Source organism: Lacerta agilis, chromosome 15 (genome assembly GCF_009819535.1).
Source record: "Lacerta agilis isolate rLacAgi1 chromosome 15, rLacAgi1.pri, whole genome shotgun sequence".
Classification (NCBI taxonomy): Eukaryota; Metazoa; Chordata; class Lepidosauria; order Squamata; family Lacertidae; genus Lacerta; species Lacerta agilis.
Window position 1 is genome coordinate 40,021,650 of NC_046326.1, and position 111,660 is coordinate 40,133,309.

The 111,660-nt window shown below is 45.5% G+C and overlaps 4 protein-coding genes and 3 non-coding genes across 9 annotated transcripts; 6 read left to right on the top strand and 1 right to left on the bottom strand.

The window, feature by feature from the left end:
- Positions 1-15,986: 15,986 nt before the first annotated feature.
- Positions 15,987-44,744, bottom strand: RAD51C (RAD51 paralog C). 3 transcript variants are annotated; one of them, XM_033171759.1, is made up of 9 exons: positions 44,602-44,744; positions 41,294-41,549; positions 40,660-40,826; positions 40,141-40,274; positions 36,954-37,085; positions 32,961-33,027; positions 26,771-26,831; positions 24,332-24,392; positions 15,987-16,319 (listed from the first exon to the last, which is right to left on the bottom strand). In XM_033171759.1, exons 1-9 carry the CDS (start codon positions 44,720-44,722, stop codon positions 16,212-16,214), a joined length of 1,107 nt encoding a protein of 368 aa, XP_033027650.1. In that variant the 5' UTR covers positions 44,723-44,744; the 3' UTR covers positions 15,987-16,211. The 3 variants fall into 3 exon arrangements, with proteins under 3 accessions (XP_033027650.1, XP_033027651.1, XP_033027652.1); XM_033171760.1 differs by lacking the exon at positions 36,954-37,085; XM_033171761.1 differs by lacking the exon at positions 26,771-26,831 and having other exon boundaries at positions 16,182-16,319.
- Positions 44,745-53,800: 9,056 nt separating this feature from the next.
- On the top strand, positions 53,801-83,308 carry TEX14 (testis expressed 14, intercellular bridge forming factor). The gene is made up of 17 exons (XM_033171951.1): positions 53,801-53,901; positions 54,584-54,717; positions 67,646-67,760; positions 68,557-68,722; positions 69,471-69,607; positions 70,267-70,336; positions 72,106-72,236; positions 72,895-73,008; positions 74,206-74,329; positions 75,000-75,178; positions 76,222-76,373; positions 77,245-77,435; positions 78,130-78,316; positions 79,299-80,209; positions 81,460-81,563; positions 82,814-82,896; positions 83,175-83,308. The coding sequence occupies exons 1-17, from the start codon at positions 53,816-53,818 to the stop codon at positions 83,195-83,197; spliced, it is 2,907 nt and encodes a 968-aa protein (XP_033027842.1). The 5' UTR covers positions 53,801-53,815; the 3' UTR covers positions 83,198-83,308.
- LOC117060429 lies at positions 57,561-57,778 on the top strand. The gene has a single exon (XR_004427988.1). It is a non-coding gene; the product is annotated as a small nucleolar RNA U3 (small nucleolar RNA).
- LOC117060428 lies at positions 63,047-63,264 on the top strand. The gene has a single exon (XR_004427987.1). It is a non-coding gene; the product is annotated as a small nucleolar RNA U3 (small nucleolar RNA).
- On the top strand, positions 66,169-66,386 carry LOC117060427. Its single transcript, XR_004427986.1, has one exon. It is a non-coding gene; the product is annotated as a small nucleolar RNA U3 (small nucleolar RNA).
- Positions 83,309-83,780: 472 nt separating the features above from the next.
- LOC117060369 (inactive serine/threonine-protein kinase TEX14-like) lies at positions 83,781-94,912 on the top strand. The gene is made up of 5 exons (XM_033172586.1): positions 83,781-83,787; positions 84,939-85,229; positions 90,014-90,211; positions 91,326-91,413; positions 94,765-94,912. The coding sequence occupies exons 1-5, from the start codon at positions 83,781-83,783 to the stop codon at positions 94,895-94,897; spliced, it is 717 nt and encodes a 238-aa protein (XP_033028477.1). The 3' UTR covers positions 94,898-94,912.
- Positions 94,913-100,958: 6,046 nt separating this feature from the next.
- On the top strand, positions 100,959-106,637 carry LOC117059969 (inactive serine/threonine-protein kinase TEX14-like). Its single transcript, XM_033171952.1, has 4 exons — positions 100,959-101,148; positions 102,996-103,091; positions 104,496-104,590; positions 106,474-106,637. Exons 1-4 carry the CDS (start codon positions 101,006-101,008, stop codon positions 106,542-106,544), a joined length of 405 nt encoding a protein of 134 aa, XP_033027843.1. The 5' UTR covers positions 100,959-101,005; the 3' UTR covers positions 106,545-106,637.
- Positions 106,638-111,660: the final 5,023 nt, after the last annotated feature.

Here is a 111,660-nt window from a genome sequence, read left to right on the forward strand (position 1 = left end):
TGTATGTCTGTGCGTGTGCGCGCACGCGCGCACGCGCGAAGGGCGCCCTGTGGGAGACTCGAGCAACTTTCTTTTCGACGCCTGAAACCCACCATATGCCAGCAAGCTGATGGCAAGGCAAGCCACGGTTGCGTTTTAAAATATTTATGTGTGTATTTCGCAAGATTTATACGCCGCTTGATTGTAATGAAACCTCGAAGAAGAAAAGGAAAAATGAAATTATCAGTTACGTGCCTTTGTCAGGAAAAGCCGCCAATTATCCGTTGAAAGCAGCTATTTAGAACATTCAGGGGGGAAAAAATAATGATTAAAATCAAAGATAAGCAAAAGAGCAGATGAAAACACATGCCAAAGTTATGCATGTCTGGATAGGCTTGCCTGAAGAAAAATGTTTTTAGCGAGTGCCAAAAAGGCACCTGCTTTGCTCTTTAATATTTTCCTCTTATTTTAATATTGCAAGATTTATATACTGTTTAATTTGTCATAAAATCAAGCGGCTTGCAAGGAATGTTGAAATTACTGTATAAAAAAGTTAAAAACAAGTGGCTGAAATGTCTTAAAAGATGATTATAATTAAGAGAGAGAGGATAGAATTGCCACACAGTAAGAACAAGGATATAGTTTGAGTTCCTCACTTGCAGTTTTATAAATCATTTAATATGTCAACGTGAATAGAAGTTATTAATATTGCAGTTGTTGAATAAGGGATTATCATCATGACCGGAATGTAATTGAAACATATAAGATTCTGGAACGCAGAAATAAAGAAAACCATCAAACCATCAAATCTAGCACACGGGGGGCCACTTTAACTAAATTATATAATTCAGTATTTGAATGATTGGTATTAATAATTGTATTATAAATTGGTATTGTTATAATGAGGCTATTATTGGACTGTAATTGAAAACTAATAAAATTTTATTACAAAAAAATTAAGTGAAAGATTAAAACATGGCAATATCTCGATAAACATGGCAATGCTTACATATTGTATGTATATCTATTATACTAAACTTTAAAAACTCACAGTGTTTATTAAAAAGCTTTTCTAGACCACTTTTTAAGGGTGTGGGTGTGTGATGGTGTATTTATCATTGAACAGGCTAGGTAAACAAAAAAATTCATTAAATAAATTATTCCCATGATAAATGAATACCGGACAGTTGTGCCTCTGGCTACCACCGTCAACCTGTTGAGGTGTTTATGTTTCTTTGACGGCTTTTTCCTAAGAAAGTGTATTTGCTTTGCATGCAGAATGCCCCAGGTTCAATCCCCAGCTTCTCTAGGCAGGTGTGCAGGTGTCTCCTGCCTGAAACCCTGGAGAAAGTCGGCCAGCCAGTCTGTCTCTAAAACAAATTTCAAGATTAAAACAGGTGGCTAACCTGTGGCCTTCCAGTTGATACTGGACTATAAATCCTTTGTATTCATGCCTGTTAGCTATGTTGGCTGGGGCTGATGAGAGCTGGAGCTGGAGAGTTTGAAGCATCCATTCCCCATCCCTGATTAAAAATAACACTGGGTTGTAGTTGACTAATCTGCCTGTAAAAGCAACATACTGTATTCCATGGCAATGAATGCCATTTCTGTAGCCGAAGTCACAAGTAATATGCCTTTTATTTACATTATCTTCCACTCCCAAAATTTGGGTGTTCTACTTCCAACCATATTGTTAGTTGTTTTAGCAACATATTCAGGTTCTTGGTTTTCATCCTGTTTTTCTCTCTTCTGGTGTTGTTTCCAAACAAGCTATATAATGGTGTAGAGCTTCGCCAATACAATTACGCTAATGCCATTAGATGAAATATTGCATCTTCCCGCAAGCTAGCTTGTTCCTTTTCCTTGCCTTTCCATTTCATGATAAATAGCAAAGGGAAAGGGAAAAAACAAACCCCAAACCCAACTGCATTTTATCTCTACTTTTCCTGCCACTGAACAACTCCCCAGAGACACAACTCAGCGTCCACATTAAGAGTTTATGAAAATATATCAGAGTCAAACCCTAATTCTTTTTCAGTAGTTCCCTTTCTTTCCTTTTCATGGAGTTGAAAGTGCAAGAGTAGAACAAAGCAATAAGTTTTGGGAATCCTTTAAAAAATATATTGGAGGGACACCAGTAAGAATGGAGGAGGAACAGAGAGTTTAGAAATACAGGTTTCCCTGCCCAATTTTAAGCCCCCAGAGCAGAGATGGGGAAACTGTGGTCCTCCAGATGTTCCTGGACTCATCAGTGCCAGCAAGCTAGGCTAATGATAAGGGATGGTGGGAGTTGGAGTCCAACCACATCTGGAGGGCCACAAATTCCCCAATCCTGTTTGGAGGGACCCACCAGGCTGGGTGGGGTAATGGAGAAGATGTGGATTAGCCAAGAACAATTGGTTATTCCAGGACTTTCCTGAAGAAAGCCGTAAGGAACAATAGACTGTATTTTGCTGCCTGTGTTCTCTTTCTCTTAATTGTTCCAGTTCAGACTCCTCTCTGAATAGAATATGAATATAAGAATAACCTGCTGGACCAGGCCATCTAGTCCAGCATCCTGTTCTTACAGCATCCACCAGATGCCCAAGTGGGAAAACCGTGAGCCGGACCCAAGCACAAGAGCACCCTCCCTTCTTGTAGCTTCCGGCAGTTGATATTCATGACTGCCTCCATTTGTGGAGGTAGAGTGTAGGCACAGATAGGCTTATCCTTCAGGAATTTGCCCAACCTCTATTAAAGCCATCCAAGTTAGTGGCCATCGCTGTCTCTCATGGGAGAACATCCCATCATTTTAAGCGTGTGCTGTGTGAAGTACCGGTAGTATTTCCTTTTATCAGTCCCAAATCTTCCAACATTCAGCTTCGGTGGATGTCCATGAGTTCTATTATTAAAAAAAGAAAAATCTTTTCTCCATCCACTTTCTCCATGCCATGCATGATTTTATATACTTCTGTCATGTCACCTCTTGCTCGCCTTTTCTCTAAACGCAAATGTCGCAAATGATGAAACCTTTCCTTATAGGGGAGAGCATGAGTCAGAAATGTAGATATTTCCAGGAGTCTCTACATGAATGTTTTTGCCTAGCTGGTGGCTGTGATATGTCCACCCTCCAGATGCTGCTGGATTCCACCTTCTATGATCCCTGAGAATTGGCCACACCGGCTAAGGCTAATAAAAATCCAACAACATCCGGACAGCCACAGGGTCCTCCAACTGTGTTCAGCACTAGCACAATGTTAAGAGACAATGACCACACCACCAGCCTTCTAGAAATAACGATCATACTCATCATACTTAAAAGATGCAATTTATATAGAGTATTTTCTGTGTTTAAAGCACTTGACATATATTAGCAATCTGTACAACATCCCTGTGAGGTAGGTCAGAGTCCTTATTATCATCCTCATAGTGGAAGTGGCTTGAGAAAAGTAGGGCTAACACTTTGCTAAAACCGTCTATTGAGTTCATGGCTTAGGTGATGTTCAAATAGTGACTGGCTCACGATCTTGGACACAACATTTGATAAGACTACAACATATGGCCTCAAATGTATAGATGTATTGATCCCAAAGTGCTCTCTTTAAATATTTATTGTACTTCTATTTAAAGCTGCTAGTCCTCATGAAGGAAGATACAAAAATTATGGGGGTATAGACAATTTGGTAAAGCAAAAGAACCTCATGTTTACCATCCTGTAGCTAGGACATCCTGACCTCTACCCTCACCTTGTGATTTTTAAACAGTTCTTGTTAGCTGTCCCAGACTTAGCTATTAAACAGGGATGGACTTGTCAGACTTCCCAATGTCAAAGCTTCTTGATAGATTAATGGCACACGAGGCATGAAGCTAAACATATGCAGCTCACACAGAGAAGCAGCCGTTGGAGCTTGAAGGAATTATCACCCTGGTTAAGGACAATAGGTAATACGATTTATACCGTTTATGGAGACTTGTAAAATGTTTTACATCTCAGTCAGTTCATGATAAGCTCCACGGGACACCCAACAACCCCACAAGATGCACAAAAGCAATAATTGCTTTCCCCACCCCCAAATCCAAGACAATTGGAATCACCCAAATGAAATGCGGAAATACAACACGTCCACAGACTGCAGTCTCCCTCCCTTGCTGTCCCCCTCTATTTCATGGCAAATTACATATAAATGAAACAAATTTAGCCATGGACACCGTCCAGTGTACTCCCATATGCCAGCTATGGTGCTGTCCCTTTCTCTTGATCAAATTGTGATGCCCAGGAGCAGGACTTCTTGGCTACAGAGTCCTTGTCATGGGGGGGGGGGATTGTGTCTTGCATTTCAAGTCAGATGTTGTATATCTAGTATTTGGCAAAATCTCTTTTTTGAGACGGAAGGTGCAAAAACCCTCTTGATTAACCTGCTGTGTGTAACATATGGTAACTGTGGCTGGTGTAGTTGAGTTAGACAACCGAGAAATCTGAATTTGATTCAGTCTGACATTGCGATGCAGCATGGAATTAGCAATTGGGATCACAGAGCATAACTAGGTGTTACCTGGGTCTATAATGGGGGTAAAGTAGACATACTGAGTGGCAAAGAAGTGAGTAGTGAGGCCTACTCATGACAGTTTACTCTAGAATCAATGGAGACTTGCATGTCTTTTTCTATGTAGGCCACAAATGATCTGCAACTGCTGCATTTTTTGCCTCCAAAATACAACCCTCTGCAGTTTCACCACCATTCAAGGAGTTCATAAACCAGTATATGCACTTGTAGATTTATGGAATGTCTTCAGTTAAACTAATAAAATAGTATCTTGCAACCTCTTGCAACCTTTGTCAACTCCCACCATGCCCAGTTAACATAGGAGTTGTAGTCCACAGCACCTAGTGCCCACACCAGGTTGTTGAAGGCTGCAGTTTAACACTTAATGCTATCTCATATTTCTTTCTGGAGACTAAATCTGGCATAAATTGAATAAGACAAGGAAGGCAAAATACATGTTGTTGTTGTTTAGTCGTCGTGACCCCATGGACCAGAGCATGCCAGGCACTCCTGTATAAACATTACTGAAAGAGACTAGGAGAGTTAAGTTTCCAAAATGCTCAAAATCTGTAACAGGTTCACCAAATATGGAAGACGTCTGCTGCATTTTTTGGCACAGTACCAGCAGCTACTATTTCTAACTGTACAGATTTTGTTTAATTTCAGAGGCATTACCATTTTTATACAATTCTCTTTCAATAATGAGCTCACAGTACTAACTTAATTTCCAGATCCACAAAGTAAAAGACAAACTTTCGGGGGGGTGGGAGGATCCCATTGTACAGTATATACTTTCCCTGCTTTGGTTGATATTTTAGAGATCGAGTATTAATAACAGAAATAATAAAGGTAGGAGAAAAATATTTGTGCTTGGACTCATAATTAGGTTTGCAAAATCTGTTGGATTTCTGGTAAATTAATGTTTTCCAACTCGAATAGACAGGAGATTCCTTTTCTGAAGATACTGAAATAAAGGATATTGCAGTTGTGGTACTCATTGGCATAACTCTTAGTAAGAGAGAATATAGTGGTCTTTCATTATAGAAAATGAAGGCTATATAGTTTATGTTTCCCCCAGAAATCAAAATATCCAGCTTATTCATGGAGTCTTGATCTTGACTCTCTGTGGACAGGAGCTCTGTGGAATGTTCTATGTAGGAGATTAAAGGTTGGAGGAAGAAGTGTAGCTTAGTGGTAGAGCAGCTGCTTTGAATGCAGAAGGTCCCACATTCAATCCCTGGCATCTCCAGATAGAGCTGGATGAGACTCCTGCTCAAAACCGTGGAGAACTGCTGCCAGTCAGTGTAGACATTACTGAGCTGGATGGAACAGTGGTCTTACTTGGTATAAGACTGATTTCCATGTTGATCTCTAAGAACTGGAGAAAGTGGGTATATAAAAGTCACTAAAATGAAGTGGTATTTTAAAGTTGTTTTCAAGGTCACCATGACCTTTTTAAAAAAAAACTCTTATTTTGTTTTTTTCAGCATTAAAATGCCTTTTCCAACATGCAAGCACCTTTTATAAGCAAATTATGCATCTCTTTCTTCCAACAGCACATGAAAAGTGTGTCAGTAAAACCTGACCTTGCCATACAACCATTACAATTCACTGTCATCACCATTCTTTATAAGTCACTCTCTCAACCTAGCCTACCTTACAGGGCCGTTGTGAGGAGAAAATGGAGAGGGGGAGAAAATGGTGTTCTTTTGGTTAAAGGTAGGATACAAATGTAATAATAAATAATAACAACAATAAATTGCAGTATGGTGATATGTCCTGTATGTAGTGTATTTTGCCGGCTTATTTTTCAAGTAATATTTTCTAATTTCATTTGAGATGTAACACACAACCAAGTCACCAGCATTTTCCATTTCAGTTGCGGGTTGCTGATATTATGTCAACATCAGTTTCCAAATGTGGCATACAGTACTGCACTTTTAGCCGGTACTGTAAACCTGAAATCAAATTGTTCAGAACCATGGACAAGGGTCTGAACTGGAATGGATTTTCACGTTCCATCTAATAAGAACACCCTGTTGCAAATTTATCCCGCACTGACAAATTTCTAATTGCATTTAAGCATAACAAATACTAAATAAGAAACATTGGGCTCTGGGCAAATATTTAGGATGACCGGTTCTGCATGTATGAATTATTACCATCAAAAGCCTATATTGACATTAAAATCCAGAAGTTCTGGGTTGGAGTCAAAATCAATAGTTTTGCCATGTACTGCAACAGACCCATGTATCCATCTCAGGTTACAAAGACTGCATTATCCTAAAGGTGTCTCATAAATTCTCTGTATATTGAAGTGCTTTAATATGCTTGAGTGGTGTATCGAGACATTCATTACGGAATGGCAAATGGAAATAAATTTGCAATCTGAGCTACCATCCATTTAAGCTGAAATGCTTGGATTCATGGGAGCCTTGTTCCGTTTGAGGCAAACAAGGAGTACACCAAACATAGCTAGGATCTTGCTTGGGGGTGATCCACAGACATCTGGTTGGCCATTGTGAGAACACAACTCTGGACTAAATGGGCTATTGCCTGATCCAGCAGACTCGTTTTATGCACTTACCCAACATCAGCCACAGTATATCCATCGGAATTAATGGGTTGTTTCCAACTACTGTATTTTACCCAGAGTAAACCCACTGAAATGAAAGGGCCCAACTTGGTAATGTTCATTTATTTCAATACGTCTACTCTGAGTAGGGCTAGCATTGAATACGTCTACTCTGAGTAGGGCTAGCATTGAATACAACCCAATTGGCCAATGTTAAGACATGCCTATTAATTTCAATGGGTCTGAACAACATTGGACTGAACACTGGACTGTTTAACATGAGGATGAACAACATTGAACTGAAACCTGATCCTTTACTTCTGGAGGATTGTCAAAGTTAAAATGAAAAGATTTGAAGCTCGTTTGACAAAGGTTTTCTATTTCCAGAGACTGACGCTTTCAGATCCAGACAGCACAAGCATATTCAAAGGAGTGTCAGTGTGCTTTTTTATATCCAAGCATATGTTGCACTCCATTCCATCAAGAGATGCTGAAACCTTTTGAACCATGTCTTGCAAAGTGAGAGTAGGAACCCAACACCAGACAAACAAACAAAGCTCATACCGATGAGTTTTTCACTCCCTCGTCAAACTATATATACAATAGTCTTTTTAAGTGAGGTAAACTAAACGTATGCTGCTCAATACAGCATTGTGTTTTCTTTCCAATGAGCTCTCAAGATGAAGAATGTGGCAGCTTAAAGACTCTTCAAGTTACAATGATGGAAGGTTTAGTGAGCATGGGTTCACTACATATTGTGCCTGTCATGTACGAATGCAGAACAGTGGAACAAAATGAAACAAATGAGGTCAGCTACTAGAGTGGGCCTTTCCAGTGTTGGCACCCCCAGAAAGGTCTACCTAGTGCCTTCACAATGACCTTTTTGTTTCAGGTGAAGGCATTTTCAGCCATAAATATTACGTTGCTGCTTTTTATATTTGTTTTGCTGGATGTCGTTCTCTGTTGCTGGTTTTATTCTGTGTTAGATTTTAGTTTCCAATTGTAGTTTATGTTTTTAATCTTTACCTGTGAACCACCCAGTCGGCTTTTGTCATTAGGAGTATTGGAAATAAAGAAATCAATAAACCAAGCAGGTGCTTTACAAATGAGTGACTGCTCCTTCTCCAAGGGACATTCCTTTCCTCTCATATACTGTGTGTATTTCTCTGTCTCACCTGTTATTGCCTTGTTAAAAATCCTAGTAATGCATGCAGGGCTGGCCCACCCATGAGGCAAGGTAAGGTAACCGCCTCTACAGCTGGGTCCCTGGGGGCAACAGATCCGGTCTTCAAGGAATGCATTGTCCGCTGCCATGATGGAGGCTGGATCTGCTGCCTCCTGGGCAGCCCTCTGAATGCCGCCTCTACAGCATCCTCTTGGTGAATAGGGGGCACTGCTGCTCTCCTCCAACCCCTAAGGAGGAAATGGCAGAGGCTGCCCTCTAGGGTCTGCCTCTGTCTGGCGTGATTCAGAGCAGATCCTGTTCTCCCACTTTTGTGGCAGCCTTTGATTCCCACTTCAACTATTGGGTGGGAGCTCAGAGTGACTGTGGACTGATCACCACTACCTCTCAAACCTCACCTACTTGCAGGGGTTTTGTGAGGATAAACTGGGGGGCAGGTGCTAGAACCATAAATGAGCTCCTTGGAGGAAAGGCAGGATATAAACAAAACAAATAACATGTGAGATATATTACCCTGAAATATTGTAATCAAACAGGGCAGAGGTCCTTTAAATGTTTTTTGTGGGGAGGGGGGGATTTTTGTTCTGTTCCATTCTTATTTTGTTGTTGGCATCTGTCTGTCTCGGGAGACAATGGAGGAATGCACCTTTGGGGGTGAAGTCAAGCTGTTGGAAGGTTAAAGAGTCTGCTGTGGCTGTAGACACCGATACAGCAGAGGCATGTTTTGTTTCAGTTGGGGCAGATGAAGGCGTCCGGTTGTGCTGCTGCAGATGCACCATGGAGTTACTTCTTTACGCTCCTCCCAGCTGTCATTTATTATGCACTTTGTGGCTTTATTCTGTATTTTATGCTGTGAACCACCCTGAGATCTTTGGATGAAGAGTGGTATACCAATTTAATAAATAATAAATAACAATAATAAAAGAGGTGGGAACCTCAGCCCTGGGGGCCAAATCTGGCCCTCGGAATTCTCCCCAAGCCACACATCCCCACTGGGGAATCCGTGTGTGTGAAATTTCTGTAATGAAGGCCTAGCACACAGCTGCTGGCTCTACCACACATCTCTCAGCGCTGGGTTTACTGATGTCTTACATGATGTATAAACTTAGCGCTGGCCCTCTGCCCATTTACACAGCTCAGAATAATGGCAGTTGATTTATTTTGTCTTACGGAGTCCCGCTGCCTTAGGAAAAACGTTGGCCTCAGACAAACCTTCATAGCCCCATAAAAAATAAATTGCAAATATAATTACCATACACCAGGGCAGAATAATACTAGTTAATTAGTCCTTCTATGCAATTACACTTCCAAACGCAGGTGGACACAACCTCTATCGACAGTGTATGTGAGCACTCCAGAGTAGATTTCTATTCTAGGGCACACTCATTATTTCCTTTCATTTACTGCGGTAAATGTTCCAGAAGTAGATTTACAGTAAGCCTTTCAAGCCAATGCCCAATGCCAGCATATATCAGCAAATCAAAACCACTTAAAAACTGGAGCCCACTGCTAATTCAAAGTCTGCATTATAAAAACCATTACATCATTTAATTCATTTCTAAGATTGATATGTGCTGTCTTTCGATCAAATGATCTCCAAGGTGGCTTGCAACAGGGTAAGCCATAGAGAGGAATCAAATCCAACAACACTGAACAATAAAATGGCACCCTAGCCTCACTCCACCTTCAAAGGGATAACCTCAAAGTGATGCTACCACTTTGGGGGCAAGCCCAGCAAGAAATAGCTCCTGCAACCAGAAACTGTGGCAGCAGAATTGGGTGGTAATTAGTCACGAGAATGCTCACTGTGATAGAATGGGCTGTATTATTTCAGATGACAGAAAGGGGGAGGAATCTCCCTGCAAGCAGAAATCCAGCATTGTAAGTAATAGGTTGGGATAGACAAATATTTTACCCAATAAGGTTAGTGTCCAGGGATGGCATATTTTGGACAAAAAAGTTATCGCTTGCAGCATATCTGATTCCACCAGCACAGATCAGAGTTTTTTGCTAAAAAAAACACACAATTACGGTAGGTTTATTCTGCTTCAGAGCTGATTGCTACAAAGGGTCCTGATTGGTGTGCTGGTAGTTTTTATTTACGTATTCTTCAAAACAGAAAATGCTGGTAGCAATATGGAGTTAAGTGCTTCATTTTCTCTTTCCAGAACAGAGAATTAAGCAGTTTCCGAAAACCTTAACACAAGTTACAGCTACAGGGTAATGCTACTGCTAAGCTCTGTGGTAGGGAGGCTTGTAGGGTAGTGATTATTACCTCCTCCAGCTCCTAAGCAAGGAGCTTTGCTGTAGTATCAAATTAAATAATACTAATAATCAGCAGGATCTTCGGGATTCGTGCATTTAGATACAATTGGCATTTCGAGCATCAATCCCCAAACAAGCTGACATTTCCTTTTTGAGTCAACGTGACAAAATTGGACAGCTAAACGTCTTATTTGCACAATTACAGGCTTCTCTCGTTTCAGTATCGTGCTGCTTTCCCCCCACGTTAACACACAAAGCTAAATCTAAATCTAACAGCCACAAAAGAAGAGGGGTGTGTCTGTGTAAGAAACACAATTGCACATGGCCGTACATGTAAACCTACTGTTAAGAGGCAGGTTCTGTTCTGGCTGGAAGTGGAATGCTCACTACAGTACCTTGCAGATGCCCCCAAGCAAAGGTCATGATGAGGCACAGGTGAAAGGGCAAAGGGCAAGAAGATCTTGCTAAAGAATAAGCCAATGTCACTCATAGGAAAAGGAGTGCACAGCTGGAAGGGAAACAGAGGTAACAGAAAACCATATTGTGGGTTATATTATTTGTTAACTGCATAACACAGGGCAGGCTCTAGGCAACTTTAGGCAATGTTTAAAAACTCTTACACTGATGTGAAGATGATGTTAGAGTCAGTGCTAGGTTGGCCTCCCAGGGGAGAGTATTATAGTGGGGGCAGGGTGATGGTGTTGACAGAATAATAGCCACATCAGTTCAAGGCAAGATCTGACTCTGCAGCTTCTCTTTTCATGAAGAATTTGAATGCAATGTCTTCTACCCAAGACTCTTTTGCAGGGCTGAAAGCATAAGGCTTTAACATCCATTCTGCATGTTTTAAGCTTGAAGAAAGCACCCAATACTAATTATTTTGCTTTGAATTGCTGCTGAATTCTGTGGGCACCAACATTTTATATATATGTAAAAATGTATAATTATTAGGTGGTAGCCTCAACACTGCCCACAAGCGAGTGACATCTCTCTCTTTCTTTAAGGATAACGTAAAACATATACAAGACAGCTCTTTAAATAAAATTATCCTCCATGGAAGATAAGAGGCTTAGAACCATAACCATGACATGTATCAAAATAACTCTGAGTGAACAGGGAAAGGTTTTCCCTCTCGTAGCCAAGCAGAGTAAGCACCAATCAATGCTTCAATCAGTAGCAATCAGAGGCTCATTTTAAGAAAGGCGTCACAACATCCCTCAATTACTATCCCGTTTTCCATGTGGCTAAGCAGGCGTAGCCAGTATATCAAACACCCCTCTCAGCTGGCACTGCCAAGACGTAAGCAGCTATTATTATTCCCAAACAAAGCGTTTGCTTGTTGACATCACCCACTGTAGGATCCTTTTGTCTTGCGCATGTCTCCTGCACCAAAAATGGTTTGTGTCTGAGTCACAACTTGGTCTCCTCTCCCTCCCTCTTGTCGGCTCCTCTTTAGTTTCAGCGCTGGCAGGGAAGCTCTTCCTGACTCACTGACTCCAAAATTTGACATCTCACGTTCCCAAAATGGAACCCTGAATATTTCATTACCCTGATAAACCTCTGATGCTGTTGTGCCCTAGAAATACCATGTCTGTTTTTAAGTCTACACATTACATTTTAAAAGTACCATGATTGATGCCAACTGCAATGCTTGACTGCAAAAAGTTATGTTTGAAGATTAATTTTTTAAAATCATAATAAAGATGCAATTTTCTTCTTCATTTTCACCTTTTGTGGGTACTTCTCGATGATTTGCTTATTGAGCTTTCTTCCTATTCGGCAAAGAAGAGCTTAGATGACGTTGGCTATTCAATGACCATTCCTTCCGATTTGTTTGCAGGGAGGTTAGATGAAGCTGCATCAAAGCAAGTATAACTCCACATTTTCAGCATGCATTTCTCCACAGCTTTTCTTACTGGAAAAAGCCCAGTATTATGGGAAGCGGTTTTGTTGTCCAAAGCCCCGTCAGCCAGCTATAATGGGGCAGCCTGCAAGGGCTCAAATCTGCTAAGCAGGGGTGCAGGTTTTATCCAGATGTATCATGTATTAACAGAGCAGGTGCAGCACCACAGAGCAGAAATGCCTGGTTTCTCAAGCCAGATGTTGCATGTAACACTGCTTTTAATATGTGAATATGCACCCATCTATCTGAACACACTGCCAGTGTGTTTGTGGGTCAAATTCTGAGCTATGCATCTTAAGTCACACCAGAATTTGACAAAGAAACCCAGGAAATTGCCTTATCTGTCAGTCAGAAGTTTCTGTATTGCAATGATTGGCAGCAGCTCTGCAGGGTTTCAGATGGGGGCTCTCCCAGGTATAGGAACGCAGGAAATAGCCTCATATGAAACCAGACCTTTGATCCATCTAGCTTTGTTTTGTCTATGCTGATTGGCAGTGTCTCTCCAGAGTTTTTTTTTTAAAAATAATATTTATTAGACTTTTTCCAATTATAACCAAATTACAATCAATTTATAACACATGATTAAATTTTTCTGACCCCCCTTTCTCTCACCAAGAGGAGCATATCAAATAAACCCCCCTCTCACTGGGGTGAACAGTTCTGATTTGCCAATTTAATCACCTTACCCTTTACATATCATCTTAACTTCTGGGACTTCCCCGACTCCCACCCGTTGACTCCCAAATCAAACCTAATTTGCAGTTATTACCAATAATTACAATACTATTTCCTCTCCTTCTTACATTTATTAATATTTCTAACAGAATACTTTTCCAATTTGCGAATCTATTTCTTCTTTTTTTTAACTATCCTCCACACTCACTGTATTTCTAAGCTTTCATTTCCCCCCCCCCAAATCTATTACGACAACCTATTTAAGATTAAATCAACCTAAAATCCTTCCCCCCTTTACCTCACCATTCATTTTAAGACCATATCATTATCCATTAGCCATACCTTGTGTCAATACCATAATAGCCAGAGTTTCCACAAAGTTCATAAAGATATTCAACCCACCCCCACCCTTTCAAATACCGAAATTCCACAGTCCTGGGAAACTGGTTTGTACTCCATTCTTATCTCATGTGTCCTTGAGAATTTTTCCACAACCAGAGTCTGTGCCACCTTCCACCAGGCACTCTTTTTTCCTACAGTTTTCCCATTTTTTCTTCTTGTTGTTTTCTGCCTCTTAAGTTTTCTGCCTTTCCTCGACGGGTTGCGTCCACCGGTTTTTCCTTGGATTTTCTCCTCCTCATTGTGTTTTTCCTTATAGTTCTCACAAAAGGTCCTAAAATCATTTTCCTGCACAGCTAAGTCCGCAGCTGGTACTGTCCCCGTTAGCTGGTTTAAGTGATTAATTCCATCCGTTAACTTGCACAAAAGTTCCAAAACTTTTATTTTAAATTCCTTAGTCCATTTCCTTTTGGGCATCCTCAAAATCCATAAAAGTCCATAAAGTCCATAAAGTCCATAAGGTCAGTAAGGTCCGTAAAATCAATAAAGTCCATAGAGTCAAGCAAGCATATGCAATCCAAAATAATGTCTCAAAGAGAGTGCAATAGTAACTTATTAGCTTCAGAAATTTCCTATTTACAAAGTCAATACATTGCTTCGGAATTCAAAGTTACACTGTTTCCTCCTCTTTCAACGTTAAGGGAACCGACTTCCGTTTTTAGAGTTCCTGAAACTTCCCAATTTTAAAATCAATTTTTAATCTTTTGTCCAAATCGGTACTTACAAAAGCCAATTAGCCGAATCCAAGAAGAATTTGACGCTCTCCCCTGCCGGTACCGCTACTTCCCGCTGCGAAGCTAGTGGTGTATCCACAGCCCCCGCGCCTTCTACCTCGCTCGTCACGGCAGCCCTTACTAGGGCAAACCGGAGAGCAAGGGAGGCACCCTGGGGGGCCCGCCGGATCCCAAGGCACCAGGACTCTCAACCTGGTGTTTCTGGGGGGTCGAGGCGTAGTCTCGACACCCCCTTCCCTCGCAGCGGCGGAGAAACCTCGGACGCGAGGTTTCTCCCGACCGGCTAGGATGGCGCCAAACCGGAAGTCACCTCTCCAGAGTTTCAGCCAGCAGGGGGATAGATCTCTTCCAAACCTCCCTGGAGATGCCAGGGATTGAACCTGACAGCTTTTTCATGCAAACCAGGAACCCTGCTACTGAGCCATGGCCATTTTAAAGAAACAGCATGTGCTTGTGCAGGGCAGAATGCACATACTGGAGCAATCTTAATTTCCAGCAATTCTTATTCAGTTCTATGGAATAAACTTAAATAGGCATCGGGGAAGCAAGGAAAACAGCCACAGCTCTGCTCTTTGCCCATTCTCAAACTGTGGTCAATAGCCAAGGGGGCAGCTGGAAGTTGCTCAATGGCCCCAAGTGGTCACCTCAGGGATAGTTTCGAGCTCTGACTGCCATTCAATCATATGGGAGAAAATAAATCAATAGGCCAGGGGATGAGAAAGTGTTTACATCCCAGGAGCCGTGTTCCTTCTGTGCAGCCATCCAGGGGTCACATGCTGGTGGCTGGCAGAGCCAGAGGCAAAAGTGAGCAGAGAGCAATGGATGTAAATTTCAGCCTTGCAGGCTACCGTAGTTTCTACACACATCCACACATCTCTCTCTATCCTCCGTCCAGAGTGAGCATGAAGCATTATCAGAGTTCAAGGATGCATTTTAGCCAGGCAACAACACTAAACAAAGGTGTGAAGGCAGGCCAGCAAGGGATGTTCCACCTAGAGAGAGAGAGTGTGTGTGGCCTGGGGAAGGTCCCAAGGGCTGGGCAGAGAGGTCTGGAGGGCCACATTTGGAGCTTTGCTTTGAGGTTCCCTATCTCTGGACTTCATGATAGTTTCAGTTAAGTGCTTCTTGGCATTGAAGACCTGGCTGCCAAGAGTTGAACCCCACAAGTGGCTGAAGTTTGCCTTTCTGCTGCACAGCAAACATCTCATATCAGCCAATTTCCTATCCTCCATTCTAAGAAACCCGGAGAACAAGTTTGTGGCACTGTAAAGACTACAGGCATACCTTGGATGTATTGCGGGTTCAGTTCCAGACCACCACAATAAAGCTAATATCGCAATAAAGCAAGCAACACTCCCCCCCCCAGTACATATAAAGGTTGTGTTTACACTATACTATGGTCAAAATTAAGCCAGGTCCTGCTGGCTGCAGGAGTGGAAGGGGGAAAAACCCAGCTCTATCCCTAGCCAGCTCCATTTCTGTTGTTAGAAGAGAAGTGGTTGCAAAGGGGGGTGGGGTGGCTTCCTTCTCCTGGAAGCGGCTGGGCTGCCTTGCAGTTGCACCCACATCCTTGTAAGGAGCAGTATCAGCAAGGCACAATAAAGCGAGGAGCAATAAAACAAGGTATGCCTGTATAGATAAAAAATCATTTCGGAGAACAAGCTTTTGTGGGCTACAGTATACTTCACCATTAATTTTACGGCATGAGACACTTTGCTACCCAACAGCTACCTCTCTGAAAACTGGTAACTAGTTGTTTTAAATATATACATTTTCAAGCTTTATTTAGAAAGAAAAAGAGTGGGGTCCAGGGGTGAGTGATGGGAGACACGGAAGGGAGATAAAAATCACACCATGGTATGGATTAACATTAAACAAATTCCCTACCCCACCTGCAAATGAAATAGTCTCTTGAACACTCTGAAGTTCTCCTTCAGTGCAAACCGTTTTCAAACAGAGCTGCTACTGCTCCAGATCAATTTTCTTCCATCTGTTCTGTCCGTGGTCTTTTACGAGGGTTTGCTTCACTTTCTGCCGGCATAAGATTTGGAGATGGAAGCTGAACATCTCTGAATCCATGAGTCTGTAGAGAAGACAAAGAATAAAGGAACAGGGCAGTTGGAAAGCTGCAAATAAACTAAAATTTTAGGGATTCAGCAGCATTCCCATAGATCAGGAGTAGTTTGGTAATGGGGCTCAGCCCTTTTCCTCATCTATTTCACCTCTGCATCCAGGCAATGGCCCAGGGACTTCATGACATTCCCCGATTCAGATGTTATGGAGAAAGAGAACAGAGTGTCATTGGCATACCGATGGCACCTTGCCCCAAAACTCCTCATGACTGCTCCCAATGGCTTCATCATGTAGATTATTAAATAGCACCAAAGATCATCCCCTGTGTCACCCAATAGCATAGCTGCCAGGGGGCAGAAAGGCGCACTCTCAATGATATTCTGTGGACTCTGTCTTGAAGGTAGGATTGGAACCGCTGTAACACAGTGCCCCCAATTCCCATTCCCTGGAGCCGGTCCAGGAAGATACCATGGTCAATGGTATCAAGTGCTGACAAGAGATCAAGGAGCAGGAACAAGGTCGCGCTCCCACTGTCCCACTCTGCAGGGTGACCAACGACGACTCAATTCTGTGGCCAGGAATGAACCTAGGTTGGAAAGAATCTAAATAATCTGTGTACTCCAAGAATGTCTGCAGACTGCTGCTCCTTCTGTTCCACCATCTTCAGCCATGCTGTTCCCTGAAATGACCCCCACCCATCCAAGAATGGTCCTTTTTTTCCTTGTTGCTCCTTATTGCTACCCCCCAATACTTACACGATGACACTCACCTCCCTCCCTTCATTCCTTTCTCCATTCAAAACTTAACTTTTTCATGGTGTTCACAGCATTCCCACGCCCTAAATGATGTACTGCAGGGGTAGCCAACACAGTACCCCCCCCCCCCAAAAAAAATGTTGGTAAACTACAACTCCCACCATCACTGACGACTGACCAGACTATTTTGGGCTGATAGGATTTGCAGTCCAACAATGTCTGGTAACCCCATTGGTTACTTCTGCCCAGGTTTTAACTAGGCCAATTTAAATAACTACATGTTCTTATACTTTATCCTTGCCTCTAGGTTTTTCACTCAGTCTACCTTGTTTATTTAAAACATTTATATCCCATCTTTCCCCAAATTAGTCTTAAGCCAACCAATGACATCCCTACTAAAAATAAAAACAAAATTGCAAAGCCCAAATGGAAGAAAATGATGCGAAGAAACGAAACCTATAAAAGCCACAGCAGGAGACAAAACAGTAACTGCAATTAGCACATTATATCGCCAGAGTAAAACTGTAACAATCAACTATAATCGCTAATAATTAAAGGCCAGGGACCTTTCTAAAATAAAATGAAAAGGTCTTTGCCATCTGCTAAAATGTCATAAGGGAGAGGAAAGACAATGGGAAGAATTCAACATGGCATATTAGCTGAATCCCCACATTCCATACAATACACTCAGAGCACATCTGTACCGCTTTCACAGTCACAGATTCCTCCAAAGAACCCTGGGAATTGTACTTTACCTCTCCCAAAGCCACAACTCCTAGCACCCTTCAAGAACTGCATTTCCCAGGATTCTTTGGGGAAGCCGTGAACTTCAAATGTATGGTCTGAATGTGCAACCTTTCTTCCTATATACATAAAAGGTGTTGGGGTGGGCTCTAGGTGGCATCTGGAGCAAGCAGAGACGACAGCCCTTAATGTGTGTGTATACACACACCCATTCTGTTGTCAGGCCTCTTCTGAGAAAGGTGAAGCACACTTCAGGTGGCTGGCTACCAATTGCACAAGGAAGCAGTAAAGTTGTTTCAGAAAAGATGACATTTCAAGCTGGCCAAGTGTGAAACATCAGGTGGAATTACTATCTGGTGTGACTTTTACAAAATGCCAGGAGGTCCTACGAGCAAGACCAACTTGATCCGTAATGAAAACAGCAAGTGTTTTTTTTCCCCCCTTGTTGATCTCTGGGAACTTTCAGCATGCTGCATTACAAACAGTCTTGCCGTGTGTGGCAAATCAGGTCATTCTTTTTAAGAGACATGCCAGAAGGGCAAAATCTAGACAAGATGCCCCCGCTGTTTTGAGTCATTAAGTGTTTTGAGTCTATGAAGTGCATAATCAAAAGGTTTCATGTTTCACTACTGCTATGACACCCCTTTCACTGCAAATGTCAGTGGAGTCTGGTTCATTAGGGCAATTGAAGCACTGTCCCACCAAGCTCAGTCTGCCTTCACCAGCCTGCTTTCTTACTTCCAACTAGCCCATGGGGGCAACCCAGCCAGATGGGGTGGGGTATTGTTGTTGCCTGCCATCTTCCTCCTCTTTAGTCTCAGCATTGTGCCTTGTAGAACTCAGCAGGGAGGACAGGGACAAAACTAGAATCATCTAGCTCTGCCTACCATTGGCTCTGGCTCCACCTGTTGGGATCCCAGCCTTTTGCCCCATCAGTCACCATGGCCACCAGCCACCCACTTGCAAATGTCAAATCCTCCCTCAACTTGCTCCAGAAACCAAGTTTGTCCAAGCAAAAGTATTACAACTGTTATATAAGCAGAAGAGCTAAAAATTATGCATAATCAGAGTAACAGTGGCATTTGGAATTCCTTTTTTAAAAAATATAATGAGTTTTATTGCAAAACATTTTACATACTACAATGAAAAAAGGAAAAGGAAAAAGAAAAGGAACAATTAGGACATACATACAAACAAAACAATACAGTACCCCAATAACACCACCAAGGGACGCGGGTGACGCTGTGGTCTAAACCACAGAGCCTAGGGCTTGCCGATCGGAAGGTCAGCGGTTTGAATCCCCGTGACGGGGTGAGCTCCCGTTGCTCGGTCCCAGCTCCTGCCAACCAAGCAGTTCGAAAGCACGTCAAAGTGGAAGTAGATAAATGGGTACCGCTCCGGCGGGAAGGTAAACGGGATTTCCGTGCGCTGCTCTGGTTTGCCAGAAGCGGCTGTCATGCTGGCCACATGACCCAGAAGCTGTCTGTGGACAAACGCCGGCTCCCTCGCCAGTAAAGCGAGATGAGTGCGCAACCTCAGAGTCGTCCACGACTGGACCTAACGGTCAGGGGTCCCTTTACCTTTACCACCACTAAACTGTAACTAATAACATAACATCTAGCATATACACTCTTTTTGACTTCTGAATCACCTTTTTTGCTTTCAACGTATTCTTAATCTATACACACTTTCTATAGGCACTTGGAATTCCAGCCACTGGATAAAAGTATCATTGCCTGCATCATTCTGGAAGGGTACTATTTGTCCCATTAAGTGCTCCTTACCTCTTATAGGGTTAAATTCCCTTTGGAAGGAGGTATGGCTGAAGACTTAAAGCACTGCTCCAGGGCCGTCTCATTCATAGGGGCTAGTGGCGCGGCGCGCCAGGGCGCCGGGCCCCCCAGGGGCGCCCCCGCGAGCCCGCCGGCATACCGAGCGCCCCCCTCCCCAACCCGGCCCCGCCCCCACGGGCGAGCTGTCGGCCGGGCGCTCGCGCGCCGGCGGTGCAGCCGCTGCCGCCCATGCCGCTCCCGGGAGCACCGGAAGGGCGCGCAGAGCCCCGCGCCGCTCCAGCGCAACACCCCTCATCTCCCGCTTGCCCACCCCTCCGAGAGGCGGCAAGCGCGGGAGGCGGCACCCCCGGAGGAGGACTCGCTCCAGAGATCCTGGTGGCAAACTCATCTGGGAACGGCGCCTCCCAACTCGGGGCCACTTTTCCGCGGGGAGTGAAAGGCGGCACAGTAAAAACAATGGCTCACGGGGAAGGCAGCTGCGCGCTGCACGTCCCTTAGGGGAACCTAAGAGCTGGCCGCCCTCGCCTCCCATCCCGGGAGCACTGGAAGGGCGCTCGCCGCTCCAGCGCCACCCCCCTCATCCCCCGCTCGCCCACCCCCCTCCCAAGGGCCTCCTTAAGACGGCTATGGGTGGTGGCGGTGGGGAGAGGCGAGATAAGAGAAGAGGCACGATGTTGTGCCGGGGTTATTTGTCTTCGCTGGTGAGGCTGGCGGTGGGAGTGAAACGGGAATCACGGGGGGGGGGGGAGAGGAGATCACGACTGTTTTCCAACAACCCAAGAAGAAAGTGTGTGTGTGATTTTTGGTTCCCCCCCCCACGGGTGATCTCTTCCTTTCGCCTGCGCGCTTCCTCCTCTCTGTCTTTTACCCTGATGGAGAGTGGGTCGCTGAGAAGGTCTCCCTAGTGGTGGCCGTAGTTCCCCCCCCCCCACTTCCTGAAACCAAGACGATTTTGAGGGTGAGCAGGAAAGGTAGTTTGAGGCGGATCTGGCCAAGGCCAGGCGGCAGTGCTGAGCTTTCAGCTGCCCGAGCAGCCAGCCAGGGAGGTCAGCTCGCTGTTTTCTGGTTTCGCCCCGCTTTTTGGGTGTGTGCTAGATCTTGCCCACTGCACCTTACGAGAAGGCTGTTTACCAATGGGGGAAAGGGGGGGGAGCTGCACCTGGCGAGCTGCTGCCTGCTTTGCAGCAGATGAAGATGCAGGAGCTCAGTGAAGGGTCCGTGAGTGAAAATGGAAGTCCCAAGCTGGGGGGGGGGGCGCCGGAGGGATCGTTGAACCACGGCGCGGGATAGGCTTAAGACGGCCCTGCACTGCTCCAATATTTGAGATGGTTTACAAATAAACAGGTTGAACACAGATGAAGGTGCAGTGCAACACTAACGTCAGCACAATCCAGAGAAGCAACCCTGTATTCTCAAATGTTTTCAGCCTACAGCTCTCAGCATAATCTGTCTCTGAAAAAATGCAGCTTTACCACTGCCCCCTGAAGACCTAAATTCATAGATTGAGTTTGAAGGAACACCCAAGGGTCATCTAGTCCAATCCCCTGCAATGCAGGAATCGCTGCTAAAGAATCCCTGAGAGATGGCCATCCAAATTCTGTTTAAAAATCTCCAATGAAGGAGAGTCCACCCTCTGAAGCAGCCTGTTCTACTGTTGAACAGCGCTTACAGACAGAAAGTTCTTCCTAATGTTTAGTTGGAATCTCCTTTCTTGTAATTTGAATCCACTGGTTTGGCTCCTATCCTCTGGAGGAGCAGCAGAAAACAAGCTTGCTCCATCTTCCATGCGACAGCTGTTCAGATATCTGAAGGTGGCTATCATAACACCTCTCTTCTCCAGACTAAACATACCCAACTCCCTCAACCGTTCCTCATATGGAATGGTTTTCGGACTCTTTGTCATCCCAGTCACCCACCTCTGCACATTCCAGCTTATCGATATCTTTCTTAAACTGTGGTGCCCAGAAGTGGACACAGAACTCCAGGTAGGGTCTGATCAAATTAGAATAGAGTGGTACTATTAATTCCCTTTATCTGGACACTATACAGTGGTGCCCCGCTAGACGAAAATAATTCGTTCTGCGAAAATTTTCGTCTAGCAAAGCGGCAATGACAGCCGCGCTTTCGCTAGACAAAAGAAAAAGACGAAAAAATTTTGTCTTGCGAGGCAGCCCCATAGACGTCTAGCGGGGCAGCCCCCCGCTAGACGAATGCCTTCGTCTAGCGAGTTTTTCGTCTAGCGAGGCATTCGTCTAGCGGGGCACCACTGTACTTCTGTTGATTGCATCATCCTTAGCTGGTTATGCCTTTGCCAAAATGAATGTCACCTATTAAATTAACCCCAGCTACTTCCTAGACATTGTGAGATCTTTGATCTGTAATTTCTCTAATAAAGCTTGACCTCTTACTGGTAAGTAACTTTTAAGCAGCCTGTATAGCATACATTTGCCTGAATAAGTACATGGACAGACCACAGCTTTTCACAACCGTTCTTACAGCATTTGGCAAAGTCTCGCACGGTACAAATTTAGAAACCACCCAAATTCTACAGACTGGAGGGTGGGTGAATGAGCAAGAGACAACTTATTTAAAAAACAAAAAAACTCTTGATCAGTGACAAGCCTTCTGTTTTGAAGATGCAAGCATTCTCTGGCCATCTACAGATGGGACCTGTTCTCACTGCACAGTTTTTTAGAAAATGGAAAAAAAACCATCCACCAGTTTAAAGCATCTTATCCAGGAATCCCTAGTGCAGAACTTAGCACTTTGAAGGTTTTAAAAAAATGTTCAGCATGAAATAATAATGCTCCATTATTCTAGGGCCAGGTAGGCAAGGTAAGCTAAATACTGTGACCTTGTGTGTAACAACTGAAGAAACTGTAACTTTGTACACAATTTTAAAGCACATTAATTCCTCCAAAGAATCCTGGGAACTGCAAGTTGTTAAGGGCACTGGACATTATAGCTCTATGAGGAATAAACTACAGATCTCAGGAGTCTAGGGGGTGGGGATCATGTGTGGTGTGTGCACAGCCTGTGTCATTAAATATGTGAGGTTGTAGATCAAGGTGGTATCTTGTATTTTACCAGCATTTACTATGGGTTCCTTTGGAGGAAGGGCAGGATAAATAAATAATAATGCTTTTAAGCTTCTCATAAGCAAAATGGAAAATTTTCAGTTACCATTTCTTGGTGTCCAGCACAACTCTGAAGTGGAGCTTGAAACCTATCATATTTAGCAACAACCATTGCTCCACAAAATGCTGTCACATTGCCTTTACTCTGTGCCTTGCTCTGTATAACCATGAGGACAACAACATCACCCTGAATCAAAAGAGGCGACCAACTGTCTTGCCAAGAAACAAATGGGAGGCAGCTTCCAGTAAAAGACCAAAGAGTTTGTAAATTTCATGGCTCTGCTCAGAACTGTGTGGTTAATTAAGAACACAGATTTCTACAGATGCGCTTTCTGAATCATACACTCCGCTGCACTGATCAAGCTGGCTAAGGAGCAACAACCCCCCCCCCCCGTTAAAAAAAGTGGGTGGGGAAAAGAAATAAATGCTCATGTTTTCATCTGCATTTTTTATTTTACTGTGCATATTTGGTTTTTAAAACTACATTATTTCAGCTGTATTTTTCATAGATAGTTTACATGCTTTTAAGTAAACAGCTTTGAGAAGAGCCTGCTAAATCAGGCCAATGGCCCATCTAGTCCAGCATCTAGCAAACTTTCTCACACTGTACTGTATTTTGTTGATGGCCGGAGTGCTGTGAAGCAAGCAAACCACATAAAGCTTTAGAGAGGCTGGTAACGGCACATCTGCAAAGAAGTCTTACTCCGAGAATTGAAAGGTCACATTTTTATCCACCCCAAAGCCTCAGTACTCAAAAGGCAGCGTTTCCCCCCTAAAAAAAACCCAAAAACGTAAGAAATGCTATGGCAACATGTTACCAGGAGCACACATGGCAAGCGAACAGTTACAATGTGGTAAGCTATGCTCTTGACATTTGAAGAGAAGAGTTTAAAATTGGTTCTGCTTGCTTGGCTCTGTCTTCTGCAAAAGCTGCCCATTACGACAAGAAAGTGCAGCTATCACAATATTTGCTGAAGGATTATTTCTAAGGCCTAGGGATCATAGCTGTCAACCTTCCCTTTTTTTGCGGGAAATTCCCCTATTAGTACTATAGTCTATAGTATAGTACTGATAGGGGAATTTCCCGCAAAAAAGGGAAGGTTGACAGCTATGCTAGGGATGCAGGAAGGCAGCAATCTCTTCTCCAACCTATATTCATCAAAATCAGCGCAGCTTCCTTTTCACTGCAGTTCAGTTTCCATCAAATACAAAGCTTTTCATTCCGCTGTCTGTTATTTAATAAGAGAATGCATAACATGCATAACAATTCATGTACCGGTAACTTAGATTCATTTTGTCACAAAGGAAACTTGAAAACCTTGTTTAAAAAGGTAATTAATTACGTGAATTAATACCAATCGTCTTTGCTTGGCTGGCTTCTGTTCCTGACCACAGAGAAACACACAAACTGTGGTAAATTCTGAAGGGGGAGGGTCCTAAAAAAAAAATTGAGCCACCATGAACATTTCTGCTATTGGCTCACCTTGGAAGACTTGCAGCTTCTCCAGGAGCACAATTTTAAGTATAAATACCCTGCCCTCACTTTTCAGCTCCTAATCCTGGCACTGTTCCCACCATCCGCAATGTACTTACCGTTACACAAAATGGCACAGTTGATTCCTTCTGACTTGGCGACTTGTACAGCGTTGCCAATCTGTATAGGATGGAATTCATTGTGATTTCAGTGACATTGCTCCCTTGTTTAGCTCATGTTACATTTACAAATATTTGACAGCATGTACGCAGAACACCATGGCAGACCAGTGTAGGGCACCCTCCCTGCACCAGTCAGGGCCCTTCCTGATGCCATGGACATCAAGCCCTGGCCACTGGGCTATGCTGACTGCTAGAGATTGCTGTCTAACAACATTTGGGAAGACACCACGCTGAGCAAGACTAGTATGGCAAGTGCAATTTCATTGGTAAGCTTCCTTGCCAGTCAGCCAAAGGGCACAATTCACCCACGAAGTTCTTCTGCAGAAATTCTGATGCAATGATCAGGAGCTGTGCAAAAATAATATGACGTCCCACACGTTTTATCGGTTCCTTTTACATCCTGCCTTCCCGCCAATCAAGCACTGGTGGTTTGTGAGGTCCCATTCATTTTAGCAGGCCCTCTGTACAGAACATTTTCCAAAATATGAAAGATGACACCTATATAGATCAGGGATCCCCAAGCTTTTTGAGCCAGTGGGTACCAGTCAGAAAATGGCTGCTGTGGGGGCATGGCATAACAAAAAATGGCTGCCATATTGAAAAAAAGAAGAGAGACTGGAGCACAGAATGATGTGGGCCTTCACCCTATGCAATAAGTGGCAGAAAGGCATCTACACCAGTGACTGCTGTATTTGCTCACGGAGAGAAGCTCTTTGCACTGCTCCTCAGCAGAAAATGGGAGGGAAGGCGTCCAAATTCTGGCATCCTACGAAAACTGGGAAGGTGTAAGGGTGCATGTTCCATGTAGGAGAAATTGAATCAGCGCAACCAGGAACTGAGAAGGAAGAGCAAACATTCTCATGCACTGTGGATTTTTAGTGGACATTTATTGGAACCTTTTGCAGGCACCCTAAGAGGTGTCCGAGGACACCATTGCTAGTAACTACTGGAATAAATGGGTGGTCTCAAAACGGTGGAGACCACCGGAAACAATACACCTATGAAATGAGCAGCAAGCATTTTGCAGCCTGCGACAGGTGGGGCCCACAAGGCTGACAACATATAGAAGAGATGCTTGAAGAAGGGAAGGGGGGGAAGTCTGTAGCAAGCTGTTTCCTCCTTTGTGTTTCTGCGTCCTTAATCGGCACTGCACTTGCCAGTTGCGATTTAGAGTCTGTTAGCCATGTTGGGCACTTTTTAAAATGAAAAGGCGGGATATAAACTATTTTAAATTAAGCAGAATGGCATTCATTTGTTTCAGCCCAGAGTCTGCGGGGGTCAGGAACTGCCTGCTGAAACCCAGAGTGGGGAGAAAGTGAAGCCTTTGTCCTCATCACTCCCGGGGAAAATATTCTGCCTTGCTCTGAGATAACCTGCCAAGGTTGCTGTTAATTATTTTTAGGGCTTCGGCTGCTTCTCCTTCCCCTCAGTGCCATTCTATTAGAAAGCAAGTAATTACCGCCTGAGGAAGATTACCACTTCACATTAGCTGCAGAGGGAATTCCTTAGAACATTTAAATTGGTGGGTTGTACTTTACAGAATAGCCTTAATCTTGAGACACCCTAAGCCATGTTTTTAAGAGGCTCTTGGTTGGAGTTCTGCTGGGTGCCTCTGACTCAACAGGGGGGCCTGTTCTCACGGAAACAGCCCCCCCCCCCCCCCGCTCATAATTAAGTACTGACACATTTCCAGCACTGGAGGGGGAAGAGAGGAAGGTACAGTATTAGGTTTATGCTAAACAGGCACAATGGACAAGGCTGCCTTAATACTCCAGGTGTCTGACAAGCTATGCAGCAAAAATGTACATAGAGTGTGAGCTTGAGAAGCATTTGCACCATTTATAGAGGCAAGTCTTACATTAAGTTAACAGCCTTTAACAGAGAGATCTTCTCTTCCATCTGATCTCTGCATTGCTAAATACAGTGCCTCTCACTCTCCCTGCCTTTACTAGAAGGGTTGCTAAACAATTTTATTTATGAAATAGGGAAGTTTTAATCTGATTATACCAAGTTGGGCTGTAGAGACAGGTGGGCTATGCACTAGGGACAGGTGAATATGAGGTTCTTCTCCAGTTTCTCATTTTTCCAATCACAACTTTATTTCTCACCGTCATTTCACATTTTTAAAAAATTCTAATTCTGTATTTTAACACAAATCTCTTCAAATATACACTTTTATATGTTCTCTCTCCTGCTGCACACATTATTTTTGCAAATAAATTTCCCCTAAAAGAATGCATTTATGTGCATTTTTATGGTCAGTTTACCCCAGTATGTGCTGAATCACATGCAGCCTGGGAATTCATTGCTGGGCTGATTAACTTCAGGAAGAGCAAGACACCCACTGGATCAGTTCACATGTTTCTGGTTTCTCACCTGTGTTTGTTGTCCCAATGCAGGATTAAGCGGACAGTAGCTACATGCCCCCAGCTTTCTCCTAGAGTGTGAGAGAGACAGATAAATATTGTGATGCATTCCTGCACTGGTGGGGGGGGGGAACCAGGTTTAGGAGAGAAATGTGGACCTCCAGGCTTCTCTATCTGGCCATTGAAAACCTCCCCTGGTCACAGGGGTGCTTATCCCACCCTCAGGACTGTGAGTGCCCACCACTACAACACAGAAGTTGTGGCAGTTGGCAGTTGCTCTTCCTCCTCCTCTCCACAGACAGCAAGCCACCCTTTTCCGTAGAGATGGGCTCAGACTCAGAGGCAAAGACACCTCCGTGTCCAAGCCCCCCCCAAAAAGGATGCCTCGCTGGCTGGCTGGAGGGCGGAACAGAACTGCTTCTCTCTTGGAGGCAGCGCTGCTGCCGCCTGCCGGCTATTCTTATTGGCTATGTGGGTGCCCAGCCCCCACAATTATCTCATTGTGGGTGCCCAAGCACCTGTTAGGATTTCCTACACACGAGTAGGACCCTGGCAGAGACACATGCCCGACTGGCATGTTCCCTCCCTCCTGGGCGATCGTTCAAAAGCTTTCTTCAGCCCGAACATCACAGCGACTGATGCCAAGAAACATCAGCACGCTCATGGATCCGCAGAGTTTGCGCAGTTGCGTAACAGAACTCAGCAACTCAGCATTATGGCTAATCTACTTTATTTACATATAAACACACACGGAGCACTCCATCATGGCTTCCTCTCTCTCTAGCATCAGACAGCAAAGAGAAAGAAACAAAGGACAATAGTCCCACTTCAAGAACACAGTAACGCAAACAACCTGTCTTCATCACTTCCCACTCGGTGGAATCAAAACACATACCGTCATGTGCTAGACAAGAATCCCACGACTGTAGACACGGGGAATGAATCTCCAACAGCACCCACGCCCCTATGGAGGTGGCTCCTATGCCTGGTCACACTCCTAATGGCCCTGCTTTGCACCTTCCTCAAATGCTATTTGTCTGGCGGGGATGTTTCCTTGAATGCAATATTGTCTCTTGCTTGCCTGGATGGAGACTAGCTTGCCAGATGGAGTGGAGTCACAATGCTAGCTTCCTGGCAGGTGTGTTGCCGCCTCTTACCAGGAAGGAGAGTGAGAGGCATGAGGCAGTGGGAAGCTTGGCGTGGTGCAAGCCTGCCTATGGGAGCCATCATACTGGGTTAAGTGCTGCGCCCCAGGAATGTCTTACTGGTTGGGAAAGCAGATTGTGCATAACCACAAATTATGTCCAAGCTCCCATGTGCTTTTTGCACATCCCTCTGAGTGAGCTTAATTTTTGAGCATTATTCCAAAAAGAAAGAAAAAACCAAGACCAAGAACAACCCTGCAAAAACAAAGGAACAGCTAATGCAGAAAAAACTGTGCAAAGAGCACCAGAAAGTATATAATGACATGCAAGAAATCAGCTGCAGAGGAACTTCAGGCTCTTTAAAACCTGAGAGACTGATGTGGCTTCTGACAGAAAGCAATCTCATTATTTGAGCTCATTTCTGACCATGTCATTTGATTTCCAGACAGATTTATTGAGCCCGTCTCCCTCAACCCATTCTAGACAGTGCGCCCATAAGTCAGAAGATGGACTGGATTTTAAAGCAGGTCATTTAAAGGAAAATACTATGAGCAGTCCCCCCCCCCCGCCCCAATTTGTCTCCAGAATCACCAAGTTGGTGCATCTGTCAGCCTCCGGGGCGGGTGGATCTAGTGGAACATCTTCATTACCACATACAGAGGGAGAGGCATATCATTCCAAGCGGGAAGAATTATCAAAATTAAATGTCTAGACCCCAGAGGCATCTTGGCAACCTTCATCACTACGCCAGCGTGAGATTTAACGTTTGCAAGTCGAGATTAGAGTATGAATTATACAAATGAGTGCCATTTCCATTTCAAACCATATTTCTTTGCTGGGGGACGGGGACGGTTTTACGCTCCATGGCAAAAAGCGCTACTAAAATTAAACTGGAGGGAGATAACAATATTTGACCTCATTATTAAGTATGCCAAGTAAAAACCATCTAGGATCATCCATTTTGGAGCCCAGTGTGTGAAAGGCTTCTCAGCCTAACCTAATCCTCGCAATGCCTAGGAGATTCCCCCCCCCCTCCCCCTAAATAATTAAGAGGCTCTATTTAAAAATGCTAAGAAAAACTAAGGTTTGCGGATTTTGAACAACTTTTGCAGAGGAAACCATTTCAGAATCTATTGCAGAATGTAAAAACATCTAAAGAGCCCTGTTGGATCAGGCCATAGGCCCAGCTAGTCCATCGCACTATTCTCGCATTGGCCAACCAGATCTACCAGTGGGAAGCCTGCAAGCAGGACTTGGGTGCAGGAGCAGCTCTCCCTCCTTGCAATTCCCAGCAACTGCTATTCAGAGGCATACCACCTCTGATAGGAGGTAGAACTTCAAAACTACGGTAGTAGCCACTTTATCCTCCATGATTTTGTCTAATCTTTTTTTTTTTTAAAGCCACCCAAGTTGGTGGCCCTTGCTCAGTCTCATGAGAGTGAATTCCATAGTTCTTTTATTTTCTTTTGTGTGTTCAGTTTTCTAAATGTTTTGCTTTCTGAAGGCCCATAAATTAATGAAATCGCACTGAGGCACAAGCCTAACAAACAAGTGACAGCATGGATGAAAAGACCTGCTACTTGGCGTGGGAACAAAAACATAGCTTGTCCTTATCGACGGGTTTGCTGCCGCCGCCACCACCGCCACCAGAAAGGAGGAAAGGGAAAACATGGGAGGAAGCAAAAATGGGGTTATTTTAAATTATAATCTTCCTTTCTCTAACCCAGCATGTTGCATCTAAAAACAACAGAACTGCTCATTAATAACTACAGTGCCACAGAGATGGGAATAATAATATTGTTCCCATTTTACAGAGGGAAAACTGAAGCTCACAGGAGATACCACTTTAGAGACGCAACCCAGGACAAGTTTTAAAAACCTCAGAAAAGCCTGCCCCGTTGCGGAGCTCACAAACAGGACTTGAGCAAAACTGCAGCTTCCCTTCCTGCGGTTTCCAGCAACTGGTATTCAGGAGCATACAGTAGCCTCCGACAGTGGAGGTAGAACATAGCCATCGAGGTTAGTATTCACCGATAGCCTTACCCTCTATGAATTTGCCTAAACCTCTTTTAAAGCCATGCAAGCTTGTCTACGAAAACCTGATAAAATGCCCCCAACACATTCCTAGGTCCTCTGCATGGTGAAGATCAAGCCTAGGATTGCTTCCCTCCCTCCCTGGTCTCAGTCTGCTTCCTTTTCTGATTTCCCAGAAGGGCAAGAGAGACAGACACAGCAAGGAAGACAGCAGTTTAAGAGGGAAACCCTTCATTTGCTTGCCCAAGTCACCATTTTCCTTCCCTCAGGCTGTTCCAAGAACATGATGGGGGGAAAAGAGGATTGGCAGCTAAGGGACCAGATAGCACCCCTCAGGGAGCTGGAGCCAGCCCATGGACCGCCAGCTGCCGACCCTTAAATCTATTAGCTTTAATTTGCTTTGTAGTCGGATTGTCTGCCAAAAATCATGTATACAGCAGGGGGAAGGCAAGCACACTGAAGACAAAAGGTCAGTGTTTGAAAGCAAGGTCTTTATCTGCATGCACATTTCAGACCCGACATCCTCCAAGGGCATGCTTTTTTTTGTTGCTGTTCAATTTATCTTAAATCTCTGCCAAGCTGTTGGAAGTGCTGAACACACACATTAAGGGATGCTCTTGCCTTTGTATATCTCTCAACGCCCCCTCCCCGACCCCAATAATCAAGGGAATCATTACGTGATTCACAGACACTGAAGGAATGCTTTGCTTTCAATTGCAAGAAGAATTGTATTATTATTATTTTAAGAAGAAGAAGTCTGGTATTCAGTTTTCATTATAAAGCTGCAGAGCACCTGGCTTTTAAGTCAGGATTTTATACCCATTTGGAAAATGGATTTGGACCAGTTCTAACCAGAGCAATATGACTTGGTTAAGATCACCAGGGAGACCTGGCATCTGATGAAGTTGGCGATGGCTGCCACAGACTGTTAATACGAAACGTTTTCCTGGCAGCAGCCATGCCCGTGCATCATAGACTTTGGAATGTGGACTTCCGAGCCCCACAATAATTATGTGGTGGTGGTGGTGAATGGACTTGGGGTGGGGGAGGGGACTTTATTGAGCATTTATCCAGATTTGTTTGCAGGGAAATTAGACGGTGCTTGCTACCTAATGAGCATTTACTCCACAATTTCTTTGTGGGGAGGTTAGATGACATTGCATCAAAGCAAGCTTCCCTATCACTTTCCTTATTGCAAGATGTCAGGTATTTTCAGGAAAACAGAATTTACCAGTATGTGGCGGAATCCTGACAGGAAACAGTAGCAGCGTAGAAGCAGCTGCTATGTTTTCTCATGGAACTGTCAACCAAGTAAAGAATTCTAGCTGATATAACTAATCTAACAGCAGGCGATGGACTTATTAAACTTAAGAATGTACATAGTACCCAAATCTCAACACAAGAGTTTTTTGAGGCTGAAGACCAAAGATTCCACTAATTATCTCCTAAAACCTGAAATCGAGGGCATGATTTTAAGGAAAGTACAGTAATTTAACACAACCTTAAGCAAACAAGCCTACTCTTTGAAATGTCTTGGGAATAGGTAGTGCTGTAGGGAGAGAAGAGCATTTATCCATCTCTGATTTTGCATCTTTGTTTATGGGCTTGTGGAATAAAATCCTTTAATTTCTCTATTTTCTGGCTTTTGGTAGAAACCTGTGCTCGGTTAACAACTATCTTTTTAAACACAGTGTCTCATACTTTGTGACTATAAGTACACAAATGAGTGACATTTGCTTCGCTCTCCAAAACTTGGGGCTTCTACACTCTAGACAGTTGTACAGAATGTATTACAAAGGACGAGACACAATGAAAGAACACATTCAAATTTCCTGTGTGTGCCTGCCTCTAATTTGAATTGCCCAGGTTCATATCCTTACAAGCACATCTTGATGCTGAACATTATTTAATTAAAAAAGAAAAGAATAAGCCAGAGGAGAACCTAATTAAAAACGTTACCGATCATCTCTGAAAACAGTGTCAATTAAAAATCAAAACAAAAGCATGCTCCTTGAGGGCCCTCAAAAGGCCTTTATTTCAGTTCACAGTGAGTTTATTCACAGTGAGTTGAGAGCTATGTTGTTCATGTTGATATGAGCTGGTTTCATACCAGCATGAACAAAGCAAGCTTTCCTGAAACTGTGCATAAGAACAGCACAAGCTGCTTTATACCAGGCCAAACTTATTACCCATTTAGCCCAGTATTGTGTATCCTGGCTGGCAATGCATCTCCAAGGTCACAGGCAGTAGCCGCTAATATCCACTGAGACTGGCAGGACAGAAAGCAGGGAGCCCAACAGGTGGAGACAGCCAGAAAGAGGCAAAGTCAACTACTTTCATCCCCATCCTCCTTGTTCCTGCTGAGTTTCAAGAGCAACACTGAGACTGAGGAGGAGGAGGGGAAAACTGACAGCCAGGGCTGGTTGGAATTAAGAGGACAGGTGGAAAGTTGCTGAAGGCAAGATTGAGGCTGGTGGGGCAGCGCCCCATTGATCCCAATTATCATTATTATTTTATTATCATCTGTTAATTTATATACCTCTTACATGGTAAAATGGCTTCTAAACAGTTTACAAGTATATAATCCACTGGTCTCAGGCAGGGAGGTTTTTGCTGAAGTGTCCTCAATTTCAACTTTCTTTTGTTTTCTGAAGGATGCCCCAAAGCCAGTCAGTTTTTTTCTTGCTAGGATACTCCCCCAGGGATACCTTTGCTCTGAGAATGCCCAATATTAACTGAGGAGACTGCAGTTAAAGGTACCAGTTTCCAGGACCACAGCAGCACATACCGGTATTTGTGCCAGTTGGTGCAATCACAGCACTTGGCCCAGAGAATCAGAAGCTATAACCATGGAGCTCCTGGTTTGTATAGGACATTCTCTGTGCGAAGTTATCTTCAGAGAGAATCACCGGGGAAACAAGATTGGCTGTCACAGTTCTTTTGTTCATGGTGCTTGAAAGAAAAACCCGGTCTGTATAAAGCAGAAAAAGCATCCTTCAACTTGCAGTATAAAACACTTACCCAAGGCAGGTACCAAAGAGGAATGGCCATGTTCAAGTCTTGTCGTCATTTGATTGGTCAACACAACCTGGAGCGAAAAGCAGTTGGGGGTGAAGAGGGAGAAAAACCACATCAAATATGGTTAACACACACTGGGGGGAACACACTGGGACTTGTGGCTGAACTCCCAACGAGGGATGGGAGAGAATTACGATTCATATTATTGAAAATAACATCCAAAATTCAGTATGTTCAGCAAAATGACTTTGCAAATACTCGCACATTAGGCAAAATCGCATACAAAACCGTATGTATACAAGATATTACGCGAAATTTGCACTAAGGTCACATTCACGCCATACATTTCAAAGACTACAATACCACTTTAAATAGCTGAAGAATTCTGGGAGTTGTAGTTTAAGGGTGATGAGAGTTGTTAGGCAATCCCTATTCCCCCCACAGAGCTACATTTCCCAGAGGGACTCTAGGAAATGTAGCTCTGTGCAAGGAATAGGGGCCTCCTAACAATGCTGAACTCTAGAATTTGAGATCACAAGATCTAACCACCAATTTAGATGTCCTTTTAAAAAGGAACTTAGACAGATGCATGTAGGATAAGACCATCAGTGGATGCAAAGAACAGAAGAAAACCTGCTGGATGAGGCCAATGGCTCATCTAGTCCAGCATCCTGTCCTCACAATGGCCAACCAGATGGGAAACCTTCAAGTGTGACCCAGGCATAAGCATGAAGCAAGCACAAGAATGGCCTCCCCTCCTGTGGTTTCTAGCAACTAGTATTTAGAAGCATTTACTGCCTCCAACCATGGAGGCAGAGCATAGCCACTGAGAGCCTTATCCTCCATGAACTGGGCCCAAGCATCTTTTAAAGCCATCCAAATTGCTGGCCACCATCTGTGGGAGCGAGTTACTAGTCATGATGGCAATAGACTGCCTCCAACATCAGAGGCAGCATGCTTCCAAGCAGCTACTGCTTGCTATGTCCAGTGTGGTCTCACCACTGGTTTGGGAAGTGGTGAGCGCACTGTCAAGCCACGATCCGTATCTATCCTGTTGTTTCTTATGGAATGCTGTGTTTTGAGCATTCCTCCGCCGGCAACCAGTTTTGATCCAAATTGAGAAAAAGAGCAGCCTAGCCACATTTTAAACTGGTAATATATACACAGCCCAAGAGTTGGAAAGCGCTATTGCCCTCAGGTCCTGCTTGTGAGCTTCCCAGAGGCATCTTCATGAAAACAGGATGTTGCACAATATATCCCTTTGGTCCGATCCAGTGGGGCTCTTTTTATGATATACTTCCTTCCCGACATTATCTGAGTAGCGGGGTTTATTTTTAGTAGTGCGGCAATAAAAAAGAAATCCCAGCGTGCTCACAGAATTGCAGCTTGAGGAGGAGCAAAGAGTTACCTAGAGACAGAGAGGAGAGGCAGACGAGCACCATTCCAGAACTTGCGTAAGCTTCGTTCCTGAACAATCCCTTTCTACATGGCAGCGTTTTAAAAAAGCCCACCTATAAATAGGCTATGCAGCTCATGCCTGCCCTCAGCTGGCACAAAGCTGGCCCTGTCTGCAACACCTCTAAGTGGAGGTCAAAGGGTGCAACAACAAAGGAATTCTGCAAGGCAGGATGCTAAGGATTTTCTCCCGCAGACAGCTCCTCCCCCGCAAGCAAGCAAAGTGGCTTTTCTCTGAGTGACCAGCTGCAAGTCTTTTCGTGAAGGCCAGGGGTTAATTTTCTTTGAACATAATTATCAGTGGAAGGCAGGAAACTCTTTAACCCGCTTTTGAAATATGTGGGCGTTTGCTGTGGGTGGAGGAAGAAGATCCACCCACACATTTTCTCCTGAGCTTTGAAATTGGCTGTTACCAGTGTTTGAAAGGACAGGAGGCGGCTGTTACAAACCAGAGCCTTTCAGTGATATGGGATTTCGGGGGGGTGGGGGTGGGAATTCCTCCGCAAATGAGGGTAGTTTGAATCAGAAAATATTCGGTTTGCATAGAAAAACCTCCTCAAGCCCCCAGAGCAGGGATGAGAAACCTGTGGCCTTCCAAATGCTACAGCTCTCATCACCCGACCCCTGGTAATTGCTGGCTGCTGGGAGAAGAAGTCCAAGAGCATGTCGGCAAAGTTTTTGTGGCTTGGGCCGGTTCACGGTCCCGCAGACGCCGCGGTGGGCTGGAGTGTGCACGCACGCACGCAAACGCTATTTCGGGCACTCCTTCCAGCGCAGAGGCGGCATGTGCAGCTTCCCATTGGCTTCAGGAGCTTCCTGCAGCCAATGGGAAGCCGGCCAGCATTGTGGAAGGCGGTCCCCGCTCTGCTCTGTGCCGGTTTAGAGCCGACCAAGTGGGCGGCGGGAGTCCATGGGCCGGTTAAACCACCCTCATGGTTCGCTTGTGGCCCATGGGCCTTAGGTTGCTGACCCCCCAAGTTTCTCTTCCTTGCTCTAGAGCAGGGGTGGAGGGAGCTTTATGGTATGGTTTTTCTCTTCTGGGGAAACATCTGGGTGGGAGGGAGGCAACATGCCAGTGGCAGATGTGGGGCCAGAGGCATTGGTGGGCAAAGCAGTACATGAACGTGTTTACCTTTGTACGTAGGTTAGTTTCTTCACAATCTCAAACAACTCCCTATCCTTCTTCCAGAGAAGCAAGACACATTATCAGAGTTCAAGCACACATTCCAACCAAGGAAGAACACTCATGGAGGTTGCAAAGTATGAGCTTGGAGAGCCCCAAGTGCCAAGAAGAGGGGTTTGGAAGGTCACATTCAGCCCCACAACCTGAGGTTCCTCCAATCCTGCCCTACAGAGTGATCTCATTTAGCTTGTTATTTTACTTTTATTTATCATTAATGGAGCTAAAAACTTTGAAACTGACAAGTTTGCCTAACTTACATCATTGTTATTAACGAACTTCTGAAATGGGTAGATTTCAACAGGGGGGGAAATAAAAGCTCTGGAAAACTTTCCATCTCACATCACTGGAGCTTTCCTAGTTGCCATGACTCAGCAGTGAAAAGTCCCTGTCCAGGGCAGTCTGCCCGTTATCTGTCTTGCTAACTTTCAGAAAGCAGATCAATGGCAATTATTATTTCAGAGTGCTTTCAAATAAAGTAGATGGAATTTTAATCAGCAGAATCAGTGTCTTTGATTCTTGTCTTGGGGCATTTTATTGATGTTGGGGATTGTATTTAAGTTCTTGCTGTTTTATTGTTCAGCGTAATGTGAGCCACTCACAGAAAGCAGAGTAGAAAAGCAATAAAATTTATTTGATAGATTTATATCCAAAATAGAACACACGGCGTAATACAGCACCAATAAAATGTCATGATCATAATAAAACAATTTTTTAAACCAACACATGAAACAAACAACAAACCAGATGAAAACGAAATAAAGGAATGAATAAAAACTATGTTATGAAAAACCCACATCCAACAGTGATTAAACTCTGTAGAACTGCAGAGCAGATATGTGTGAGACACACAAAAGTGTATAAAGACAGAACCATCATTGTTGGAAGAATTTCCTCCCCCTTATTTATTGTCAAAAATGATAAGGATTGGAAGGATGAACACCAACCACTTATCCACCAGTGGTTGGGAGATCTCATTGTCCTATGTACACTTGAATGCGTGACTTATCCATTTTATTTAGATTCCTCTTTGGACTGCATATTAAGATATATGTTTAAACCAGGATTGATGGAATTTTTTATTGTATTTTTCAGCTGGCATTTTTTTGTTTTTTTATGATTACTACCCCAATTATTTTTGCTTCCTTCAAGCATGGATTCTGGTACCCAGTTTAGAATTTAGTGTTCTAGGAATCTCAACACTCCATTTTAAAAGAAGGGTGCCCCTTCAGTTTTATTCTGCAGCCAACTCTTGCGCAGCAGTTTAAACCACATTTCATTCAGTGCTTAGTAACCTGTATGTTGCAAAACAACATTTATGATTGCCCCCACCTCATAAAACAACAACAACAACAACTCACAGCTAGTGTGTGATCATTTGCAATACTGATCAGCTGCTGGGCCAGGCCGTTCAAGAGCCGTGTTCGCAGTGAGAGATCCTCAATGTCATGGCGGAAAGGGAAGGCAACTCCATCAATCACAACCAATCGTACCTAACAGCAGGATATAAAACACAGCAAGCTGCTATTCACAGAAATCAGTGTCAGGGAAGCATATGAGCCACCTCTGCACATTTATTTATTTATAAAAAATAAATAGATAAGATAAGATAAGATAAGAGATTGAAGTGGCCCTTAATAAACAAGGGGGAAAAATTAGTATTTATAGGTGCACACTTTCGGCATGTAGGATAGGAGGGAGAGGTGCTCTTGTGTTCAGGCCATGCTTGAGGGTTCCCCACAGGTATCTGGATGGCCCCTATCAGAATTAGATGCTGAACTGGATGTGCTGTCGGCCTGATCCAGCAGGCTCTTCTTATGTTCTTACTACTCCCAGCACCCTTAACAAACCACAGTTCCCAGGATTCTTGGGTGTTTGTGTGTGCTTTAAACGTAAGACATGTATACAGAAAAAGGTAATACAAGACTAGATGGGCCAATAAACTGAGCCAGTATAAGGCAGCTTCCTATGTTCCACAACATCTGTCTTTTAAAGGCTTCACCAGAATCTGACTTTATGTTTCAAACTTCTCTACGCAATTGTAAATCGTACAGGCTAAAAACCTCCTCTCTTTCGAACAAAAGCCAAGTTTTCCATGATGATATAAATGCATCTCCCCCCCTCCACCCCCGTTTGTGCAATAAACCTACAGGCACTCCAACAACAAATGCACACATTAAAATACATCCTATGCTGTGGAGCCTCTTACCTCCCTTCTGGATATTTGCTTTTGCCTAACTGATTCATTCATAATTCTGAAGGAAGTCAGCTAGAATTGCTCAGGGCTCAATGCGATCACCACGCTTAATTATGATTTAATTTATTAGCATTCCTTTGCAATTGCCACTTGTGCTGCAAAAATTCTTCACCCACCACAAGTAAGCCAGTCCTGCTGTGCATTTACCAGCTCAGCTGCCTGGGAATATTCAACTTCCAAGACAAGCATACCTAGAACAGCCTGTGCTTGCTCCACATAAAAGGGAGATTGGATAATCAAATTATGACATAGAAATCGTTTTCTCAACCCTCCCTGGGGTAGCAAAAAGCCCTAAAGCCAAAGTGCCTTGTACCATGTCAGACCACTGATCTATCTAGCTCAATGTTGTTTATACCACTGACCTTCAACTAGTGGGTAGGGACCCATTACTGGGTCACAGCCTGATCCAAGGTGGGTCACAACAACAGTACTATCATCATGCAATTATATGGTAGATTAAGAAATAGGTCCCCAAATGTTTGTTTGAGTTAAGGTGGGACCTGGATCTGCAAAGTTTGAAGACTGCTGCTTCACAGTGGCTGGCAGCAGGTGCTCCTTGTTTTATTAACTCTCTGACACTTTTGGTACGTTCGAAGAATGCTTCCAACAGAATGCAGAAAATTGCTTCATGGTTCCCCACAGCACCGCGTGCTGCAGGTTTAACACATATCAACCTCCAAGCTATTTTCCACTGATGTGTAGAGTCAATAGACACAAGGACGGGACTGTGTCCTTTAATAGCTGCTGCTGTTCTGCCCAGTGATAAGAGAATATTCCAAGCTTATCACTTCTCCAGAGAGGATAGCAATAAAAACAAACCCCAAACGCACACATAATTACACAGACTACCATTCCCTTCTCTCCCCCCCACCCTCACCCAAGCCTATATATACAACATTAAAGTCTCACATCAAATATAGCTGATCTGTAGAAGACTTTATGATCTGAAAATAGATTAGATGTGTGGAGTTTTAACCCAAGAAACTATTTAATAACTACACAGACCACCACCACACAATATACATACATAGTTTATCTAACTTAGAACACACACCGGCTACAGTACAGTCATACCTCGGGTTACGGCCACTTCAGGTTGTGCGTTTTCGGGTTGCGCACCGCGCCGAATCCGGAAGTACTGGAATGGGTTACTTCTGGGTTCGGCGCTTCACGCATGTGCAGAAGCACTAAATCGCACTTCACACTTGTGCAGAAGCGGCAAATTGCAACCCGTGTGTGCACAGACGCGGTGCTGCGGGTTACAGACGCTGCAGGTTGCGAACGCGCCTCCTGCCCGGATCGCATTCACAACCCGAGTGTCCACAGTAGTAGTGATGGTGGTGGTGGTGGTGATAGAGAGGCCATGGTTATGCCAAGCCTCTGGCACAATGGAGAGAAGTAGCAGGCATAGAAAAAGCTGGTGTCAAGTGGTCCAGAAACTTCTGGTCTAGGCAACACGCTTTCGTTATTTTTATTTAAAATATTTATATTCCCGCACCTCTTAACTATGCTGATTCATGATGTGGCTAACAAATACAAAATCTTCAAGCAAACACAGGTTGAGGCTAAACATAGTTTGTTCCAAAGAGAGAAGGGAAGGTTAGTGTGCAAGAATTCACAGGTAAGAGGGGAAGAGAAAGCAGGTGAGCCCACAACAGAATGGGAGAAGTGTGCAAGCGTGAAAAGATTAGGCAACATCGCATCTGCCTTGTGTCGTATCTGTGTTTAACCCCATTAACATCAGTGGGTTTAAGCATGCCTAACTCAGTTTAAGTAAATTAAGCTTTAAGTAAACTTGGTGTGGTAGGCAAGGAAATAAATGGGGGGCCCCTCCAGATTAATTACTTTTTTGCAGGCATGTTATTGACGCAATAATAATGCATTGGTGGTGATTTTATACTGTCATGCTTTCCCAATGTTACTGCATTATTGCCGTCTGGAGGGGCACCCTTGTGCTACAGTGCAACAGAAGTATGACAAATTGGAACACTGTAGCATGACATGTTATAGAATTTCAGCAGTAAGTTGCAGGAAACAAAGAGTATGCCTGTCCCCAAACTTTTCCAGGCACAAGTAACACTGAAAGCAGCATCCTGTATGCCCACCCCAAATCACGAGCGCCAATAATCATGAATGCACAATCAAAAAGGACACCTAGAGTATAATACACAAACTGACCTCAATCCAGTCAAACTAGCAATGCAGCCCAGATCAAATGAATCAGAGACAACAAGTAACTCCCCCTCACACACACTATATTTTTTTCGCTCTCACTTGCAGGATCTCCCTACCTTTGGATGCCCAGTAAGGAAATCTGGGAGGAGGTGCACCTGTGCCAGCAGCTCCACATAGTCATGGCAACGGAAGTAAAAGATATGAGAAAGAATGTTTTCAAGGGAGAAAGTCTCCAGTGCTGTTTGATGGTCTGAAGGAAGTAAGAATCTATGTTGAACACATTTGTAAAACCATGACATTCGTTCCCCAGCCTGTCCCTTACACTTAGAGATAGCTATGTAGAGCAAGGCATGTGGAGCAACTTAATTCCTGGCTGTGGAAGACAACAAAACAAGACATTCTCAGTGTAGTGGCAGAAGATATCTAGGCAGAGGGCAAGGTAATGTTCCCCACCGAGTAATAAAAAAAGCTGTTGCAAGGCAACTTGTAACAGCTCATGACTTGTAGGCTGTGGCCTACAAGCCATGAGGGCCAGATAAAGATGCCTGGAGGGCTTCATGTGGTCTCCAGACCTGATGTTACATCCCCCCCCCCGCCCGGCAAGCCTTAGGTGAGCATATAGCTTGATAATAAACCTTCTTCCGGGTGTGTTTCAGCAATAAGCCGGCAATGCTCAACACAGGCAGCTGCCATATCTGCAACCCGGTCTACCATAAAGCTCCCTTCGGTGTCTATGAAAACAGCTTCTCCGTCAAGCCCTCCGAAGCATTCTGGAATCTGCACATCCACAACTAGTTGCATGCTGAGAAAGAGGACATAAAGGAATGGTCACAGGGAGAAAGATAGTTAAAGATCAATAAATAAGGGTTACTAAAACACACACCCCAGCTGGCGAAATCTCTCCCCACCCCGCTCTTCTGGCAGAGAGAGTGGGAGAACCCAGACACTACAAAGGGATTTATGCAATGTGGAATGGGCAACTGGGCATTGTGTCAGCCTATGAAAACCTGCAGGTTTAGAAAACACCCACCGTGAGCACTAAGTACTGAACGTGTTTGCTTACCTAATTGGAAGCAAGTTCCGCTGAAACAAATGGGAGCAACAGGTGAAGATGCACTTCCACTGATCTATGGAATCTTCTGAGCAAGATCCATCAAGGCCAAAATGAAGAGCTACCATGACCATAGTCTACCCCTCTCCCCAGACTATAGTGAATCATGAGAAGTGCAGAAAAGGCTTTTAAATGTAAGTTTTGGCAGCAGTTCTTACCATAGTTGTGTTTTGCCGACTCCTGGCACTCCGCAGATCTCTGTGATTTTTGTCAGCTGAATGCCCCCTCCCAGGATACCATCCAGTTCAGAGCAAAAGGTTATAATGAAACCGTGAGCTTGCTCCTCTTCCAGAAGTTCAAGGGCTGTGTACTTCTTGGCTGGTGCCAACCCCACAGTGTTTGCTCCAACGCCATGTCGTTCCTGTTTGATCACTTGCAGAATTTCTAAGGCCTCCTGTTTTGAAATCCCAACTTCTGGGGGGGAAACAAAATACAGTAGACTTTAATTTTTTGAAAAGCAAAGGACAGTAAGGGAAGGGTCGTAGCTCAGTAGAGGACATCTACTTAGGATGATGACAGTCCCAGGTTCAACCTCTGGCATCTCCAACTAGGGCTGGAAAAAGACTCCTGTCTGAAACCTTGGAGGACTGCTGCCAGTCAGTGTACACAATATTGAGTTATGTGGACCGATGGTCTGAGACAATAGAAGGCAATTTATAATGCATTCTGCTAACTACAGTAATACTGTTCATAATTTTGCCACTGACAGTTACTGGGCAAATCAAAGTAGTGAATTAAAATGGTTCCCTTCTTTTCCTATGTGCAAATACCCTGAAGTTAACGTTGAAAGGTTTGACTGACTGAAAACATAATATTTTGCTGAAGGTTTATTACTTTTTTAAAAAAAGTTATTGTGATTCTTTAATGGTGATGTTTAACTGCATTTGACTGACTGCATCTAATATATTTTCTAATGCATCTTTTATGTTCTATTGCAAAAGCACAAGTTACAAATTACTTACTAAGGGGGGTGGGGAACTCACCAAAATAAAAATATCCCCATTTGTAATACATTTTGGCAAGTGTTTTGATTACATACATTTTCTTTTTTCAGTCTGTAATTTTAGGCATTTGCACATTATCCAAATAAATGCAATGCATTACAAAAATAACTAGAGGACTGGAAATCAGAGTACAGTATCTACGGTATTTCTGAAGTGCAATGTAATAGTGACATCTAGTGGTTATGAACACCAAGTGACAAATTAACAGTGCAATCTAATTCATCCTATCTCCTCAGAAGCAGGCCCCACTGAGTTAAATGGGTTTTGCTCACAGGATAAACTGTCTAAACTAGGAATACATCAGTATTATTAAATTTATATTCCACTTTTCCTTCAAGGAGTTCAAGGTATTATACACAGCTCTCTCCTTTCCGTTTTACCTTCGTAATAACCCTGTGAGGTAGGTTAGGCTGAGAGATTGTCCCAAGGTCACCCAGAGCGCTTTTCTGCAGTAACTCCCGGGTTTTTTTTATTGAATTTATATATCGCCCTATACCTGGAGGTCTCAGGGCGGTTCACAGAAAATGTTTGTGGAATGCTGTCCCCAGGGAGGCTTGCCTGGCACCTTCACCACTTATCTTTAGGCACCAGGCAAAAACTTTTCTCTATACCCAGGGCTTTAACTATCCGCTTAAAGAAGTGAGTGTGATGTTTTAAATGTATTTCTTTTTCCTCTTGGTTTTAATGTATATAGGTGGGCTTTATCGCCTGTTTGTTTGTTTGTTTATTTGTTGGTTTGGATTGCCCTGATCAAGATAATGTGACCAACAAATATAACAACAACAACAACAACAACAACAACAACAACAACAACAATACAGTAATGGAGATTTGAACCCAGGCCTCCCAGGTATTAGTCCAAAACTATAACCACAACTACACAACTTTGGTTCAATGCACAAAATGCAGAGTTCCTGAATAGTATTTCTGTCTGTATACAAAAAGAACACCAGCTGCTTCCTTTCAAGCCAACAACTTGTTTTCAGTGGGATCCTGCATTTCAACGTGATCCTGCTGCAGGTTTGCTCAGAAGTCCCGCCAAGTTCAATGTCGTGTATTTACTCCCCCTGTAAATTAGGAGTTTAGGATTCCTGTACAGCCTTAATGAATTGATCAAAGTTTTTGTTAGTGGCTCAACCAAGAATTAGGCTTAGAAAAAACCTTCCAAGGTCCCTACCATCTTTCCATGTTGGCAAGATCAGTTTTTAAAGCCTCAATAGGGCAGAACGAGATACCTTTCTGACACAACAAAAAGCTTTGTGTATTATTTTTTTTAAATTACGACTTCTGAGAGCATATAAGGACATATCTATTATATAGGGAATAATAATGGATACCACAAAGCTTTTTTTTAAAAAAAAAAAACCAAACAAAACAAAACCCTTAATACTTTTATTACCATATTTAATAATGCTTTTCAAGTCTTTGTGTGGTTATTGTTTGTGTTATGTATACATACCACAGTGTTGTTGTTTTTTAAAATTAAGATTTGGAAAGCATTAACACCACACAAAGCTGTTAACAAACACATGGAGAGTGCTATTAAATAGATCACCGATATCACACAAAGCTTTTTTAATTAACACTTGAGAAATCTTTACTGTACTACTAATCAACAATGGGAGCTATCAATTGCTAGCCACACTCCTGAGCAGATCCAACGGTATCACCCCAAAGCCCTTTGATTTTAATGAGTTCTAACTCAAAATTACTAACACTGGATATCCAGCCACTGACATCAACGGGTCTACTATTAATTATAACTAAAGGCAGGTATCAAATATTGGCATCCATAGCTCTACTCCTGGCAGTGGCGAGTGGATCGGCAGGCAACTGATTTCAATAGGTCTACTCTTCATTATGATTCAAAGCGGACATCAAAGAACTGGTTCCAATAGGCCTACTCTCAACTATGACTCAGGCTGGGATATATTATCACGTTATCGTTTTTTATTATGAGGAACAGGGCCAGATTTAGGTTAGATGAGGCCCTAACCTACAGAAGGTAATGGGGCCCTTTATATGTCCAGCTTTCCTTTGTCAACAACAAATTGCCACTGTTTCTTGTGTTGAAGATATGCTATATGGCAATTTATGGACCCAATAGGTATCTAAAGCCATTTGCACATAACAAAACACGTACAGCGTAGGAGCCTACACAACACCAAACACTGTTGCTGTATGTAGGTTTTATTTTATTTGTTTTTCATCTTATATTTTGGAAATGTACATCCAAGTTTTTTTCCCCTTTAATTTTTTTGAGGCCCTAAACTATGGCTTGTTTAGCTTATACGTAAATCCTGGAGGAGCATTAGTGAGGAGAGGGCGCCTGGCACCTAAACCGAGACAAGGCTGGCTGAGGGGCGAATTAAAAAATTGGCGGGAAGCGTTTGCGCGGGAAAATGTCTTTCTCCTCAGTGACGGCGTTTTCGCTGCCGCCGCCGCCGCCTCGTCGTCGGTACCTTTGCTGAGCTGACAGGGTCCGACCTCGATCACTTCTTGGGCTGTCTGGAAGCCGGCAGCCACTAACTTCTCCCGGAGACTCGGCGGCAAAGGGAAGCTGCCCACGTCCCTCTGCTCCATGATGATGATGGAGGAGGAGGAGGAGGAAGAGGCGGTCCTCCATTCCTCTCAGCCCGGCCCCCTTTTTTGAGCGGCATTTTTCTCCTCCCACAGGGGAAGAAGAAGTACTGTACAGTAGTCGCTTCTGAGAAGAGAGAACCACAGGATTGCAATCCCGCTGCCTTACTTACTTTTTGGCAGTATTATATATCTCATTGAGGTCAATGGGGCTTGCTCCTGGGGAGCCGTGTATTATACATTCGCAACCCTGCGCCCGCTGAACAGGGCAGGAAATCCCATTTGATTCAATGGGGGTTACTGCTGAGGAGAAACTGGAGTTGCTACCCTGGCGCCCGCTTGCACTGGGAGTAAATCCCATTTAAGACATATGTTTACCACCCTGCAGCCTGCACCATCTTAAAAAGGCAGTAAATCTCATTTGATTCAGTAGGGTTTACTTCTGAGGAGGCAAATCTGGAGCTGCGACCCTGACACCCACTAACATAGTAAATCCCATTTAATTCATAGGGTTGCAACCCTGTGCCCACTTAACATGGCAGTATATCCTATTTATTTCAATGGGGGTTACTGCTGAGGAGCCACATAGGGTTGTGGCCCTGTTACCTACTTAGGAGTAAATCCCATTTAATTCAACAGGGCTTCCGAGAAACATAGGATTTCAGTCCTTTGCCCAAATACACTGCCATAAACCCCATCAAATACACTGGATGTTACTTCTGAGGAGAAATGCACCCCAATGCACACTTGTAAGGAGAAAATCCCCTTCATGGATCACTGCCTTGTCGTGGCGAAGGGGCTTGAATTACTCAGGCAAGCTATGGACAGGTCATAGCGGAGAGTTTGGACCAAACGTGATCCACCTGGAGAAGGAACTGGCAAGCCGCTCCAGTATCCCTGCCAAGAAAACTCCATGGACAAAGACAACAGGCATATAAAAGATATGACGCTGGAAGATGAGCCCCTCAGGTCGGAAGGCGTCCAACTTGCTACTGGGGAAGAGCGGAGGACAAGTACAAGTAGATCCAGAGCTGATGAAGCGGCTGGGCCAAAGCCGAAAGGACGCTCAGTTGCGGATATGCCTGGAAGCGAAAGGAAAGTCCAATGCTGTAAAGAAAAGTATTGCATAGGAACCTGGAATGTAAGAACCATGAACCTTGGTAAGCTGGATGTGGTAAAAAATGAGATGGCAAGAATAAACATTGACATCCTAGGCATCAGTGAACTAAAATGGACAGGAATGGGCGAATTCAGTTCGGATGACTATCATATCTACTACTGTGGGCAGGAATCCCGTAAAAGAAATGGAGTGGCCCTCATAGTCAACAAAAGAGTGGCGAAAGCTGTACTGGGATGCAACTTCAAAAATGATAGAATGATCTCGATACGAATCCAAGGCAGTCCTTTTAACATCACAGTAATCCAAGTTTATGCACCAACTACCAGTGCTGAAGAAACCGAAATTGATCAATTCTATGAAGACTTACAACACCTTATAGAAATGACACCAAAGAAGGATGTTCTTCTCATTATAGGGGATTGGAATGCTAAAGTAGGAAGTCAAGAGATAAAAGGAACAACTGGCAAGTTTGGCCTTGGAGATCAAAATGAAGCAGGGCAAAGGCTAATAGAGTTCTGTCAAGAGAACAAGCTGGTCATCACAAACACTCTTTTCCAACAACACAAGAGACGACTCTACACATGGACATCACCAGATGGGCAACATCGAAATCAGATTGATTATATTCTCTGCAGCCAAAGATGGAGAAGCTCTATACACTCAGCAAAAACAAGACCTGGAGCTGACTGTGGCTCAGATCATCAGCTTCTTATAGCAAAATTCCAGCTTAAACTGAAGAAAGTAGGAAAAACCACTGGGCCAGTAAGATTCAATCTAAATCAAATTCCTTATGAATACACAGTTGAAGTGAAGAACAGGTTCAAGGATTTAGATTTGGTGGATAGAGTACCTGAAGAACTGTGGATGGAGGCTCGTAACATTATACAGGAGACAGCAACGAAAACCATCCCAATGAAAAAGAAATGCAAGAAAGCAAAGTGGCTGACCAATGAGGCCTTACAAATAGCGGGGGAGAGAAGACAAGCAAAATGCGAAGGAGATAGTGAAAGATACAGGAAATTGAATGCAGATTTCCAAAGACTAGCAAGGAGAGACAAGAGGGCCTTTCTAAACGAGCAATGCAAAGAAATAGAGGAAAATAACAGAATGGGAAAAACCAGAGATTTATTCAAGAAAATTGGAGATATGAAAGGAACATTTCGTACAAGGATTACCACAATTAAGGGCAAAAGTGGAAAGGACCTAACAGAAGCAGAAGACATCAAGAAGAGGTGGCAAGAATACACAGAGGAATTATACCAGAAAGATATGGAGGTCTCATACACCCCAGGAAATGTGGTTGCTGACCTTGAGCCAGACATCCTGGAGAGTGAAGTCAAATGGGCCTTAGAAAGCCTTGCTAACAACAAGGCCAGTGGAAGTGATGATATTCCAGCTGAACTATTTAAAATTTTAAAAGAGGATGCTGTTAAGGTGCTGCACTCAATATGCCAGCAAGTTTGGAAAACTCAGCAGTGGCCAGAGGATTGGAGAAGATCAGTCTACATCCCAATCCCAAAGAAGGGCAGTGCCAAAGAATGCTCCAACTACCGCACAATTGCACTCATTTCACACGCTAGCAAGGTTATGCTTAAAATTCTACAAGGCAGGCTTAAGCAGTATGTGGACCGAGAACTCCCAGAAGTGCAAGCTGGATTTCGAAGGGGCAGAGGAACCAGAGACCAAATTGCAAACATGCGCTGGATTATGGAGAAAGCCAGAGAGTTCCAGAAAAACATCTACTTCTGCTTCATTGATTATGCAAAAGCATTTGACTGTGTCGACCACAGCAAACTATGGCAAGTTCTTAAAGAAATGGGAGTGCCGGATCACCTCATTTGCCTCCTGAGAAATCTCTATGTGGGACAAGAAGCTACAGTTAGAACTGGATATGGAACAACTGATTGGTTCAAAATTGGGAAAGGAGTACGACAAGGCTGTATATTGTCTCCCTGCTTATTTAACTTATATGCAGAATACATCATGCGAAAGGCTGGACTGGATGAATCCCCAACCGGAATTAAGATTGCCGGAAAAAATATCAACAACCTCAGATATGCTGATGATACTACCTTGATGGCAGAAAGTGAGGAAGAATTGAAGAACCTTTTAATGAGGGTGAAAGAAGAGAGCGCAAAATATGGTCTGAAGCTCAACATCAAAAAAACTAAGATCATGGCCACTGGTCCCATCACCTCCTGGCAAATAGAAGGGGAAGAAATGGAGGCAGTGAGAGATTTCACTTTCTTGGGTTCCATGATCACTGCAGATGGTGACAGCAGTCACGAAATCAGAAGACGCCTGCTTCTTGGGAGAAAAGCAATGACAAACCTAGACAGCATCTTAAAAAGCAAAGACATCACCTTGCCGACAAAAGTCCGTATAGTTAAAGCTATGGTTTTCCCAGTAGTAATGTACGGAAGTGAGAGCTGGACCATAAAGAAGGCTGATCGCCGTAGAATTGATGCTTTTGAATTATGGTGCTGGAGGAGACTCTTGAGAGTCCCGTGGACTGCAAGAAGATCAAACCTATCCATTCTCAAAGAAATCAGCCCTGAGTACTCACTAGAAGGACAGATCCTGAAGTTGAGGCTCCAGTACTTTGGCCACCTCATGAGAAGAGAAGAATCCCTAGAAAAGACCCTGATGTTGGGAAAGATGGAGGGCACAAGGAGAAGGGGACGACAGAGGATGAGATGGTTGGACAGTGTTCTTGAAGCTACTAACATGAGTTTGGCCAAACTGCGAGAGGCAGTGAAGGATAGGCGTGCCTGGCGTACTCTGGTCCATGGGGTCACGAAGAGTCGGACACGACTGAACGACTGAACAACAACAACAAAGGAGAAAATCCCATTAAATTCAATGGGGCTTCTGAAGAGACACACTTAGGATTTCTACCCTTTGCTCAATTACATGGGCATAAACCCCATTTAGTTCAAAGGATCTTAATTCTGAGTATAGGATTGTGCTGCACAGTGGCAATGCTGGTACATGGCAATTGTTGTTGTTGTTGTTCAGTCGTTCAGTCGTGTCCGACTCTTCGTGACCCCATGGACCAGAGCACGCCAGGCACGCCTATCCTCCACTGCCTCCCGCAGTCTGGCCAAACTCATGCCAGTAGCTTCGAGAATACTGTCCAACCATCTCATCCTTTGTCGTCCCCTTCTCCTTGTGCCCTCCATCTTTCCCAACATCAGGGTCTTTTCCAGGGAGTCTTCTCTTCTCATGAGGTGGCCAAAGTACTGGAGCCTCAACTTCAGGATCTGTCTTTCTAGTGAGCACTCAGGGCCGATTTCCTTGAGAATGGATAGGTTTGATCTTCTTGCAGTCCATGGGACTCTCAAGAGTCTCCTCCAGCACCATAATTCAAAAGCATCAATTCTTCGGCGATCAGCCTTCTTGATGGTCCAGCTCTCACTTCCGTACATTACTACTGGGAAAACCATAGCTTTAACTATACGGACCTTTGTTGGCAAGGTGATGTCTTTGCTTTTTAAGATGCTGTCTAGGTTTGTCATTGCTTTTCTCCCAAGAAGCAGGCGTCTTTTAATTTCGTGACTGCTGTCACCATCTGCAGTGATCATGGAACCCAAGAAAGTGAAATCTCTCACTGCCTCCATTTCTTCCCCTTCTATTTGCCAGGAGGTGATGGGACCAGTGGCCATGATCTTAGTTTTTTTGATGTTGAGCTTCAGACCATATTTTGCGCTTTCCTCTTTCACCCTCATTAAAAGGTTCTTCAATTCCTCCTCACTTTCTGCCATCAAGGTTGTATCATCAGCATATCTGAGGTTGTTGATATTTTTTCCGGCAATCTTAATTCCGGTTTTGGATTCATCCAGCCCAGCCTTTCGCATGATGAATTCTGCATATAAGTTAAATAAGCAGGGAGACAATATACAGCCTTGTCGTACTCCTTTCCCAATTTTGAACCAATCAGTTATTCCATATCCAGTTCTAACTGTAGCTTCTTGTCCCACATACAGATTTCTCAGGAGACGGATGAGGTGATCAGGCACTCCCATTTCTTTAAGAGCTTTCCATAGTTTGCTGTGGTCGACACAGTCAAATGCTTTTGCGTAGTCAATGAAGCAGAAGTAGATGTTTTTCTGGAACTCTCTAGCTTTCTCCATAATCCAGCGCATGTTTGCAATTTGGTCTCTGGTTCCTCTGCCCCTTCGAAATCCAGCTTGCACTTCTGGGAGTTCTCGGTCCACGTACTGCTTAAGCCTGCCTTGTAGAATTTTAAGCATAACCTTGCTAGCGTGTGAAATGAGTGCAATTGTGCGGTAGTTAGAGCATTCTTTGGCACTGCCCTTCTTTGGGATTGGGATGTAAACTGATCTTCTCCAATCCTCTGGCCACTGCTGAGTTTTCCAAACTTGTTGGCATATTGAGTGTAGCACCTTAACAGCATCATCTTTTAGGATTTTAAATAGTTCAGCTGGAATATCATCACTTCCACTGGCCTTGTTGTTAGCAAGGCTTTCTAAGGCCCATTTGACTTCACTCTCCAGGATGTCTGGCTCAAGGTCAGCAACCACACTACCTGGGGTGTATGAGACCTCTATATCTTTCTGGTATAGTTCCTCTGTGTATTCTTGCCACCTCTTCTTGATGTCTTCTGCTTCTGTTAGGTCCTTTCCACTTTTGTCCTTAATTGTGGTAATCTTTGTACGAAATGTTCCTTTCATATCTCCAATTTTCTTGAACAGATCTCTGGTTTTTCCCATTCTGTTATTTTCCTCTATTTCTTGGCATTGCTCGTTTAGAAAGGCCCTCTTGTCTCTCCTTGCTATTCTTTGGAAATCTGCATTCAATTTCCTGTATCTTTCACTATCTCCCTCGCATTTTGCTTGCCTTCTCTCCCCCGCTATTTTTAAGGCCTCATTGGACAGCCACTTTGCTTTCTTGCATTTCTTTTTCATTGGGATGGTTTTCGTTGCTGCCTCCTGTATAATGTTACGAGCCTCCATCCACAGTTCTTCAGGCACTCTATCCACCAAATCTAAGTCCTTAAACCTGTTTTTCACTTCAACTGTGTATTCATAAGGAATTTGATTTAGATTGTATCTTACTGGCCCAGTGGTTTTTCCTACTTTCTTCAGTTTAAGCTGGAATTTTGCTATAAGAAGCTGATGATCAGAGCCACAGTCAGCTCCAGGTCTTGTTTTTGCTGAGTGTATAGAGCTTCTCCATCTTTGGCTGCAGAGAATATAGTCAATCTGATTTCGATGTTGCCCATCTGGTGATGTCCATGTGTAGAGTCGTCTCTTGTGTTGTTGGAAAAGAGTGTTTGTGATGACCAGCTTGTTCTCTTGACAGAACTCTATTAGCCTTTGCCCTGCTTCATTTTGAACTCCAAGGCCAAACTTGCCAGTTGTTCCTTTTATCTCTTGACTCCCTACTTTAGCATTCCAATCCCCTATAATGAGAAGAACATCCTTCTTTGGTGTCATTTCTATAAGGTGTTGTAAGTCTTCATAGAATTGGTCAATTTCAGTTTCTTCAGCACTGGAAGTTGGTGCATAAACTTGGATTACTGTGATGTTAAAAGGACTGCCTTGGATTCGTATCGAGATCAATCTATCATTTTTGAAATTGCATCCCAGTACAGCTTTCGCCACTCTTTTGTTGACTATGAGGGCCACTCCATTTCTTTTACGGGATTCCTGCCCGCTGTAGTAGATATGATAGTCATCTGAACTGAATTCGCCCGTTCCCGTCCATTTCAGTTCACTGATGCCTAGGATGTCAATGTTTATTCTTGCCATCTCATTTTTGACCACATCCAGCTTACCAAGGTTCATGGTTCTTACATTCCAGGTTCCTATGCAATACTTTTCTTTACAGCATTGGACTTTCCTTTCGCTTCCAGGCATATCCACAACTGAGCGTCCTTTCGGCTTTGGCCCAGCCGCTTCATCAGCTCTGAATCTACTTGTACTTGTCCTCCGCTCTTCCCCAGTAGCATGTTGGACGCCTTCCGACCTGAGGGGCTCATCTTCCAGCGTCATATCTTTTATATGCCTGTTGTCTTTGTCCATGGAGTTTTCTTGGCAGGGATACTGGAGTGGGTTGCCAGTTCCTCCTCCAGGTGGATCACGTTTGGTCCAAACTCTCCACTATGACCTGTCCATCTTGGGTGGCCCTGCACGGCATAGCTCATAGCTTCCCTGAGTAATTCAAGCCCCTTCGCCACGACAAGGCAGTGATCCATGAAGGGGGGTACATGGCAATATGCCCCACTGAACTCAATAGGACTTATTTATGACCCATATAGGTTTCAGGTACACAAAATTTCCTGGCTTGGCTATTCCCTGCACTTGTTGAGACTGTAGTCATGCCTATTTGGGCCTCATTGATTTATTCAATTTGATCTACTCTTAGACCCACTTAGTTATTTCTGCAATATTCTCTTATTTTTAACCCTGTGCTTTTTGGGTTGCCTAAAATTCCTCTGCAATCAGCAAATGACATGATGAATACAGGATTCTGGGGTTGGGGTATTAATAATAACTTAGAGCAGGGGTAGTCAACCTTTTTATACCTACCGCCCACTAATGCATCTTTTTTTATGGTAAACTTTCCTTACCACCCACCAGTGCTCTATGGAAGGAGGATTCAGCTTGTGCCGTCAACCCCCCTATCGCCCACCTAGAATCCTGAGACGCCCACTAGTTGGCGGTAGGGACCAGGTTGACAACCCCTGACTTAGAGGAACGGATCCCCTCCCAGGGTAATCTTATTTGAAATCAGGATCATATGTATGATTGGCTTCTTTATGGAAAAGAAGATCCCTGCTGCTAGACTAAGCAGCCATCTAGTTTAGTTTCCTATTTCCAACAGCAGTCAGCCAAACTGATGACTCTGGAAGGTATTGAGAGGTAGACTGCCCCTGAATCTGAATGGCTAGCCTAAATAACAATTGCAAGACATCCTTTCACCTGTCCACTTCCTAAGAATTAATCCAAAGCACCAAAATAGGTGCAAAAATTGAGACCTGGGCCTCTAGCTGCACACACGTTGGGCATTTTTTAATTGTAACCCAATTAGAATGCATAAATATTGCACACAGATGGAATAATATAACGCACACTGAATTTAATGATTATACAAAGTGAAATTACTTCTAGCATTTACTGTAACTTATTTAAGGTACCGGTACATAAATATCACACACATCTGCACAGTTCATGAATATTGCACAGCACAGCTGTGCAATCTTATATTCCAACCCACTCAGGGTGCATAAATATTAACCACTCACACAGTGCATGAATACCACCCCCTCCGTGCAGTCATGCAATCTTTATTATAAACCAGTCAGGGTGCATAAATGTTACACGGTGATGAATGTTGCACACAGGAATGCAATGTAGCATAATTAGAATGCATAAATCTTACAACTCCTGCAGTCTTTACTTGTAAACCACTTGAGCGCATGCAATCTTGTGCACAAAACGATGCATGAATATTACAACACAGCCATGCAATCTTTGCTGTAACCCAATTAGGATGCATGAGTGTGTGTGTGTGTCTCTCACACACAACTCCAGCAATCTCTCATTTTGTAGCCCAGTTTAAGGTGCACAAATCTCTCTCACGCGCGCATTTTCGTGCAACCTTCATTGCTAGCTCTGGGTGCATAAACATTTCTGAGCGCCCTCGCGCAGGCAGGCGCATGCACGTTGAATCCCACGAAAGGAACGCGCTCCCCAGAGCCGCTAACGGATGAAGACCTCGACGGTTGGCAAAAGGGGTGGGCAGGTGGGTTTCACGGTCTGGGAAACGGGCGGGAAAGGATAATTTAGGAGGGGGAGGCAGGTGTCGTTATAGCAAGAAAGGAGTTGGGGGGTGGGCAGCAGTAGCTTGGATCTTGTCGGGAGAGATATTAGGAGTGAGGCCCGAGTGAGAGACGCAGACAAAATGGGGAAAGGGGAAAACGCAACTGGCCTTTGGATCATTTGCGGTGCATGCTTGGATCCACATCCAAAAGTGCGGAAATAGCAGCCCTTGTTGCAATCCTAAACGCATTTGCTTTGTTCCACGGAAATCAGTGGTATGTCATGCTTTATTAAAAAGCATAATTGAGGGTGGCTGTATGCGTGAAGGTGACTTGGAAGAGTGGATTGTGCCCCCGCAGCAAAAATAAAAAATTCCCCTATTAAATGCGAAAAAACACACCCCTTTACCCTGGTCATTGACACCTTTGGTAAGCGTTTTCATGGCCCACGCTATTCCTGGCGGTTGTGCTCCGTTTTTTTTTAACTCTTGTTAATTCTGAATGTTAAATTGTGGTAACCTGACCTTGGACGGGTAATGAATGTGATAATACGTAAAATGGATGCAGTCCGAATTTACTCTTTAGCAAGGAGCGTTAACGCGGGATTCAAAGTTAGTCTTGAAGTGGGGCGCACCTCCCTGTACATGACTGCCTTCACACATCTCCTAAAAGTCAAATTGTTGTTTATTTCCTAGGCTGGGAGAGACTCCTGCCTGAAACCCTGGAGAGCTGCTGCCAGTCAGTGTAGAAACTATTGCGTTAGATGAACCATTTGTTTGGGTATAAGGCCACTTCCTAGATTCCTGTTACTCCAGCAGGACATTGGGTTTGCAGCCTTAAAAAGAACACGTGTGTGTGTGTGTGTGTGTGTGTGGATGGGATAATGTTAGTGGAGGACCCCCCCCCCCGCCAAATGAAACCTCTCCTGAACTATCTTTCTTTTTTTGTGGGGACCAAGGACAATGGCCCATTTACTCCCTGTCCCCTGTCCAGTGAAACTGGGGACGTTGAAAAGTGAATCTCTTGAAGCTCGTTTGCATGAATATGTGAAGCAAGGCAATCACGTGAAAGTGAAGAAACTTCTGAAAAAAGGTAAGGGCTGGTGTTGGAGGTGGGGGGAGAGGTATCCTTCGGAGTAGGACTTTGCGGGAGGAAGTTCACCCCCCCCAACTCTGGAGAGTGAACAGAAGCAGCCCCCACGCCGCCCCTGTTTCAGCAGAATGAGGGGGGAGCCTCTGCTATCCCGCACAAAGACCAGCCCTGCCTTACCACATGTTAAGCATGAGGCTTTTGATCTTAGGGTGGTGGGTTCGAGCCCCATGTTGGGCAAAAGATTCCTGCATTGCAGGGGGTTGGACTAGATGACCCCAGTGGACCCTTTCAACTTGACAATTCTATGATTTTAAGTGTTGCAGTACACTATTATTATTTGTATGTTTGTTTATTTATTTATTTATTTATTCATTGCATTTTCCCCTGACAGTGACTCAAGGTGGCTTCAAGTAGGTAGTCGTGTTGGTTTACCGTAGTCAAAATAAATTAAAACAATTCTTTAAAAAGAGTTTAAAACACTCTTCTTAAAAACCTAAAAAACCCCTTAAAAGAATCAAGTCTTCAAAAAAGTTATATGATCTAAGAAAGTCTTTAAAAGAATCCTTCCAAAAGAATTAAAAAATTATAATGAAGCACCTTAGAGACCATCTGAGTAGTTTTAGGCATAAGCTTTCATATGCATGCACACTTCTTCAGGTACACTCAAACAGAAGTCATCAGACTTACATATAATGAGAGGGAGGGGAGGGAATGGGTGATTAGCTAATAGGTATGGTAAGTCTGTTAGTGCCTGTTAATGACAGTTGGTCCCACAAGAACAAGAAAAAGCAAGAGATTTTTAATGGGACAATATGTAGATGACCAAGAATAGTTTTAGCCTGTGTAATGGGATAAGAATCCAATATCGCTGTTCAGACCAGGTCTCTCCATAGTTTGCAGTTTAGTGATAAGTTGTAATTCAGCAACTTCTCTTTCAAGTCTATTTCTGAAATTCTTTTGTAATAAGACAGCCAAAGGATAAATGGACATAAATCTGACATCAGGAATCAGAAGACAGATAAACCAGTAGGAGAACACTTCAATCTCCCAGGACATTCAATACAAGATCTCAAAGTGGCTGTCTTATTACAAAAGAATTTCAGAAATAGACTTGAAAGAGAGGTTGCTGGATTACAACTTATCACTAAACTGAAAACTATGGAGAGACCTGCTCTGAACAGCGATATTGGATTCTCTAAGGAATGGGTAGGCAAACTAAGGCCTGGGGGCCAGATCTGCCCCAATCACCTTCTAAATCTGGCCTGCGGACGGTCCGGGAATCAGCGCGTTTTTACATGAGTAGAATGTGTCCTTTTATTTAAAATGCATCTCTGGGTTATTTGTGGGGCATAGGAATTCGTTCATTTTTTTCTTTTCAAAATATAGTTTGGCCCCCCACAAGGTCTGAGGGACAGTGAACCGGCCCCCTGCTGAAAAAGTTTGCTGACCCCTGAGTCTAAGGTGCTACATTATAATTTTTAAATTCTTTTGGAAGGGTTCTTTTAAAGACTTTCTTAGATCATATAACTTTTTTGAAGACTTGATTCTTTTAAGGGAGTTTTTAGGTTTCTAAGAAGTGTGTTTTAAACTCTTTTTAAAGAATTGTTTTAATTTATTTTGACTCAAGGTGGCTTATTATGGCTAAAATATAGGGGGGGAAACAATAATTAAAAAACAATTTAACATGAGACATGTTAAACCATACAGATTGTTACAATAAAAACACCACAGCGCCACTTCTTTCCTTAAAAGCAGCCTGTTAGAATAAGAAAGTCTTCGCCTAATTTCTCTAGAAAGGGAGTTTCAAAGTCTGAGAGCAGCTACCGAGAAGGCCCTCCTGTGTCTACCAAGCATGCCTGTGAGGATGGCTGGACCAAGAGAAGGGCCATGTAAAATTCTAAATTACTGGTATCATCTAAATATTCTCCCTGCCATTAAGACTGGTAGTTTAGAGGCTAAATTAAACGACCCAGTTGCACCACTGAGACACCTTCTATCCCTTTACATTTTTAGTTGTGAGGACTGCATGGGTTTGGTTGCCAGCTTATAAATAATTGGAATCCCCCCCCCCCAGGGTAGGATTTTTTTTCCCTGCTTGGCAGGGGGTTGGACTGGATGGCCCTTGTGGTCTCTTCCAACTCTATGATTCTAGTATTTATTATGTATTAAAATAAACAATATGGTAACTCCCTCTGTGCTCCTCCAGCCTGATTAGGGTGAGGGCTCAGGGTGTGGTGTGAAAAAGACACCGATTGTGCTGCCTCTCTCTTTGCAGCATTGATCTATAACAGCACTACTTCTTTTAAATCTTGCTGCATTTTCACTTTCTCTGTGGTGCTTTGTAATGAAATTAAGGTTTGTCCTAGGTGGATTGAATATACGAATGCCTAGGTAATGGGTTATAGGAATATATAGAGAATCATTAGCTGTAATTACAAAAGGGAATCTTTGGAGGAATAATCTACCTCAAAAAATGTAGGTACAGTACTGAGGATATTGCAAAGTGGAATAATAACCTTTACACCAAGGGTTAAAGAACTGCAGCGTGGTCGGGCGTCACAGGGGGCTGGAGATATGCAAAATAGGAGGCGTGGCCCCGCGTCCTTCTTCCAAGGGGTTTTGCTGGGAATATACTTGAAACTCGGTAATTTCGCTCTGAATGGAGCCACAGCGGCGGACATGGGCGGGAATAGCAGCCTTGCTACCTCCGGGTGCAACATTTGGGGGAGAGGGTCAGGGACGTGGGCGGGGAGGGGGAAGGAACCGAGCGGAGGCTGTTGCCTTACCGTGACATGGAAAGCGGAGAGCCGCCGCCTGGCTTTTGAAGCGCGGAGTGCAGAGTTAAGACTATACTTTCAGGGATCATTTCTATAGTTTGTAACTAGAGAAGTGTACTCGAAAGTGGTCGGCCAAGCGAACCACGAGGAGGAGTCGAAGTGTTCTCTTCTGAGCGCGAAGCGAGCAGGCAGTGTTGCATTTTGCAGCTGCTGCCTGTTATTGATGACCGTTCCGCTTCCTTTTCATTAAGGAGGTTGGAGGGAGAGAACACAGACTGAGTGGCTTGTTTCCTTTTTAAGAATTGTTAAAATAAGACTTAAAATTTTCGTTAGTCTTCTTAAACGTGATATTATAGTACAGGAGGATTTTTGTTTTTTCTTTCCCCCCGTTTATATTTATTGACTTGATTTCGTTTCTGCATTCAGGCAGTTAGTCCAGCAAATATAAATATACTGTGTTTTTTATATATATAAATTTCTATTGAAACTCCATACAAATTATCAAACAATACAATCCCATACATTTCCCCATTCCCTTCCCCCCTTCCCCTCCAGGACTCCCCCAGCTTCCTTAACTTTTATTAATTCAGTGTTATTTATGCATATTATAAAATATATACTGTAATACAGATTTCTGGGGGTGTAGGAGCTAAATGGCAGAGCAAGCATTCTGCTTTGCTTTGCAAAAGGACCCAGGTTAATTCCTCCATAGTTCCTCCATACTGCAGGGGTGGCCAACTTCCAAGAGACTGCGGTCTACTCACAGTTAAAAACTGGTTACAGGTGGGTAGCCGTGTTGGTCTGCCATAGTCAAAACAAAATCGAAAATTCTTTCTAGTAGCACCTTAGAGACCAACTGAGTTTGTTCCTGGTATGAGCTTTCGTGTGCATGCACACTTCTTCAGATACACTGAAACAGAAGTCACCAGATCCTTAAATATAGTGGGGGAGTGGGGAGGGGTATTACTCAGAAGGGTGGTGGGAATGGGTGATAGGCTGATAAGTGTGGAAAACCTGTTGACGACTCTAAACGGCTGCAATTAGTCTTGCAGGGAAGGGGTGAGATGGCTAAAGATGGCTTTGTTATGTATAATGAGATAAGAATCCAATGTCTTTGTTCAAACCAGGTTTCTCCATGGTTTTAAGTTTGGTGATTAGTTGCAATTCAGCCACTTCTCTTTCCAGTCTATTTCTGAAATTTCTTTGTATTAAGACAGCTACTTTGAGATCTTTTATAGAATGTCCTGGGAGATTGAAGTGTTCTCCTACTGGTTTCTCTGTCTTGTGATTCCTGATATCAGATTTATGTCCATTTATCCTTTGGCGTAGGGTTTGGCCTGTTTGTCCAATATAGAGAGCTGAAGGGCACTGTTGGCATTTGATAGCATACACAATGTTGGAAGATGAGCAATTAAATAGTCCTGAGATGGTGTGTTTGATGTTGTTGGGACCAGTAATGGTGTTATCCGGGTTTATGTGGCAGCAAAGTTGGCATCTGGGTTTATTGCAGGCTCTGGTACCAGTGTCCATGTTGAGTCCTGTTTTTGTATTATTGTGGGTGAGGAGCTGTTTGAGATTGGGTGGCTGTTTGTATGCGATGAAGGGTCTTCCTCCCAGAGCTTGAGAAAGAGAACTGTCATTGTCTAGGAGAGGTTGTAGATCTCTGATGATGCGTTGTACTGTTTTAACTTGGGAGCTGTATAAACCCAGATGCCAACTTTGCTGCCACATAAACCCGGATAACACCATTACTGGTCCCAACAACATCAAACACACCATCTCAGGACTATTTAATTGCTCATCTTCCAACATTGTGTATGCTATCAAATGCCAACAGTGCCCTTCAGCTCTCTATATTGGACAAACAGGCCAAACCCTACGCCAAAGGATAAATGGACATAAATCTGATATCAGGAATCACAAGACAGAGAAACCAGTAGGAGAACACTTCAATCTCCCAGGACATTCTATAAAAGATCTCAAAGTAGCTGTCTTAATACAAAGAAATTTCAGAAATAGACTGGAAAGAGAAGTGGCTGAATTGCAACTAATCACCAAACTTAAAACCATGGAGAAACCTGGTTTGAACAAAGACATTGGATTCTTATCTCATTATACATAACAAAGCCATCTTTAGCCATCTCACCCCTTCCCTGCAAGACTAATTGCAGCCGTTTAGAGTCGTCAACAGGTTTTCCACACTTATCAGCCTATCACCCATTCCCACCACCCTTCTGAGTAATACCCCTCCCCACTCCCCCACTATATTTAAGGATCTGGTGACTTCTGTTTCAGTGTATCTGAAGAAGTGTGCATGCACACGAAAGCTCATACCAGGAACAAACTCAGTTGGTCTCTAAGGTGCTACTAGAAAGAATTTTCGATTTAGTTAAAAACTGGCAGTTGAGCTTTTTTTTTAGGAAGGAAAGCCCTGTTTGGGGGGGGGGGGTCACGTACAAGTTGTTGAGCTTCTTTAGGGAGCAGGAAAGTGACATTGAGCTTGTGTTAGGAAGGAAAGCCCTGTTTTTGGTGGGTCAGGTCATTTTAGGGGTGGAGGGCAAAGATGTTGAGTTTTTTTAGGGGAGCCAAAGTTTTTTAGCTTCTTTGGGGGGAGCCACTGATCTACCAGTGATCTACCACAGACGTCCAGTGATCTACCAGTAGATCACGATCTAGCTGTTGGACATGCCTGGTATACTGTATTGTCCTTTCTGAGTGAAGACTACTGGGATAGCACACAAAGTAATCTCTTTAAAATTCTAATTATCTTCACAAATAGCAATACTGTACTGATACAACAATCTCAATTTGCATATCCTTAGAAAACGTTCTGCAGGCAATTTTATCCCAATTTCTCATCAGCTTTCAGCCTCTGTTACAAATACAGAGGACTTTGTTTAGGGGAGAGATCTCTGTTGTAGAGCACACATCCATGAATCCTGGATCCCTCTTCCGGTTTTGGTCTGAACTGTGGCGGAGCTTCAGGTTTAAGCCATGGCCAAGTCCAAGAACCACACCACACACAACCAGTCTTGCAAGTGGCACAGAAATGGCATTAAGAAACCCAGATCAAATAGATATGAATCTCTGAAGGGGGTTGATCCCAAGTTCCTGTGGAACATGCGTTTTGCAAAGAAACAACAAGAAAGGGCTGAACAATGCTAAGAATGCCAAGTAACCAGCTTGCCTCCAGATGGCAAAAGGGACTGACTTGCTTGGCAACTGACCAGCAGTTGTTTTCTTCTTTTCACTCAAGGCGTTTTGTATAAATAAAATTGAGTATAACATGGGGCGGGGGAAATCCTGGATCCTTTGATGATGATGACACTCTTTTGCATTCATCTATCCAGGAAGTTTAAAATATTTTCATACGTTACGTTTATATCCAACCTTTGCTTATCCTGCTTCCCTATTTTTCCCTTACATTCAACTCTGTAAGCTAGGTTTGGCTAGGAAATAAGTGACTGTTTTCATAGCCGAGTGGGGATTTGAAACTTTGTCTTCGTGGTGGTAGTTGTTATACCCCACCCCTGACAGGAACTCAGTGAAGCTTACAAATAACATCCAATTAAATGCATAACCACAAACAGAGATAAAACACTGTTCTGTTCCCCCACTTTCTGGTTCAAATATCAAAGTCAATGAACATTATACAAATGCACAGGATGACAGTATATCTGTTAGCAACTAACAGAATGTAAGAGGAGCCTGCTGGATCAGGCCAATGGTCCATCTAATCCAGCATCCTAGTTTTACAGTGGCCAACCAGAAGCAGGACTTGAGCACAAGCAGACTCCCTCCTGTAGTTTCGAGCAACTGGAGGCAAAGCAGAGTCATTATGGCTAGTAGCCATAATGGCTTAGTCCCCCCACCCCATAAATTTGTCCAATTTTACCTTAAAGCCAATCCAAGCTGGTGGCAGTCACCACCTCCTGTGGAAATAAGTTCCATAGATTATATTTAGCTGTGAGTACATTAGCTAAGGGGACGCGGATGGCGCTGTGGTCTAAACCACTGAGCCCTAGGTCGGCGGTTCGCTTAGTCATGCTGGCCACATGACCCGTGTAAAAACTGCGGACAAATGTCAGCTCCCTTGGCCTGTAAAGCAAGATGAGCGCCGCAACCCCAGTGTCGTTCGCGACTGGACTTAACTGTCAGGGGTCCTTTACCTTTTTTTTTACATTAGCTATGGTAGCAAAATGCACCCTTCATATGGAGGGGCAACCTATTTATAAATGCACTGTGGTAAAATAAGTGTAGGGAATCAATCCTTTCCATGCTTGCAGGGTTTGTGGATGCCACAGGTTTTGAAACAGGATGTCTGATTAAGGCTGGGATCCTGTGCAGGGGAAGAAAATCCCCTTAAACACAGTTGGACTTACTGTAATTCTGAGGAAAACATGCCCAGGTCTGTTTGCACTCTAGATGTACCTTTTACAGTAGAAGGAAATCTTGTTACAGTATTTACTACTTGCTGTTAGTGACACAAAGCATGCTCACAGGTGTAGCTGGGGGGGGGGGGGAGCAGCTGCAGGGATGTCTTAGTCATTGAGGCTACTGGCGCAAGGCACCACGGCCTGAGGAGAGCGCCTGCGCCACTCTCGCTCATCTCTTCTCGGGCTGCGGATGCGGGGAGGCCGTCGGCGAGCCTCCCGTCGGCGCTGCAGCCAGGTATCCCGAGCAGGCGGAGGCGGAGTTGGAGCACAGCTGGCAGCGTCCCCACCTGCCCCTCCGCGTCCGCCCGCTGCACCTCACTTAAGACATCTGAGGTTCTGCCCCGCCCTAACAAAAGCCTGCCCCCCTCCCCAACAAAAATCCTGGCTACGCGCATGGGTAAGCTGCAAAGGAACCAAATGGTCCTTGCTCCTTTTGAAGGATGGCTAGTTACAAACGAAGACAACAGGAACACCTCCAGTTTGCTAAGCCTGTGAGAAGCCCTTGCACGCTGCAGTGCAGTACTGTAATATGCATACTGAGGAGGATGCATCTGTATGATACTTACTCACTGGCAAGTGAGTATAGGATAGAGAGCAGCTGTAGATAAATATCTATGTAAAAACAAAAAGTGTAATTGATTCCTGATAGCATTTCCCCCTTGAGCTTGTAGGAGTCAGGGAAAGATGTGGACTTCCTTTCTCTTCCTCTATGGCATCCCTACATTACTGTATATAAAAGCAACAATAGTAAATAACGTAAATTAAGAAGTAGAATAAGAAAAATCTTGCTTGGATCAAGGTTTAAGGAGAGACGAAAACGCGTGGCCTGTTCTGAGGGGCGGGGACTATGCAAAATAGGAGGCGTGGCCCCGCGTCCTTCTTCCAAGGGGTTTTGCTGGGAATATAATTGAAACTCGGTAATTTCGCTCGGAATGGAGCCACAGCGGCGGACATGGGCGGGAATAGCAGCCTTGCTACCTCCGGGTGCAACATTTGGGGGAGAGGGTCAGGGACGTGGGCGGGGAGGGGGAAGAAACCGAGCGGAGGCTGTTGCCTTACCGTGACATGGAAAGCGGAGAGCCGCCGCCTGGCTTTTGAAGCGCGGAGTGCAGAGTTAAGACTATACTTTCAGGGATCATTTCTATAGTTTGTAACTAGAGAAGTGTACTCGAAAGTGATCGGCCAAGCGAACCACGAGGAGGAGTCGAAGTGTTCTCTTCTGAGCGCGAAGCGAGCGGGCAGTGTTGCATTTTGCAGCTGCTGCCTGTTATTGATGACCGTTCCGCCTCCTTTTCATTAAGGAGGTTGGAGGGAGAGAACACAGACTGAGTGGCTCGTTTCCTTTTTTAAAAATGGTTTAAAAATGGACTGATTTCCCCCTTTTCATTACTTTTTAATTTGGTTTTATACAGCATAATACAAATCATTCTCTGCATTCAAGATTATAATTTGTACTTTTCCATCTTTTCACATATTGGATGCTTTGTCTACCCTGTATTATACCAGTGTTTAATTAGTCTTATGAATATAAAAATGAAAGATATATTCTGCATTTATTAGCTGCCTCAAGAGGGAGTGATCAGAAACTTAGCGTATTTTCAAATCCAAAACGTTAACAGAAAACTGGTGTGGTAATAGTGTAGGTTGTGTGGTTTTGAAATAATTTAGCATGATATGTTTTTGTCACTGCAAATAGTGTTTTGAAGTTCGGGGTTTGAGGATTTATTGTAAAAAATCAGTTTATTAGTTTAGAGTGTGGCCTGGAGCTCATGGAAGTTATGGTCTAAACAGTGGTTTTCCATGGCACCCTGGAGTACATTGAATTAAATTCAGGGGTGCTGTGGGCAACACTGGCCTCTGTCTCTCTTTCTCCGCCCTCCTCTGATGTCCTCTGGCATCTCTGCCTCCTAAAGGCTTGCACAGATGTATATTGCAGCAGCCCTGAGCTTATACTCCACAGGCGAAGTGTGCCACTGGGATTCACCTCTTTTTGGGGTGGTGGTGGGGGCAGCTCAGAGATCGGGCGGCAGCAGCAGCTGCCCAGAGGACTCCCAAGGAGAGGGGAGAGGACAGGAGGCTGAGGGAGCACTCCACAAAACCGGGATGTTCAAAAAAGGGTGAGAGGCTGCCAGCTCTGCAAGCAAAGGGTGACATAACTGGGCTCCTAAGCCCCACAGGGTTGCCACAGAAAGAAGGTAGTTGGTCCAGGGAGCCGTGGACTCAAAAAGGTTGAACACATCTGGTCTAAATTATCCAGAACCCATCAGGTCAGCTAAGGCAGTGGCATGAGTCTTCTAAGTACCCAGGAATAACCTTAATTTTCAGCTTCGATGGGTGTTTGACTTTGAGGCCTTCTAATACAGTTTGTTGAAGAAAGATCTGTTTAGTGAAACTGTCACCCTATATTACGAAATCAATGTGTTCCCCCCCATGCTATTTTTGTAGATAACTGTGTTCACATGTAGGAACCGTAATCAAATGTAGCCAGGTCTTGTTAAGCACAAGGAATCAAACTGTTCCTTTCTGAGTGTGAAGCAAGTGGGTGGTGTTGTGTTTATACAACTGCTGTTCCCTGCTTTCAATGACCCATTCTCCTTACTTGTTCAGAGGCTAAAAGGACAAAGCAGAGACTGCATATCTGCTTCAAAAATGTTTTAAAAATAGATTTTACATAAATACAAATATACATAATTTGTATGCTGCCTTTCCAAGCTTCAAATCATACTCAAGGTGTCTTACATGAAAAAGGAACATAACAACATAACAAAAGTAGTTATCAATGATAAATAAAACATTTTTAAAAATACACATCCAAACTGAACAATTTCCACATATATCACAAAAAACCTGAAACAAATATACATAAAAAACCAACAGCACCAGACCTTCCAACAACAAACACCCCAACCCAAGAGTCTGTTCAGCAACCTTAGCTTTCGTGGCTGCAGTCAGTCAGGGTCTCACCTTCCCAGGCCAGGTGGAAAAGGCTTGCAAGACAGGGAACTGGTGTTCCTACTTAAATAGGTGGTTTTGTATGTGACACAACCTGCATTTCTTTTTTTTTCTTTTTTTTTAGAAATAAGTCCAGTAATGTAGAATTACTTCCTTTTAAAAGTTTGAAGTCACATTAAAAGGCAGTGGATGTTAGTAACAGGTCAAGCATACAGCTGGATAGTAGCAGTGCAATGAGAACATCTGTGTGCTTAGGCTCTTTCACTTGGCGTTTGATAATTTAGAAATATATCCCCTTTGGTTTACTTGAATTTATTCCCAGATTAAATGTGCATAGTACCTCAGTCCTAGCATTGATAGGTGCACTTAAAAAAAATTATTCAAGCGCAGTGGAACTCCATACAACAGTCCTGTAAGGTGGTCCAGAAGACATTTTATTTCTATATTGAATCTGGTTGGCCACTGGTGGAAAACTGTGTTGGACTACATAGGCCTTTGATTTGACCCAGCAGGGCTAGTCTAAGGGGGGGGGGTAGTCTAAGAGGTATGGGGGGTGTCAGACATTGCCCTGAACATATGCACTTTGACTTGGAGGTGATTCTCACGGAACTGTGGCTGCTCTCAGCCGCTCCAATAGGGGCTGTTGTAACGATTTACGCCATTGTGAACTTATTTGAAGACTCTAGAATGCTGCATGTATCCTGACAAGGACTGCAGGACTTTCTTCGAAAGTTTGTATTATAGGATCTCTCCATTTAGTGGTTGACGAGAAAGTTGAGTCAGGGACCTGTTGGTTCCCTGCGGAGTCTCTTCGCAACACGATCGTTTGCGTGTTTTACTCAAGAGCAGGGCTTGCTGGGGCGGCGAAGACTAGGACTCCCTCCACCCGCGCGGACTGTCAGGCGGTGACATAGTTAAGCTGCCTGAGCCAGGGAGAGTGACGTCATGAAGGCCCGCCTCCTCTAGGTAGCCGCCTGGGTTTGACGAGCCAGTAAGCGAACTGCAGGCCGCCATGTTTAAAGGAAACTGAAGCCCGGCAGTGATTGGCCGCTTGGGTCCCGTATGCAGATCGAAAGCGAGAGGGATTCTGGTCCTCCGCCGATACCTGGCCAAATACCAAATTATAAAAGCATTTATTTTAAATTATCTCGAAGGGGCTTGAAATCGCTGGTTTCCTGTCTTAAGAATTAAAAGTAGCGCATGTTTTCGATGGGTTAGAAATCGATCGCCGTGCTTTAGAGAGTGGGTCGAGGCAGCCGGGCTCGGGAGCCGAAGAGCGTTTAGTTAAGACTATACTTTCAGGGATCATTTCTATAGTTTGTAACTAGAGAAGTGTACTCGAAAGTGATCGGCCAAGCGAACCACGAGGAGGAGTTGAAGTGTTCTCTTCTGAGCGCGAAGCGAGCAGGCAGTGTTGCATTTTGCAGCTGCTGCCTGTTATTGATGACCGTTCCGCCTCTTTTATATTAAGGAGGTTGGAGGGAGAGAACACAGACTGAGTGGCTCGTTTCCTTTTTTTAAAGTGGTAAATATTAGATTTTAATTGTTTGGTCCTTTGTAAAAAGGTTTCAAATTTTAAAGTTATTTTTGGTTCATAGTATGTTGGTTTTTTATTTTGTTTTATAGTATATGCTTATTTGGCATTGTTTTGTATCAAGGGTGCCTTCTGCTAATATTGGTTAACCTTGCAAGCATAATAATTTTTTCATGCGTCTTGTTACCTTCATTTCTCCATTGTTGGACAAATGCCTATTTTGCCCTTTCTGAAGAAGTTGGGGTTAGCGCATGTGGCAATCTGGTTAAAATTATAATAAAGCCATTCATATTAGTTTTTTTTTTGGCATAATTTATATACCCTTGCTTTTAAAACAACAACCTCAAATCTCTTTACAAAAAGTAATGAATGAAGTTCTCATTTAAAAACAGTATCTGAAGAAGTGTGCATGCACACGAAAGCTCATACCAGGAACAAACTCAGTTGGTCTCTAAGGTGCTACTAGAAAGAATTTTCGATTTAGTTTCAAAATGGTCGTGGGCATGCATATATATACCCAGCAAATTATTATAACTGGGTATGAAATGAAAATGTCCTGATTCTGTGCATAGATTCTTAGAAATAAGCCCATGGAATTCCGTGGAGCAAAGGATGGCTGCTCTGAACAAATATTAATCCTTGCAGAGATGAGCCTGTTAGACTTGGCATTAGCATTATTATTCATTAAATTTCTATATTATCCTTCATCTGAAGTTCACAGGGAGGTTTATGATATAAAAATACAAACAATATTAACAAACAAACATATTAACGTAGTAGATCAACAAAGAAAACAATACTGCCCCCACAGTTTAAATGACCATAACATGTTTAATTACCCAAAGGCCTGGGAGAAGAGGAATGTTATTGTCTGGTGTCTAAAGATATGTAAGAAAGGTGCCCGGTGTTAAATAAATCATGACATATGGTGTTGTTTATCTGAGGTTGTATTTACCTAATTTTAAGACCTGCCAAGGAACAGATGATTGTTGTTATGTCTTCATATGTAAAACCACAGAAATAAAGGAAAGTGCTTTTTCTTATATGTACCCATGACTGTAGCTTAATTTGTGATCTGGACTTAATGGTGTGCCTCTGGCTGATGGCACCACTTTGATTCATTGCAGAGGGTTGGAGATTGGGGAAGGGCAGCTTTTAAGGGACCTCACACATTTAGGGAAAATTTGCAGGGGCAGTGGATAATTCTCTCCCCCCCCCCATTCTTATAGGAATCAGTGCTGACTCGATTAACTCATTGGGGCAGACTCCCCTATTCACTGCTGCCTTGCTTGGTATTGGGAAAGTTGTCAGCGTTCTTTTAGATTATGGTTCGGATCCAAATCAGTAAGTACAAAAGCTACGTTTTTGTTGTTATAGGGAATAGACAATTTTCTGGGTTTTAAAAAAATCCAGAGGTGTGTGGGTTCTCTACATGTAGATCTGCAGAAATGGAGAAAAAGCAAAAAAGCATGTTTTCTGATAATGATAGGTGTGTCCCCCCATTCCCTTTTAAAAACAGGCATTGAGACCCCAGGGCTGCAAAACTAAGCTGGAAAGTGTGTGGGAAATGCCTTACAATGAATGGCCTTCCCCAACCAGGCACCCTTCCAGAAGTTTTGGACTACAACTCGCATCAGCCCCCACCAGCATGACCCGTGGTCAGAGTTGATGGGAGTTGTGGTCAAAACTATCTGGAGAGACAAATTTGGAAATATCAGTTTGCCATCTTTTGAGGCATTGAGAGTAGCTGTGAGGTCCCAGAAAACCAACAATACTATTTTACTTCGTTTGTGTAACTCACTCAGCTTGCAGAATCCTATTTTTATTTGCACAGAATTTGGATTACTCTTGGCACGAGTGTTGCTATTATTTTATTTTTTATTAAATTTGTATACCACCCTTCATCCGAAGATCACAAGGCAGTTCACAGCATAAAAATGCGAGATAAAACAGGAACAAAAATGAAACGAGACAATACCCCTACCCCAAAACACATTTAAAAGGACATAAGATGTTTATCAGCCTTGATGTAAGCATTTTTAAGCCCAGAGTCCACCCAGTCCAAGGAATTGCTTATTGAATTCTTTGGGGGCCCTCTGATCAGGACTTCTAAGTGCTCTTGTGTTCCTTATTTTCTCAGCCGCTGTCACGATGGGAGCACTCCGGTACATGCCGCAGCTTTCTCAGGCAACCAGTCAATTCTCAGCAAACTGCTGGATGCGGGTGGAGACCTGCGAGTCCATGACAGGAACGGGAGGAACCCACAGAGCTGGGCTGTGACAGCTGGGAGGGAGAGCAGCGCTCAGGTGTGTGGGCAGCTAGGGCCTTTCGCCTCTTGATTACCCCAGAAGCTTGCACCCGTGTGCACAAAGCTCCATGGATGCCTCTTCCAAGCAAAGTCAGCCTTCCATTTCCTGCATGCAGCATGTAGTGTTGCTTTTTTTGATCATGTATGGGGGCACCTGTGGGCCCCCCATCCATTATTGCTGGGCTCCAGTTCTCAGCATCCCCAACTGTTGGCCCTGTAGGTTGCAGGGGATGGTAGGAGTTGGAGTCCCAGCAACGTTTACATGGCTACAGGCTCCCCATCCCTGACCTTGCAACACTCCCAGCCGAAATGCTTTTATCCAGAACTGTTTATTTGTTTCTATAACAAGGGTCATGGCTCAGTGGAATAAAGCACCTGCTTTTCAGTCAGAAGGTCTCATGTTCAATCCTTGGCATCTCCAGGTAGGACTGGGAAAGATCACGTCTAAAATCATGGAGAGCCACTGCAAGTCTGCCCAGACTGATGTTTGGCACCACTGGATAGCTTAGTTGGTTAGAGCAAGTGCTGATAACACCAAGGTTGCAGGTTCAATCACCATAATGGACATCTGGATTGCAGGGGCTTGTACTAACTAGATGGTCTTCAGGGTCCCTTCCAACCCTTCAATTCTATAAGGCACTTTCTCCCTTCCATCCCTGGTTGCTTTCAAGGTTTGCGCTCAAACTCAGGAGTCTTCGCCGCCACCAACCATCCCTGGCGGCGGCGGCTTCTCTTCTGTTTTGCAGATGCTCGAGTTCATCCAGCGATGTACAGCCCACATGCAGGCGATTGTGCAGAACTACTCCGTAGACTTGCTGCGGAAGGTGGACTCTCCCAGAGCTTTGGTCTCTAGCCCCTCCAAGTTTGTGGGCATCAAGCAAGGGTGAGTGCCTCCAGTTGTGACGGTGATGGTGGGGAGAGAAATCGTTTCTCCCTCTTCTCTTCCTTTCCCCGCACACCAAACGTTTATTTTTAATAGAGGACTGTAAACACTTGGGAAGTGCCCTTGGTTCCTCCACAGAGAATGGCTGCAACATCATTCTTTCTCCCTCATGTGGTGAAAAAGCAGAACTGCACACATAAAAACAAAAAGGAAGCCCAGATCAGAACCAAATAAAATCCAAGATCTGTCATTGGGTATTAGCAACAAATCTCCATTTGTATCTGTGCTGGCTTTGAAATTGTGCCCAGTACATGCAATCTTTTTATTGTGAAATTACTTTGAGATGCTTTGTAGGAAGTGTCTAGAGACTCTGAATCTCAGGGTCGTGGGTTTGAGCCGCTCGGGCAAATGATTGCTGCATTGCAGAGGGTTGGACTGGATGACCCTTTTGGTCCCTTCCAACTGTACAATTCTTTGATCCTATGGTTATATGAGAGCTAGTGTGTTACAGTGGTTCGAGTGTTGGACAAGGACCTGGAAGACCAGGGTTCAAATTCCAGCTCAGCCATGAAGCTCACTGGGTGACTTTGCTGCCTCTCAGCCTCAGCTACTTCAAGAGACACCCCTTTCCCCCTTTCTTTGTTTTTTTTGTCCTTCAGGACGGCTGACAAGATTCTGAGACGCGGGAGCAGTGCCCCCCAAAACATTTACAGCTTTGGCTTTGGGAAGGTAAATATGGCGGAAAGGTCCAGGACGCGACAGGATCTCCCTGTTCCCCTTGAGCCAAGGTTGTATCTAGAAGAATGAATTGGGAACAGCTGGTGAATTTTTTGTTGGGAATTCAAAAAGTATATCCTTGTTATGCAAGTCTTTAGTGCAGGGTGTGGCTTCTGGTGGTGAAAGAGCAGAAACTGGCCAGTGGAAAACCTTGAGCCCAGGGGCCAAATGCAGCCCCTCCGGGTCTCTCTGTTTGGCCCTTGATATTCTCCTGTCCTCTTGTTTGTCCTGCTCTGCGCCTTCTTCAGGTGCTTTTGCCTGGCTGAGTGTCAGGGCTGGGACAAAGGCTCAGAGCCTGGGACGGCGAACGGTCAGAAGGAAGAAGAGGAAGCAGACTTGGAAGAGGAGATGTCGGAAGCTGAAGAGGTAACGGGGTTAGTGAGCCACGAGAGTTTGTGGCAGAGAGAAGTCCAGAATTGGAGGCAGAAGCAGAGGATGGAGACGAGGGGGGCCAAGAGGCAGAGTGGAGGCAAGCTTCTGAAGAATTCAGCGGGGTCTTCCCCTCCTGCTGTGACCAGCTCCCCTGCCCCCTGGTCTCCCAGGACCAGAAGAGGTATGAAGAGGGCAGAGCAAAGACAGACAAGGCTTCTGCATCTCAGATTACTTGGGAAGGACCTGGCAGAGGAGTAGACTTAGGGAGCTGTGGGAAGGTGGGGACCTTCAGTCCTCGCAACTGCCTCATTGGAGCCAGACCAATGAGGAAGATTTGCTGTGCTCACTAGGCCTGGCACTACTGAGCAGCATCTTCTAATAAAGTGTTAACTTAGCACTATGTGCTTTATTGCTGATGTGCTTCTGACACTGGGATATGTCCTGGAACCCTTGAAATGTCTCTTGCTTGCCTTAATTGAGAATGGATATGGGACGCAGGTGGCGCTGTGGGTTAAACCACAGAGCCTAGGGCTTGCTGATCAGAAGGTCGGCGGTTCGAATCACCGTGATGGGGTGAGCTCCTGTTGCTCGGTCCCAGCTCCTGCCCACCTAGCAGTTTGAAAGCACGTCAAAGTGCAAGTAGATAAATAGTTACCGCTCTGGTTGGAAGGTAAACGGCGTTTGCATGTGCTGCTCTGGTTTGCCAGAAGCGGCTTTGTCATGCAGGCCACATGACCCGGAAGTTGTACGCCGGCTCCCTCGGCCAGTAACGTGAGATGATCACCGCAACCCCAGAGTCGGACACGACTGGACCTAATGGTCAGGGGTCCCTTTACCTTTACCTTTATGGGTGTTTGAATCTGCGTACAAACTAGTCAAGGTAAATTTCAACTTTTGTTGCTCTGCACCTTTTTGCCTTAAGCCTCACTGGCCCCAAGAAGGTTTCCTGGAAGAGAATGTGGACCTTGATTGGAAAATGTGTGTCCTCAAGCAATAGCAAAAGGATTGGTGGGTGGGTGTCTTTTAAATTTATGAAAACATTTCTGCACTGCTTTTATGAAAAAGAAACACCAAAGTGGTTTACGTGACAATAAAACATAGCATTATCCAATAAAAATTAACTGTCAATAGAGAAGGTGAAACCATCACAGGGACAGGTATTTATAATACTACTAAGGGCCAGGGAAAAGCTACTCTTTCTTTACAAAGCATCTTTGTAAGAAAAAGGCTTCTTTCATTTTCTTGGCTTACAAAAGTGAACATAAGGAAAAGATTTGAAGAATTATGAATGTTGTGGAGAAAAATGAAAACAAAAGAGCAATTGTTACAATTATTATTTCTCGTGTCAGGTTTACCTCACAGGCAGCCGTCAGCTGGGCTACCTGGCATCGCTCCCCATCATTGCAGATAAGGAAGTGGTCCAGGCTGATGATGAACCAACCTTCTCCTTTCCAGCTGGGCCATACATGACTATGACCAAGTGGGTTGCTGCTTTTGCAAGGGGGAGTTGGGCTTCTTAACCAAGTAGGCTAGGTGTAGGCTTGTTCAGCGTATATATTGCTTCTGACCCAAGATGCAAAGTCCCAAAGCAATACGCATCCAGACAAGAAACTGCAGTCAAAATCACATAAACATTATTAAGAACAGGTTTAACAGCACAGTTTCATATCAGTGGTGCTTTTGCCCATTTAGACTTGTGTTGTTCTACTTTTTTTTGGAGTAGAACCCCCCAGGATTCACCAGCCAGAGCCTACTGCAAAAAGACACACGCTTAGATTTAAAGAGTTACGAGCTGTGGAATTTTCTTTTTTGAGTACCAAAAACTTGAAGGGTGCTTGCTTTTGGTTTCTCCAGTCTCAAGAGTGGTTTACAAAAAGAATAAAACGATATCATCACCATTTAAATAAGGCATTACAAATAGTTAAAATAAAAAGTAAACTAAAAACCAGATGAAAACACATGTCTGCATTTGACCTTCCTTTTGGAGCTACCCTTCTGTCCACCTCCTGTGACGGAGCATGCGTTCAACAGAGTATTGAAAACTGCAATGCTGCCAAAGAAAAAGTCCAGAAAGTCACACCTGGCCTTTTCAGCATGTGCCATTTATCCTCTCTTCCCTCCCTTCCCCGATCTTGCAGTTTGATGTGGGGTGGAAGCAGAGTCACAGTGAAGGAGCTGAGCATGAAACCCCACCAGCACTGCAGCAAGCTGCGCCTCTCTGACCTTCTTCTTGCGGAACAGGAGTACAGTAGGTACGGCCGCCTCTTGCATCTTTGGCGGGGAAACCCTGAATCACGATTGTGGCTCCTTCCTCTATTGATGTTCAGATCGGAGGGGGAACAGCATCTCAGCAGTGATGTCGACTTGCGCTTCTTGCAGATACGTAAAAGGTGCCCATGCAATTTGGGTGCTAAGCAGGAGGAAGGAAAAGCCGTAAAGCTATTCTGGTAACCTTGTTTTGGTCTGTCCCTGAACAATAAAGAAGGGATCTGTATTGTGGCCATTTGCCTTGGGAAAAATAATCTACTTGTTTCTCTCTTCCTCCTCAGTCTCTTGGGTGAGGACAGTGTTACAGGGTTTTTTTTTGGGGGGGGGGGAGGTCATTCTGGATGAAACCCATGAGTCCCTTCCAAAGCTGTGATTCTGCATCAGGGAGGGTAGAATCTATTAGGGGAAAGCACCCAGATCAGTTCCTTCTCTAACGGAGTGGCCTTGGCCTGCCAGTTCAGTCCTGCCATTTACATTAAAAAGGGGTTGCCTTGTTGCCATAGAGACAAGCGTTGTGTGTGTGTGTGTGTGTGTGTGTGTGTGTGTGTGTGTAAAACCCCCACCACCTAGTGGAAGCAGACTTCACCTTATGGAAGAACAATAGCCAGAGTTTTGTGAGTGAGCTTTGGCTGATGCTGGAAGCTGGAAAGACAGAGGCATCCATTGCTCTGTGCTGGAGCCAAAGTGGTGGCTTTGGGCTTCCCTGCAAAACTTGATGGGGAGGTGAGATCTTTCAGGTGTCTGTGCTGTGAGACCTTCCATCTTATCCTCTGATTATATGTATGTGTAAATAAAACCACACATATTAAAGATTCTACAGTGTTTTGTTAACCTTCATTCCAAGGAAACGGAAATTGGATAAGCGCAGGCTTACCCCTGGAGCCTCTCACCACTTGGCGATGGGTTGCACGCAGCAGTACCCAGCAGAGCATCTCTTGAAAGATCAGTTGTGTTTGCTGGTGCCACGTTGATGGCCTGATCCATGTTAGCTTCCACCCTCTTTTGGCCTTTGCTCCCGGCATGTTCTGTTGTTGCTTTTTTGTTGGTTCTGGTGCTTTAAGTTGGTTAGGAAATGCAAAGTGAGCTGTTCTGATGGGATAAGATCAGTAAGCCTGGAAATGCACTTCCTTCGTAATCCAATTTCCCTTCACACTGTTGGGTTTTCATATCTCTTTCTGCAGCAAGCTCCGCCATCCTCATTTGTTGCAGCTGATGGCCGTCTGTTTATCCAGCGACTTGGAGAAAACTCGATTAGTGTTTGAGAGGGTTACTTTTGGCTCCCTCTATAGCATCCTTCATGAGAGGGTAAAGTGACCGTTTTTGTTTCTTGGCAGAATTAATATATTTATTCTACCCACTCCCAGTGCTTTCCTCCTAAGGAGCTCAGAGTGACAAATCAGGTTCTTCTGGCCCCTGCCAAACTTTATCCTCATAACAACCCCGTGAGGTAGGTTACGCTGAGAGAGTGTGACTAAGTCACTGAGCTTCACAGCTAAGAGAGCCACCTGGCAAGCTTCATGGCTAAGAGGGGATTGATCCATTTTGTCCATTATGTGGTAGGTTAGACTGAGTAAAAGGGGTGCTGGCTTTGCACATAGTGCTGAGGCACAGTTAAAACAAGCCAAAGACAGCAAATCATGACTTCAAGTTAAGCTGCTGGATAGGGCTTGGACAGTTGGAGAAACCATGGTTTAATGAACCATCGTTGAATAAACCATGGCTTGGCATTACGTGTAAACTGGGCTGTGATATCTCCTCTGATCTCAAACAGTTTTCAAGCAGAATGATTACCAGACAGAAGTTGGTACACAATAAGCTAACATCCACACCATACGTTGGCAGCTTTAATTGTACGGTGTGGGGGGGGGGGTACCTGCCCTGTTTTAAATCCTGTCTTCCTGGAGGTTCCTCCTTCCACCTGGGAAGAGCAGACGCTCAAGCTAAGAGCTGGTTTCTTTCTTTTTCCCCTCGGCAGCGTTCGGAGTTCCCCATTGTGCACATGGAGACCCTTGTGCACCTCTTGCTCCAGGTGAACGATGGCCTGAGGTTCCTGCACTCGCATGGCTTCATCCACCGCACGGTCAGCTCCTATGCTGTGGTGGTGGTTTTGGCCGGGGAAGCCAAGCTTACCAACCTGGAGTACATGATCGAGAGGTAAAGGCACCCTACTTTCCCCCATTCTCCCCATATTACTTGAGCAACTAGCAAAAGTACAAAATGTAAGTTTGGAAATGGTGTCTGAGCTGCAGAGGTCGGACATGCTTGTGTGGTCAGCTTGGAAGCATGATGAAGAAAGGAGGCCGCCCAGGCACGAAGGTGTGGGATGTGAAACACGGGAGCAGTCAAATACAACATAGAAGGGGAACTCTATGCCGGAACTTGCTGTTTCTCCTGGGCTGGGATAGACCTCTGTGTAACTGGAGATGGGTTTGGCCTCACCTGGGCAGGTAAACAAAACCACAGGCTGGCCACCATCTTTCTCTCTTTTGGACGACGCTCTCAAAGAAGCAACATTGCTAAGAGGACAAAGGAGCTGTTTTCCCCTTATGGGACAGTCTCCTAAGTACATGTTACTTTTACTAAGTTGAAGTCTGCCTTCTGGGATCCTTTTGTGAACAGATGTGTAAGTAAACTCTTTTTATACTTTTATAAGAACACTGTCGTGTCTTATCTTTTAGGAGGGATAAAGGGGGAAATACCAGGACAACATTTATTATAGAGACTCTAGCGAGTCTGAGCAAGCTTTCCGCTGTGTGTGTTTAAAAGGGGAATGAAAACTCTGCTAAATTCTGGGACTTGTTAATTCAAGTTGGAATAGGATATAATAAACAAAGTATCCTCTCCTGCATCCCTAAACATTCCCACAGAAGGAAGTATGTAGTGTTACAAGCTTCCTGCCAAGGCAGACAAAGGAAATGATTTCACTGAGTTCTCTCTAGCAAATTTTACAGGAAAGCTCTGTGAGCCTCAGCCCTTTCATGTGCCCACTTGGCAAAGCATGAATGTTGACTGACTGCAATAATGTCCCACATAAACAAGTGGGTCTTTGAGAGCCCTCTTGCAGCTACTGTCTCACCACCACCACCACCCATTTTCACATGTTATCCAGCTTTAAAACAATGCTGAGCACCTCTGGGGTGTATGTTCTCCCCACTGCCACATGTTCTGAGGGCCTTTTGGTTTCCTGTCTTTGACAGTAAGGATGGGGGAGAGCACAGTGACCTGACGCGGCTGCCCATCCCTTCCCAGTTATACAAATGGTGCGCTCCAGAAGTAATCCTCGGTAGGACAGCAACCACCAAGTCTGACATCTACAGCTTCTGCACAGTGATGCAGGAGGCTTTGACAGGTACAGAAACGGAGGGAGGCATGCTAAGCCTCACAAAGGTAAGAACATAAGGAGAACCTGCTGGATCATGCCAATGCCCACCTAGTCCAGCATCCTGTTCTCACAGCGGCCAGACAGATACCTGTGTGAAACTTGCAGGCAAGACCCAAGCACAAGAGCGCTCTCCCCTCCTGTGGTTCCCAGCAACTGGTATTGAGAAGCATCACTGCCTCTGACTGTGGAGGCAGAGCAGAGCCATTGTGGCTACTAGCCAATGATAGCTTTATCCTTCACAGAATTTGTCCAGTTTTTTAAAGCCACCCAAGTTGGGGGCTGTAACTGCCTCTTGTGGAAGTGAGTTCCATAGTTTTAACAATCTGCTAGACGGACTTCCTTTTATCTGTCCTGAATCTTGCAACATTCATTGGATGAACACAAGTTCTGGCGTTCTGAGAGGGAGAAAACTTCTCCATTTGCATCCTCCATGCGTTGCAGAAGTTTATAAACTTCTGTTGTGTCGCCTCTTACTCTAAACTGAAAAGTCCCAAATGCTCCACCGTGATCATTTTGATTGCCCTTTTACAACTGTAGTTTGTGTGTTTGCTTTTCAAAGCTCTCAACCTGCCCCATTCCCATTTCTTGGCTGCTGCACCTTGTTCGGAATAGTCTCTCCTCCTGTCTTCATCAAGCTGATTGGCCCCAGCCTCCCCTTCAAGGCTGTTGCCGATATTCTACTACTACTAGGTGATCCTCAGGGACCCTTCCAACTCTATAATTCTGATTCTATTTTAATTTCAGTTGTGTATTTCTTGACATGCCCTCTGCCATAAGGCAGGCTCCTCCCCTTCAGAGCTTCACATCAGAACATGCATTTGGTCTGTGTGTCTTCCAGATACCATCCCCTGGGATGGGTTCGAGGGCCCGGACGTTAAGGACCTCATAGTTTCCGGGCAGTGGCTGGAAGCGGATGCCAGGCTGCCCAAGCCTTATTATGACATTGTGAAGACTGGGCTGGAATCCAGGCAGAAGCAACGCACCATGAACCTGCAGGATATCCGATATATCCTGAAGAATGACCTGAAGGTGAACCACAGCAATTGAGCCTCCCAAATCTGGGCTTGCAAACAACTTTACTCCTGGTCACCTCTGGCAAATTTGAACCACCTCTGGGCACCTAGCCGTGGCTGGCTAGCCAGCTAAAAACTGACCGCCAGTGTGTTCTGTGAGCATTATTTTTGCAAGGCTATTTCTCAACTCTGTAGAGCCTGTGCTTCCCAAACTCCTCCCACCAATAGATCACTTGAAAAGTGGTAGCTCGTCTAGGAGAAGGAAAACTTTGACCCTACACCTCTGCTGCCTTGCAGGATATTTCAGGAGAAAAAAAGGCTAAGGGGTAAAACCCACACAAATCAGGAGTTGAGTCGCTAAGGCAGTTGGATAATGCCTTGTACGCCTCCTTCCGGCAACTCCTATAGCCAAGGTGGTGCCGAACGTATTGCTCTGCTTTCCTTTGGACCACATCAGCAAGGCTGAGAGGGGCGGGCTTGTCTGGGCAGGCTAGCTAGGACCTCCATATACACACTCCCCAGGCTTGTGTCTTGGGGATTGCACTTTAATGCTCCTAACACAACGGTTTGACTATCCCCGGAGGTGCACTCCATTGTCTCTTGAGACAGATGGATGCCAACAACGGCAACCTAATTTGGTTGCAGGGAGAGAGAGTTCCAGGGAGAGAGGGGTCCCTTGTGTCCTGACACCATTCTCCTTGCCACTGCAGGATTTGATTGAGTCTCGTAGGACCCGCCATGGTGACAGTTCTGGGCCGTCAAAGGCTGAACCCTGTGCTGACATTAATATCTGCTTGCCATCCGCCTCTGCTGTCTCGGTCAAGGTGGAAGAAGAGTTGCCAGAAGAGGAGCAGGAAGAAGAGCCAGAAGAGGAGCAGAGTGTCCCGTGTCTGCCTTGTAAGTTTTGCTTTTACTGCAAGGGACAAAGCCTGGCTTTTTGTGTCTTTGCTGCCAGTGGCAGTTTCCCTCCTGGGGCAAACGGGAAGGGCTGCATCTAAGTGGCAGAGCACCTGCTTTGCATGCAGAAGGCCCCCCCCCCGGTTCAATCCACAGCCGCATCTCCAGTTAGACCTGAGATCCTGGAGAGCTGCTGCCCGTCAGTGTAGGTAGTACAGAGCTATGGTTGGTCTCTTCTGTATGTTTATGGCCCTCTAGACACCAGTGTTGTCTGTACCAGGAATGAGGGAATAACCATCTGTATGCCCTGCTAGATGTTGTTCATAGAAGTGACCCTGCTCAGAGTTGGAAGGGACCATGAGGGTCATCTAGTCCAGGCATGTCCAACTCCCAAGAGACTGCGATCTACTCCCATTATAAAAATATATATATGGCGGTGTTCTACCCATTGTCATTGGAGGAAGGAGGAGCGTGTGTGGGGTGGGTGGATTGCCCAGAGTTATTGAGCTTTGTTAGGAGGGAAGTGCCCAGAGTTTTTTAGCTTCCCCCCCCCCCGTAACTTTTTTGCGCATGATAAGGATCCCACAATCTACCAGGATCAGCCGGGCATCTACTGGTAGATCACGATCTGCTGGTTGGACATCCCTAGTCCAATTCCTGCAATGCAGGAATCTTTTAGTCCAATGTGGGGCTTGAACCCGTGGTGCTAAGATTGAATCTCATGCTCTACAGACTGAGCTATCCATCAGCCCCAGCCAACATGGCTAGCAGTCAGGAACGCTATGAGGCAGAGAGCAGCAGCTTCCACATCCCTGATGCAGAGCAAGGCTTTGTGTCCAGGTGTCATGCACACGGGGCAGAAAAACACTGCAGGATCCTGAGAGGCCCTTTGCAAGTCTGTATGTGTGAGGAGAGAAAACACTGTCCTGTGCTTGTTAAGAGCTTAGCCCCTCCATTTTGACTCGTGCTCTTGATTCTTCAGCCAGGAGCTTCACCGTGATGAGATGCACTGCTTCTGCTCCCAAAATCGAAGACGCCGCTGGCCACCAGTCTCAGCCCGCCCTCCCTGCCGCTCAGTCCTGCCACCTCTTGGCTCCCAAAGTCCAGGGGCGCACCAGCGACAGGGACGAGAGCCTCTGCAGCTTTGAAATCAATGAGATCTACACCTGCTACCCTGAGATGTGCGGGGACAGCACGGAGGAGGACACAACATCAGGACCAGGCCAGGGATCCCCAAGGCAGCCTTGGACCGTCCCGGGGGATGGGGCCAAAGCCCTTTCACCTCCCCTGCCAGCCAGAATTCAGGGCGGGCAGACAAGCTGCAGCGAGGGGGGAACCACCTCCGATTCAGAGTCAGAATACACCAGGGAAGAGGTCACCTACATGTCGCAGCCCTGCCCTGTGCAGCAAATGGTGAGGTTCTGCAGCCCCCGGGGCCGGAACAGCCCCTTGCAGGTGGGCTCCTACTTTGGGAAGTGTGTCCTGAACCTGAAGATCTCCCAGACGCTGCTGCATCAGGCACGGGACTCCCTCTGCCGGACGGAAAAGAAGCTGGATGAGCTGGAGAGCTTCAGAAAGCCCCAGCCATGCGCCGTTGCCCTGAACCCCATCGTCCGAGGATACTGGGAGAAGGACGAGGGCGCCGCTTTTGGAAACGTCAGGGCGCCCTGCAGTGGACCCAGCGCCTTCCTCTGGAAAGCGGTGGGCCCTCCATCCGTGAACTACATCCCTCCGCCACTCCGTGTCATGGCCATGCAGCAGCCTCTGGTGATTCAGCCATTCCAGCCCATGGAGCCAGAGCGCAGGAGCCAGGACACCACTTGCTGGAGCGACTGCGGATTGGAGACGCCCAAAAACCCCTGGGGCAGAGGGGAAGTGGAGCCCAACTATCAGGTGTGAGAGAGCGATAAAGGGAGGGGCTGTAGCTGGGGGGGGGGGTAGAGCAGTTGCCTTGCATGCAGAAAGTCCCAGCTTCAATCCCTAACTTCTCCAGGTAGGGCTGCGGAAAGACTTACGCCTGAAATCCTGAAGAGCTGCTGCCAGTCAGAGCAGGCAGCACTGAGCTAGGTGGTCTGACTCTGTATAAGGCAGCTTCCTGTGTTCTTCTTTCAACCCGTTATTCAGAACCATGAGGGCTGGAATCTTACTCTACTAAAGTGATAAAGCATCTGCTTTCCATGCAGGGGGTCCCAGGTGCAATCTCAGGTGTCCTCAGTTGGGCCTCCTGCCTGGAGAGTCAGTGTAGACCAGGGGTCAGCAACCTTCGGCTCTCCAGATGTTTCGGACTACAATTCCCATCATCCCTGACCACTGGTCCTGTTAGCTAGGGATCATGGGAGTTGTAGGCCAAAACATCTGGAGAGCCGAAGGTTGCCTATGCCTGGTGTAGACAGTACTAAGCTAGTAACAAGGCAGATTCCCTTGTTCATAGATTCATAGAATTGTGGACTTGGAAAGGGACCCTGAGGATCCTCCAGTCCAACCCCCTGCAGCAATGCTGGATTAAACCCTGTGGAGGCCCCTAGACAGTCTAAATTGGGAGTGGGGGGGGGTCTTGCAAATTATCTCCCAATACGCTTTTTTATTTTACCAACCAACAATTTTTTAAAAAACCAATTACATTACACAAAACAAACAGTATTGATTTTGATCCGTTGTTGAGGCCCCTAAAAGGCATGGGGCCTATAAGCCGGTGCTTACTCTGCCTATTTGGTAATCCGGCTCTGTCATATGCAGCTGTCCCATATGGGGATCGAACCTGCAACTTTGGTGTTATAAGCACCACGCTCTAACTAACTGAGCTATCAGTGCAGATTGTGACCTGCTGGAAGGACATTTGCTAGGCACTAATATTGGTCATGGAGTCAGGAGCAGGGTTGTGTGACCTCAGCCCCAGGAGCTGAATATGGCCATCCAGGCCTCTCTGCCCCTTGGGACGTTCCCAAGGCCACACCCCCTAAGGCCACTGTAGGGCGTACTCTCCGTTCTCATTATAAGCTATTGGCAAATACCTACCCCTTCCTCACTTGTGGGAAATTAAGCTGCTAAATACACAACCTGCCTTGCCCCCTGGTTAACTGCATAACTAATAAATGCCTGCCTGAGTCCCCACTAAGTCATGATTGACTGGAGTGATTTTTCAGCTTTTTCACTCAGGCATCACCGTCCGGAGGAAGAGGAACATGAGCCCGCAGTTGCGGCGAGGGAACCTCTCTGCAGTGGACGATGGGAACAGATTTTCAGATGGGTGAGTGCTGCTGCTCCCCAGTCCCCAGCCACACTGCCTCCGATTCCGTAGATGAGAGTGATGAATTTGGCATATTGCCCACCCTAAGGTCCCAGGGCGGGTCTCAGCAATTTAAAATGCAATGTTAAAAACCGTTCAAAACAAATTGTGATCGCAAGAATGCCTAAGAATATGCACCTCAGGAGTCGGAAGCCCTGGATAGGCTTCAGCCTTTGGCAGAATCTATTTAGTGAAAGGTGCCAGGTGTGCCTCCGTGGGGAGGGGAGGGGTTCCACAGCTTAGGAGCTACCACAGATAGTGCCTTCTCCCAGCCCCCACCCCAGACTACCGAGAGCCCCCTCTGCCAAACTTAACACCTGAAAAGGTCTGTAAGGAAAGAGGCAGGCTTTCAGATATTTGGGGTGTAAGTCATTTAGGCTTTAAGCACCTTGAACCTGGCCTGGAAATGAACTGGCAACTAGCACAGCTCCTCTAAAGCAGTGCTTATGTGAGCTCTAAACAGAACCCCAGCCAGTAATTCGGCTGCTGCATTTTGGACCGATGGAAGTTTCCAAGTTGTCTTCAAGGGCAGCCCCACATAGAGTGCATTGCAGTGTCATCTGACTATCCCAGCTCAACTCAAAAAATCGATGCTAGGGCAATACCTTCAGTAGCCCAACAAAAGCATCACGATAACTCTTTGTCAGGCTGGGTGTTAAACAAAGCAAGTGTGTGTGGTGGGGGAGAGAAGAGGTAATATTTTGGGAGGCTGGTTTTGAACCCATGGAGTCTGTATCTGTTCACAGTCAGCTTGCAATCAGGCTTTGTGTTTCTAAGACGCCTTTTTGCTGTTGTGAGACAAGGAGGGATATAAATTTAATAGATGGTGATAATAAAGGAACGTTGTTGTTGTTGTTAAATTTGTCTACCACCCTATACTCGCAGGGTATAAATATACTCACAGGATAAAATCATGATATAAAAACACAGAAAACATAATCAAAATAAAAATAAAAACAAGAACAAGAACAACCCGATAATCCCCGCCCCCGCTCCCGCTCCACCAAAACACATTTTAAAAGGGCATTGAATGTCAAGTCAACCAGAGGCTTGGTTAAAGAGGAACATTTTCCCCTGGAGCCTAAAGGTGTATAATGAAGGTACCAGGCGAGTCTCCCTGGAGAGAGCATTCCACAAATGGGGAAGAAAAAGCACACAAAGAAGGGCCTTAGAAGATGATCTCCACCCATATTCCAATGTGTTTCTTACAGGTTCGTCTCAAAATCAACACCTGAAATTTATGACGATAGTGTGAGGAGCGAGGAGAGGAGGATGGCACAGTCTGAATGGACAAGTGAGTATTGTGCTTTATTTCATTGGAGTCGTGCAATCCATAGGTCTCCAGGATGGCAGGGAGCATCAAGCCCATGGGCTGAATGTGGCCCCCCATGCCACTCAGTCTGGCTCCCAGGGCTGTTTCCAGGCCAGGCGCCTCTCCCCAGGCCACATCCCTTTGCTGTCCTCTGCAAGTGCTTTTGCCTGGCTTGAATACCTCCTCTTGAATAATGAAAATGTTTACCCTTCCCTGTTGAACTTCCAACACCTACTGAATCATTATTTTTTTCATTCCAGCAGGCATTTCAACTGAAGTCTGATTTTATGGTTTTAGTCTATTTTTAAAAAACCTTTTCTGTACACTACTTAGAGACTTTGTAGTTAAGTGGTATATAAATTGTTCAAATAAAAAGAAATGGAGGGTGGAAAGGTGTGTGTGTGTGTGTGTAGAATCCTCTACCTTTTGTGTAGCTGGTATGTAGCATTCTGTACAAATGTAAAGGTCATGCCTGTTGTTTCACCCACTTCTTGCTTCTGGCTCCACCCACCACTGGCCTGCAGATCAACCCAGAAGGTTGTCTGTGAGGAAATGTGTTCACCAGGCTAGAAAAAGTTCTTTCAGGACTAGTATATTCTATATCCTGTCCCAGTCATGGCATTGTGGGCAACTCTTTCTGGTAGGTGAGGCTGAGCAACAGTGACTGCCTGCAGCACCACCTAGTGAGAGGGGATTTGAATTCCATGGGCAACATTGCCTTCTGTGGTGGTGGTTTTCAGACTGACTGCTTCCTAGGATCCTGTTTGGATCAACAGTGATCCTTGGGCTTTACTCTCTTCTTGGTGACAGACAAGGTGGTTGCGAGGCAGACACAAGACTGCCTGGGCTGGATGGAGGCCAGGACCATGGACAGTAACAGGCATGTCATTCAGGAGCAATAGATTCATGACCATGGACAGCAACTCTGTTGTTGAGTGCAGAGGGATAAGTTGCTTCAGCACTGGCTTAGTGCAAGTGCCAGAGTCTAGCTTGGAGAAACAAGGCTGAAGGCCCGCTTTCTGGGTGCTTACAGCATGCCCATGCCCATCCAAGGACCAGTGTAGTTAATGTCTAGTTATGCCCCCAAATGCTTTTTACAATCAGAAGGTGAGGTAGTGCTTGCCAGAAACCACCACCCTGGGCGACTTTGGAGGTATGAATGCATTTCAAGGAGTCCTTATGAGATCTCCTTCCTTTTCTGTTGTTGCATTGGCCACTGGATGGCAGCATCAAACAAAGAACAGGATAATAAAGTCAAGAACAAGAACATAACTCAGGCTTTGGGGGGGGGGAGAGCTTCCTTCGCCCCTGGATATTAAGGGCTTCCCTTCCTCTCCCCCATAACTGGAGCACTGTTCTCCTGTTCGCTGCATTTAGGGACACAAAATCCTTTTCTCTCCTCCTGAGCTGGTAATAAGCCTGAGTGGGAGGAACACATCAGCAGGAGAGAAACAGAGAGTAGGGAGAGCACTTTAAATCACTCTCCACGGGGCATATCTAGTCATAGTCATAATCTGGTTCATTTGTCAATCTGCACTTTCTGCAAGTACATTGTGTGCTGAAAGCTGTTCATGGAAAGCAGACCATTAAAATAATTCATAGCACAATAGCTTTAAAACATAATAATGCTACTATTTATTTAGCAAAATTTATAGAGATTTTTATTTTTTGACAACTGTTCTATAAACAGTTTACATGACCTTGACGTTTCAACCATTAGCAGTTCATTTTAAAGCAAGAGTGTTGACAACTTATCTCCTCTCCCCACAAATGAGGCTGGGATTCCCCAACTCCCCCTCCCAACCAACCCACCACCCCCATTCCAAGACACATCAAAAGACACAAGCATCTTGTATCTTGGAGACGTGAGCCTGCCCCGCCTTGCTGATCATTTGAGCCAAGGGAACCGGTGTGTGCCAAACGTATGCTCTACAGTTCCCCCTATCTCCTCCTACGAAGTTCTCCTGAAAATGGAAAAAGCAAATCACAGTGGGCTCCCCCCTCCCCCTCCTTGTCCTCCCCAGCGGAAGTGAAGCAGATGGCGAGGCAAGCGGCTTCCGGGCAGCTTGGCCTTCCGCCCCAGTATCCTCTTGGTGAATGGACATCAGAGAGCGAGGGGGAGAGCATCAAGGATGCCTTTCGGAGCACCAGCAGCAAGGAGAGACTCCGGTTCCACCAGTGGAACACCGAGGAAGGGAGGCTGCGGGCTGACAGCGGAATCGGGGACCACTGTTTGCTCTGTGACCGCAGCGAAGAAAATGACTTGGAGGTTGCGTTGAAAAGATCTGTGGTACCCGAGAGCCAAAGAACTGACGGTAGGGCTGAGCAAAAAGGCTCCTTCCCTGCAGTTAACCATCCCGTGCAGAGCTACTGATTGGGAGCAGGTGGGGTGGGATATTTCAGCAATTTTTCAGAGGCTTATGTGCACGTCAAAATTAATCCAAATGTTTTGTAGAGATGCTATTGGTGGCCCCTGTTTTTTAAACCAAATATTTGTTCTGATACTTACAGTGCTATTTTGGAGTGAAGGAGAGGAAGGGAACTGACAGCTGACCTCCTCTCTCTCTCTCTCTCTCTCTCTCACACACACACATGGCAGAGCTAACGAAAACTTTTTGAAGAATTCTGGGTGGCCCTTTACTTGCCTTTACTTTCTATGAGTCCCCCCACCCCCTGGATTTCACCCCATCTAATTTCAAGCAAATGACCTTGCTTTTGTCTAAACCTTTGACGGAACTTAAAACTGGATGTCCTAGATTTATTCTTTGTTACACTTATAAACCTTCTGCTTCTTCCAGAGACTGCAAGCCTGTGGTTTTCAATCCAGGCAGCTTTTAAGTGGCAGGGCCTAGTTAGCTTCAGCAACAGAACTACTTCAAGAGCTTTCTCTGGGCAACATGTGTGCTAATTGTACCACGCTGAAGTTTATTTAAGCGCCCTTTTTATGCTGCTGTTTCTCCAGCTGCCAGCAGGTGGTGCAGTTGCTTTACACAGCGGCTCCTGGCCACTCCCTGGCCACTTTCTAGCCCAGCCATGTACAGTATAATCTTAGCACCTCTTATCACGTCCTCCTTCATTCTCCTTTCTTTCCTTAAAACTAAAAATCCCTAACCTTTCAAAACTTCAAAATAAGTGAAACATTAGGCACCCTTACAAAGCAAATGATTTACTCACGATTTTTTTTTGCCTGCCCTGTAAAGACTGATGTTCTTGTCTTTATGGAATAGACATTTAATTGCCATTATCTTCACTGGGCCCCGACAGCTCCTATTGCTGTTAGCTGATTTATTCACTTTTATATTCTGTCAGCTGGCCAAGCCATTCCAGGGACGCCATTAATTCTTTGCATGCTAATTTCCCCCCACTCTCCATTTTTTATTTTCTTGCGTTTCACATGGAGTTATAATTTATTATTAGGCAGAAGCATCCAATTCCCAGCAAATGAGGTGCTATCGGAGTGTGGCGTGGCCTCTCGAAAGAGCGCTTCGCTTTCTGTCACCGCAGAGGACCTTTGCCAGGTAGGCACTTAACCCTGTGCGATGTCTGGTTTCCCCCCAACCCAAATCAAAGATCTGTATTGCTATTTTAAAAAATGATTAGTTGCCATATGGTGAAGCCTATAGGCCAGGAGCAGTTGCACATTAAGCTGAAGAAGCACCCCATGGGTGGGGAGGGGTGGCTGGGCCTTGGGTCCGTGGAAGAGCATCTGCTTGGCATGCAGAAGGTTCCATGTTGAATCCCCAGTGGGCTTCTCCAGGCAGGGCTAGGGATGTCCTCCGCCTGAATCCCCGGAGAGCTGCTGCCAGTCAGCATAGAGAACACTGATCTAGATCGAGCAATGGTAGGGCCGGGAAAGAGTTCCCAGAGAGCAGCTGCCAGTCAGGGTAGGCCAGAGACGGGGAACCTGCAGCCTCCAAAGTTGTTGGATTACACCTCCCATAACCCCTGAAACATGCTAGTGCAGGGGCTGATGGGAGTTGTGGTCCAGCAGTGTTCAGAGGGCACCGCCTTAACTACTCTTGCTGCTCTGGTTTAAAAACATCCAGTGGATAATGGTAATCCTGGTGGAAAGTCGGGTTGGAGAGTCCCAGTACCCTGGGAGTTGCAGGAATGCTGTATAAGGTTACCTAGGCACACAAAGTGGTGTGTTTTGGAGGGTCAGGATGCCCCCCTATTCTTGGGCTGGGAGGGACTTCCTCCTGGAAAGCCTGCCATTGGCCAGGCCACTGGAGAGGCCTCCTCACAGCAGAAGTTGTTCTGCAGAGACCAGGCAACGGAGACTGGGACGTGGGCCCTCAGCAGGTGCCTGCCTGACTGTGCTGGCTTTTGGCCGCCATCCCTACCTGAAGGTTAGGATTGAACAGTGGCAAAGAGAGGTTGGTAAGGGACCGCGTTATAAATGCTCCCCCTGCTTCTCCGCCCAGACAGTTACTTTGAAGGGATCCCCTGACCCCTCTTAGGAATTTCCCTCAAGCTCTCCTTGTTACATCCTGGCAGGAAGCCAGCTTCTGTCCTCTCGGCTATCTGCCTGCATTAAAAATTTGCCAGATAAAAGCTTGAAGTGCTTGGGCTGTGGGAACTGAAGATTGGGGGAGCTGTACATGTAGTTGTACATCAGTGGTGGGGAAACATTTTAGGTCTGAGGGCCACATTCTCTTGGGGGCAACCTTCCGGGGACACATCCTAGTGGCGGGTGGGTCCAAACACTGAGGGAATGCAGATGTCTGTGTTTTTTCAGTGCTTTTAATCGAATCCTGAAATGCAATACAATAAAAGGCAGTATGAAAAGCCAGTGCGGTGTAATGATTAGAGTGTTGGACCAGGACCCAGGAGAGCAAGGTTCGAATCCCTACTTAGCCATGAAACTCCCTGGCTGTGACCTTGGAGTCAGTCACCATCTCTTAGCCTCACCTACCTCACAGGGTTGTTGTGAGGATGAAATGGGGAGGACGAGAACCATTTAAACCACGTTAAGATCCATGGAAGAAAAAAGGTGGTATATAAATGTCATTAATTTGGCTTTTTTTGCAGCCAAAACTCACAGGAACTCAGTTCTGGCACCTCTCAGGTGGGTGCCATTGCCGTTCCAAGAGAACGAGGGAGGTGTTCCTAGTGAGTTCCGGCAACTTTTTTTCTAGAAAAATAGCACTGTTGATGATAATAACAACAATAATAATAATTTTTAAAATGTTGTAAATACAAATCGCTGTATCCCTTTATCAGTGGGACTATAGGAAACGGCCTTACGCAGAGTCAGACCATAGGCCCATTTAGCTGATTGGCAGCGGCAGCTCTCTTGGGCTTCAGACAGGGAGTCTCTCCCAGCCCTACCTGGAGAGGCTGGGATTCGAACATAGGGCCTTCCATGTGCACAGCAGATTCTATTACCACTGAACCACAGCCCCTTACCCAGATGGTAGGTTTCTAATCTTCACATTTTACTTCTTTTTTTAGGGCCAGTTGGAGGAACTGGGCCCCTCCCTGTCTTCCTCCCTTGATGTATCAGAAGAGTTCCTCACTCCTGACCCAGAGTTCTTCTGCTCCTCAATTCCTCCTGAGAATGCAGAACCAGGGGTAAGAGGAAGGGAGGCATCGCATGGGAACGTCAGCCTGCAGAGCCCTGGGCTTCCTGGTCACAAAACCCTGGAGCTGAAGGGTTGTTGCTAGTGGCGGCCTTGTTGTCCAGTGCTCCTCAAGCCTTTTGATGGGGTGGATTGGCAGTTCCTGCACCTCAAAAGGTCCACCTACTCCTGCGTCCTCATGGCAGCCAACCATATCAGGTTTGGGTTGTGCGCTGCCATCACTGATGGCAAGCGAAGTCAAGGGGGGAGGCAGTGTGGTGTCAATGAACACAAAAGCCCTGTGGGGGTGGATCAGGCCAAGGCCCTATCTAGCCCAGCACCCTGTTCTCACAGTGGCCAAACAGATGCCCTCACGGGAAATGCACAGGCTGAGCATGAGAGCTAGAGCACTCTGCCCACCTGCCATTCCCAGAAACTGGCATTCAGAGGCATATTGCCTCTGACAGCGGAGGTGGAGCAAAGCCCTTGTGGGTGTGCCCAATCCTCTTTTAAAGCCTTCCAACCTGTGGGAAGCCTTCCATAGTTTAACCATGCACTGTGTGACGAAGTCCTTTGTTTGTCTGTCCTTGATTCTCCCAACATTTCATCTTTACTGAATGCCCCCAAAGTTCTAGTATTACGAGAGCAGGGAAGAGAAAGCCATCCTTACCAACTTTCCCTGCACTGTGCATCACCCTTTACTAAACATCAGGGAGAACTTTCTGACAGTAAGAGCCATTCGACAGTCGAACGGACTCCCTCATGAGGTCGTGGACTCTCCTTCCTTGGAGGCTTTTAAGCAGATGTTGAATGGCCCTCTTGTCATGGTTGCTTTAGTTGAGATTCCTGCATTGCAGCAAGTTGGAGTAGACAGCTCCTGGGGTCCTATCCAACTCCAGGATTCTATGATATGTTTCGGTTGTTTAAGACAGAGCTGGGGAGTCTGTGGCCTTTCTGGCGCTGTTGGGCTGTCAAACTCCCGCCAGCTCTAGCCATCAGGGAAGGTGATGGGAGCTTCAGACCTGCTCTTAAGAACCGCCCTGCTGGATCAGCCAAAGGGAGCCTGGGTAGTCAAATGCCCTGTTTTTACAGTGGCCCAGGAGCAGAATTGGAGTGCAGCAGCAGCAGCAGCAGCAGCAGCACTTCCCACTTGTGATTGCCAGAAGCTGTTGAAATTCAGAGGCATTTACTGCCTCCGACAGTGGAGGCGGAACAGAGACATTGTTGGTAGTGGCCATTGATAATCCTTTCCACTGAGGAAGAACTTAATCTGACATGAAAAGGTACAGAAATCAGCAGTTAAAACAATTAGTCATTTCCAGCAAGGCACCCTTAGGAAGAGACCTGCAAGCTGGATCAGGCCAAAGGGGGACCCACCTGGTCCAGCTTCCTGCTCTCGCAGTGGCAAGCAGGACCTGTGCTCAACTGCAACACTCTTTCCATTGATGTTCTGAGGCAGACTCTCTCTGACACCTTTCCTAGTGTTCAACTCTGGATCTCCCAAGTGGTTTTTGTTGGGCCAGCTCCTTAATTCCCAGCAGTTTGGAGACTTGACTCTCTGTTTCCAAGCTTCCCCTCTAGAAACCAAATCTTTCCTTGTTGTTCTCTTCAGAACTCAACTGCTGTTGAAGAAGAAGACCTGGAAATCACCCAAGATATTTGCAGCCAGGAAGACGACTTGGAGACATTCCAAGAAATCTGTGGGAGGGAAGAATGCCCCACAGATGCAGAGCAACGCAAGTTGATTTTTATTATTATTTTTTTCTTACAAGTTTGTAGTGTGTCTTTGCCATCTGTCAGCATCGCTGTCTTTTTCTTCTTAAAGCAGGGATGGGGAACCTTTTTGATCCTTGCAAATATTGTTAGGACGCCATTTCCCCTCAGCCCCCAGATGCAGCACCAACAGTGGTTAGCAGTGGTGGGAGTTGCTATCCAGGGGCACTGATTCCCCAGCTCTCAAGTGCCAGAAGAGGAAAGGTCTGCTTAAGATTCCTTGCACACAGGTTCTTAGAAACATAAGATTGTGCCTGAGTCCAGCATCCTGTTCTCACACTGCCCAGCCAGATACCTCTGGGAAGCAGGCAAGCCAGACCTGGGGGCAATTGCAATTCTCTGCTCCTGCAGTTTCCAGCAACTGGTGTCCAGAAGCATTGCTGCCGCTGACCATTGAGGCAGAGCACAGCCACCATGGCTGGTAGCCATTGATAGCCTCCTCCCTCCTTTGGGACCGAGTACCATAGTTGGAACTCTGAGCTGCATGAAGAAGTCCTTCCTTTTATCGGTCCTGTTTATCAGGCAGGATTATGCTTGAGGTGCTTTGATCTCTCTCTCACATATACACACACACTGAGAAGCCAAAGCAAGCCGGGAGCGGGGAGCGCTGTCTTCTATATTCCGCCGGGCTTCTTACTCCTGTAGCGCCACGGTTAGAAAATGTTATTATCTCTATCAACATCCATGACAAGCCATTGCTGATTCAGCAACCCTGTGCATTTGACTTACAAGAGCCGGCTGGGGGAATGAATTAGACCCCCCCCCCACATGGCTTCCACCCTGGAGCGGTGGGGGGGGGGGCAGTAGCTTCGTACATCTGCTCCGACATTGGGTTGCTATTCACTAAGGATCTGTAAATATTTCAGCACCCCCAGGAGCTCGGGATGTGTTTATTAAAAGGAGCGGAGAGGAAAAGAAAGATCTCTTTAAAAACACATTTATCTTTGCCAACTGCTGAAAGCCATGATTTCCTTTTCAGTAGCTTATGTCGTTCTCTCTCCCCACCCCGCTCAGCATCCTTCCCTCCCCCTTGCAACCCCCGCCCCCAAACGAGCACATTTTGTTATTTGTGTTTAGGAGGAAAACTATTTCCCCACTGCGGCACAGAGGCGAAACATCTCCATGGCAAGGCGCCAGGGGAGGATTTGTTTACACCTGCAGCCAGGTAGGAAGCGTCCGTCTGCCGGGCTGCCACTTCAGACGTAAATTAGGTTGTATGCTTTTTCGTTATTAATCCCACCAGCTCAGTGCCCCAAGCGAGTTGCCAGGTGTGTGTGTTATGTAAATGGAGATCTCTATGCACTCCCTAGCAAGCGAAAACATTTGCAATCATCTTTATAAGCCCCCATAAAACTTAGCTTTTTACGCTGTTGTTGCCACTTCTCGGGTTTTGCCTAATGAAGGAGTTGCAATTAGAGGGGGGGGTGAAGAGGGAGAAAGCTGAGCATAGTAATTAACACATGCCTCCACTGAAACAGCATAAGCTTAAAGAAGCTGAAGCCTGGATCCAGTGGACCGTGGGTTTGTTTCTCCAAGTTTTTATTTCTAATTTTAGGTGCAGGTGCTCTGTGAAAACTACTGGACGTGTTGTGTAATTGAATTCTTAGGCAAATAAATGTTTCCTGCCACCATGAGATCTAGAAGCATGAGGAGCTTTACTTTCTTTAATGCCAGTCTGCTCTTACTACATTTTATCCCACTCCCCGGACCCAGACACCATGTCCTTTCCTTTTACCCACTTCATATCATAGCATTGTGGAGTTGGCAGGGACCCCCAAAAGACATCTAGTCCAGCTTCCTGAAATCCAGGAATCACAGCTTGAATATTGCGCGCTAATTGCTTTCCGAAGACCTGTCACCTCCTTGCACAAAGTGCACTTAAGTTGAGTTAAGTTACAGGAAGGTAGCTGTGTTGGTCTGCCATAGGTCAAAACAACAACAACAACAAAAAATCCTTCCAGTAGCACCTTAGAGACCAGCTAAGTTTGTTCTTGGTATGAGCTTTCATGTGCATGCACACTTCTTCAGATACTTAAGTTGAGTTAAGTTTGTCAAGCGTTAGTTCCAATTGGTTTGCCGGAGGTTATACGATATTGCATTGGAGCTGGTTTTATCCTGCCCTTCCCAACGTGCTTTCTGCTTTTATCACAGAAGTTCCAGGTGTGGGTTTGTTGCACAAGAGTACCAGATCCACTTTCTTTGTTCAGCCTGAATCTGCTAGCATTCGATTGAACCCTACCTGGAAAACAGCAGCAATCTGGAAGTCTCTCTAATATAACCTCCCTGTAAACTTAGTGCAGTTAAATCAGGTTGAACACTGAGGAAGAAGAGGTTGCATGGAAGCAACTTTAGTTTACTCTGGAAAATTCCCTTGCAATACACACACACACACACACACACACACACACATGAAAATCTCCCTCTTGTGTCACTCCAAGAGAATCGGTTAACATGGGCCGCTGTATACCAATCCCCCCACCCCCAGCACCAGAACTACCAGTCCGCAGTTTGTGAGGCCCAGCAAGGTGCCAGGAGAGTTCAAAGAGAAAGAAGTGTAAGTGCTTGATTTCCCTGGGTTGTTGTTGTTTTTGGCTTTTCAAAAATATTTATTGGTGAAAATACTCAGAATCTGAGCTTCTGGAAGAAACCACTTGCTCTTGCCTGTCTTGTATCTTTCCTTGGATTTCACTTTGGCCTCTCGCTGGGCTTTACACTTCAGCACAGGGTCCCTAAAGACACCCTTGTTGACAACGGTTTTGTCAAGGGGAATATCAGTGGACTAGCTGGTAGGCATCGAGTGGTTGCAATTGTAGACTTTCACAAAGGACTTGGATCTTGGAATGCATGGCAATCTTCTTGCCATGTGTGTGTGTGTGTGTGTGTGTGAGAGAGAGAGAGAGAGAGAGAGAGAGAGAGGGGGGGGGGGCAGTGGATGGCAGCAGAATAAGCGGCCACAGCCCCTGTACGTCCCTCAATGGGATGTACAACCAGGCCTTGGAGCCAAACTAGTCAGTGACACTAAAAATGCAAACATGCATTTCATATGTGCTGGGTTTTAAAATTATAAATGTATAAATAGCAGCCACGAGGAAGGGGCTTACCCTCCTCCCTCCCCCGCCTCCCCATCTAACATTGCAGATCCAGGGGAAATCCTAACTCCTTCCCCCCAAAGTTGTAATTTGCACCTGTGGCAACTAGGGCTGGGTGACAAATCGATACATCCTCCAAAACCAGTTTGAAGTCCATATCATGATATTTGTTTCCTAATTTGTAACGTGGTGATATATCACAAATCTGGGTGTGTGCGTGTGACACGCTATGCAGAAATCACTATGTGGGGAAAACCGTGAAGCCAGCCAATGCCTCTACATAGCTGCATCCTTATTTCAGACATTGCGATACATCGGTATATCATGATGTTTAGCTAGCTGGTGGCGTATCACAGTGTTGAAAACCAGATATTGTGCAGCCCTAGTGGCAACCTGCCTCCCTGGGCGAGTAATGGTGTGGAGTGAGAAGGTTTTCACTGGGGTCTGTGGCAGAGGACAAGGATTAGGAGCAGAGGGAGGCGCCTCATACCGAGTTAGGCCGTTGGTCTGTCTAGCTCAGTATTACCCACACTGACCAGCAGCACCGCCCCAAGGTTTCTGTCAGGCTTCGGGGGCTTGGCTTCTTCCCCGCTTGGCCGTAGATAAGCAGTACAAAGAGAAAGCAGTCTCTTACCAGTAACAGAAATGTTTACTAAACACAGCAAAAGAAGAAGCGACCGTTCTTGGAGTGCACTTCCCTCTAGTCACTTCTGTCCTCCCGTCTCCTAGCCACCTGATTGAGCCTTTTGCGAAGCCACCTTATCTAATCTAGCCTTGGGACTGAGAAGCTGCACATCTTCCAGTGAGAGAGAGTCTGCTATCTCACTCTCTTCCCTTTCCTCTCCTTGCTGTTCACCTCCCAGTTCTGCCCAACTATTATCTTCCAAACTGTGACCCTCGGCAAACCGTTGTTCCAAATCAACACTACTCCCCTGCTCCTGTGGAGTTTCAGGATCCAGGCCATGAGCAGGGGAGGGGTAGGCTCCCACCATTCCTCATCAGAGTTGTACTCCTCAGCCTGGTCTCTTGGCAGTTTCAGAAAGGAGACCTGGCTGAAGACGCCTGGGATTGAACCTGGGACTTTGGGTAGATACAGAACTGCAGCTTATGCTGAGTCAGATCTTTAGTCCATCCAGCCTAGTACTGTCTGCACTGAATGGCAGCAGCTCTCCAGGGTTTCAGACTAGGGATGTTCCTAGGCCTGCCCAGAGACGCCGGGGATTGAACTTGGGACCTTCTGCTTACAAAGCAGGTTCTCTGCCCCTGGCTCAGTACAAAGCAGCTCGTGGTTGTTCCTAAGACAATTCTTGGGAGAGGCTGCACCCCTCACAGGGCCCAAATTCTAGCCCCAGAGTTGGCATCTGATGACCTATTATTCCTAGCATGGTTGTGGCAAATCATCTACATCTTGCCTCTGCTTTGTTTAGGTCACTCATCGATATTCAGGACTTGTCCAGCATCATCTGCGAGGACACGTTTAAGGCAACGCCATACGAAACTCCCAGGAGCAGTCACTCGCCCATGGATGCCAGCACTCCACTTAGCCCAGGTAACAGGTGAGGGATGGAGGAGGTGGGCCTTGGCTTTCAATCTCGGGCGCTAATCCCCAGCCCCTGCACTGATTGAGAGGACTGCCATTATGCTGCAAGAAACAGAATTCAATAGTCAAGAGCTTCTGTGAGCCTCAGAGCACTGGGCCTATACAAGAGGCTGCCTGGTGCATCTCTGCTTGAGCTGTTCATATATATTAAGCAGTATAGAGATGGTCATAAAAAATTGATTGGCTGCTCTGGACAGTCTGCCTCTGCGGGCTACTTTGCAGCAGCTGTGTCAGGAACATGTACAGTTGCTTCTGCTGCTGAGACACAGTGGAATTACTCGCTCTTGCAGTAACGGAGGGGGGAGGCTGCCTGTTGTTTCCCTGCATGAGTCACTATTGTTGCCTCCCACTGTTTCAGGTAAAGAGATGTAGCTGTAACATAGACTCAAGCAGGAACAGGAACTGGATTTCTTTGAATGCAACTAGACCTTGCTGTTGCATGCTTTAAAAAGCTAAACGTTTGGTGTGGGTGGGTGTGTTAAAGAGGGGAGTGGATATTTTATTCAGGTAGATGCCTTAGTCATCTGGAGTTTGGGAAGCCCTGATCCTGGGGTTCAGCTGTGCTGTTAAATCACTTAGATTAGGGGTGAGTTAAACTGTAGCCCTCTAGATATTTTTTGTACTACAACTCGTATCATCCCAGACCTTTGGCTGTGCTGACCGGGGCTTCATTTGGGATTTAGCTTGATAATATGGCTTTAGAGGTTTCATTCCACATTGTCCCCCTGGTTTTTTTCATCATCCTGGGGTCAAAATTCTGCTGTCGGGAACACATTAGAAATGTTCCCATAGGAGTCAATGGAAAGTGCTGACTTGTTATGCTAACGTTCGCCTGACTGGCCATTTCCTCAGAACAAATTGTGTTCGGATAGCAGGACTTTTGTGTACATGTGCCTAGAAAAACCTCTGAGTTGTCCATGGCTGGAACATAAGCAACTGGACAAAAGTGCCCAGTTTTTGCCTCTGGCTACACCCACCTCTGGCATTTAGCCCCGGAAAGGTTGCCCATGGGGGAATGCTGCCCTTGGGCTGAAAAATGTGGCCTTTTGTGACTTTTTGCTGTGAGGCATAAAAGGTGGAGGTGCTCTCATTATGTTTTGCCATGTCTTTTCAGCACAAGTGCCACCCAGGTTTTCCTCCACTGTCACGAAGTACAAGGATTACTGCGTGACAATAGACACGACAGGCTGGGGGAGCCAGGAGGCCTCCCTCTTGGGATTCAGCACCTTTGCCATGGCCTGTGCCCAAGGGAAGATCGTAGAGTTGCCCCCCACCCTCCAGCAGCCGTCAGCCACAGTCTCCAAAACGGTGAGTTGAATTGTGGTCAGACCTTGGGCATCCACAGGGCACGTGGGCTTCCCTCCTTCCCAACACATAAGAAAGAACGAGTTACAAGAGAGACGTTGTTTGCAACTGCAGCTCAGCTTTTGAATGTGTGCTTCAGGGCTATGTCACTCAGTGGTGGAGCATCTGCTGTGCATGCGCAAGGTCCCAAGTTCAGTCCTAGGCATCTCTGGGGGGCTGGGAATCATCCTCCCCCCTGAAACCCTGCAGAGCCATGGCTGCCAGTCAGTGCAGGCAGCACTGAGCTAGGTCAGCTGATGGTCCAGATCTGTACAAAGAGCAGTCAACAATGAATGCAGTCAATATAATTATATCAGGGGCATAGCGGGGGGGGGGGCGCCCTGGGCAGCGCCCTGGGGTGGGGGGCACTACCCCCCACGATCGGCGGCGGCACACGGTGGCTGGCTTGCTTGCTGGCATAGCCAGCTGCCGGCGCCTGCTTTCCTTTAAAAAAAAAAAAATATTAAAGGGCTTTTCTCCCCACTGCCGGGGCGGCCAGCAAGGAGGAGGGGTGTCACAAGGGTGACACCCCCCCATCCTCGTTGGCCCTCCTCGCCCCTGCGGGCAGCTCTGCTCGGCCGCGGGGAGAAAAGCCCTTAAAAAGAAAAGAAAAGCCCAAAGCAAGCAGGCTGCTTGCCTTTGCTTTTCTTTTTTTAAAACGGCTTTACTCCCCGCAGCTGGGGCAGAGCCGCAGTGACGGTACGCCATGATGTCACAATGCCCCGCCCCCAGGGATGCCTCCGGTCGACGCCCCGGGTACCGAGGAGGCTTCCTCCGCCCCTGAATTATATAACTGTGCATGCCAGGCAGAAAAGTGTTTCTCCCTTATAACACTAGAACTTGCGGAGCCCCAATAAAGCTGAATGTTGGAAGATTCAGGACAGAGGAAAGAAAATCCTTCTTCATGCAGCGCATAGTTAAACTGTGGAACTCCTTCCCACAGGAGGCAGGGGTGGCCACCAACTTGCATGGCTTTAGACGAGGATTAGACAAAATCATGCAGGAAGAGACGGCTCTGGATGGCTACTAGCCTGGATGGCTATGCTCTGCCTCCACGGTTGGAGGCAGCAATGCTTCCAAATACCAGTTGCTGGAAGCCACAGGAGAGCTTTGGTCCTGCTTGCGGATTTCTCATTAAAGACTTTGGGTTAGCCACTGTGAGAGAAGGGGGCTTGACTAGGCGGGCCATTGGCCTGATCCAACAAGCTGTATGAAAACAACAAGAAGTATGAAAATATGCTATGTTCTCCTTGGATATAGCATGCATATATTTATATATATATCTCAATATGAGAAGAGAGAGAGAAAGAATTAACACCACAGGTAGGAAAATAACTGTAACATATAATAGAAGACAGAACACGGGCTGCAGGTCTGTCTTTGGGGAGAGTTTTGACAGCAAACTCCCTCTTCGAATGTAGCCCATTTCTTCCATCCATCAGTGGCTGAAGGAAGATCTTCAGCCAGAGCAGCACCTGCTTTCTTGTTGATGTGTCCTTCACTATAAACATAACCTAATGTTATAGATCATATCCCTTTTTTTTGTTTTTCAAAACACACAAATAATGTACATTTCCTGAGGATGCAAATTGGATATTCCACACAAATTCCATTCTCCTGCTTTTCCCAGTGGCGAAAACAGCAATAACCGCTGCTTCCATAGAACACAGTTTTATAGTAGCTGGGAACCTGCTGCCTCATGTGATTAATCAGATAAGTCAAACTCGTTGAGTCAGTCAGGGCTTACACAGAGTTCAGAGTGAAAATCCAGTTTACCTCCTACCCAGGCAACTGGAGAAAGAATCCAACTACAATAATGCAGTTACCCCATCAAGATTCCTTTTTGTGTGTGTTGCAGTTTCATCAATATGTGTTATGTGCTGTCTCACGCCAAGAAATCTAATTGGGTGGGGTGGGGAGACATAAACTGAAAACGAGCAAGCTTCTGCACATTCTTCACCCATTCTGAAGCCGATCTTAGAAATGCTCCGACTTGAACTGAAAAGCAGGTGTGATGTGAAACTATAATTGGAGCATGGGAATGGGAAATCCACTTTCTGCTGGTTGGTGGGGGCCATTTGCTGGTCGTAAGGGGGACCCCTAGTAAACACCCAAACTTGCCAAACCTCGGCACCAGCCTTGCCCTTAAGAGTTTGGTCTTTGTTTTAGCACAGCTTTTCTTTAAAGAGGCCGCCTTAAAATGTCAAGAAAGCCACCCAAAAAAAACCTCAGAAAGTGATGTAATATGCCCGTGTTTGTTAAAGCAACAAGCAGTCGGGGAGACATTATCAGTTCTGTGGTGTCAAACAGCCCTTGCTCTGTTCTCTCAGCGCATTTCCAAGGCAACCTCAGCCGGTCCCCTTGATCTGTGTTGCTGCAGCTCTTCCCCTCCATTATCTCCCCTGCCATTCAATAGAATTATAAGGAGCTGCCGAGTTCCCCTTGTGCTCTATTCCCCCCCCCCACGCCCGCCCGGTTGTCATTCATCGGCAGGGTTGTTGCTGCTTCTAGACGAAAATTGGAGGTCACCGAACCACAACAGCAGTCGGCAGGTCACTGCCGCCTACTCAGAGACTGGCCAGGCAGCCGGCCGGTGCTTATTAAACTCATTAGGGGCCGCAGATGCCGTGCAGAATTCCAGACCAAGGAGGCCAGGCTAGAAGGATAAATGATTGGAGGGAGTTTTCCCTTTAATCAACTGCTTCCCTCCCACGGAAAAAGGGGGGGGAGAGATGTTTTTCACAATTAGGCAAGTGCCAGGCATGTTCCCTCCCCAAAAACACGACCAGCTTTGCTCATCAGTCAGCATGGCATGAGAAGCTTTTGTGTCCCCTAGTGACTGAGCGGGGAGGCAGGGAGTAAGGACAAATTATTTTCACTAATCTGGAGAAGGGCCATAACTCACAGGCAGAGTGCGTGCTATGCATGCTGAGGTCCCGGGTTCAGCCCCCCAGCATCTCCAGGTGGGGCTGGGAGAAAATCCCTGTCTGAATTCCTGGAGAGTCACTGCCAGTCAGTGTTAGTTTAGCGTGGGAGGTTGAAGGAGCTGGCTATTCCAATCAGCCTTGCAATATGTGGTCCTGCCTCCCCTGGGCAGTGAGGGGGGGGGACGGAAAGGTTGGCCCCCTCTTGCCAAAATGCCTCCTGCTTGTCTCCCTGGCCCCATGGGCATTTACCATAAGCAAAACTGATGATCTTTTCTCATCATTCTCTGCAAAGCTATTTTCACAGTACTTTGTTCAGCCAGGAAGTGCAAAAGCTGGTAAGTAACATAAATTTACCTGCAAGACCACCTGATGCTGTATAGTCTGCTTCAATCTGCAGAGCAGGCACTGGTTACAGGTGCCACCAGGGCCATCTTACACATCCCTGTTTCTGACCCAGCCAGGGTTAGTTCTGATCAAGGAAAAGGGAGCTGGTTTCTCCCTTGTCGATCTTAACACCTTTTTAAAAAAAATTCTGAGCATTTATGTTTCACAGGGTGCCTCGTCGGAACCCCCTGGCGTACATTTGCAGCTTCAGAGGGGTCAGAAAGAATTGGAGGCTCCCCCTTCTGCTCAGGAGAGCCAGCTCCAGAAAGGTAGGGCAGGCAGCGTGCAGATTGAGGGCTCCTGAGTCTCAGTGCAATGTTTGGAGACACCCTGCTATTTATTTATGCATATTCTTCCATTAAGGCGATGCACAGGATATACAAAGCAACTAAGAGAGAGAATTAAAAGCAACTCAAAGAAACAGAATAGGTATATGTATTTTAAAAAGAACCAGTACAAAACGGACACCTGTGACAGAGACCTAGTTATCCTGTGGGGAAAAGCTTGTTGATGGCAATGTTATACCTCCACTGTTGGAGGCAGTGAATCCCAGTTCATGAGAGTGCTGCTGTTGCTCTCAGGTCCTGCTTTCAGCCTTCTCATTGGGGGCATTTGAGCACAGTGAGAACTGAGGATGCTGGACCAGATGGACCCCCTTTGACCCTGATCCAGCAGCCGAGCCCTTCTGATGTTCTGAACTCTGTGTGTTCTATGGGCTTCGCCAGTTTGCTTAACTTTGCCCTTTCCCCTCCCACTTGTAAATATTTCAGTGGTGCAGCAAAAGGTGTAATCTAGCCACCCACCTTTCCATCTGTTGGTGCTTCACACATGCAGGAATATTACATCCCTTCCACCACACACTTCCTCATCAGCAGCCCCTAAGGGCCCACTGAACTCAGCTCCTTAAATACTACAATTTATAAAATGCAACCCGGTTCAGATGTGCGAATAAATGCAAACAAAATAATGGAGCACGACAGCTGCCCTGGTGCTTTGAAAATACAGTGGTACTTTGGTTTACGAACTTAATTCATTCCGGAAGTCCGTTCTTAAACCAAAACCGTTCTTAAACCGAGGTGCGCTTTCCCTATTGAGGCCTCCCACCGCCGGTGCCCTTCCACCATTCAGATTGCGTTCTTAGACTGAGGTAAAGTTCTCAAACCAAGACACTATTTCCAGTTTTGTGGAGTTTGTAAACCAAACCGTTCTTAAACTGGACTGTTCTTAAACCGAGGTACACTGTAGATCACAAAACCATTCCTGGAAGCTCCTTCGAAGTTGCTGGTGCGAAAAAGTGGAATTTCAATTTTTATAGAAGGTGCAGGCTGGAATGGGTGTCCATTGCCAGATTTTGAAAGTGGCTGAGCTAGGGATTGTTTGGCACAAACGCTCCAGAATATCTCCAGCTCTTTGATGTATCCTATTAATGCTCTTTTGATGCCAGTGATTGCTGAGCAAGCAGATTCAGAAGATCAAGAAATAAAGCTGGACGAGTGCAAAGCTGATTGCAGACTCTGGAACAATGACACTTTGTGTCTAGAAGAAGATACAGACAGGTACACAGCAAGCTTCTAGTACTGGGGTGGGTGGGTGGGTGTGAGAGAGATTAATGTCACTTCAGTCCAGCAAGATTGGCTATTTCCATTGCCAGTTCCTTGATCTCTTAAGGCAGAGGTGTTCAACCTTTTTGAGTCCACGGCTCCCTTAACCAACTACCTTCTTTCTGCGGCACCCCTGTGGGGCTCAGGAGTCCAGTTATGTCACCCCTTGCCTGCAGAGCTGGCAGCCTCTCGCTGTTTTCTGAACACCCCCCTTGTGGAGTGCTCCCTCAGCCTCCTCTCCTCTCCCCTCTCCTTGGGAGTCCGGGCAGCTGCTGCTGCTGCTGTCCCTGGTCTCTGAGCTGCCCTCCCACGCCAAAGAGGTGCCTACTCTCACTGCCCCACAGGGGCTTGGGACTTGTCTGTCCTTTCCCAACAGTGAGGGCTGACGGACTGCCTGGTTGGGGTCTTCTGAGTCTGCTTCAGCTCCTGCCAACCAGCACCCAGGGCCGTCTCGTCCATAGGGGCTGGTGGCGCGCCGCGCCAGGGCGCCGGGCCCCCCAGGGGCGCCCCCGCAAGCCCGCCGGCATACCGGCCGCCCCCTCCCCAACCTGCCCCCACAGGCGGGTGGGCGGGCTGAAAGCCAGCCACCCTCGCCTCCCGGAGCCCCAGCTGGAGCGCTGGAAGGGCACGCAAAGCCCCGCGCCGCTCCAGCGCCACGCCCCTCACCCCCCGCTCGCCCCCCCCGAGGGGCAGCCAGGGAGGGAGGCGGGCGGAGAGGCGGCACGCCGAGGGATCGCCGCGCCATGGCGGCTGATCCCTCTAAGATGGCCCTGCCAGCACCCCATCACCAGCTCCAGAGGCACCATTCATCTGCAGAGCTTATAGCCAGTGCTGCTGCAATAAACATCTGTGCAAGCCTTTGGGAGGCAGAGATGCGAGAGGGCATCAGAGGAGGGAGGGAAGGAAGGAGGGATAGAGGCCAGTGTTGCCTACGGCACCCCTGACCATTATTCAAGGCACCCCAGGTTGCCATGGCACACTGGTTGAAAACCATTGACTTGAGCCCAATCAGCCTTTAAATACCGTACTTCTGCTGTTGTAAAGCAGTAGTGCTGAATAAAGCTTTCCCTCCACCTGCCGAAAGCTTGCGGAGAACCTTTGCCCAGCACTTCACTGCCTTCCAGAGTTGTTAAATCAGCTCTGCAGTATTTCTCTGCAGTTGGTTACTTGAATGCAAAAGTCTTACAAACTGGTTTTCTAGCACGCCTCCCCCCAAATAATTGTGCATGCAATTAAAATACAGATAAAACAACACCCATCAAAATTGCAGTGTTCAGAATTCAGTAAGTTACAATACAACGGGGGGACAGCATCATCTCATTGATAGAGCATCTGCCTTGCATGCAGAAGACCTCAGGTTCAATTCTCAATGACATTTCCAGCTAAGGCGGAGGAAAGACTCCCTGCCTGGCATCTTGGAGAGCTGCTGCTATTCAGCGTAGAAAACGCTGAGCTAGGTGCACTCAACAAGTCTTGTCTCTGTATAAAGAAGATTCCTGTGTTCATAATAATAAAACAAACCCTGTTTGCAGAGCAGCAAGGATGCAGAGTGAAAGAAGCAGAGAAGCCAACATTCAGTGTAAGGCAGTGAGGAAGGGCAGTGAAAAAGTGCATTGAAATTCTTTCTTCAAACTCCCTTTGCAGGTCTAATAACCTTGAGTGGTATCAGTAAAAGGCAGCGATAGAGAAAATGGTATTCTCTCTCTCTCTCTCCACCCCACCAAACACACATCCCTTCAACATGCCGGCATCCTTTCTAATAATCTGGATGTTGGGGGCATGTGTTTCCTTTTCTTTTGCAGGGCTCACTCAAGCCTTGATGATGTTTTGGAAGCTGTCCTCAGGCCAGTTGCCGACAGTCGCAACCCTCGCGCAGAGCTATCAGCCCCCATCAAGAGGTTAGTGAAGTGACTGACCACCCATTCGTATCACCCAAGAAAGACTGTTCTCTGCTTGTGACAATGAAGGGATGTCAGTGGAGCTGGCAAACTGACTAGTGCCAGAAGCAGTAGCATATTAGAAGGCGCTGGACGGAGATCCCACACTGATGCTCGATAGCGGGTTGAGGTGGATTGAGAAAAAGGCAAATGTACCTGGCAGACTTAAGGATAGGTCTGTACCAGCTTGTTTCTATACTGCTTGGCTCAGTGCAGATATAATAGTAGCTCAGAGGTGGGAGAACTTGCTGAATATTAAAATTTCTTTATTCTTGTCCAAGCTGGTTGGGGTTGGTGGAAGTTGGAGTCTGGTAACATCTGGAGGGTCATTGATTCTCCTAGCTTCCTGCTTGCAAACTCCGCATGCAGTGGCTTTATTAACCAGGAGCAAACCATGCTCACCAGCCACAGTTTCTTGTTGGTTTATAAACTGTGGTTAATGTTAACTATGGTTTAGCATTACTGGTGAACACAGACCTTGTAAATAACACTGAGCTAAATGGAGCAATGGCGCAACGGACCATTATAAACTGATTCTGCCCACAGTGAACTTATTGAAGTTAGTCATGTGCATTAACTTCAATGGGTCTACTCTGAGTAGGACTAGCATTGGCTGCAACCCTATGACCCTAACCTGGAGAAGGGCCTCCCATGAAGATCTCAAGGCCCAGGCAGGTACCGGTATATATACAGGAGAAGGTGATTCTTCCAAGTAGACATGGATGAAACCGTCAACTTCTGCTCTCATGGGTTCTCCTTTTCACAATCTAAAATTCAATTCTCCACACTTCAACAGCTATTTGTAATTAATTATTATTATTATTATTATTATTATTATTATTATTATTATTATTATTATTATTATTATTATTATTATTATCTTATTGATGGGGTTTCCCAACCCCCTCACATTTAGTGTTATTGCTTTTAAGTTAGCCATCTTGTTTCCCTTTTGTGTAGGAATTATTATTATCTTATGAAAATTTGTAAGCATTCCGGTGTAGTTTCTCCAAACTATGCATTTTTGAATGCAATTTTGAAGTAAGGTACACATTTTTACAAGCAGTCTTTTTAACTGTGTTGCATTACTAAATATCCCCCCACAAATACTTGCGTTTATATGCACGCTTCATCCTCATGTGTTAATTTTTCTACATATTTGGTTGGAGAACTGCGCCGCAAATTTCGCAGAAGGATGACTTTTGAAGGCTACCTGGGTTTCATTTCTCGTGCTGTTTCAGAAAGGGCTGCTTTTTGTAGGTCCACCTTTAAAATTGTTCCCAGAAGGGCTGGTTGGATAGATGCCATTAAAAACGGGCCGCACCCCAAAGCTGCCCCTGACACAACACCTCTCTGTCCCCTAAGGGAGCCAAGCCACGCCCATCACGGAAACATCGAGATGAGGGACGGAGCAGAGGACAGCTTCAGCGAATCGGAGGGTTCTGCCGAGAATGTTGAAGGTCTGTCTTGATCAATAAAAGAAACGTGGAACTCTGCCCCTTCATTGTGTCTTTTTAGTGTTCTTTTCCCCCCGAGTGTTGAGTTCGAAACCTCACAAAGCTCAAAACAAATCAAACCTAATGGACGAGAGGGCCATCAGTGGTTACTGGCCATGGTGGTTTGTGCTCCACCTCCACAGTTGCTGGAAACCACAGGAGGAGCAGATGCTCTTGTGCTCAGGTCCTGCTCCCTGGTTTCCCACAGGCACCTGGTTGGCCTCTGAGAGCAGGGCTCTGCACTAGAGAGGCCTTTGGCCTGATCCAACAGGCTCTTATAATAATAATATTTTTTTATTTATACCCCGCCCTTCCTGGTTCAGAAACCCGGGCTCAGGGCGGCTAACAACAAATTTAAAACACTTAATTGTAATACAAAATAAAAGCAGCATAAAATACAGTATAAAAGCATGAATAACAATAAAATTCAAAGTTCAAAAATCAGTTTGGGGGAAATCCATCCAATAAACATTATATAGTCACCAGGGCTAGCTGGCTAAATTAGTCCTACTTGAGCCAGTGAGGAGGCCAGGGGAGAATTAGCTGTGGGGTCCCAGAGCAGGTAATCTTCATAAATAGGAGGGGGGGGGAAGAGAAGGGAAATAAAAGATCAAGCTGAGTTCAAATTAAAGACCAGGCGGAATAGCTCTGTCTTACAGGCCTGGCGGAAGGAAGTTAAGTCCTGTAGGGCTCTAGTCTCGTGGGACAGAGCATTCCACCAGGGCGGAGCGATCACTGAAAGGGCCTTGGCCCTGGTGGAGGATAGTCAGACTTCCTTAGGGCCCGGGACCTCTAAACTAAGGTCCTTAAGGTCCTCTGCGGGGCATACCAGGAGAGACGGTCCCGTAGATACGAGGGCCCTAGGCCACAAAGGGCTTTAAAGGTCAAAACCAGCACCTTGAAACTGATCCTATATTCCACCGGGAGCCAGTGCAACTTGTGAACGATGAAGGGGGAGAACCAGGTTTATGCAAGTATGACCCTCTTTGTGGCAAGACCTTTTCATCTAAAATGCTTGCTCAGCTTGTTGCGATGTGAAACTTCTCACTGGTTCTCTTCCCCAAATAGTGCACGCACGCACACCCCAAACCCACCCACCCACATCCACCAATCGGACTCCACTGGAGCAGAAACTCACCTGCACCCTGCAGAGCCCCTACCTGTGCCATGGCCCCCAGTATGCGTGCACTGGGGATTGGGACCTGCGACCTTCTGCATGCTAAGCAGGTGCTCTGCCGGGGGAGTTAGAGTTCTTCTCCTAACCTTGTTTGGCAGGATTTACAGCCACCTGCGGAAGATTGCCTTGCAAGGGATTAGGCCGACTATGAAACCGAAGCAGCCGCTAGAAGGAGACCAATTTTTCACGTCTCGCTCAAATGTTCCTGATGCATCCGTTTGATATAGTAGGTGCTTAGGAACAGGAGGCCAGACGCCTCGTTTATTTTGCAAAATGGGATTGCTTTTCAAAACACAATCATTTTGGTTAAGCTTATTCTCCTCCCACACCCTCCCCGGTCCAGCGCAATATCTAAAAATCTGTGAAACGGCATGCTTTTTCTCCTCTCTCTTGCATAACACAAGAATGGTGGCATCGGGGAGGGAGATGCTGGGAAAACCTTGCCAGCTGTCCTCTTGAGGCTGGTTGACCAACTTCTTTGTGGGTGTAGAGGGCCCATGTTCAGTTGGAGACCTGGAGGGTATCCACCCAACAGGTGTGTAGGCTTCATGGCCCCGGCAGTCATCTGCACCCTTCTCTCAGTCTAGTCCATCCTGATAGGGGAGCCTCTCCTTACCATTCAGATTCTGACAGGGTGACAGCACCTCATTTTTCTGTGCTTGTTCTGAAGAGCTGAACTGTGCGCAGCCGTGTGCCAAAGCAGGGATTGATGCTGCCTGCAGGAACCGAGACTTTTTTTGAAGAAAAGAAAAAGAAAAAAACCCACAAAAAATGTCTGTATGAAACAAAAACAGCCTGAAGGGTAAAAACATGAACCATATGCTCGAAAGATAACTTAATGAACACTGTTATATTTTATACAGGAATGTGTGAAAAAAAAACACCACGTTGTGTTATTTCCGCCAGTGATCTCTCCCCAGCTGCTTCCAAATAGTTCCCGCTCCAAAGTGGGAGGTTATGTATGCCATTCCGGTGGGAAAGGGGGCACCGTTTAGCCGATGCATCCTCTGGGGTCCCCTGATTTCTGTGGGTGCAAAAACACGGAAACACCTGCACCAAACCCGAGAAGCAGCCTCTGTGCCAGTATTGACTCTGGGTTTGGAAAGGAGGCGACTCCAGGACCAGAAACCTGTGGCCCTCCAGATGGGTTGGGTTTTTTTTTGTAATTGATAATGCTTTTATTAAACAAGGTCTCAGAGGTGAGAGGTTTGCTGTGCACCAATACACTTTGAGGGGAGAAAAACAAAATATTGACTTATCAACAGCAATAAACAAAGAAATGCAGTCCATCCTCCTGCACAAGTCCTGTAGGAATGAAAAGGACAGTGCCTTGCAGAGGCATCGTCAGTAACGAGCCCCGGCTGTAATCCTATGGGTGCTTACATGGGAGTAAGCCTCCCATGTGAACAGGCATATATAGGCCTATGCCTTAGCTCCACAAACTTGGAACAGTCACTTGGGGCTCACTTTTGCATTAAAAGTGTACTATTGGGGTTGTTAAATGCTTAACCAAGTGCCCCAGTCTAGTTTTTTTTAACCACCACTTTGGCCATGCAAAGCGGGTGGGAGGAAGTTACAGAGCTGTCTCCCACATCAAAACCATGCCAGAGGCAAAGCTTTTATTTCAACTAAAATGTAATCTAAGGTGTGTGTTTTTTAAGAATGAAATGCACACATTTCTGCCCTCATCCAACTAGAAGAGTGACACTGCTGCTCACATTCATTTCCTCTCTTTACCCTTTGTTTGGGGGAGTGAACGTAGTACAGTGGTACCCCGCTAGACGAAAATAATTCGTTCTACGAATATTTTTGTCTAGCAATTTTTTCGTCTAGCGAAGCGGCAATGCAAACCGCGGTTTTCGCTAGCAAAAAAAAATTTTTTTTCGTCTTGCGAGGCAGCCCCATAGACAAATTCGTCTTGCGGGGCAGCCTTCCGCTAGACGAATGCCTTCGTCTAGCGAGTTTTTCGTCTAGCGGGGCACCACTGTACTCCAGATGTTGGACTACAGCTCCCACCTTCCCTGGCTGCTGTGGCCGGCGCTTTTTCCTTCCACTGATTCTGCAAGTCTTCACCATAGTCCAATGGCATGTTCCATTCAGAGACGTCCTAAGTGCTACCCCTTGTTCGTGAAGGACTGACCCCTTTCATTTTAATGGAGAAGCTTAGCATGTACGTTCCAAGTTCAACACATTCCCTGCTCTTGGGAACTGCAGGAGGGGAAAGTCATCTTGTGCTTGGGTCCTGCTTGCAGGTTTCCCACAGGCATCTGGTTGGCCACTATGAGAACAGGATGCATGCTGGGCTGGATTGGCCTCATCCAGCAGGCTCTTTTTATGTTTGTACCTTCAGTCGAGACACCCTAGGTCTTAATGCAATGGGCTGCACGGTTACTTGAATGCAAAAGGTAACCAGAAGGAGGTAGGAATGGAAAAAAACCTGTCAGTTTCATTGTCTGGACGTTACATTCCAGGATTGTGCAATCTGTGTACGTAAATAGCCGAGTTGTACACCTGCACAGTTATTCATACATAATGCACAATCATTGCCCACCTGGGTGCATAACTCTATTAATCAATGAATGAACACTTAACTCCCACAGGCACTTGCAAATGCTTAGAGGGAGCTTGTAATGTGCAAATAAGCCTTTCGTTTATTCTCCCAGTCTTAAATTTGGTTTGCAGTTTAAAGCAAAAGCTCTCGTGGTGATTCATCAGCGTTAGACACATTTTTGCAAACAATTCCCTTTAATACAGTGCATCTTGGTATGCCCATCTCCCTGATATAGGCACTTTATGGATCCTTTTCTCCTAGTATTTTAAAGATTTTGTTGGAAGCCGCCCAGAGTGGCTGGGAAAACCCAGCCAGATGGGTGGGATATAAATAAATAAATAAATAAATAAATATTATTATTATAGTATACAATTTTCTGTTTTTTTGAGGGGGGAGCTATACTGTGCAAGTCAGAGAGGTGTGAATGTTGACAGTTTCATTTTTGGTTTGCATATTGTTCGGGGAAGTCTGACACTGATTCTCATTAAAATGGGAACAGTAAATGAACCCCCAGCCACCCCTCGTAGACTCCTGCAGCGATTCTTTCTTCTCCTTGCCCTTGTTCTCCAATAAAAGGTCTGAGACCAATGAGGTGCTTGGAAATCTCACGGGCAAAGCAACACCCCATTTACATCTTTGGGGCAGCTTAGGCTGGAACTCTGTCCACGCTATGAGGTTCACTGGGAGCCGGTTCTTGTGATCACCCTGCAGGTGGAAGCTTCTCTCCCCGCCCCGCCCCCACGCCTTTTTGTCTCGCTTGAATTCTTGGAACATATTTTTAAAGAATTGAAAGTGGCATCAACCAGCTGAGGATCCTAGAGGAGGAGATGCCAGACAGTGTCAGGAAACAGATTATTAAGAACATGTGCTATGCTAGCCGTCTTGGGAATGCGGTGTGGGTGGGTTGGTGCAACTCAATTTATTCAATTCTGTCACAAGATATTGCTTATGCCAGTCCAGGAGACAGCAGAAAGCCACCTTGTCTGGTGACAAGCCTTGAACAGACGGAGTTGTCCCTCAACTCAGCTTGGAACATGTCATGATTGTTGTTGTTGTTCAGTCGTTCAGTCGTGTCCGACTCTTCGTGACCCCATGGACCAGAGTACGCCAGGCACGCCTATCCTTCACTGCCTCTCGCAGTTTGGCCAAACTCATGTTAGTAGCTTCAAGAACACTGTCCAACCATCTCATCCTCTGTCGTCCCCTTCTCCTTGTGCCCTCCATCTTTCCCAACATCAGGGTCTTTTCTAGGGATTCTTCTCTTCTCATGAGGTGGCCAAAGTACTGGAGCCTCAACTTCAGGATCTGTCCTTCTAGTGAGTACTCAGGGCTGATTTCTTTGAGAATGGATAGGTTTGATCTTCTTGCAGTCCACGGGACTCTCAAGAGTCTCCTCCAGCACCATAATTCAAAAGCATCAATTCTACGGCGATCAGCCTTCTTTATGGTCCAGCTCTCACTTCCGTACATTACTACTGGGAAAACCATAGCTTTAACTATACGGACTTTGGTCGGCAAGGTGATGTCTTTGCTTTTTAAGATGCTGTCTAGGTTTGTCATTGCTTTTCTCCCAAGAAGCAGGCGTCTTCTGATTTCGTGACTGCTGTCACCATCTGCAGTGATCATGGAACCCAAGAAAGTGAAATCTCTCACTGCCTCCATTTCTTCCCCTTCTATTTGCCAGGAGGTGATGGGACCAGTGGCCATGATCTTAGTTTTTTTGATGTTGAGCTTCAGACCATATTTTGCGCTCTCTTCTTTCACCCTCATTAAAAGGTTCTTCAATTCTTCCTCACTTTCTGCCATCAAGGTAGTATCATCAGCATATCTGAGGTTGTTGATATTTTTTCCGGCAATCTTAATTCCGGTTGGGGATTCATCCAGTCCAGCCTTTCGCATGATGTATTCTGCATATAAGTTAAATAAGCAGGGAGACAATATACAGCCTTGTCGTACTCCTTTCCCAATTTTGAACCAATCAGTTGTTCCATATCCAGTTCTAACTGTAGCTTCTTGTCCCACATAGAGATTTCTCAGGAGGCAAATGAGGTGATCCGGCACTCCCATTTCTTTAAGAACTTGCCATAGTTTGCTGTGGTCGACACAGTCAAATGCTTTTGCATAATCAATGAAGCAGAAGTAGATGTTTTTCTGGAACTCTCTGGCTTTCTCCATAATCCAGCGCATGTTGCAATTTGGTCTCTGGTTCCTCTGCCCCTTCGAAATCCAGCTTGCACTTCTGGGAGTTCTCGGTCCACATACTGCTTAAGCCTGCCTTGTAGAATTTTAAGCATAACCTTGCTAGCGTGTGAAATGAGTGCAATTGTGCGGTAGTTGGAGCATTCTTTGGCACTGCCCTTCTTTGGGATTGGGATGTAGACTGATCTTCTCCAATCCTCTGGCCACTGCTGAGTTTTCCAAACTTGCTGGCATATTGAGTGCAGCACCTTAACAGCATCCTCTTTTAAAATTTTAAATAGTTCAGCTGGAATATCATCACTTCCACTGGCCTTGTTGTTAGCAAGGCTTTCTAAGGCCCATTTGACTTCACTCTCCAGGATGTCTGGCTCAAGGTCAGCAACCACATTTCCTGGGGTGTATGAGACCTCCATATCTTTCTGGTATAATTCCTCTGTGTATTCTTGCCACCTCTTCTTGATGTCTTCTGCTTCTGTTAGGTCCTTTCCACTTTTGTCCTTAATTGTGGTAATCTTTGTACGAAATGTTCCTTTCATATCTCCAATTTTCTTGAATAAATCTCTGGTTTTTCCCATTCTGTTATTTTCCTCTGTTTCTTTGCATTGCTCGTTTAGAAAGGCCCTCTTGTCTCTCCTTGCTATTCTTTGGAAATCTGCATTCAATTTCCTGTATCTTTCACGATCTCCTTCACATTTTGCTTGTCTTCTCTCCCCCGCTATTTGTAAGGCCTCATTGGTCAGCCACTTTGCTTTCTTGCATTTCTTTTTCATTGGGATGGTTTTCGTTGCTGTCTCCTGTATAATGTTACGAGCCTCCATCCACAGTTCTTCAGGTACTCTATCCACCAAATCTAAATCCTTGAACCTGTTCTGCACTTCAACTGTGTATTCATAAGGAATTTGATTTAGATTGAATCTTACTGGCCCAGTGGTTTTTCCTACTTTCTTCAGTTTAAGCTGGAATTTTGCTATAAGAAGCTGATGATCTGAGCCACAGTCAGCTCCAGGTCTTGTTTTTGCTGAGTGTATAGAGCTTCTCCATCTTTGGCTGCAGAGAATATAATCAATCTGATTTCGATGTTGCCCATCTGGTGATGTCCATGTGTAG

Excerpts from the sequence above, each read along its gene's own strand:
- RAD51C (XM_033171759.1), bottom strand. The coding sequence starts at position 44,722 with ATGGAGCAGAGGGACGTGGGCAGCTTCCCTTTGCCGCCGAGTCTCCGG. Across the intron at positions 26,832-32,960 it reads CTCTTTGGTACCTGCCTTGG|GAGAAAGCTGGGGGCATGTA; the intron begins GTAAGTGTTTTA and ends CTCACACTCTAG. Across the intron at positions 16,320-24,331 it reads CTGTGCCATTTTGTGTAACG|ACTCATGGATTCAGAGATGT; the intron begins GTAAGTACATTG and ends TCTTCTCTACAG.
- TEX14 (XM_033171951.1), top strand. The coding sequence starts at position 53,816 with ATGCTTGGATCCACATCCAAAAGTGCGGAAATAGCAGCCCTTGTTGCA. Across the intron at positions 73,009-74,205 it reads GCGGAACAGGAGTACAGTAG|CAAGCTCCGCCATCCTCATT; the intron begins GTACGGCCGCCT and ends CTCTTTCTGCAG. Across the intron at positions 80,210-81,459 it reads AAGTGGAGCCCAACTATCAG|CTTTTTCACTCAGGCATCAC; the intron begins GTGTGAGAGAGC and ends GTGATTTTTCAG.
- LOC117060369 (XM_033172586.1), top strand. Across the intron at positions 85,230-90,013 it reads CGAGAGCCAAAGAACTGACG|CAGTTTGGAGACTTGACTCT; the intron begins GTAGGGCTGAGC and ends CTTAATTCCCAG. Across the intron at positions 91,414-94,764 it reads TTGTTTACACCTGCAGCCAG|GTCACTCATCGATATTCAGG; the intron begins GTAGGAAGCGTC and ends TGCTTTGTTTAG.
- LOC117059969 (XM_033171952.1), top strand. The coding sequence starts at position 101,006 with ATGTATCCTATTAATGCTCTTTTGATGCCAGTGATTGCTGAGCAAGCA. Across the intron at positions 101,149-102,995 it reads CTAGAAGAAGATACAGACAG|GGCTCACTCAAGCCTTGATG; the intron begins GTACACAGCAAG and ends TTTCTTTTGCAG. Across the intron at positions 104,591-106,473 it reads TTCTGCCGAGAATGTTGAAG|AGCTGAACTGTGCGCAGCCG; the intron begins GTCTGTCTTGAT and ends CTTGTTCTGAAG.